This window comes from Alternaria novae-zelandiae (assembly GCF_023758075.1).
Source record: "Alternaria novae-zelandiae strain BMP 2774 chromosome Unknown scaffold_31, whole genome shotgun sequence".
NCBI lineage: Eukaryota > Fungi > Ascomycota > Dothideomycetes > Pleosporales > Pleosporaceae > Alternaria > Alternaria novae-zelandiae.
The window spans coordinates 8,368-145,249 of record NW_026056991.1 but is presented as its reverse complement, the minus strand read 5'-3'; the positions used below and the strand labels follow the sequence as shown (position 1 = coordinate 145,249).

The 136,882-nt window shown below is 48.0% G+C and overlaps 39 protein-coding genes across 39 annotated transcripts; 23 read left to right on the top strand and 16 right to left on the bottom strand.

Moving 5' to 3' along the window:
* Positions 1-25,291: 25,291 nt before the first annotated feature.
* J4E88_010270 (uncharacterized protein) lies at positions 25,292-26,523 on the bottom strand (the record flags this gene model as incomplete). Its single annotated transcript, XM_049403865.1, has 4 exons — positions 25,292-25,527; positions 25,580-25,987; positions 26,038-26,322; positions 26,490-26,523. 4 exons carry the CDS (start codon positions 26,521-26,523, stop codon positions 25,292-25,294), a joined length of 963 nt encoding a protein of 320 aa, XP_049250382.1.
* A 215-nt stretch (positions 26,524-26,738) lies between these two features.
* J4E88_010269 (uncharacterized protein) lies at positions 26,739-28,156 on the bottom strand (the record flags this gene model as incomplete). The annotated part of the gene is made up of 3 exons (XM_049403864.1): positions 26,739-27,866; positions 27,919-28,037; positions 28,084-28,156. 3 exons carry the CDS (start codon positions 28,154-28,156, stop codon positions 26,739-26,741), a joined length of 1,320 nt encoding a protein of 439 aa, XP_049250381.1.
* A 496-nt stretch (positions 28,157-28,652) lies between these two features.
* J4E88_010268 (uncharacterized protein) lies at positions 28,653-32,579 on the top strand (the record flags this gene model as incomplete). The annotated part of the gene is made up of 4 exons (XM_049403863.1): positions 28,653-28,937; positions 28,993-30,616; positions 30,664-30,780; positions 30,826-32,579. The coding sequence occupies 4 exons, from the start codon at positions 28,653-28,655 to the stop codon at positions 32,577-32,579; spliced, it is 3,780 nt and encodes a 1,259-aa protein (XP_049250380.1).
* Positions 32,580-32,904: 325 nt separating this feature from the next.
* J4E88_010267 (uncharacterized protein) lies at positions 32,905-37,479 on the bottom strand (the record flags this gene model as incomplete). The annotated part of the gene is made up of 4 exons (XM_049403862.1): positions 32,905-33,764; positions 33,813-34,391; positions 35,296-35,491; positions 35,554-37,479. 4 exons carry the CDS (start codon positions 37,477-37,479, stop codon positions 32,905-32,907), a joined length of 3,561 nt encoding a protein of 1,186 aa, XP_049250379.1.
* Positions 37,480-38,621: 1,142 nt separating this feature from the next.
* On the bottom strand, positions 38,622-39,657 carry J4E88_010266 (uncharacterized protein; the record flags this gene model as incomplete). The annotated part of the gene is made up of 2 exons (XM_049403861.1): positions 38,622-39,544; positions 39,618-39,657. 2 exons carry the CDS (start codon positions 39,655-39,657, stop codon positions 38,622-38,624), a joined length of 963 nt encoding a protein of 320 aa, XP_049250378.1.
* Positions 39,658-40,128: 471 nt separating this feature from the next.
* J4E88_010265 (uncharacterized protein) lies at positions 40,129-42,302 on the bottom strand (the record flags this gene model as incomplete). Its single annotated transcript, XM_049403860.1, has 2 exons — positions 40,129-42,040; positions 42,094-42,302. 2 exons carry the CDS (start codon positions 42,300-42,302, stop codon positions 40,129-40,131), a joined length of 2,121 nt encoding a protein of 706 aa, XP_049250377.1.
* A 1,087-nt stretch (positions 42,303-43,389) lies between these two features.
* On the top strand, positions 43,390-46,599 carry J4E88_010264 (uncharacterized protein; the record flags this gene model as incomplete). The annotated part of the gene is made up of 3 exons (XM_049403859.1): positions 43,390-43,866; positions 43,955-44,582; positions 44,630-46,599. The coding sequence occupies 3 exons, from the start codon at positions 43,390-43,392 to the stop codon at positions 46,597-46,599; spliced, it is 3,075 nt and encodes a 1,024-aa protein (XP_049250376.1).
* Positions 46,600-48,293: 1,694 nt separating this feature from the next.
* RCD1 (Cell differentiation protein rcd1) lies at positions 48,294-49,588 on the top strand (the record flags this gene model as incomplete). Its single annotated transcript, XM_049403858.1, has 4 exons — positions 48,294-48,729; positions 48,779-48,934; positions 48,981-49,356; positions 49,405-49,588. 4 exons carry the CDS (start codon positions 48,294-48,296, stop codon positions 49,586-49,588), a joined length of 1,152 nt encoding a protein of 383 aa, XP_049250375.1.
* Positions 49,589-50,391: 803 nt separating this feature from the next.
* On the top strand, positions 50,392-51,145 carry CRP74 (60S ribosomal protein L10a; the record flags this gene model as incomplete). Its single annotated transcript, XM_049403857.1, has 3 exons — positions 50,392-50,575; positions 50,626-50,705; positions 50,756-51,145. The coding sequence occupies 3 exons, from the start codon at positions 50,392-50,394 to the stop codon at positions 51,143-51,145; spliced, it is 654 nt and encodes a 217-aa protein (XP_049250374.1).
* A 1,118-nt stretch (positions 51,146-52,263) lies between these two features.
* J4E88_010261 (uncharacterized protein) lies at positions 52,264-52,904 on the bottom strand (the record flags this gene model as incomplete). Its single annotated transcript, XM_049403856.1, has 2 exons — positions 52,264-52,775; positions 52,838-52,904. 2 exons carry the CDS (start codon positions 52,902-52,904, stop codon positions 52,264-52,266), a joined length of 579 nt encoding a protein of 192 aa, XP_049250373.1.
* A 587-nt stretch (positions 52,905-53,491) lies between these two features.
* Positions 53,492-56,294, top strand: J4E88_010260 (uncharacterized protein; the record flags this gene model as incomplete). The annotated part of the gene is made up of 3 exons (XM_049403855.1): positions 53,492-53,517; positions 53,610-55,485; positions 55,533-56,294. 3 exons carry the CDS (start codon positions 53,492-53,494, stop codon positions 56,292-56,294), a joined length of 2,664 nt encoding a protein of 887 aa, XP_049250372.1.
* Positions 56,295-59,170: 2,876 nt separating this feature from the next.
* J4E88_010259 (uncharacterized protein) lies at positions 59,171-60,148 on the bottom strand (the record flags this gene model as incomplete). The annotated part of the gene is made up of 2 exons (XM_049403854.1): positions 59,171-60,085; positions 60,143-60,148. 2 exons carry the CDS (start codon positions 60,146-60,148, stop codon positions 59,171-59,173), a joined length of 921 nt encoding a protein of 306 aa, XP_049250371.1.
* Positions 60,149-60,929: 781 nt separating this feature from the next.
* J4E88_010258 (uncharacterized protein) lies at positions 60,930-62,234 on the top strand (the record flags this gene model as incomplete). The annotated part of the gene is made up of 1 exon (XM_049403853.1): positions 60,930-62,234. The coding sequence occupies one exon, from the start codon at positions 60,930-60,932 to the stop codon at positions 62,232-62,234; it is 1,305 nt and encodes a 434-aa protein (XP_049250370.1).
* Positions 62,235-62,973: 739 nt separating this feature from the next.
* Positions 62,974-63,384, top strand: J4E88_010257 (uncharacterized protein; the record flags this gene model as incomplete). The annotated part of the gene is made up of 1 exon (XM_049403852.1): positions 62,974-63,384. One exon carries the CDS (start codon positions 62,974-62,976, stop codon positions 63,382-63,384), a length of 411 nt encoding a protein of 136 aa, XP_049250369.1.
* A 2,803-nt stretch (positions 63,385-66,187) lies between these two features.
* On the top strand, positions 66,188-67,177 carry J4E88_010256 (uncharacterized protein; the record flags this gene model as incomplete). Its single annotated transcript, XM_049403851.1, has 1 exon — positions 66,188-67,177. One exon carries the CDS (start codon positions 66,188-66,190, stop codon positions 67,175-67,177), a length of 990 nt encoding a protein of 329 aa, XP_049250368.1.
* A 186-nt stretch (positions 67,178-67,363) lies between these two features.
* J4E88_010255 (uncharacterized protein) lies at positions 67,364-69,625 on the bottom strand (the record flags this gene model as incomplete). Its single annotated transcript, XM_049403850.1, has 1 exon — positions 67,364-69,625. The coding sequence occupies one exon, from the start codon at positions 69,623-69,625 to the stop codon at positions 67,364-67,366; it is 2,262 nt and encodes a 753-aa protein (XP_049250367.1).
* Positions 69,626-70,248: 623 nt separating this feature from the next.
* J4E88_010254 (uncharacterized protein) lies at positions 70,249-71,393 on the top strand (the record flags this gene model as incomplete). The annotated part of the gene is made up of 2 exons (XM_049403849.1): positions 70,249-70,430; positions 70,505-71,393. 2 exons carry the CDS (start codon positions 70,249-70,251, stop codon positions 71,391-71,393), a joined length of 1,071 nt encoding a protein of 356 aa, XP_049250366.1.
* Positions 71,394-71,728: 335 nt separating this feature from the next.
* On the bottom strand, positions 71,729-72,912 carry J4E88_010253 (uncharacterized protein; the record flags this gene model as incomplete). The annotated part of the gene is made up of 2 exons (XM_049403848.1): positions 71,729-72,294; positions 72,342-72,912. The coding sequence occupies 2 exons, from the start codon at positions 72,910-72,912 to the stop codon at positions 71,729-71,731; spliced, it is 1,137 nt and encodes a 378-aa protein (XP_049250365.1).
* A 758-nt stretch (positions 72,913-73,670) lies between these two features.
* J4E88_010252 (uncharacterized protein) lies at positions 73,671-75,698 on the top strand (the record flags this gene model as incomplete). Its single annotated transcript, XM_049403847.1, has 1 exon — positions 73,671-75,698. The coding sequence occupies one exon, from the start codon at positions 73,671-73,673 to the stop codon at positions 75,696-75,698; it is 2,028 nt and encodes a 675-aa protein (XP_049250364.1).
* A 305-nt stretch (positions 75,699-76,003) lies between these two features.
* Positions 76,004-76,807, bottom strand: J4E88_010251 (uncharacterized protein; the record flags this gene model as incomplete). The annotated part of the gene is made up of 2 exons (XM_049403846.1): positions 76,004-76,351; positions 76,412-76,807. The coding sequence occupies 2 exons, from the start codon at positions 76,805-76,807 to the stop codon at positions 76,004-76,006; spliced, it is 744 nt and encodes a 247-aa protein (XP_049250363.1).
* Positions 76,808-77,114: 307 nt separating this feature from the next.
* J4E88_010250 (uncharacterized protein) lies at positions 77,115-77,966 on the top strand (the record flags this gene model as incomplete). The annotated part of the gene is made up of 1 exon (XM_049403845.1): positions 77,115-77,966. One exon carries the CDS (start codon positions 77,115-77,117, stop codon positions 77,964-77,966), a length of 852 nt encoding a protein of 283 aa, XP_049250362.1.
* Positions 77,967-80,024: 2,058 nt separating this feature from the next.
* On the top strand, positions 80,025-82,747 carry J4E88_010249 (uncharacterized protein; the record flags this gene model as incomplete). The annotated part of the gene is made up of 7 exons (XM_049403844.1): positions 80,025-80,228; positions 80,282-80,320; positions 80,368-80,400; positions 80,455-80,572; positions 80,622-80,629; positions 80,685-81,510; positions 81,561-82,747. The coding sequence occupies 7 exons, from the start codon at positions 80,025-80,027 to the stop codon at positions 82,745-82,747; spliced, it is 2,415 nt and encodes an 804-aa protein (XP_049250361.1).
* A 420-nt stretch (positions 82,748-83,167) lies between these two features.
* Positions 83,168-83,689, bottom strand: HSP10 (10 kDa heat shock protein; the record flags this gene model as incomplete). The annotated part of the gene is made up of 3 exons (XM_049403843.1): positions 83,168-83,192; positions 83,262-83,545; positions 83,687-83,689. The coding sequence occupies 3 exons, from the start codon at positions 83,687-83,689 to the stop codon at positions 83,168-83,170; spliced, it is 312 nt and encodes a 103-aa protein (XP_049250360.1).
* A 401-nt stretch (positions 83,690-84,090) lies between these two features.
* J4E88_010247 (uncharacterized protein) lies at positions 84,091-86,161 on the top strand (the record flags this gene model as incomplete). Its single annotated transcript, XM_049403842.1, has 3 exons — positions 84,091-84,157; positions 84,210-84,380; positions 84,429-86,161. The coding sequence occupies 3 exons, from the start codon at positions 84,091-84,093 to the stop codon at positions 86,159-86,161; spliced, it is 1,971 nt and encodes a 656-aa protein (XP_049250359.1).
* A 2,789-nt stretch (positions 86,162-88,950) lies between these two features.
* J4E88_010246 (uncharacterized protein) lies at positions 88,951-91,022 on the top strand (the record flags this gene model as incomplete). Its single annotated transcript, XM_049403841.1, has 5 exons — positions 88,951-89,207; positions 89,260-89,458; positions 89,506-89,707; positions 89,801-90,130; positions 90,181-91,022. The coding sequence occupies 5 exons, from the start codon at positions 88,951-88,953 to the stop codon at positions 91,020-91,022; spliced, it is 1,830 nt and encodes a 609-aa protein (XP_049250358.1).
* A 930-nt stretch (positions 91,023-91,952) lies between these two features.
* On the top strand, positions 91,953-92,986 carry J4E88_010245 (uncharacterized protein; the record flags this gene model as incomplete). The annotated part of the gene is made up of 3 exons (XM_049403840.1): positions 91,953-91,955; positions 92,160-92,792; positions 92,858-92,986. The coding sequence occupies 3 exons, from the start codon at positions 91,953-91,955 to the stop codon at positions 92,984-92,986; spliced, it is 765 nt and encodes a 254-aa protein (XP_049250357.1).
* A 1,204-nt stretch (positions 92,987-94,190) lies between these two features.
* On the top strand, positions 94,191-95,190 carry J4E88_010244 (uncharacterized protein; the record flags this gene model as incomplete). The annotated part of the gene is made up of 2 exons (XM_049403839.1): positions 94,191-94,285; positions 94,341-95,190. The coding sequence occupies 2 exons, from the start codon at positions 94,191-94,193 to the stop codon at positions 95,188-95,190; spliced, it is 945 nt and encodes a 314-aa protein (XP_049250356.1).
* A 108-nt stretch (positions 95,191-95,298) lies between these two features.
* J4E88_010243 (uncharacterized protein) lies at positions 95,299-97,359 on the bottom strand (the record flags this gene model as incomplete). Its single annotated transcript, XM_049403838.1, has 1 exon — positions 95,299-97,359. One exon carries the CDS (start codon positions 97,357-97,359, stop codon positions 95,299-95,301), a length of 2,061 nt encoding a protein of 686 aa, XP_049250355.1.
* A 1,301-nt stretch (positions 97,360-98,660) lies between these two features.
* J4E88_010242 (uncharacterized protein) lies at positions 98,661-99,504 on the top strand (the record flags this gene model as incomplete). The annotated part of the gene is made up of 3 exons (XM_049403837.1): positions 98,661-98,665; positions 98,782-99,299; positions 99,359-99,504. The coding sequence occupies 3 exons, from the start codon at positions 98,661-98,663 to the stop codon at positions 99,502-99,504; spliced, it is 669 nt and encodes a 222-aa protein (XP_049250354.1).
* A 437-nt stretch (positions 99,505-99,941) lies between these two features.
* On the top strand, positions 99,942-102,941 carry J4E88_010241 (uncharacterized protein; the record flags this gene model as incomplete). The annotated part of the gene is made up of 2 exons (XM_049403836.1): positions 99,942-100,758; positions 100,810-102,941. The coding sequence occupies 2 exons, from the start codon at positions 99,942-99,944 to the stop codon at positions 102,939-102,941; spliced, it is 2,949 nt and encodes a 982-aa protein (XP_049250353.1).
* An 802-nt stretch (positions 102,942-103,743) lies between these two features.
* J4E88_010240 (uncharacterized protein) lies at positions 103,744-105,617 on the top strand (the record flags this gene model as incomplete). Its single annotated transcript, XM_049403835.1, has 4 exons — positions 103,744-104,094; positions 104,145-104,403; positions 104,457-104,884; positions 104,934-105,617. The coding sequence occupies 4 exons, from the start codon at positions 103,744-103,746 to the stop codon at positions 105,615-105,617; spliced, it is 1,722 nt and encodes a 573-aa protein (XP_049250352.1).
* A 911-nt stretch (positions 105,618-106,528) lies between these two features.
* Positions 106,529-110,593, top strand: J4E88_010239 (uncharacterized protein; the record flags this gene model as incomplete). Its single annotated transcript, XM_049403834.1, has 2 exons — positions 106,529-110,009; positions 110,061-110,593. 2 exons carry the CDS (start codon positions 106,529-106,531, stop codon positions 110,591-110,593), a joined length of 4,014 nt encoding a protein of 1,337 aa, XP_049250351.1.
* Positions 110,594-111,437: 844 nt separating this feature from the next.
* Positions 111,438-112,142, bottom strand: J4E88_010238 (uncharacterized protein; the record flags this gene model as incomplete). The annotated part of the gene is made up of 1 exon (XM_049403833.1): positions 111,438-112,142. One exon carries the CDS (start codon positions 112,140-112,142, stop codon positions 111,438-111,440), a length of 705 nt encoding a protein of 234 aa, XP_049250350.1.
* A 433-nt stretch (positions 112,143-112,575) lies between these two features.
* Positions 112,576-114,849, bottom strand: J4E88_010237 (uncharacterized protein; the record flags this gene model as incomplete). The annotated part of the gene is made up of 3 exons (XM_049403832.1): positions 112,576-114,022; positions 114,070-114,427; positions 114,480-114,849. The coding sequence occupies 3 exons, from the start codon at positions 114,847-114,849 to the stop codon at positions 112,576-112,578; spliced, it is 2,175 nt and encodes a 724-aa protein (XP_049250349.1).
* A 2,266-nt stretch (positions 114,850-117,115) lies between these two features.
* On the top strand, positions 117,116-120,643 carry J4E88_010236 (uncharacterized protein; the record flags this gene model as incomplete). The annotated part of the gene is given in 5 exon segments (XM_049403831.1): positions 117,116-117,487; positions 117,505-118,920; positions 118,971-119,238; positions 119,285-119,772; positions 119,840-120,643. 5 exon segments carry the CDS (start codon positions 117,116-117,118, stop codon positions 120,641-120,643), a joined length of 3,348 nt encoding a protein of 1,115 aa, XP_049250348.1.
* A 1,796-nt stretch (positions 120,644-122,439) lies between these two features.
* On the top strand, positions 122,440-124,395 carry J4E88_010235 (uncharacterized protein; the record flags this gene model as incomplete). Its single annotated transcript, XM_049403830.1, has 2 exons — positions 122,440-123,801; positions 124,018-124,395. The coding sequence occupies 2 exons, from the start codon at positions 122,440-122,442 to the stop codon at positions 124,393-124,395; spliced, it is 1,740 nt and encodes a 579-aa protein (XP_049250347.1).
* Positions 124,396-124,913: 518 nt separating this feature from the next.
* Positions 124,914-125,237, bottom strand: J4E88_010234 (uncharacterized protein; the record flags this gene model as incomplete). The annotated part of the gene is made up of 2 exons (XM_049403829.1): positions 124,914-125,051; positions 125,133-125,237. The coding sequence occupies 2 exons, from the start codon at positions 125,235-125,237 to the stop codon at positions 124,914-124,916; spliced, it is 243 nt and encodes an 80-aa protein (XP_049250346.1).
* A 753-nt stretch (positions 125,238-125,990) lies between these two features.
* J4E88_010233 (uncharacterized protein) lies at positions 125,991-127,357 on the bottom strand (the record flags this gene model as incomplete). Its single annotated transcript, XM_049403828.1, has 7 exons — positions 125,991-126,642; positions 126,702-126,758; positions 126,811-126,897; positions 126,949-126,978; positions 127,035-127,045; positions 127,111-127,133; positions 127,306-127,357. The coding sequence occupies 7 exons, from the start codon at positions 127,355-127,357 to the stop codon at positions 125,991-125,993; spliced, it is 912 nt and encodes a 303-aa protein (XP_049250345.1).
* A 625-nt stretch (positions 127,358-127,982) lies between these two features.
* J4E88_010232 (uncharacterized protein) lies at positions 127,983-133,361 on the top strand (the record flags this gene model as incomplete). Its single annotated transcript, XM_049403827.1, has 5 exons — positions 127,983-128,030; positions 128,089-129,720; positions 129,774-129,869; positions 129,919-130,675; positions 130,720-133,361. The coding sequence occupies 5 exons, from the start codon at positions 127,983-127,985 to the stop codon at positions 133,359-133,361; spliced, it is 5,175 nt and encodes a 1,724-aa protein (XP_049250344.1).
* Between the last annotated feature and the right edge of the window lie 3,521 nt (positions 133,362-136,882).

Here is a 136,882-nt window from a genome sequence, read left to right as displayed (position 1 = left end):
TAGAAATATCTACTTAATACTACTATACTTATTATAATATCTAGATAGTGTTGCAGAAGGCGCTATAAGATTACAATAAGCCTTTAAGATCTTATTATACGTTTCTATAGCTAGAATCTCTATAACGCTCTAGCGTACTATAATATACTATAGAAGAATTATTTAATAGATCTTAGTTACTAGTTCTATAGAGCTATAGAGCGTTATAGAGTAGGTAATATAAATATCTTTCTCTCTATAAATAGACTTCTTCTACTTTACGCCTAGCGCTGTTGCTTATACTTTTTACATCTAATTAATATTATTATACTATTCTTTAATAAGGCTAGTAGAATTCTTCTTAGTAGTTTTACGCTATTATAAGTATAGCTCTATATATTAGTAGAAGCTCTCTAAGACCTCTATATAGTTCTAAGAGTTCTTATTATTAATTAAGACTAATTCTTAGATTATATCTATACCTTAACCTTAAGCGTAGGTAAATAATAGATTAAGATTAATATAGCAGAAGAACGTCTTGTTGCCTAGTATAGTGTACTTAGCGTAGTAAGAGTAGAAAACTATAGTATATTCTTTGTAAAGTACTAAGTAGAGTATCTAGTAATAAAGATTAGTATAGATAGCTTATTAAATAAGAGAATAGTACATAATACAAAGCTAGCTAAGGTTCTTATTACTATTAATGTATTAGAGGTAGTAATAATATATCTTAAAGAATTCTTTAATAATCTTCTTAAGTTTCTTGTTATTAAAGAATAGCTACTTAAAGTTCTTTATAGTAATATTACTCTTCTACTTAAAGTCTTCTACTAGCTTACTCTAACTTATCTTTTTACTAACTACCTTCTAGAAAAAAATTAGGTATAGATTATAGGCTATCTAAGAACAAAAGCGATAGCTAAGAAAGTTAGAGTCTTGTTTACTAAGCTTATGTTGCTTAACAAAGAGAATAGATATAACTAGATAGGTTTAGAGTTTATACTACTTGTCTTAGAAAAGATATAGAAGAAGAAGAATATTATTTATAGCCTTTGCATTTATAGCTTACTTAAAGAAATCTATATAGGTAGCTATTGCTTATGTATAAGTCTAATAGACACAAGTACTATTAATTAATAAACTATTAAAGTAGCAACTAATATAGACTTCTTAATACTACGCTTAGATAACTTTAACACGTTTGCGGTTATTAAGTTTAGTGTACTTAGAGTAGCTATTAAGAATTAGTTAAAGAAAATTAGAAGTTCTATCTAGATATTTATAGTTCTTAGCTATAGTTAAAGCCTTAAGCTTATTAGAATTCTAGTTTTTGTCTTCTAAATTGTCTTTATTAAGCGTAGTATCTATCTTCTTAGATAAAGATTAGTAAGCTAGAGTAGATTTTAGAGCGCTAGCGCTAGGTAGTAGTAGTAGTAGTAGAAGGCTAGTTTGTGTACTATAAAGCCTTAATTTCTATAACTTAGCTACTACTACTCTCTTCTTAACTACCTTAAGACTAGCCTAGCGCTCTTAGTGTACTTACTTCTTTAGGTTTGCTAAAGAAGTAGCTAATCTAGCTCTACTAAGTTGCCTTACTCTAATCTTCTTTAGCTCTACTTTAATATAATTACTATCTTTATTAATCGCTCTTAACTTATATAAAGACGATCTAAGTTCTATTATAATAGAGATAGCTAATTAATAGATAGAGTAAAGCTTTATCTAGTATCTAGCTATAGTATTAGTAATTATTACGTTGTTACTACTATAAAGAGTATACATAATCTAGTAGTTCTTATTAGAATACCTATTAGCTATGTATAGAAAGATGTGTTGCTAAAACTTATATTAACTATTATAAGTACTATCTTTCTTATACTTATAAGCGAAAGAAACTATAATATTTCTAGTAGTAAGGCTAAGTATACCTAGTGTTATACTACACTTCTTATAGTTCTTTTTTAATGCTTTAATAGAATACTTTAAAAGAGATAGTGTCTTAGAAAGTAGGTTCTTCTTAGTAAACTAAATAGTTACCTTAATAGAATCTCTTAAGGTAGTCTAGTCTTATATAATAATATTAGTCTTAGTGCTTTTACGTAGAGTATAGATATAAATAGCTACTACTTAGACTAAGAAAAGAGCTGCGTTGCTAATGTCTAGACGCCTAAGACAGAACTATATATTAGATATAGCCTAGTAGTTGTATAGAACCTTACTTAAAAAGTAAGAGACGTAGCTTATAAGACTAGGCTCTAATATATTAATACTCTTAGTAGTAGCGGTTAGCTCTGTAATACGCTTGTTTTTAGTATTCTTAGCTTAGCTTAAGACTTAATACTAGCTATTAAATACTTTAACACTACTATACTTGTCTATAAGCTTTAGCAGCGCCTTAACTATATTAGATACTTTAAGAATAAGGTTAGTAATCTAGTTAAATAGAAAGGTTGCGTTAGTTATAAAAGTGTTAAGAATAACCTTCTATTACTTAGAAGACTATTGTTTAAGACTAGTAATAAAGTCTATTACCTTACTATTAATATTTAGATTCTAGAGATCTTAGTTCTAGGCTAAGGTAAGAACTTAGTTCTTAGCTTTAGTGTATAGAGCCTAAATAATTACAAGAGTGTCTTTCTTTAGACGTAAACTAGAAGAAGTAGTAGAGAAAGAGCTAGTGTTGCTTCTAGAGGCTTAACTATAGATATCTAGAGTAGTAAAATTCTTAGTAAGACTAGGTGTATAGAGCTTAAAAGGTAGATCTTTCTAAGAAGAAGTCTCTTATAAAGAAGAGCCTTGCCTATAAGAGAAAGTTAACTTTCTAGTGTTTATAGCTTTGCTCTTACTCTTGTTCTTATTAGTAGCTATCTTCTACTAAGCCTCTAGTAGCGTAGGTATTTTTCTTTAGTAATTCTAGACTAGCTCTTATAAAGAAACTCTTACTAGACTAGCTTATAGTATAGAACTAATAGTACTAAACTTATATATATATGTATAGTTGCGCTTATACGCTTATTTATAAAATTAGTTATAGGTATAGTAGGCTAAGCGCGCGCTCTTATATATAGAGTTAATAGTAACTAGAAGTTATAGAGAAGGTTTAGGTAGCTTATAGGCTTACTATACTTCTCTGCGCTAGGCATAGTAGTTATAGTTATAGTTATAGTTGTAATTGCTAAAGTAGAAAATAAGAAAGGTTAGGTTAATAAAGAGAGAAAGAAGACACAGCCTACTTCTAAGAGGCGACTGTAGTATATAGAGGCAAGAAAAAAAGATTAAGAAGGTTAGAAAAGAAAAGAAGAAGTAATAGCTAAGAAGAGGTATATATATATATATAACTAAGAGACCTTTATTTATTATAGTATTGTAATATTATAATATTAATAGGTAAAGTTAGAAGGCGAAATTATAGTAAAGGTAAGGTAATTAATCGCGTAATTAGCTATTATACTTAGTAGTGTTCTTACGCGTATAATAGTATTAGTAAATAGATAGCGTAGTGTTATTATAGTAGTAATAACTAGATTTTAGGTAAAATTCTAATCTACTTAAAATCTATGTATTAGAACTATTATAGCCTATAACTATTAGAATTATAGCTAAAAGACTATAATAGCTATATAAATATAGTTTAAAGAGAGTTTAAAGCTAGATAGAATAGTTAAAAAGGTAATACTTATCGCGATTAGTACTAGTATTTCTAATATTAAAGTTGTAAGAAAGCTATAATACTTATAGCTCTTTCTCTTATTACCTCTAAGAGTGTATAAAGGTAATAGAGAATTAGTTACTAAAGATAAAGTAGTTATAGTTATTATAGTAGTTTCTAGGTAGTTGCGCGTAGAGTTGTAGCTAGTTATTATATATAGAATTATAGCTACTACATCTCTTAGGCGTTCTAAGTGTATTAAGATAGTAGTAGAATAGATACGTTCTTATCTACCTAGTAGTAGTTACTTTCTAGAGACCTAACTATAGATAGGCTAAGGTAACTAGAAATTACTATTCTAAGCTCTAATTTAAGTAGCTTAAGAAGCTTAGAATAGTAAATTAACTAAGTCTAGGTAGTTATTGCTAGGTAGAGGCGACGCCTTAGTAGTTGTACAACTCTATAGTCTAGTAGACTAGTAGTAGAGAATCTAATATAAGATAGAATATAGCTAGGTAGTAAGAGTAGTAGTAGCTATTTTCTCTACCTTACTATATTCTATCTTATATTATAGTACTTATACTTTACTAAGAGTATCTAAATATATACTATCTAGCGCTTGCGAGAAGAGGTATTACTATATATAGTAAACTCTTTGTCTATATTATCTAGTATTAACATTATAGTAAGAGAGTTAGAGGTAGTAGAGAGTACTTAGAGTAGCGTTTGCCTTAGACTCTAGTAGTAGCTTCTAGCTAAATACTACTATAAGCGCTGCGCTGTCTTTATTACTACTTATCTTATAGTCTATAATATGTTTGTCTAGTGTAGTTTAAGACTATAGAGAAGTTAGACGCTTCTCTTACTATTAGTAGTAAGAGTTAATAGAAGCTAGAAAGAGAGTATAATAAGTAGAGACTTATTATTACTATTAAGGTATAAGTATAGTAGAAAAGAAGCTAGAATAAATTAAGGTTAAAAGTAAAGAGAACGCTATCTCTCTAGTTTTAGTAGAACTTGTAGAATACTTCTCTGTAAGACTAATGTAGTCTATATATATTTATAATATTAAGATTCTTTATAGTGTAGTTAACGTAATAGAAGAGAAAGAAATAAAAAGAGAATAAAGAAGTGTACTTTAAATACTTAGTAATAGTAGACTATATATTCTTAAAGAGGCTTTTAGACAAGAGAGCTTATAGTAGACTTTCTTTTCTCTTTCTTAAGTAAAGGCTGTTCTATAGCCTAGGCTCTTTCTCTATCTAATACTAATAATATATTAGAATTAGAGAAAGAAATAAAGTCTAGTCTAAATACTCTCTATTCTTCTTTTGTAAGGCGCTTAGTAATAACTATACTTAGCTAACTAATAAGTCTTAGAAGAATACTTAGCTAGCTAATAAGTCTTAGAGCGTTACTTACTTTCTCTTTCTTAAGTTATAGTTAAGAAGAGGTGTTCTAGCTATCTTTCTTATTATTGTTAATAGAGCTAGCTAGTATATTAGTAGAGATGTTAGTGTTCTCTTAGTTATCTAGGTTATAGAGCTTTATCTAGCTATAATATTACTTAGTAATGTCTTCTAGTGTTTGTTAGTAAAAGAGCTTTAGCCTCTTACCTAGAATAGTATATAGAAGTAGCGTTCTATTAAGATTCTTAATCTAGTAAGTGCCTTGCTCTAGCTATAGGCGTTAAATGCGATATAAACCTATCTACCTAGCGTTAAGCTTCTTATCTCTAGATATATTAATCTTCTGTACAGAGTTCTATAGAAGAACTAGATTACTAAGTTATAGCTTCTTGCGGCGTATCTTCTTAGTGTTATTCTAATAATTCTTCTTAGCTTAACGTAATTAATTAGTATAGGTAATAGTATTCTTAGTAAATTAGTTCTAGAGATCTAGTTATATTGTGCGTATTACTAGAAGTTGTGCGTAATTCTTTACTTTCTAGAATAGAAGAGTCTGCTATGTTAGAAGCTCTAATTCTAAAGGTAGAACTAGGTTTTAACTAGTAATTAACTAGTATAGTAAATAGCCTATCTAAGACTAAGTAGAAATGTAGTTAGTAAGAAGAATAGTAGGTAAGTTATTTACCTATAGGCCTAATAGCTTAGTAAGAGTATTAATAATAGGCTTATATCTACTCTTAATCTTACCTATAGCCTATAGGTTATGTAAGAATAACTAGATACGCTTAATCTTATAGTTAGCTATAAGATACTTTACTACTTTAGTAAAGTCTAGTCTACTATTAACTAAGAGCTTACGCGTTATACTCTATCTATAGATAATATTCTTGTAAATAAACTTAGCAATAGTACTAGACTTATTGTTAGAAAGCGCTCTAGCTTTTAGCTATCTACTTAAGTATTCTCTAGTAATAATAAGATACTTCTTACCTTAGTAGTAAGGTATATAAACTATATTAATTGTAACTAACTTCTAAATCGCGAAGCTATATATATTAGTTAATATATTAACTCTTCTCTTTAAGAAGTAAAGCTAGTATTTAGAATAATGCTAAATTCTTCTTTAAACGTCTTTATATATATTAGGCTACTAGTAACGTTAGAAGAGTATAGAGTATATAGTGTTAGTTCCGCAATAGCTAATAGTCTTATATATTAACTATATAGCTTATAAGTAGATATTAGTGTTATTAATAACGTAGTGTATAGTTACGTTTCTTAAGGTCTTATAGAAGAGCGCGTAATTACGCATAAAGAAGTTTAAAGCTCTCTTCTTCTATATGTAAAGCTCTTTTAGTGTTATACTCTTAGAGACTTTAAGGTTAATAAGAAACTAGGTAATCTACTTAGTTTGTTTAGCGTACTTATGCTTAAGTACCTAGAACGCTCTAATAGATAGTAGCTCTTCTTCTATACTTCTAATTATGTAGTTAATAAACTCTTTAAGATTATTCTTAGGTTCTTCTAGTAGAACCTAATTGTTAGGTTTAGAGTAGCAAAAGAGAGTGTCTGTAATAATGTTCTTTTTTCTAGAGACGTAGACAATGTTAAAGTTCTAAAGAAGAATAGTAGAGATCTACTAATTTATAACTAATTCTAGGTTATTAGTAGAAGAGTAATTAAGCTAGGTAATAAGTGTTACTATATTAGTTTTAATAGTAAAGTGTATACTATATAGGTATATACAAAACTTCTTTAAAGCCTACAGCACTGCCTTATATTCTAACTTAGTAGAATACTAAAGACGTTCTCTTGCTAACTATAGTGTGCTTTTAAATTAAATAGAGTAGCGTTTACTATTAGCCTATAGCTATTTAAGATAAGCTTCTTTTCTATTCTAACTAGCGTTAGTTATAAGAAAGACCTTGTACTTTAAGATATCTAAGTAGTTAAGGCTTACTAGCGCTAGTACTAAGTATATAGCGTGTTTAAGTGTGTATATTACTTAATTCTAATCTAGACTCTACTTATACTTTATATCTCTATAAAGAAGATAGAAGAGAGGCTTAGTAATAGTAGTAAATTCTTTTATCTAGATGTAGTAGTAGATATATAGCCTAAGAAAAGAGTAAATATTACGTATATTATAGTAAGATAGCTAATCTAAAAGCTTCTAGACCTTCTTGCTATTAGAATAGCGTTCTTTAGAGCTAATCTTATAGCTAACAACCTCTAGGCGTTCTATAAGAAAGTAGTACTTCTTACTAGAGACTATTCTTTCTACGCGCTTAATGTCTGTAAGAACGTAGTTAAGTTAGAGAATGTATTTATAGACGTAGCGACGAACACTAGATATAGCTATCTTACTACTATAGTCTATCTTAGAACCTCTATAAGTAATATTATTAATAAATACTATAGTGTTTAGCTAATAGTTCTTAAGAATCTTTATTATAACGCGCTAGAATACTATAACTAAGTTAGTTATCTCTATAACTATAGTATATAAATAAAGAAGACTAACTAGTGTCTAAAAGACTATTATGTTCTAGCTTACAGTGTAAAGAGTAATCTAATTGTAACTAGAATAGAGATCTATAAGAGAGTTAATAAGACATCTAGTAAAGTGTTTAGAGAACTTATCTACTATTAGCGGTAGGTTTATATTACGTATGCTAATAGTATTAATCTTTTATATATTAGAGATCTATTAAGCTCCTCTATTCTTCTTAGAAACTAGATGCTATAGGTTACAATACTAACTATTGTAGCGTTTCTAGGTACCTCTATTAAGGCAAGTATTAGCTATATTAACTATAACCTACTTAAGCTTCTTAGAAATAGTAAAGCCTTGCGCTTACTAAGCTTTGTATTCTACTATATAGATCTTGTATAGTAGGTATACATTAGAGTGTATTCTACTAGATTTAGTAAATTTCTATAATAAAGCTACTTCTCTATTATAGAGTATCTAGATAAAGAGATCTCTCTCTTCTTGCGTAACTTGTAATCTAATATAAAGGTTAGCTAGTCTCTTAGGTGTAAGGTAAGTTTCTTATAGAAATATAGCGTATTGCAGTTTAAATATATTATTATATAGTTCTAGGTCTAGTTTACAAATAGACAGGCGAAGTTGTTAACGCTAAATAGCTTATTTCTTCTAGTCTTTCTATCTAAACTCTATTAGCTTATCTACTTAAGAAATGTTAATAGGCTAAACCTTCTTGTCTATAGTCTTATATAAGGTAGTAACCTCTAGTTACTAATAAGTTCTACGCGCGTAATTAAGTATCTTTTTATAGTTAATCTTATATATAATAGTGTACTTAGTAAGCTTCTATTTATACTAAATAATTAGCTTAGTGTTCTTATCTACCTAAGGTGCCTCTACGCTATTATTAAAGAGAGAGCGTATCTACCTTCTCTATATCTATTAGATACTTACTAGATATAGTATGTTGTATTACCTAAAACTATACGTTAGATCGCACTACGCTCTCTAGTGTAGATACTAAACTACAGGAGAATCTTAAGGTAGACCTAAAGTAGAGTTAGTTATAGCGCTAACTTGTACGTGTTCTATAGTATTATTATTCTTATTCTATTACTTATAGTCTATAGTAGAGAATAGGTATATAGGCTTAGAGTCTAAGGTAACAAAGAAAACTAACTTAGTTCTATTCTTAGACTAAATATAATATTATACTCTACTAAACGCGTTATATTATATTCTAATATATAACGCTATATACTATAGTTCTCTAAGTATAGCTAAGCGTGTAAGATTCGCGATAATATAGAAGGTAGTGTAAATAACTATAGTGCTAATACGTATAAGAACGTTAAATATAGTACTAATAAATAGTTTGTAGCTACTATTAGTAGAGGTAACTTCTTATAGTAGGTTACTAAGCTTCTATATCTAGTGTTTATATAGTATCTTTAGCGCGCGTGCTGCGCTAAGGCAAAGAATATTTATCTACACGCTTATATTAATAAGGTATTTAATAGAATTACTATAAATATAAACCTAGGCCTCTAGTAGGTCTATCTAGACAAACACACGTCTAGCGCGTCTCTATACTCTGCGTACTACCTTAGTAAGTATATAGTTAAGAGTGTTACTCTATAAGTTACTATAACTAGTAACTTTATATTAAGTTTACGTATTTAAGTAGTATACATTAATAGTGTTATAGAAGGTGTTAGTATTACATTAACGTAACTATATAGTTAGTAGAGGTTATAATAGGTATTTATAGAAGGCGCGATAGTAAGGCGTAGACGCGTAGAAGAGTGTATAGATTTTAGGTAAAAATAGAGTCTACCTAAAATCTATAGCGTAGCTAGCCTTAAAGCTATTTACTATTCTAATACTATCTATACTAATACTATTCTTCTTTAGAAGATTACGTAATTAATTAGCAATATTATTCTAACTAATTAGATTAGAAACTATTACTTCTTATACTTCTTAACTTAGAAGCGCTATTATAATATAATTAGGTTGTTCTTTAATAAGCTTCTTAAGTTCTAGGTTAGAAAGAGTGTCTAAGAACTTAACTGCCTTCTTCTTGTAGTCTTATAATAAATGTCTAGAATTAGCTAATATACTATTATTAATATAGATATTAGCTAGTAGATAAATAACTATAAATAGTGCGTTAGAAGCTTGTAGAAGAAATAGTAGCTCTAACTAACTATTCTCTAGTATTATAGTAGTGTCTAATGCTTATAAGTTAGAAATCTATCTAATTATATCTTCTCTAGGCAATAGCTAAGAGCTTTGCAATTACTTAGAGAGTCTACCTCTCTTCTTAATATAGCTATCGCGAACTTAATTAGAGTTACTAAGAATACTCTTGTTTAGGCGTCTAATAGTATTACCTTTAGCGCTGTAGAGAAAAGTAGTGTTCTTACTACTAATAATAATACTATTAGAATTAATGTTATTAAGTAGCTAGGCCTTCTTAGAGTACTTAACACCTTTCTAAAACTAGATAAACTACTACTAAGCGTTCTTATAACTAACGCGATAGTCTAAATAAGTAATTATATTAGCTAAGTTTAATTATTTAAGAATATACTTAGAGTAAGAGTCTCTCTTAAATTTTTTAGAAAGAACACTATACGCAGGCTGTTCTATTATATTATTAGTAATGTTAAAATACTTCTTAATCTTAGACCTAAGCTATTTAAGCTTATAGGTTAATAGAGAAGTACTAGAGATTTAGTTAAGGTAATTATAAAGTAGGCTAAAATAGTACGTTTCTTACTTGCGCTTATTATTCTAATAGTAACTAATCTAATCTAGGTTATAGAGGTTATTGTAGAGTTTATACTTAGTAATCTTATAACTTTTCTTATTATACATGTAGTAAGTATTAGTATACTTAGCCTTTCTATACTAAATAGTTTCTCTCTTAGAAGCTGTGTTTCTAGGTACTTTAGTAATAAAAGAACTATTATTTCTTTTAATAGAGAGCTCTTTCTTAGTTACATAGTCTATAAAGTATAGAGTATTATAGAGGTTCTTAAAGATTAGAGTAACTAATAAGTAGGCTATAAAGAAATAAACTATATCTACGTTAAGCTTTAGCCTATTTAGTAAAGTTATAAGTTATTCTATCTTAAAGTCTACGTTAGAAGAAAGTAGAGATTCTTGCTTCTTCTATTACTTCTTAAGATTAGTAATAACGCTCTTTACCTTCTCTAGGTTAAAGGTAGTATACTTATTAGTAAGCATAATATATCTTATCTTAGTATCTATACTACTGTGTTTCTAGGTATGTATATTATTAATAGCGTTGTTCTTTCTGTAGTATTTCTTAAGAAAGGTATAGATCTTATCTATATAGTACTTAGCCTAATTATTGTCTTTAGAAGCGTTAGGTATTATAAAAGTAACTATCTACTTATTATACTTTAGAAGTCTATAGTAGAAGAGAAAGCTAAGTTTCTTCTATAGAACTTGCTTATTAGCAACGTAGGCTTCTACTATTACGTAGAAGTAAGTATAATACTTAGTAAGACTAGGTAGATTATTTATATACTTATAGATAAAAGCTTATAAGTATAAGCGCTTGCCTATCTTAATAGTAGTGTTCTTATCTACCTAGTATTTCTTTATATTTACCTTAAGCTTAGCCTAGTTCTTCTTCTTATAACTAGTAAAGAGCTTAATAATATAAGTAATAGAGCAATTCTTATCGCTAATATAATCTAGAAGAATAGAGACTCTTATCTTATTAGAGAGGCCTCTATTATTAGCTTGTTAGTTATAGTCTTTAAGAAACTTAGTAATGTTATTACTAGTAAAGACTAGAGTAGCGTGTCTAGAGTAAACTATAGAGACTACACTATTAGTTGCTATTATAAATAATAATATACTCTCTACTTTAGAGATAGTTCTAGAGGTTAGTATCTTTAGTGTTAAAGTAGTTAAAGAAGTAGTAAATAAATGCTTAGAAGAGAGAATTACTAGGTTTCTTAACGCCTTACGCTTCTTCTATTCTTTTAGTAGTTATTATAGTTCTAAATAACTTATAAAGAAGCTAATACTTCTTTACTTAATAGCTTAAATACTAAATAGATATTGTACTATAGAGATTGTGTAATTAAAAGATAAGTTCTAAATACTTAATAGTGTTTAATACTCTCTACCTAACAGCAGAGGGTACTTTCTAAATACCTTTATAGTTAGTATAGCTTAGCGTTTTGCTTACTATAATACTCTATTAGGTTATTAGTTCTATTAAACTATAGTTCCGCACTAGTGTACGTTCTAAATATACTATTATAGTGTTATATTAACCTAGCTAGCTTAGCATTTTATTATACTTCTAATATTACTATTCTAGGTATTAGTTAAATTAGTGTTTTCTAGTGTTTCTAAGTAGTTGCTTTGTCTGCGCGATTATCTTATCTAATGTTACTTAGTAGTAAGAACGTAGTTAGCCTAAACACAACTACTATTATAGTTCTAGCTAACCTAAAGAAAAGAGCTAAGTCTATACTTATTATATTTGTTGTAGTTGTTATTACTATATGCGTTGTATTAACGTATACTAACTACTTCTTATACTACGTAGTAGAATATATCTCTATAGACTTTACTATTTATATAGGTGTTAGAGAGTATAAAGATGTATTACTACAAGAACGTAAGGTAGTTAGTATAGGTAAGAAAGTATAAGGGCGTTAGTTTAGTAGAAAAGAGTTCTATTATAGAGAGATTCTATTATCTAAAGTATTATATAAGAGTCTAATACTAAAAAGTATAAGTAAAAGATAAGATAGTAGATAATAAGATAATTCTAAAGAGCTCTTATTAAAAGACGCTCTTTCTCTAGGTAATTCTTAGGTTGTTAAAGATCTAATTTATATAAGAATACCTTGTGCACTAGCACATTAGCTATATTTATTATTCTACTATCTTATCTTTACTTATCTTACTTATATCTAAATAGTTACTAATAGCTACTATAGTAGCTAATTATAATAATACTATACTTTACTAAAACGCGTATAGTTACTATAGTAAATATCTACTATAGTAAAGCTTCTAGATTACTTATTAGTATAGCTTACTATTACTATTACTATTATTATAATACTTTTTTATCTCTTTTCTTACTATTCTTATAGCTATTAAAATGTCTACACTATAGTTATACTCTATTAGCTAGAAATATTACTTACTATCTAAGTATTAGATAACTCTATATATATTACTATAGTGTTTATAAACTATACTTACTTTTACTTTTATTACGCTTAGGTAATAGCTAATAATATAAGTATAGACTCTAAAGCGCTATAAATCTCTACTTACTACTTACTTACTTCTATCTCTTTTACTTTTATATTTACTTCTACTACTACTAATAATAATAATAATAATAATACGCTTAATTATTAAATATCTAGAAAAGTTATAGCTATCTAAAGAAAAAGAAGTTACCTACTTCTAGAGTTAAAGAGAATCTAGAGAATAAGACTATTAAAACTTATAAGTTCTTACTTTTAATAATACTACGTATATATACTAATAATATTTAGTCTTAGTAGTCTAGCTAAGTATACACTAATAGTCTATTATTAACTACTAAATATAAGTTATAACTATAGAGTAGTAGATACTTAGAAATAATATTTTTATATTATAGTAACTATAGCGCTTAATTATTATCTATCTAATATATTATAGTTACTTTAGTAGCTAAAACTACTACTAATAAGAAGTAGTATAATATTCTACTTACTATATATAAATAAGTAATAGTAATAATTTAGTAAACTTTTCTAACTTTCTATAAAGCTATAATACTCTATAAGTAAAAGGCTAAAACTAATAAAAATAGTAATAATACTAAGATTACTTCTAAAAAGACTATAATACTTTATAAGTAAAAGGTGTAGCTTATATAAGCTTAATTACCTAATTATTATATACTTATATAGGTTATAATTACTTTAGCTAAAGCTACTACTAATAAGAAGTAGTATCTAGCTAGCGTAATAAAAAGAAGAATAATATTCTACTATATATAGATAAGTAATAGTAATAACTTAATAAACTTTACTAACTTTTTATAGCTTACTACTACTAAGAAAGTAGCTACTTTTTATAAGTATAAAGCTAAGACTAATAAAAATAGTAATAATGCTAAGGTTACTTCTAAAAAGAGTTTCTCTTCTCTAGCTCTATTCTTAATTAATATACTAGATAAACTATCTTAACTTTAATAAGTATAGTCTACTACTAGCGTAGCTATAAAGCCTATTAGTCTACTAGCTAAGAAAGTAAAGGTCTAAAATATATAGATCTATTAATACTTTAATCTTACTTATTAAGTATAACTATTCTTTTTTTTTTTTTAGTATAATATCTAATTAGTAAATTATACTAATATTCTTTAGTTAGATTAATATCTACTTAATTAATCTAAGCTATAATTACTACGCTAAATTACTATTTACTTTATTAATATTCTTATTACCTTTTATATAAATCTAAGCTATATCTATTACACTATTATCTAATATCTTACTAAATTATTATTATCTTTTATATAAGTTTAAGCTACACTTATTATACTATTATTCTATTTTTTATTAATCTATTTATATATAAGTTACCTTTAGTATAAAAGCTATTACTAAATATATAAACTAAGTTAGAGATATATAATATAAAGTTAAAGTTTTAAGTATAAGATATTATAGTTAGAAGTTATATATATTAATAATATTATAGTATAAAGATATCTATAAAAAGAAAATATTATTATTAATAACCTTACTTAAAGTAAAAGTTAAACTCTAGCTAGAGATAAAAAGATATAAAGTACTTAAAGTTAGCTAGTAGAGTTTAGACTAGCTTAGAAAAAGTTAGAAAAAGTTAGAATTTACTATAAGATTATAAGTTTATATTAGTAAAAATACTAGTAAATAATAAAGTATATTAAAAAAAATTATAAAAGAAGTATAAGAGTTAGTAATAAGTAGGTTTAAAAAGGCTAAGAAAGAGAAGATATTCTAAACTAAAGAAAGTTTAGCTAGACTTAGAAAAAAGTAGTCTAGTTAGCCTTCTACTTAAATATTAGAATATCTACTTATATATTCTAGCTTCTAGAAACTTAGCTATTTCTATATTTTTAATATTCTAGCTATTTAAATAGACGCTACTAAGTTAGACTTAGCTATTTTAAGCTTTATTTTTATAAATTTTAGCTTAATAGTAATAGTAAAAGTATATATTTTAGTTAATTTAAGCTATAAAAACTATAACTAATAATAAGTATTAAGTTAGACTTAGTTATTTTAATACCTATTATACTAGTTAATACGCTTATAGGTAGTAGTAAAAGTGCCTATATTAAGTAATTTAAGTCTTAGTTTAGTATATTAATAGCTATTTTACTAGATAAAAATCTAGATTTTATTATATATTAGCTTACTACGCGTTTATATTTTCTTACTAGATATAGAATATTTTACTACTTAGCGTAATAATTAGAATTTAGTAGTAGCTACGCTAGGTCTTCTACTCTAGAAGTAGTAAATTAGAAAGGCTAGATTAATTAATATCTTAGCTTTGCTAGCTATAAAGTACGTATTAGATTAATAATTAAGTATTAGTATTACTATATTAAAAGATAGTAGATATATCTATAAGAAGAGAATAGAATAAATCTAAGTATCTAGAATATCTTTATTAAAGTATATCTTTCTTAGCTATAAGATATAGAGTATAAAGTAGAATAGATAATAGAATTAGTATAAAGAAAAGAGTAGTAATAAATAGAATAGTATAGCAGCACTAAATTATATACTAGAGATCTAATATATTTAGATATATCTTCTAGTATTCTAAGAATATAAATATACTAGAGAAATAAGGTTTTAGTTTTATCTATATAAAGTATAACGCTTTATATTATATTATATATATAAAAGATTACGTAGCTATAAGTAGAGTGCGCGTTCTAACTACTATATCTACTTCTTTTACTCTAAGTTAAGATAATATACCTAGAAGTTAACTAATATATCTTAACTATTAATTATTACTTTTATATATATTTCTAGAGACGTAATAATTATTAGCTTATATTCTTATATCTTCTACTATAGCGCTAGTAGTATAGCTCTTTCTTTAGCTATATATTATAAACTTTACACTTATAAAGCTCTAAATATTATAATAATATTATTAGAATCTTAGAGATATTACGCTAACTACGCTATAGTTTAATAAGTAATAATATAATATATTATAATATATTACGTTTTTACTACTATAATCTAAAAGCTATTTTATAATATTAGCTTTAGTAGTAGTCTAGTTAGTCTCTAGTATTACTACTAAACTTCTATTACCTATAGTAGATTTTTAAAAATTAAAAGCTATAACTTTACGTCTCTATTATAAAGATATACTATACTAGTTATATTAAAACTACTTTAGCGCCTAAAGTATAACTATTACTAATAGTAGTTTCTTAAAGCTATTATCTAGAGTAGAGAATAAGTATCTATTATTAAGCTTTTATTCTAAACTAAAGAAAGTCTTACTATCTAAGTCTATAGCTTATATATAAAAGAGTAAAATATTATAATAAATAATATAGCTTATATTAGTAGATACTATAGAAGTAATTAGCTTAGTATAGAAAGTTCTAGAAGAAGAGAATAAAGTTAAAAAAGAAAGATATATATTATATTAAGACTTAAGCTCTTATATACTAGACTATTAAGTAGTATTTATACTTAAGTAATATTTAAAAGATACTATATATAGTAGATATTTTAATTAATTAACTAAAAGCTATCTAGCTTAATTATAGGTATTACTTAGATTAGAAAAGTATTAATACTTAGAAGACTAATAATTAGATAGTTTCTAGAAAGAGTAAAAGTTAAAGTAAATAAGATTTTATTACTATTAACGCTTAGACTCTAGAAGTTATTAATAATAACTTATTACGTAAAGTTACTCTTTATAATATTAAGAACTATAAATATCTAGTATACGTCTTTTCTAAAATATATAAATATTCTAGTAACTTAACTAATTATATTTCTTTAAACCTAGATAAATCTAGATATTATAGTTATAACTATATAAAGGCGCTTTCTAAAGTAATATTAGTTTATATCTATACTATAGTAACTTTAACTTATAAGTTATTAAACTTTAAGCACTAAGTCTAGTAAAGTAAACTATAATTAAAAGTATATACGTTTAGTTTATTATAGTTAATTTAATAAGCGTTTTATAATAGTTAGATAAATAAATATTTTAGTAGTAGCTTATAGAGAGTATAGACTAAAAGAATAGAGTTAGCTAGTATATAAAGAGACTTTAGTATAATTTATAGCTAAATAGTAGAAGTATTATAAGCTTTATCTTTTTATATATATTAACTATCTACGTTACTATTCTCTTACACGTAATTAAGCTAAGTACTAGAAGTAGTTAGATAGTAGAGAAGTAATAGATAATACGTGTTAATATTACTTAAATAACTAGCTAGTTTAAAGTAGCTTATATTATATACGCTACTTAATACTAGATAGATAGTCTATCTACGCTACTTCTATTTAAAAATTATAACTATAGTATTATAATAATTTATCTTAGTAATTTTATCTTTAAAGATTTTATTATAGAATATTAGCTATTATTCTTAGAAAAGTTATAGTTATAACTATAGTGTAAATAATATAGCTAATAGCTACTAAAAATAGATAAAAGAGATAAAGTAGTAACTAAGAAAATACTTACTTATACTTATTCTCTCTACTCTATATTATTATATTTCTTACTAAGCTAAACTCTTTAACTATAGATATAATGTATAGAATTATATAGATATTTAGTATAAACTTCTTTCTCTTAAGAGTATTAAGTTACTTTTTCTTCTAGCTAGACTTTATAATTTTCTTTTTCTAAAAAGCGTTATCTACTATAGTAGTATATATCTTTTTCTTATCTTTAAATAAAGTGTTATCTAAATTAATATCTTTATTACTAGTTATTATATTAGAGTTATTATACTTATCTATATATTAAGCTCTTTAGGTTAGAGTTTACTTATATAAGCTATAGTAAGTTAGATTTAAAGAACTAAGAAATATAATAGTTAGTCTAGTAGTAGAAATTATACTAGATATAAAGTAAATAGCCTTACTAGAAGTAAGAAATATAATATTAATAAGGTTTTACATTTTCTACTAGCTTTTAATAACTAGAGATAGTAGTTCTACTTAGTTTTTCTTTCTTATATATAGCTCTATAATAACTATATTTATTTATATAATAGTTATATAGTAGTAGATAATAAAATTAATACTAGTATAAGAAGAAGTATTTTTAGTATACTTAAGAACCTACTTAATAGTAGCTAGAATCTTAGAGTAGAGATAAATATTCTTAAGCTATTACTATAGTATAACTAGAGTAATTATACTAGCTCTACTAAACTCTTATATTAAAAAAGAGCTAATATACTAATAAATATTCTAGATATAAGCCTATATTAGAGATAGAGTTATAGTAGTAAACTGCGTAGTAAATATCTTATAGAAAATAGGTTTTAATAAATTTATAAAAAGAATATTAAAAACCTAGTAAGCTATCTCTTTAAATTTACTATAGACTATATTACTAAAAAATATAATAAGTATATATAGTACTTTATAAATATAAAATAATAGAAAAAGCTTATTATTAAGACTAAGTAATTAGAAGATATTATTATAGTTCTTTTATAATATCTTCTCTATCTTATTATAAACGCGCTATATCTTATAGTAGTAATAACTATATATAATAATATTATAGTTAATATTAATATCTTAGTTAGTTTTAGAAGAGATAAGATATAACTAGTAGTAGTACTCTATCTTCTAGTTCTTATAGCTTATATTTACCTACTATTATAGTATATTACTAACATAAGTAACGTAGAGAGTATATATTATAACTATTAACTTATTATTAAGTTTTATCTTAACGCTAGTCTCTAGTTCTCTTAGATATATTATTAAATTAACTATATCTTTCTACTTTATAGTAAAAGAGGCTAATAAGATAGAAAATATATTAATTTAATATTTATAGTTAAGCTTATTTATAAAGATAAATTACGCGTAGATTCTAGGTATTAGATAATATATATTCTAGTATAAACTAAATGCGTTAATAAATAAAGTATATAGAAAGAACTATACTATTTTAGCTATAGTATTAAGATTTCTAGTAATTATATATTAGCTATATATCTTTAGTTCTAACTCTTTATAAAGTAGATAAGTAAGCACTAGAAGCTAAATAGATATAGAGTTATATAAAATAATATATTAAATAATATAGTATATTAAGTAGAAAGAAAAGTTACTAAGTATTAGAGTTATATAGTAGTAGTTAAGATACATAAGTAGCTTAGTATAGATAAGAGCTAATTATAGTATCTATATATTAGGCTTATTCTTTATAAAAAAGATCTTATTATTAGTAAAGCTAATAGAGTTAGTTATAGAAGCCTTATCTATAATAGCTTATAGTATCTCTTTAAGTTAACTCTTAATATAGATTAGCTATATAAAGAGTTTTACCTTTTTATATATTCTATTTTATTTAGCGCTATTAGTTATATTAAAACTAATAAAGATAATATAGCTAAACTTTCTACTATTTAATATAGTACTATAATACTAAACAAAATCTAAGGCTAGAATAATCTATCTAACGTATTTACTACTTTATATATAAGTAAATTAACTACTTATAGTTTAGTTAAACCTACTCTAGAATTAAGAATACTAGAACTCTAATAGCTTATTAATAAAATACACTATACTAAAATACGCGTAGCTTATTAAGGTCTAAAATTATAAAAGATATTTAAAGAAATACTTTATATTAAATAGTATTATCTTCTTTTTATTATTAGTATAAGTTAGTAGAAGAGTTTAGTTAAGCTTTAGTTTTTAGCTTTTTATAGATAGAAGAGGTAGTTAATTATCTAGTATCTACTTTATAGTATTAACCTACTTAGAGAGATAAGCTACTTTAGATAGAATATTTTTAAAAAGACTAAGTATATTTATAAAATTAATCTATTACTCTCTACTAATATTCTATTTATTAACGTAAAAAGTAACTACTACTTTAAATTTAGATATCTTAAAGTCTTTAGTATAATATAGAACTTTATTTATTAAGTTATTAGAGTATATATAGCTTTTAATTAGATTAGAGTTAATAAAAGAAAAGGTTTACCTTAGTATAGCTAACTCTTTAAGTAGTGTTTCTTTACTAGAATCTTTATTATTAAATATACTAGCTATATAGTTCTTATCTTCTTCTATAGCTACTATCTCTACCTTATTAGTATTTAGCTTAGAATTATCTTTATTTATAGCCTTAAGTTTCTTCTTAGTCTTCTCTACTATATCTATTATATTAAAATCTAATATAATATTACTCTTAATATAATTTACTAAACTAAGAATATTTTAAATAATCTATATAGCGTTTATAGTAATATAGCTCTTAGTTAATAGAATAGAATTATTTAAGCTTATATTAATATCTCTCTAACTAAAACCTTTACTTTTATAACTAGATAAGACTTCTAATTATTCTTAAATATTATTATATTTAGATTAATTAGATTTAAGATTAAACTAATAAAATAAAACTTTATAATATAATAGAAGAAGTAGATTATAAAAACTAGTACTAGATATTATAAAAGTCTAAATATACAATTTTAAAAGTTAGCTAAATACTTAGAAATAAAGTAAATAAATTATAAAATATAGGCTTAGAAGTAGATCTATAAACTATAATATAATCTTAAACTTAGATACTTAGAGCTAAAGTATAGATACTAGATTAGAGTCTAGAAATATAGATATAAATAGAGTAAAGAAAAAAGTCTAGTAGTTAGAGAAGTAGTCTAGAATAGATTTTATAAACTAAGAATAAGCCTAAAAAGGCTAAGTTATATAAGAGTATATAAGAGAATATTAAGTAATATTCTCTAGATCTAAAAAGAAAAAAGTAGAAAGATAATAAAAGTAGTCTAAGTAGAGAGTAGACTATCTAGAAAGATATAATATTTTAAAATAAGAGTAAAGTAGCTAGTAATAGAGATAAGTAGCGCTAGTAGAGAAAATACTAAATATAGAAATATATTAGTATATCTTCTACTATAATTTCTAGTATTTTAGACTAGCTAAATATTTTTATTTAGCTATCTAGTTATATTAGAAGTAAAAATATACGCGTATAGAAGTAGTGTTAATAAAAAAGTTACTAGTAGAGTAAAAGAGTTAAATTCTCTTTTCTAATATATATACTCTAGGCTAAATCTTAATAGCTAATTATAAATAAAATAAGTAACTAAAAACCTCTAGAGTATATTATATCTAAATAGCTAGATAGGTATTAAGAGTATAGAATAATATAATATTAGTATAAATAGTAGAGTAAAAGCTTAATTCTAGTAATCTTAATAGTAATAAGTAGTTTAGATACCTAGATAAATAATAGAAATATATAGTAACTTATAGCGTAGAGTAAATAATATAGTTAGAAACTTCTTTATTAAGCTATATAGTACTTAAAAAATTCTATAAGGTTACGTCTATAACTAGAAGGTAATAGCTAGAGAATTTAGCTATAGATAATAAAGCTAAGATATAAGAAAAAGTAGCGCTATATTATAATATATAGAAAAGCTAAATATTATAATATAAAATCTTACGTAGATATAGATTATAGGTAAAGTATATAGTATAGTAATAATATAGAAATACTAATAGTTTAAGAATTTAGAGTTAACGCGCTAAATAGAGTATAGAGCTACTAGTATCTAGTTATATTACGCTAAGTTTATATTTACTTCTACTACTTATAAACTTTTCTTACCTTTTAACTTTTAACTTCTTATTTTATTCTTACTTTTACTATTAACTCTATAACACTTTTTTTATATTTTACTAATTACTTTTTTTTATATCTTTTCTATATACTATAACTATATTTAGCTAAATATATTTCTCTACTAGTAATATCTCTAAAAGTAGCCTAAGCGCTAATAAACTTAATAAGCGCTACTTATACTATAATAACTTAGATAAACTTATAAAAGTTACTATTAAAACTTTTTAAAAAAGTATATAATCTACTATACTATTAATAAAGGTACGTAAAAATAGCTCTAATACTAAGCGCTTAACTACTACCTCTAAGAAAAAGAAAAGCTATCTTAATACTCTATCTAAGTTAACTAAACTTTTATCTACTTTTACTAAGAAGTTTACTAAAAGTAAAGTAATATTAAATTTAAAGGTACGTACTTTATAAACTAGTTATATAAAAACTATAGCTAAGCTAAATCTATCTATACTATATATTACTAAAGATAACTTTTAATAAATCTTATTCTAAATACTATCTATAAAAGAAAAGCCTAGCTTAGAATATATATCTAATAATTCTAAGTAATAATAAAAACTTTTATCTAAGCCTATAGTAAAAGTTAAGAAGTCTAAAAGCTAAGAATATTACTACTTTCTAACTCTAGAGGTAGAAAATAAAATACTATTTATTAAAGAAAAGAAAGAAAAGAAAAAAAAAAGCTAAAAAAAAAGATAAAGCTAAGAATAAGACTAAGAAGCTTAGAAATAAAAATAAAAAGAATAATAAGTATATTACTAAAGTTAATAAGTTACTAGATAAGATAACTAGATTAGCTAAGAGTAAAAAGAACTTTAGCGCTACTAAGAAGTTACTTAGACTATATAGTAAAAAGAAAAAGTTTTAGACTTTTACTTTTAATAATCTTAAGAAAAGAGTAGTAGTAAGAATTTAAGCCTTTATTACTTTACACTACTAACTTTATAGTAGTAATAAGTTTCTAGTAAGTATAAGAAGTACTTTTATAATAAAAGTAACTATAATAATATAGTATAAAATCTTTAGTCTTAGATTAATTATCTAGCTAAGCTAACTAGAATCTACTTTCTAAACACTTTTAATCTAAACACTTACTAAGTATTAGTAAATAGAGTATTTTTTTAAGTATACGTAAGATTTTAAAGATACTTAGATTCTAAAGCTTAGAGCTTATAGAGTCTAGTAGAATATAATCTAGTAGAAATTCTATACTATTAAATAACTTTATATATATTATAGTATTATATTTATTAAGTTATTACTAATTCTTCTAAGTATATATACTTAAAGTCTTTAAATTAGATAAAGAGAGTAAGTATCTAAAGAGTAAGATTTTTAATACTAAGTATATACGTAAATTCTTTTTTAATATATATAGTATTAAGAACTTTAAGTTAGTATTTATATTTACTTATTACTATATTAACCTTTAGCGTAGCACTTCTATAGTATAATAGTAAACTTATAGTAAGTTAGTATATATTCTATATATAGAATAATATTACTAATAATAATATAGATATTATAGTATTATTAGTAGCTTTTATAAAATATATTATAAATATAAAGAATAACTATAAGCTAGCTTTACCTTAAGAAAAGAAGTAGCTTACTTAAGTAAAGCTACTAGCTACTTTCTATAATTAAGGCTAAAAGAAAAACTTTATTAAGTATTAGCCTAGCTTCTATAAGTTCTTCTTTAATAAAAACTATATATCTAAGAAGTATAAAGCTAAAAAGAAGTCTAACGCGTATAACTATAATACTAATTTACTTCTTAGTATTACTAAGCTACTACCTAGCTTTAACGTATTATCTATTAAATCTAGTATCTTTAATAATAGCTATACTATATCTAATAATAGAGTATTTATTATAAAAAAAAAGAAAAAGTAGAAGTTCTAAGACTATCTACTAGCTACTTAGTAATTTCTTATTTATAAAGCTTTACCTTTTTAAGTTAGCGCGCTTTAATATAGCTTTACTAAATATACTATTCTTATCTATATTTATATCTATATCTATAGCTTTATAAACTTTATTTTAGTATTTAATTTATATTAATAGAGTTCTATCTACTTATATATACTAAATAATACTTTATTTTCTAAAAAGTAGAAGCGTTTAGATATATAGTAATTATACCTATAATCTTAAAGTAATATTTTTTACACTAGTAGGTATATTTAGTATATATAAGTAGTTACTTCTTATTACTATTTCTCTAAGTAGATATTCTACTTTACTTTTTAGTTCTTTTTTACTATATAATATCTATTTACTTTAGAAATATAGCTATAAGACTATATTATAAGAGATAGAATACTAAACTTTACTAAGCTTATTTATATTAAGTACTACTTATTTAATTAATATATTTTACTAAACTATAAAGTTCTTAGTAAACTAACTTAGAATTTAAGTACTTAGAATATAAGATTAGTATATAGAGATAGTCTAGAAACTACTTTTATAGTAGACTATTAAGTCTTTACTCTATCTTTTAGCTACTATCTAAAAGAAACTTAAGATAAGCTATATTATATAGTAAATATCTAAGAAAGAAGTATAGCTAACTAAAAGTTAAATTAATAAATTAATTACTATAGTAAAGCGTCTAGTAGATTACGCTATAATATATATATAATAAATAATTATAGAATATAGTAATACTCTAAGTAGACTAAAATATAGAAATTAATATATAACCTCTAGCTACTAGTAAGTTAAAGCTATATTAAGATGCCTTTATACTTAAGCTATAATATTAACTAATTAAAGTATAATAGCTATTATATTATAATAAGTTTTTATAGCTTAATATATATTATAGTTAATTACTAATATAAGCGTAATATATAATAGGCGCTAAGATATTTTAAAGGCTAATATTATACTAATAGTCTCTTAATATATAGATAATATCTAATAATTATAGATAGATCTTAGTAGCTATAATAAATAATACGCGTTAAAATATATTATAATTAATAGCTAATTACTATATATTAATTATAATACGTATTAGCATTTAATATATAATACTACTAATATAGCTAGAGTATCTTCTTAAAGTAGATATCTATTAATATTTAAGATACGTATTAAGTAATAAGATCTAACGCTTAGTAATAGCCTTTTAATAGCTTTTAACTTAGAATAATAGCTGTTAGACAGCTGTTCTAGCCTAGTATAGTAATATTACGCATTCCTAAAACCTCTATTACGCGGTACGGTATCACTGTCAGTAGCCTTGGTCTGAAGTCACAACAAGCACCTAAGGCCAACGCTTATTCCATTCGGTCTGGAAAGGATGCATTCGGCTCCACCTCCAACAACAGTACATAGTGTCATGAATACGGCGAGCGCTGAATGCCCGTGACGAACGCTTACGTGATCAACTAAAAGTCACTAGACATGAATGGTGAAGTAATGCGAAGCTAAGAAATCGAGGACCTGGCTGAGTGCTTTGCGTCACTTATGGAAAGAAGTTGGCGAAGAGTATGGCCGATGGTAAGTCGGTGTGCCCGGCACTGTGACGGAGATGCAGATCATCAAGGAGTACAAACGGCGAGCATTGGCTCAAAGGCATTAGTCTAGCACTTTGATTTTCAGATGTCGACCAGCGGTATGGTAATTAGATGATGACATGACATGGCAGACTGAACGTGTATGCACGCTTCGAATTATACACATCTGGCACGAAGGCCGCCCGTTCCTTCGCCATGCTCAGTTCCCATGCCCCATCGCAACAACACCCGACACACACTCCTCACTTCATCTCCCTAGCGGACCAGTATTTGCGGTGCCACCAGTCCTCCGTGACGACTTGCCCCCTAGCATGAAGCTACCCAAGCCACGCGCACCACTGGCAAGAGGCTGCCTGGTCATGGGCGAGTTTTGGTACGAGGAATGCGCATCCTGATTCAAGTACGGAGGAGGCTGGCGTGAACCACCGAGGACTGGTAGCTGGCTTCTGTGAGCTTGCGAAGGCGTCCCGACTGGAGCTGTGTCTTCACTGTGTCAGCGCGCGATGCTCTCCACGTTCAAAGAAGAATAACTCACGACCAGTATTGTTCCTCACACCCAGTCCTCGTCTCTGCAGCTGTGGATCGAACGGAGGCCCGAGATGCACACCACCCTGCTGCTGCCGTCCACTGCTCCCAGAACTCCTACTAAAGTCTCTGTTGTGCGGTCTACCACCACCGGCCTGCTGCGACATGTTCATCTGACTGTAGTTGGCCGTTCCGGTCCGCGTGCCAGGAAGGCGGTCGATGAACCGGTCTCCACGAGCAGTCTGGATCGTGTACGCCGCCTCGTCACCAGCAGCATGAGCTACCTCCGTTGCCATGACCTTGCTTTTCAATTGCTGGTAGTGCGCTTGGGTCTGCGCATGCGCTTTCGTCTTCTCTTTGAAGGCTTTCTGAAGTTGATGGTTTTTGTCCTCGAGATCCTCCTGTTCGGCTTGCATGGCTACGCGACTGTTAGTAATGGAGCATTCAGATGAAGAGGCTATGACCAACCCTGCATCTTGTCTTGCAATGCCTTGATCTGCGAATTTGCATCGTGCACAAGCTGGTCCATCTGCTGACTGAGCGTATCGTACTTGCCAGTCAAGCCTTTCGCGAGGTGCTCCTGGTAGATGATCTCCTGTGACGTCTGATAGCTATGGAACGCCAAGCCGCGACTGGCACACTCCATGATGATTGTTGGACTCAGGCCGCTGAGTACCGACGTCTTGTAGTCTTCTGATGGGTTGAGACCTGCGACTACCACATCGTCGGGGTTGTGCAGCGAGGAATTGCATGCTGGACAAGTTCGATGCGCATTTGTAGACCTCGACAGCCCGGTCACATCTGCGCAATTGCTGCAAAAGACGTGACTTGTGCGATTGTCAGCGAAAAGCGTCAGAGGCAGGTGAGATGGACGAACCTGCACGTAGTAACCACGGCGCGTTCATGCAGCTGCGATCGACACTTGAGCTCATTGCAACGCAGAACGTACTCCATGGCGAGTGGCGGTTGTGAAGTGGAGGAAGTTTCGTCGGCGGATGGAAAGCACGATGTTGACGCGAAAGCACGTGGTCCGCTCACTGAGGCAAGAGCAACCCAACTCGTGTAAATTCTGTCCTAACCAGAACGTAACATGAATTCGTGTCTTATGGATCCGCGCAACAATAATACTCAGGGTGCGTCCGTGGGGCCTGCCGCTTCAGTAATCGAGGCTATCGATCATCCTTGTCCGGCTTCCGCCGTTGCCTTGTGCTCTTCTTGCCAGCCACGGCTGTATCGTCCTCCTCTTCATCTCGACCCTTTGCGAGTTCACCATCCAACTCCCACTCCTCGGGGTCATACCAGTCCTCGCCATCGCTCATCTCTCCTACATGGGCTTCCGCTTTTGACCACTTGAATACATCCTGCCTCATGCGGTCGGCTTGTAGCAGGCCTTGATACAAGTCGGATGTTATCCGTGCGACCTCCTCCTGTTTTTGTACGTAGGCCATGAGGAGCATGCGTGTTTCCTCGGCTTCATTGGGTGGAAGACCAAAGTCGCGGTCTGGCAACGAATCTGACGGATGTATGAAGAGAGGATGTATTGCGCCGACACCACTCGAGGGTGAATGAGGTGGGGAGGGAGTCGAAGCTGCGTGCGCCTGTGCTCGTCTGCGCGTCGTCATCCTATGTGTCTGTTGCGACGCGGTATCAGACGCGTCTTCGGGCGTTCCTTCTCCGTTCTCTTGCGCCTGCTCTGCATCTCCTGCGTGCGTTCCGTTGGTCACAGGATGTGCGCCATTGACCCTTTCTGAACTCGTATCGCCGTTGGTCTCGGCCTGTCGACTAGTGCCATTTGGCTGGCCTGCATCCTCCATGTCTACGTCATGGGGGCTTTCTATGGTCTCGCGCATTTCCGCATCGTGGTGTTGCTGCTCTCCTTCCCCTGCGCGCCCATTTGCGCTGCTAGCCCATGGTTCCTGGAACGGTGCCCTGCCCATAGCAGCCAGGGCAGCTGGCGCAAACGTGGAGTCGCCCTGTAGTTTCACGAACAGAGTCTTCGCCCGCGCGTTGGTGACCTGCTCTTTCCGAGAGAGGGCTCCGGCTTCGCTTGCGAGGTCTGTGAGATGCCGAGAGGAGTATGCCACGCTCAGGGCAGGGTGGTTGGGTAGGTCGGCGGCGGAGGTGAGCGGCGCAAGAAGGCTCTCGAGCTGTATGTTGCCGTAGGGATTCTCCTCGACAGCCTCCACATCTTCCTCGTCTTCGTAATCTTCTTCGACCTCGACGACATCACCGTCCGCATCGTATCGTGGAGGGTTGCGCTGTAGGATGGACCTGTGGTAGCCGGCGTGCTCAATGCGCTGGAGGCGTCAGTCTACAGTCGACACCTGAGTCGCACAAGCCAAGACGCACCTTCTTGTACGGTCGCGGGTCAGAAAGGAAATCTGGGTCGCTGGCGCGCGCATAATGGACCTTGCGCCTCAAATCCTGCTTGTTGCTGTTCAAGGGTGTTTCGGAGTCTTCTGTGTCGGCTGCGCAGTGTTAGCTAGGCCTGTGTCGAGGTAGGAATGAGCCTACAGTCGTCTTTTCGCAGCATCTTCCTCTTCATGCTGAAAATGGTATCCATAATCTGCTGCTGTTGGCCCGCCATGGCGTCAGGGCCTCTGGCCAGCGCGAGCGTAAGGTGGTGAAGATGCGGAGTATCGATACGAGCGCGTTCAGCTAGTACAACAACTTGTTGCGCTGTCAAAGGTATTCGGAGGTGTGGATACGCGTAGCGGCGAAGCTGGATTGCAAAAGTATAGCTGTAGAGTGTCGGAGAGAAAGTGTGGAGGGATCGGGCGGCATAGAGAACGTGCATGGCAAGGGTTCAGCTAGCTTCCCGCGCCCATGTGTCGACCCGCGACCATCGATGACGAAGCCGCGAACAATCTGTACACTGTCTCCATGCTGCCACAAACACGCTTGATATCGCCAATTCGATACAGCACCTAGGACGTCCACGTCTGGCCTTGCGATTCTCGTGCGACGAGCAAATCCACTCCGCAGCACTTCCGCTCTCCCCCAACTCCGAAAAGCAGCATCACGACGACACCACGCTTGTGAGATACAAGCTGGAAACCACGCGACTCGGGCATGGAGTTATAATGGAGGCATACCCATCAGACTTCACTGCGCACAACCTACCGTTTATTGTCCTTTCAGGCCTAGCGACCAGCAAAGAGGCCGATCCCCCTCCATCGGTCCAGCATGTGCTTCCTGGGCGCGCTGTTACGAACATCAGCTCAGATTTACCACCTGCAGAAGGTGAACGGGCAAATGAACTACTCCAAGAGTTTCTGAGTGCAGACGGCACGAATGCGCCGTGGAATGGGCGCGACTTCAGTCGCCGAGGCATCACGCATGGCTTCAGAATACGGAGTGTAGGAAGGGTACATGCGCCTGCGATTATGCCACGGGAAGGAGCCATGGGCTGATGTTTGCTAGAACTTCCAACTGCCCCCGAAAAAGGCAGATGCGCCCTCAAACTCCGAGACAACCCCTCCAGGCAGTCCTACCATCGCAGCCGCAACATCCTGGGTCCTGCACTCGCCCATATCTCCCCTCTCGCCAGCGTCGCCCTCCTTCCCCGACGGCGTCATCGCTCCTGCCTGGGTCGCCAAGCACCAGCACTACGTCCCTTCCGTATTCATCTCCTTCTTCAACTTCACAACAGACCCGATTACGAACAGCTTGCACGACAATCAGCTGAAGACGAACATCAACAAAATCAAGAGCCAGATACAAAAGTCAGACTACCGAACAAGATACGTTGTGGTATTGCTGAGTGACAAGACTATAATCGAGGCACCAGACATCGAAGAGCGACTGGCGACGATACGGCGGGCTACAGGCTTGGATCCAAAGAATTCACTCTTCTTTCTGCCCCCAAGAACATCCAAGGTCGAGCTGCAGGCATTCGTCACTTCTATCCTGGCCATACTACAACCTGTCTGTGTCGAGTATTACCGAGACCTCACGAAACATGCGCGGAGGAAGAAGGGACGAGGCACAATTCCTCCTCCCACAGCTCCACCAACGCGTGGCACCTCCCAAACGCTGTCGTATCCTGGATGGGGTGTTCGCTATGACTTCAAGCTGGGTATTCTCGCCGAGTTTCGCCAGGAGATGGACGCTGCACAGCGACACTACGGGGCTGCTTTGGAGGCATTGTTTGGTGCCGAGGGCCTGTTTGAAACAACGGCAAGCTGGTCTCCAAGATGGGACGAGATACGATTGCTAGCAGATATCATCGCACTACGACACATTCGATGTCAACTATGGAACAATTTCCCTACTTCCGCGGTCCAGTCTTGGTTGCGATACAAGTGGAGGTTACAAGACGTGCTCGATCGCCGGGGCAAGGGTACTAATAACTATGGTTGGCAGGCTTGGGAATCCACGTGGGCCCAAGTGATGGCTGAGACCGTACGACGAACAGAGTTGCCAGTCTTCAAGATACGAGATCCTGTCCCGGACACAGATCCCTTGCCAGACATCCCTAACTCGCTATACTCTCAGCCCGAGAAGCAGTTCCCAGTAGGAGAAAGACTACTACCATGGGAACTATTACATCATGCCGGATATTGGCACAAGATTTCCAGTGACCACGCAAAGAGGCGCTACATCCTTGCCAGAGAGATGCCAGAGGAAGACCGAACACCACCAGGCATGTCTCCTGCCGCCAAGGTCTCGGCTCGGAATCAGATATATGACCACTACCTCGTTCCGCAACCTCACGAAGAGTACCCTGTACCTGGTATCGGCAACGGATTCGAGCACTGGAAAGATATCTCATCCAAGCTTAATGCCGCGATAGCTGAGTTTAGAGTTCGGGGACAACACCGGAAAGTAGACCAGTTACAACTCGAGGTGGCTCGAACATTGCTACACGTGAAAAGATTTGACGATGCGTTCAAAGTACTGCGATCACTCTGGGAAACGATGGCATGGCGGAAAGAAGGATGGTGGAGCTTAGCTTCAGAAGTAGTATGGACTCTGCATGAGTGCGCACTGCGAGTACAGAGTCGAGAATCATATGTTGCAACGGAGTGGGAGCTGTATAGTCAAAGTCAGTGTTATCCGTCTTTCACACGAAGCTTCACTAACAACCACCAGCGATCCCTGGCAAGACAAAATACAAGTACGACTTGATGACATGTTTGGATGTCTTCTCGGATGCGACTGCCGAGAAGGTGAGCGTGAGTCTAAATGCTAAAGACCACATATCCTGCTGTAAGTATAGAAGTCTTATACAATGACCCAATGCTGACATTACAGTATCAACATCATTCGCCTTTGCTGAAGCTGAAGGTAATGTTGGTGAACCCCTTCATGCACAACTCGCCATCAGCTCCAATGCTCGACCAGGCTCCGCCCCAATCACGTTGTCTTTTCTCCAGTACCAGTTCAATGGTGGTTTGGCTGAAGTCCGCTTGAATCACAACGCCGACGAACCCTCCGGAAGTACCTCAATCATGTACACCTGCACATTAGAAGAGACGCACTCCGCTACCGGAAAGCCACGCTGGGCCGGAACAACTGATCTCACGCTCCACCCGGGGCAGACTAAAGTGTACAGTCTCCCACTCATTCTGCGCGAGTCTGGGGATGTCGATGTCGTCGCGTGCGTCTTCGGCGTCAGCACGGAAAAGTTTGATCTCGTTTGCTCAGACACCGACCCAGAGACACCAACTCACCCTGTTTGGTGGATCAAGTCAGATACCAAGATCAAATCAAGATCATTGAAGCATGGATCTGGTATGTCGGTGCACATACTACCCAAACCGCCAAAGATGGAAATCAACCTACCGGACGTTCGCAACCAGTACTACACAGACGAGTCAGTGACGCTGGCAATAGAGATTCTGAACCAAGAAGAAGAGGACACTGAAGCTGTCCTTGAGGTGCGATTATTGGGTCGCTCCAAAGACACTCTGAGCTACACTTGGGTCGAGCGCCCAGCAGAGTCACCCATGAAGGAAGTCCCGCCAGCACTCGACGGGTCAACGGACGTAGACCTCCCAGGCCATGTAGTAGGAAAGCTGGCCCAAGGTGCAAGAACAACAGAGAGAATCCGCTTCACTGCACCCGCAGATCCAGCAGACTACGCCTTGGAAGTCAAGGTACTATACCACCTCCTCAGCGACCGCGACATACCCATCTCCAAGATCATGGTCGCCGATCTCGTCTTCAACGCACCCTTCGAAGCGAGCTACGACCTCATGGCGCGTGTGCACCCCGACCCATGGCCCAGCTACTTCGAGCTCCAAGACGCCGAAAGCAACGTCAACCCCGAGTCACCCGACGCATTCGGCATAGCACAGAAATGGGGACTACGCGCCAAAGTCGCCTCCTTCGCCGACGAGCAGCTCATCGTCAGCGACCTAGCCGTTCAAGTCCACAGCATCCACGGCGGCGCTACATGCGACGTCACCAAAGAATTCTCCATCGCAGAAACACCCATGGAACCCCAGATCCTCAGCGAATGGGGCTTCAGCCTGGATATCCGGAAGAACAACCTCGAAGAACGTCGCTCCACCGCCCTCGACACAACTCTCAACATAACATGGAAGCGCACCTCCGACCCCACCGCCTCCCCAGTAACATCCTCCCTCCCCATCCCCCGCATCCAGATCCCATCCTCCGAACCCCGCGTCCTGGCTTCCCACCACCTCTCCCCCACGACCCCTTCTCTCATCCATCTCGACTACGTCCTCGAGAACCCCACCATGCACTTCCTCACTTTCGAACTCGCCATGGAAGCCAGCGAGGACTTCGGTTTCAGCGGACCTAAACTAAGGACGCTGCATCTCCTGCCTATGAGCCGGCAGACGGTACGGTATAATTTGCTGTCGAATGTGGAAGGGGATTGGATTATGCCGAATCTGAAGGTTACGGATCGGTACTTTAATAAGACGTTGAAGGTGCAGGGGACGGAGGGGATGAGGGTGGATAAGAAGGGGGTGGGGATTTGGGTGCCGGGTGATGATGGAGAGGCGGAGCAAGAAGTGGGGGAAGGGAAGGTAGAGTAGGGGATGGAAGTAAGTCGGTTGAGAGATTAGCGGTCTTGATGAGTGATGCAGTAGATGAGCTTGCGCCCGTAGAATTGTGCTTTCAATATACGAATGATGATGGTCAAATGCTAAATGCCCTATGTGCAACCGCCCTTGATATGTTGATTACTCCTGTGCATCACATCTCCCACGCATATCCCCAAGCCCCTCCCAAGCCATGAACATCTACCCAGACCCCCTACCCTTCGTCACCGGATCCCTCCCCGGCACCACAGCATCCCTCCAAAGATCCTCATCCTGCTCATGCCTTGGGATAAAACGCCGTGGCTCCGTAAACATCGTCTCACCGGTGATAAGCGGCATGGACATTGTAGTATCTATATTGTTCTGAAATCTCATCAGTTATTAGGGACTCCCTGGGGGGATTATTATGTGGGGAGGAAGGAGGAAGAGGCTGGGCATACTGCTGTGGTTGTTGCGGTTCTTCGCCGTAGTAGATGGGCGTTTCGAAGTCGGTGGCGGCGTGGGAGAGGATTGTGGGGTCGATTTCGGGGATTTGCGTTGATGAGGGTGGGTGTTGTGATTGGGACGGTTGTTGGGAGATGGTGGTTTGGGGCGTGGTCATTGTGTTTGTTGGCTGTTGTGGCTGTTGCGCGCTGGCATCGACTTCGACAATCTTGTCTTCTTGTACTCTTACTTCGCGGTCGCGCAGGCGGCGCATGAGTCCGAGGAACTGTGAGTTTTGGAACTTCTCGCTTGTGTTGTCTGCGACGCGCTCTAGCAACCGGCCTGCTGTTGCCGCCATCTCATCGTCTTCGTTTCTTGGCGGTTGTTCTTGCTTCTGCTCTTCTTCGGGTTTCTGTTCGAAGTGTTGTAGCGGCTCTGGTGTGCGCATGTAGCCTGCTGCTTCTAGATCCTGCCATATTTGCTCTTCGCTCATCTGGACGCGTGAGCCGAGTGGGTATTGCGACATGAGGCGTTGGTTGATGGCCTTGATGAGCTCTTCGGCGCGCGTCTTGACTTCTTGAGGCGCATCGCGGTTCACGATTCTTTGAAGAGAATCGACAATCCATTTCCCTTCGTTCGCATCCTGTACCAGAGTACCACTCTTCTCTAAGCGATCCATGTTCTCGAGGTAGGCTACTGCTTCGTCGGTTCGCCCGAGACCGGTTTCGCTCCAGACTTGGATGGCGGAGTAGACAGCTAAGCTCACAGTCAGCACTCGTAGTTGGTTTGACGGACACTACACACCTGGCCGCGTTTCTCGTATCCGTTGAAGAAGAGGATCCATCTCACCCGGCCGGTCCAGATCCAGCGCCTCTTGCGCTGGCTGTGTGTGTACTTGCTCTGCCTCTGCCGTCTCCATCATGTCTTGTTGCGCCTGCGCAAATGCTTGTTCGAAAGCCGCCTCGTCGAACGCTGGTACGTCATCCTGGGCGCGCTGCTTTCCTTGCGCGACCTCTGAGACTTGGGCGTTCTGGAAAGTCGGAGTCTGCATATATGCTTGTCCACCAAATCCACCCATGTTGTATCCCGACATACCTCCGTACGGGGTTTGCTGCAATGCAGGCGCCTGTGCGACCGGAGCCTGCTGCCTCAAGAAGTCCTGATGCCATGCTGACGCCGCGCTCGCCGGCTGCTGTCGCTGTTGCTGGAACGTTTGTGGAGGCGGACTGCTAACATTCAAGCGTTGAAAGTCAGCAGCCCAGTCTGGAGCTTGTGGAGCTTGCGCAAACTGGGGAGGAGGTTGCGCGAATCGTGGATCGAAAGGTTGGAAGTTTTGTGTTGGAAGAGGCCGGCCGCCGGCTTGAAAGGCTTCAAACTCGTTATCTAACGCGCCTACATTAGGTCCCGGAGATGATCTAAAGCCCTGCTAAAGTTAGATGACAAAGCGCAAGTTTCGAGTATGACCACACACCTGCGCCGGTGAATGTCTGCCGACCAAGCGGTCCTGCTGAAGCGTCCGGTCTACGGTCGTATGCTTCTGGAAGTTCTGCAGGGCATTTGAAGGCCCACAAAGCTCCGCCATGTCGAATCAAGAAGGAGTAAAAGTACACTAAGAGGGGTATCAACGCATGCTAGAAGGAGAGTGTGAGAGAGTCTGTTGGAGTGATGGTGTTGCGGCAACTGAGCGTCATGTTCCCGGAGATCAGAAGCCGACCGCATGCCGAGGCAAGAGGCGTGAGTGGGCCCCACGCGTCAGCCCTAGAGCTGTCAGGCAGGTGCGATCCATGGATGACGCACAAGCACGTGCTACACTCTTCACTCCCCAAATCCTGTGAAAGTGGCAGTTGGTAAGATCGCACGTGGCATAAATTAAGTCGCACGTCTTCGAGCTGGAATGGATTAGAAGATCAGCACCGTCCGTCCAAAAATTGTAGACCCGAATCGACGTAGCACAACACCGGTGAAGAGCTGGAGGTCGTTGAGACGCACGCATATGCGCAAAGCGTTACACAGCAGTATGGGCGAGTCAGATAGGTTAAGTAACATGCGTTCCAATCGAGAGCGACGGTAAATCAAAACCATGCATACAGAACTACGTAACAGAACAACCGAGCAAAGGTACCTATGTATATGTATAAGATCCTAGAGAGAAGATTGGTATATGTCGTCATGAGCAAAGAGAAACCAACACCTCCAAAACATAAAACGCATCATAAACCCCCATCTCAACCCCCTCATCTACCATAAAACATCTCCCCCAAACTGATATTCGCCTGACGAGACGAACCCCCAACAACACTCCTCGACCTAGACCTCGACTTCTTCCTCACAAAAGCATACTCCTTCTTACCGTGTCTATCCCTCCCTTCCGATTCAATAAACAACTTGCTACCGTGTCCAGTGCGCAGACGACGGGTATGCTCGAAGAGGATGTCGGTTTCGCGTTGGGACATTTCGCGGAGGACGATGATGTATTCGGGGTTCTGGGTAGGATGTTAGTATATTACTTGGTAGGAGATTATAGGGTTGGTGGATGGGGACTTACAACGTCGAATTCGTAGGGGATGTCGTAGTAGTGCAGCGTCTCGACGTCGAGATGGCTTCTGTGTACCTTGGCGTAGGTAGGCGGCGGTGCAATAGCGATCTGATGCGAAGAAGAGTGCGAGTGAGAATGAGAGTGGTGGTGGTGCGGTGGTGGCGGAGGCGCAGGAGGAGCGACTGGATGGAGAGGATGGTTAGGCATCATGCCTGCCTGGAGCTCACGCTGCTTGTCCGGGTTGACGAGCGCCTGGATCTGGTTGTCTTGGAAGCCGAATTGAGCGAGTCGCTTGCGCATCGTCTCCTCGAGTTCCTTCTCCTGGGCCTCTTTCTTTCGCTTCTCAGCTTCTTCTGCGGCTTGCTGCTTTCGCGTGAAGGCGTCGAATTCTTCCTTTTCTTTGCGCTTTCGCTCTTCCTCTTCGAGTTTGAGCTTCATGATGAGCTCCTCTTTTGCTCGCTTCTCCTTGTCGGCGTCTAGGATCTTCTTGCGCTCGTACTCGTAGATGATGCGGTCTTTCTCTGCTTGAGCTTCGGCCTCTTCTTTGGCCTTCTTCCGTTGGTATTCATCGACAGCACGCTGTTGAGCTTCCTTTGCCTCTCTTGCCTGTTTGGCTACTTTGGCTTCGTTGTCAGCGATGATTCGCTTGCGCTCTTCTTCAAACGCCTTTTCCTTGAGTTCACGCTCACGTGCCTCCTTCTCAAGCTTAGCCGTGTTCTCCGCAATGATGCGCGCGCGTTCTTCGTTCTCTCGCTTCTTCTTCTTCTCCATATCAGAAAGGATCTTCTCACGCTGTTCCTCGGCCTCACGTTGCTCTCTGGCGTGCTTGAGCTTGGCCTCGGCAAGTATTCGCTTGCGCTCGTCATCCTGTTCTCTCTGCTCCCTCTCTAGTTTGGCAAGCATCTTGTCGCGCTGTTCCTCAGCCTCCCTTTGCTCTCTGGACATCTTCGCCCTGTTCTCGGCGATGATTTGAGCTTTCTTCCTCTCCTCGTCGATATCGCGTCGCTCGCGGTCTCGGTCTTCCCTCTCTCGCTTCAACTCCCAATCGCGACGCATACTCTCCTCCATTCTCTTGATGTTTTCCGCTTCTTGCTCACGGTCCCTTCTGTCATGGATGAACTCAAGCTCAACCCTGCGCCTGGCCAATTCTTCCCGTCTCTCGGTTTCCCTCTCCCAACGTTCTCGTTCAGCCTTCTCCTCGGCTTCTTCAAGGCGTTGTTGCGTTAGTGCCTCTTGTATCTTATCCTTGTAGCCATCTGACGAGTGATGACGTCTTTCCCTTTCGAGTTGCTGTTCAGCATCCCGAAGCCGCTGCTCAGCAAGTGTCAACTTGACTTTGTCCTCGTAACTACGATCTGGCGAATGATGATGGTATCGCTCCTGACGCTCCCTCTCAAGCCTATCTTCGAGATCTCTAAGACGTTGCTCAGCAAGTGTCAACTTGATCTTGTCTTCGTAGTTCGGCTCGGGAGCACGTTGATGCTCATACTCGTGCCTAGAGCGCGACCGGTGCTCCTTCTTTATGTCTGCTCGTAGCGCAGCGATGTTTTCTTCCAGGTCCTCAAACCCACCAGGCATGCGTCGGCCACGAGGACTGGCGTCTTGACCCTTCTGCTCAGTGCTTACACGGGGGTGGCTATCGTTATCCAGGTGACTGGTGTTGTAGATTGTCACGTTCGGAGCAGGCGCATGGCCTTGTGAGCGAGTTCGATGGAGACCGGTTGTATAGTGCACTTCTGGAGCCAGAAACTCTGTCGTGCGACGACCGTAGTCAGGACGATAGACCTCGTCGTCTTGGACTCTCCGCGGTGGGGGTCGGGGTGCGGGGGGATGAACATGACGGGTGTGAATGTTCAAAGTGTCCTTTGTGACTTTGTGTCTGTGCCACTCATCGTCCGTCGAGTAACTCGGGTCCCAGTCGGATGCTCGTGGCATAGTGGGCGAAGAGGCAGGAAAGACGGGTGAGAAGTAGAAAAACTATCCTGACTGTTCGGTCTGAAATTCAAAGCGAGGACAAAGCAGAGCAATCAATCCAAAACCTTTGGGTTGGTCTCAGTTGCGGCGTGGACACACAGAGCGGGGTCGACGCTGAGGGGGCGGCACAGCAGCAGAGGTGACACGGTATAAAGAGAAGGTAACGTAAGAAAGCAGAAATGTCAGCAAAGGTGCGGCTGCAGCAGAACTTGAAGGAATTGCGCCCCTCTTGCTGGAATGGGGGCTGAAAGCTGCCTGATCACTAGCGGCATCCTCATGCGCCCGGTCTTGTGAACACAAATCAGCCGGAAGGCATATTTGACCTATCAACGATAGTGTAGAAGGCCGTCCACATGCCTGCATCCCCTCTGCGCTGTTGTAGCGCTGCAGTGTGCGATTCTTGCGACGGCTTTGCCCTACATCCTTCGGTCTCTCCAGCTAGCGGCACGAGGATGGTGATGGTTTGGTGGGGCATGTCGAAAATAACACTAATCAAGCGCCATCAAGCGCCAAAGCCTCCATCTACTCTAGGCTGGGGGGGGGGGGGGGCCAATCGAACCAACCCAACCGTGGACATTTGATACTCTAGGCTGGGGGCGGAAGTGACATATCAAGTAAGCCTTGTTAGTGTACAGCGCTGCTATCAAGCAACCCGATCAATCTTCAAGTGTCAACTTCGTGGGTACTCCCACTCCGTTGATCTCCCTTTGACGCGCGCTCCAAGACACATGTTCTCCATGCTTCAGCGCCTCCTGAAACAGCTCCGCTCGCGTGCGACCCGCCGAGGTATCGTGACCAACAAGCTGATCGGAGTAAGCCTTCATGTGCCCGGGGCCGCGTTTTCGGCTAGAGCAGCCCCAAGATCGTCTTCGATAGCCACAGCTCTTCAGCCGCACCTTTCCAGTCAGGGTCGGTCCGAAATTCCAGGCTTTCGGTCTTCATTAGATGGTGTGAACTTTGACGAGATAGGTATTCCGTGAGAGACGTTAAGATGTAGATCGTTTATTCCATTTGAACACTCCAATGTGCATGTGAGCGAAGAGGGTCTAGCCGAGTGTCGGCGCCAGCGAACGCCGGCTATGCAAGTATCGTACAGTTCGTAATTATATCTTCTCCTCGACGACTTCCTTCAAAGTCTCCGCTCGTCGAATCAGCTCTTCGTAGACTGTCCAGGCAAGCGCACTGCTCATTGCCTTCCTCGCGATCCTAATACCAAGTCCATCAAACATGCTGCGCATGCCTTCCTCCGCAAGCATTTTCTTGCTCGCCTGTACCATATTGCCGTACTTATGAGGCATAAGCTGTATGCGCGTCTTGATAGCATCGAAGGGATTCGTAATAGTCGTCCCCAGCCCCGCTGCAGCAACACCCGAGATGAAGTTTATTCCCGCGGATGTGCTGGTAGACAGCTTGGTGGCGGTGCCGGACGTCTCTTCAATCTTGGTTGCGAGACTAGATAGCTTCCGTTTCGACTGCTCGTAGAAGAGGACGTAGAGCCCCGCGTAGGGGGCATCGCGTACTGCTGTTGCGCCGAAACCAGCGAAGAAGCCTTTGAGTCCTTCTGTTCGGAAGATGTCTCGAGATGCGGTGAAGAGCGAATTGTACGAGTACAAGCTACTCTCATACCGCACCTTCAGAACGGTTATCGGCATCATGATGAAGCCCGCCCATGTCCGCGCAAAGGCTCCCGTTGCCAGATTCGCGGTGTTGCTCAGTTTGGGCAGAGAGCTCGAGTGCTCCGCGCTTTTGACTGCCGCATCGCTGCTGCCCGCCGCGACCAGACTCGCTCTATGCCGTAACGCGTTGAGACTTGAAAAGTATATGGCAGAGCCAAACCCTGTGCGCAGGGTACTTGGTAATGTGCCCCTCCAGAACTGACGTATCGGGTTCGGCCCGCTGGCTATCGACTGGATGGTACCGAGGAGTGTGCTCGAGCGGGATTGTTGGACGCGGGTTTTGAGGAGGTCGGCGGGTTGGAGAAGGACGGCAGACAGGATGCCTGAGTTTAGGCCGGCGAAGAAGTGGACTGCGCGGTTGTTAGTAACTACAATCCGCTAGCTGTCGCAATAGCAATTATGCTCCTCGCTCTTTCCACTTACAGTAGGACGACGAGCGCTTTCCGCGGGCGCCATCTGACATTGCCGAGGCGTCAAGTATTCAATTCCTATTTTAAGAGATCTGAAGCTGCAATACGCATCATGGTAACAGCCCTGGAAGACTGGCCGCAAATACTAGGGTGAGAGAGTAACAACGTGTCTGTCCGTCTCACGCGAAAAAGTGTCATGACGACATGTTCCGAGCCTCGGCGAGTCGGTGATATTTTCGCTTGCGTCTGGTACCGCGTCTATCAATGATACATCCTTGATCAACTCATGAACTCCGTAGACATTATTAGCATCGTGAATCGAAAGTCCGTTGTCAAAATTAGTACAATTGGCCAAAAAGGAATTTGCCATGTCGCATTATATTGATCTAAACATCAATCAATATTACGAAGAAACACCTTCTCAATCCTATCATACATCGCTCCATACATCCCAGACACGTCCCCAGAAGCCTAGCAATCACGTATTCGGTGGTGCAATATGTGAGAGCGAATGCAGTTCTCCATCAGTCCTCATCATCGTCGTCGTCTCCGAAGATAGCCTTGAAAACATCCTCACTCGCCCGATCATTCGAAAGCGCCTCGTTCTTCTCCACGTCCACAGCTGCATGCCCACTCTGTTCTGTAGCCATAGCTGCAGCCGGGACAGCAGCTTCCGATGCCTGACCCATCCAAGCCGGCCGCTGGAGCGCAGGACCGTTAGTCAAGAACTCATGTTGCAGCTTCTCCATAGCCGACTTGGACACTGCTTCTTCCGTCTGCGATTTGAAGTGGCTTTCACCAGCATCAAACTCAGGCGGCATGTCTGGTGGGGGCTTGACGTTGAAGCGTTTGCAAAGGAGTCGCGATGGGTAGAAGGGGAAACTACTTCGAGTCATGGGACCGTACATGCCTAGCTTCGCCGCCTGCTCTGCGGGATCTTCTGGCTTTGCGGCTGGCTGTCGTAGAAGGTTCGCATTCGCTGCTCCACCATCGTTTCCGTTCAAGGTTGAGGACGACGCGGATGTGAATCGGGAAGCCATAATGCCAGTTGTTGGCTTGAAGACTTCTGCAGCATGTGCAAACTCCTGTAGCTCTTTGATCCAGTCCGAGACTGATACGCCCTCCCTTCGTTCTGGCAGGTCCTCCTTCAGTCCTGCTTTCAACTCTAGGAAGCCGACGTAACGTGCACGCTTCTGCATGTCCTCAGCATAAGGCATCCAGCCCGTCGCACCCTTGGCAAGTGCTGCAGCGGCCACGCTCTTATCAAGAACAGGCACGAGACTCCACAGATCTTTTGGTTGGGCTTTGCTTGCGGGCAAATGTCCTTCAGGAGCAGCTTCTCCCAGGCCCTGGGGCAGATCGGCTTTACCAGATAACGCAGCCAAACGATCTCGGGCGTCCTTGGGTATGAAGTCGAAGATGGACTTTCCGGGCAAAGCTTTCTCCCCCAAGAGTGCCGAACGCCCTTTTGCATCCAACGTTGACGCTTTCGCTGCGTCTGCTACAGATTGGTAGTCTTTCGATTCTGAAGTCGGAGTGGCACTTTTCGAAGATTTCCAACCTGGAGGTATCTTCGGTGGAGGATATTTAGGCTTGCTGGTGAGTTCGGTGAGACCGGCCGCGAATGTGAAGCCACTCAACGGAGATCTCCCATCTATAGATGGCCTGCTCAGCGAGACCAAGGCTTTGGACGAACTCTTCTTCGAGACAAAGACATGCTTCTCTCCTGCTCCTGGCTTGGCGAATTTACTGGGCTTCTTCCCCTTCTTCTCCTTGCCTATGGTCTTGTTGAACGTGATCTTCGGACCCAATTCGTACGGGTCTTCGTCGTCCGAGCCGGTATCGTTGAGCACGCCAACGCCAAAGGAAGACTTCTTCAGCGCAGGCTTCTTCACAGTCGATGCCTTCTTCGGAGCTTCAAGATAATGCAGGTCGAACTTGGATGAACGGTCCGTGGCCTCTTCTTCCACAGCACCCAGGCGGGCTTCCGACGTGTATCCCAGGCCTTTGCGACGGACTTCTTCTCGTGGCAGAGTCATAATGCGAGCATCTTGAGGCGCAAACATATGAGCTGCATCATCCTTGGAACCGGATGCGCCATCTTCCAGGTCAGCATTCCGGCGCACTTTGCGACCAATGCCCTGATCTCGCCGCCAGCCCATCTTCTGCGCAATCTTGACGCCCATTGTCTCCTCCTGGGTCACAAACAGGCCGAACAGTCCATCGTCGTTCGCTTGTCCAGCTTCGCCTATGCCGGCAAAGTTCTGCGCAGTCTCCAGTTGGCGCGACTCGGCTGCTGCTGCCAGATCCTCCTCGTCCATAAAATCTTCGGCTCGCTGGGTCGGGCCATTCGGCTGGTCTTTGTTGCGGTTTGCGCGCGAGGAAACGAAGGTTTTCGGGGTCCATCCTTCTTTAGATCCAACTGTATTGAAGTATCTTAGCATAGTCAAGAAGTCTTGCGTTCGTCAAGATATGGCTCGGAAACTTACCCTGCACTGAAACCTCCTGTGAATGCGCCGTGGAGTCTCCGGCGACCTCGCTCGTCCGTCACGGTCTGCTTCCACACGGGCACGAAAGCGCCATCATCGGCCTCTTCTTCGGGAAGCCCGGTGCCTAGGGATATGTAGGTTGTCGGTCCGCCGCGAGAGCGCTTTTGCGCGTTGGTCGGGGAAGGCGCGCGCGGCCGTTTGTACGCCATTGCGAGAGATGTCGGGAGTGGAGTTGCGCAGGCCGTGGGCGATTGTTTCGGGACCAGATTTCTTGAGCCAGATTTGGCTAACGCAATCCGTAGACCAGGTTCGTCACGCAGTCAAGCAGTCACCAGCCAAGCGAGGGAAAGTTGAAGCGGATCACGAGTAAGCGGCCGATGGGTGACTAATCAGCCGCGATGCTATTGGCTGAGGGACGCTTACCCAGCGACCAGCGACCAAGCGCAGTCAGACCACGTCCGGTAGCCAACTCAACAAGCCGCACGGGGACTACAAAGGGCACACCTGGGCAGTTGTCTACGGGTGAGTTTCATGTGTCGGTAGAATTCGCAGCGCTCAGCTCAAGTGACTGTACTGGCTGCCGTTGGACTAAGACAAAGGAGTTAGTAGGCAGGGTGGGCCCGATGATGTAGTGCCGCGCCTGGGTCGAGCGGCCTAATGAGCAAGCAAGGCTGGTGTCCGGCTAAGCTCGTTGAGACCCTGATCAATGGATAGGTAGAGCTGGAGCGCAATCTTGTGAGATTGAGGCAGCGAGGAAGAATAAAGCGTGCCTCCTGAGGTATTTCTTTGACAGGTATGGATTAAGACAAGGAGGACCGCAGAAACAGGGTGGACGCATTGTCCCGAGCGAAAACCTACCCCACGACAGCGGCCTGGCGTTGGGCGACGAGCTAGGCGTGGAGCGAGAGAGCTATCGTGTTTGACCTCCGCCCAGAAATAGCCATAACAACACAGCACATGCACTCGGGCGGGCGCAGTACATGCTTCTCTCGACGTCGATGCTGCATCTCTCTGCTGTAACCCGTGTGCTGCATCCGTCCCAGCAGACGCCTATCTAGACCAGCCTACCAACACGCCGGTGCCAAGTTTGGCGACTGCCATCTACCGGCCCCTAACCTCTTGTACCCTTACGCCGCAGTACCCACCGAGGACAACAAAGTAATCTCTCCACATTGTCACGATAGCCTTGCTGCTTGCGGCTCTGCGCTCGCTCCACGCCCAGTGCGTCTGTGCTAATCGAGGCCCGCATCTGCTCCCTGCGTTGCGCGTAACCGTGGTAGAGGCAGCGCATTCACCATGTCGGCCGCCGCCCCATCATCGCCCGCCGTCGTGCGCACCTCTTCTTCGTCGCGCAGATCCATCGACCGCCCCCATCGCTCCCAGAGCCAGAGCCAGCCCACCGCCAGCCGCGCGCCCCCCGCAAGCCGCCATCAGCAAGGCGGCCTCCCCAACGTCGCCCGCCGAGACTACGAGCAGAGCAACGTCGCCCACGAGCAGCCCTCACCGCAGCCCTCACGACGCAGCGAAGACCCAGGCCGCACCGAAGCCACCCGCCGGAGCCACACGCGGTATGCGTCTGACGCGTCGACGACTTCCGCAATGCCCGTCAATGGCGTAGCTGCCGAAGCCAGGCCGGGCCAGCCTCAGCCCGTCAACAAGCGCAGGACCACCATCACCGCACCCAGCACCGGAACATGGGCGCTCGGAAAGACCATTGGCGCCGGCAGCATGGGAAAGGTCAAGCTGGCCAAGAATGCCGAGACCGGGGAGCAGGTGTGTACTTTGGTTGTTTACGTGGGGCATGAATATGGCGCATTCAGCGAGAATATAGAAACACTCAAACACGTGCTAATCATAACAGGCCGCCGTCAAGATCGTCCCGCGACAGTCCCAGGACCAGCACCAGAGCGCCGCCGACCGCGAACGAGCCGACCACTCCAAAGAAGTACGAACCGCCAGAGAGGCTGCCATTGTCAGTCTGCTGAACCATCCCTACATCTGCGGCATGAAGGATGTCGTGCGCACAAACTTCCACTGGTACATGATGTTCGAGTTCGTCAATGGCGGACAGATGCTCGACTACATCATCTCTCACGGCCGCCTCAAGGAAAAGCAGGCGCGCAAGTTCGCTCGACAGATTGCCAGCGCCCTGGACTACTGCCACAGGAACAGCATCGTCCACCGAGATCTCAAGATTGAGAACATCCTTATCAGCAAGATGGGCGACATCAAGATTATTGACTTTGGACTGAGTAACTTGTTCTCGCCTAGGAATCAGCTCAAGACATTCTGTGGAAGTCTGTACTTTGCCGCCCCCGAACTTCTCCAGGCCAAACAATACACTGGCCCGGAGGTCGACGTCTGGAGTTTTGGTATTGTGCTGTACGTCTTGGTCTGCGGCAAGGTGCCGTTCGATGACCAGAGCATGCCACAGCTCCATGCCAAGATTAAGAAGGGTCATGTCGACTATCCCCCATGGCTGTCCGCAGGTATGTTACGCCGGCTTACAACTCCATACTGAGCTAATTTCCACCAGAATGCCGCAACCTCATCCACCGAATGCTGCAAACTGACCCCACCCAGCGACTGACCCTCTCGGAGATCATGAGCCATCCCTGGCTTACCAAGGGATTCAACAGCCCTCCTGAAAACTACCTGCCCCACAGAGAACCCGTGCAACTGCCTCTGGACAGCGAGATCATTGAGAAGATGCAGGGATTCGACTTCGGTACAACGGAGTACATCACCACGCAACTGACCAACGTGATTCAGTCAGAGGAGTACCAACGCGCCGTGCGGACAGCCGCCCGCAAGGCGACCGCACAAACACCAGAAGCGGAGAAGAAGAAGGGCATATTCGACTTTTACAAAAGACGCACTTCAATCGGAAGTCGAGAGCAGTTGACTGCCTCGTCATCCGAGGACATCCAGCGGGGAATGGATCCGGTCAATGCATACAGTCCTCTCCTTTCAGTTTATTTCTTGGTGAAGGAGAAGAGAGATCGCGAACGGCAAGAAGCAAACCCAGGTCCTGTTGCCATGCCCCAGGAGCCGGACGAAAAACCTTTGAAGATGCCAGATCTTCCGCCGCCACCAGCGGCATACACCAACTCAGCTGCCTACGAGATGGCTGGCGAAAAGCCCACAGGTGGAAGGTCGCGACCAAGAGCAAGGACCCACGGTGAAGATGACATCACCGAAGGTCTGAAACGAGTCGACCTAAATAACCCGCCCCCAGTGTTGCCGCCTCAGGTTGAGCAACCGAAGAAAGAGGGTGCTGCCGTAGGTCTGTTGCGCCGCTTCAGTACCAGAAAGTACAGGAGTCATGAGAAGGACCGGACCGTTGAGCCCTTGCCTCCACCAACTCCAGCAGTCGCAATTTCCAGTCCCGCCGAACCCGCACCGGCCCCAGTGCCAGCCACCGTGCCGAGAAAGAGCTTCAGCATTCGAAGACCACGCGGTCGCGAAGGAGGTTCTGCCTCGTATCTTCCAGACAGCGCCAACAATCAACCCGAATTACTATCACCTCCCGGCACTGGCAACAGCGCTGCGCGGAAACTCAAGGCACTCGGTCGCTCCACCAGCGTCAACTCGGCTGATCTCCGGAGACGACTCAGTCGACGCGGTCGATCTTCGGAAGACCCTGGAAACCCTCCGCCCACGAGTGGATCAGACAGAACAGATAGATCCGAGTTGAGCGCGAACAAAGTTCGACCAAACAACGATGCTGCTTCTGACGATCTCACTTCGAGCCCACGGCCCATGCAAGCTTCCCGGGCGAAATCGCTGGGCCATGCGCGAAGAGAAAGTATTCAAGCGAGGAGGATGAAGAGGGAGGCAGCAAAGGAAGCCAATGTACCCGAAGAGACAGATGCAGAGCTTGCAGAAGCGCAAGCGGAAGCTAGTCGGAGTCCAGATGCTGTGAAGCCTGTGTTCCTCAAAGGTCTTTTCAGCGTCTCCACGACAAGCACCAAGCCCCTTCCCATCATTCAGGATGATCTAATAAGGGTGCTCGACCAGCTTGGTGTTGAGTGGACCGAAGTCAAAGGTGGCTTCCGATGTCGACATGCACCTAGCATCGACATGAACAAACCCATGGATTCGCCAGCGTCCCCACCGAGCGGAGGACACAAGAGAAAGATCAGCTTCGGCGGCTTCATGGGTGGCGACAGAGATCGCGACGAGTTCCGAGACAACCACCGAGCACCCGGGACACCGAAATCGCGATCACGACCATCCCCTGCGGACCAAAGCTACACGAATACCGACGAGTCTGACGGCAGCGAAGAACGGGACGAGCGACGACCAAGACGCGCATTAGCGGCGGGCGAAACATCGACGCAGGTGCAGAGCGACATGGGCTCTAGCATGAGTCTGGTGTTTGAGATCTTGATTGTCAAGGTCCCGTTGCTAACACTGCACGGCATCCAGTTTAAGAAAGTGGATGGGGGTACATGGCAGTACAAGAATATGGCTCAGACTATTCTATCGGAGCTAAGACTTTGATTGACGATAGTTCGAGTATACAGATAGGAAGAAGAAGGGGTTTTAGGCGTTTTCTCTTTTGATTATCCGCGGGCATTGTTGGTAAGCATGGTTCACTTCTACACGAGGGGCTTTTGTTATGTTGCAATTGTAATTCTTTTAGTGTGGGGAGGGTTTGGTTTGGCTGGAAGCACCGTTTAAGGGTGAAGACACCCACGAATTTCATATGTTTATTCTTCTGTTGTTCTGAGGTAGGGGTGAGAGCGGGGAGTAGTAGATGACACGAGGTGGTCTTGGATCTCGTTTTAGGAATGTTGAATCGCTTTCTGACTATGCTTGTGGAGTGTGTCTGCTAGGGACCCTTGCGGTGAATTAGGTGCAAATACTAGTAACACAGAGCTGCCTCGGTGGCTTTACCGTGATGAGGCTGTCTGCATGCAGGTCTATCACTACACGGGTATGCCATCGTAGAAGCAAGCCACGATGGAGCTTGCACCTCATACAAGAAAAAACCTAAACAGGTCTAGAGCCTACATCGAGGTTAGGTCACCTACTTTGCATTGTTTTATGTCGATGTAGGCTGCAGACCTGTTCAGCTTTTTCCTAGATCAATGTGCTCGGTTTCTTCCGTCATCAGTACCCTCATCACTTAGGATAACCCCTGCCACCCAATGAGTTGGCGCGTGGACATGCTGTTGAGGGGTCTTCTGGAAGAGCTGCTGTGCGCCAGTTGTTAGACAAACAGCGCCGGCGATGGGGGTGGAGGTGTTGGATTAGGTTCGGATGCAGGCGAGGGTGGGCTGGTTCCTTGGTCCGGACCAGACATCAACTCCTGGTTAGCAAACACTGTGTTGACAGGTAGACCACGGAACTGACAAGATGAGGCCGTTTTCGTGCGTCTTTCATGGACCCGCGGATGTCTGGCAGAAGCACAGATCTGTCAACTCATTCTAGATGTCGACGCCGGGTTCACTCGCACAATCACTCCATACAAGGACAACTCTGAACAGGTTTGCAGCCTAAGTCAAGATGAAAATATGCAAAGGAGATGATCTGATGTAAATGTAGGCTCTATGGTGTTCAGGTCTTTTTCTTGAATAAAGTGCAATAGAGTCTGGCATTAGTGACTGCGCGATGCTCAAAGACATTATATCCACGTATACAAGCGTATCAACTTGAGTCGTACTAAATTTCTTGCTCTTGCTGGGTCGATGGGTGTTAAGTTTCTTGCACCTTCCGCGATCGGTTTTACAAGATGCAAAGTATCGTTTGGTTATAGAATCAATGTTCTCCGCCGGGTTAAGCTGTTTCTTGGGATGCTGTTTACAAGAAGGCGGGTTATCCGTGAGCTAGCTCCGCGTGCATCGCGCAAACATTGGAGCTCGTCTTCAGACACTTGTGGAGCTATTGGCGAGTAGTTGCTACAACGTGTTTTTGTTCAGCGTTTTCTTGTATGAGGTGAAAGTATGTAGAGATAGCTGCTTTACTGAGGAAGCATGACGCCAAAAATAGCTGACTAACCGTGGAAGGCCCCGGCGCTAGCGGGGTGTTTCGCGACTCCATGAGTGCTCTCGAGTGCTGCCAGACTCACCACGTCCGATTTCCCCACCGCGTGACCTCGCAAGCAATCGCCGCCTCACCATATAAAGTCGCGCAAACCTTGTTATCTTACCTCCACCCCACAATCAATACGAACCTGTCGGTAATCGCGGCCAATGCAACATTTCCTCGCGCAACAGCAGCAGCAGCAGCAGCAGCAGTACGGCGACTGGCCCGCTCAAGCTCAAGCCCATGGCCATCACCAGCAACCGCAACACCATGTAGGCCAGCACGGACAACACCAAGCCCAGGCCGCCCAGCTGCACGCTCAACAACAACAGGCCCAGGCCGTCCAGGCGGCTGCCCAGCGACAGTACCACCAACAACTCGCCGCCAGCAATGGCACCACCCTTCCCGGCAACAACGCCGTCCCCCGCGGCCCCGCGAACGACGTCCAGACCACCGATATCGGAATGACGGAGGAGAACAGGCGCGTCTTGGAGTGGATAGCCCAGCTCATGAAGCCTGCCACGCGTGAGGCTGCTCTTCTGGAATTGAGCAAGAAGCGAGAACAAGTTCCCGAGTTGGCTCTGATCCTCTGGCACTCTTTCGGTACGCGTATTGTGTTGTCGAGAATGCGACGGGATACTAACGACTCCAGGTGTCATGGCCTCGCTCCTCCAAGAGATCATCTCCGTCTACCCTCTGCTCAACCCGTCGCAATTGACCGCTGCTGCTTCTAACCGTGTATGCAACGCTCTTGCGCTTCTCCAGTGTGTCGCTTCGCATACCGAAACTCGCGGCCTATTCCTGAGCGGTAAGTCAGACATCGCACTGAGGAGACGTAGCTAATGCACTCACAGCGCACATTCCGCTCTTCCTTTACCCGTTCCTCAACACAACGTCCAAGTCGCGGCCTTTCGAGTACCTGCGTCTTACATCTCTCGGTGTCATTGGCGCTCTGGTGAAGAACGACTCTAGTGAAGTTATCAACTTCCTCCTCACAACTGAGATCATCCCGCTTTGTCTGCGTATCATGGAGACTGGCTCGGAGCTCAGCAAGACAGTGGCCATCTTCATCGTTCAGAAGATCCTGCTAGACGACATCGGTCTTGCCTACATCTGTCAGACCTACGAGCGCTTTTATGCTGTCGGCACCGTACTCAGCAACATGGTCAACCAACTTGTGGAGCAGCAAACCGTTCGCCTGCTCAAGCACGTTGTTAGGTGTTTCCTTCGGTATGCTACTCCATGTCCGTCTTTTGTACTTGTAACTAACTTTGCCAGCTTGAGCGATAACGCTCGCGCTCGCGAGGCGCTTCGCCAGTGCTTACCAGAGCCTCTCCGCGACGCCACCTTCTCCTCTGTTCTTCGAGACGACGCAGCCACTAAGCGCTGTCTTGCTCAACTCTTGATCAACCTCTCTGACAACGTCGTCGATGCCGCCAACAACCAGCAGCTCATGCACTAGGAGACATGCAATGGGGAGCACAAAACACCTCCTCTGCACATCTGGCACATCTGGCACAGGTACCTTCGATGATCTTGAATACCTCTCCTTCGCCTTTTGTATATTTCTAGCTTCGGCTTTTGCTTCATTTGGCGCGGCAGTACGCGTAGACGACATACCCCTCAGTTGCGATCGGATTGGGCTTACGAAAATGGTGCGGCGGATACGGCGTTAGGGTTTCTCACACGGGATACCCCGTAGCAACACTGTGCTTTGGCAGATGCTACTTCCTTTAACTTGTGTTTATTGACTTTGTTCTTCTTACTCTCATGGTTATGGCGAGGAGTTTTCGGGCATTGCATGGCGTAGTGCACTCATCAATGCGCGGATTCTGGGAAGAAAAGTCATGTGTATAGTATCATATCTTATTTCTTCCATGCATGCGAGTAATGCGAAGCATGCTTCATCGATATTCGGGCAAGCTAGTCGTGATGTATTCTTTGTGACTGCCAAAAGTGACATGAAGGTATTCGATGCAACCCGTCTGGTACGCGTGGAAAGACATTTGACGTATCCCTTTAGGACACAATTTGACGGCGATATCCATTGCAGAGAACATGTGCATGGGCGAGATGTTAGTGCCCATGTCAACGTTGGAAAGTGACTGCCATCAGGCGTCCAAAGCGGACTAGCGTGGACTTCGCTAGCGGCGAAACGGCCACAGTCAAGCGACAAATCCGCCGCCACTTTTCTCTCTTCTTCAACCACCACCGCTACAGAGCCACCAAAGGAAACGATATCCTCTGGGAGACACATCAGCCAACATGTCGAAAATCTCTGTCGCCGGCGTTCGTACGAACGTTCAACAGCTCCTTGAGTACTCCAACGAGACCAAGAAGAGGAACTTCCTCGAGACCGTCGAGCTCCAGATCGGCCTCAAGAACTACGACCCCCAGCGTGACAAGCGTTTCTCCGGAACCATCAAGCTCCCCACCCTTCCCCGCCCTCGTAAGTCGATACCGGTGCGCAGACGAGAGAGCGCATGCTAACAAGTTCAGGCATGAGCATCTGCGTTCTCGGTGACCAGCACGACATTGACCGTGCCAAGCACCACGGTGTCGATGCCATGAGCACTGATGTAAGTATCCTCTAAAGTCTTTCGCCTCGACACGTCTAACAACTCCACAGGACTTGAAGAAGCTCAACAAGAACAAGAAGCTCATCAAGAAGCTCGCGAAGAAGTACGACGCCTTCGTTGCCTCCGACGCCCTCATCAAGCAGATTCCCCGTCTCCTCGGACCCGGTCTCTCCAAGGCCGGAAAGTTCCCCACACCCGTCTCGCACGCTGAGGACCTCGCCAACAAGATGAACGAAGTCAAGTCCACCATCAAGTTCCAGTTGAAGAAGGTTCTGTGCATGGGTGTCGCTATCGGCAACGTTGGCATGACTGAGGACGAGCTGATCGGTAACATCATGTTGGCCATCAACTACCTCGTCTCGCTTCTTAAGAAGGGATGGCAGAACGTGGGCTCCTTGACCATCAAGGCCACCATGAGCCCCCCCAAGCGCCTCTACTAGAGAGTTGGTCGCTACGTCTGCTGGGTTATGTCGTGGTGAGCTGTCGATAGACGGCTTGTCATGAATCACGATCTTACGGAATCTCGATGGAACGAACAATGGGTCTAGCTAGCTTGAATGCATGCATGAACCCATGACTATTGCCTTTGCCGTGAAACCATAAGATGATTAAGCCTTGACCTCCACCCTGAACCTGCGCATGCGATGAACCTGAATGGCGTCACTGAGGTCTCGACTTTCACTTTGAACATAAGCTATCCCGTTGCAGCCTGATATCCGCGCTCCCATCTCGAATTTTCACATCGCACGGCCACCACCCACTCTACCAACCTCTCCCGCCTTGCGCCCCACCACCGAACTTTTCCCATCCAAACCTGCAATCCTCTGTGCGCAGCGCTGACTAATCCCCACTCTAGCTCCTTGGCACCGCATACAAAACCACGCACGCCTCCGTCCCTCGTTCTGCTTCTCCATCATCAGTTAGGAAATCTACATCCTATGTATATTATCGTGGCTCCACGCAAGTGGCATGCTGAGAGTTGTCCCTCCTTTCTCTGTGGACAGTTCTCCGTTCCCGGCCCCGTAGATCGATATCCGCCCGTCATCCTTACCAATTGCAATTATCCGTGAAAAGATGGATTGGAGTTGTGGGACGGTGTGGGACACCTTTTGTCTGTGAATGTGCAGTTTGTGACTCAGTTCTGGCTTTGGCGCTCAACTCATCGGACTTTGGCCGCTCAGACGATGCTGTCTTGATTATCGGGCAAACATGATGTTGCGACGCTGCGCAGAGCTTTTCGAAGTTTTTGTGGGGCATCTCAGCTCAACGCGTTGCGACTTGAGAGAGACGTTATGCTTCAAAGACACGCGATACCAGAGTGCGCTCAAGCTACCATCAGCGATGCATTGCTACCTAGGTACATGTAGGGTATATCGGGGTTAAACTTGGCTGTGCATATCGCCCTGCTCGCGTTCGATGGCGCAGGAACGGCCCTGTAGCTGGCTGCACATCACGTTCTCTGCTCAGACCGCATGGCCACGTCTAGATATGCAATGAGATGAGATTATATGCTCTGCCACATTATGTATCTATGCACCGTCTACACAAGTCCACCTCATCACCGTGGTGTGTCCCTCCACTTGTCGAACGCCACCTCAGCAGACTCGCTCGTAATGCCACACCGTTCACCCAGCATACTCCACGTCCTCATCCGTATAATTTTCTCGACTGCCCTCTCATTGCGCATGAGCATGGCCAAGCTCTCCGTCCTCGCCTCCTGTGGGAAGTAGCGCCCCGAGTATGGATCTAATCGCTCATCCACGGTCCTCTCTCTCGCTTTGGCGTCTTCGATCTGCCGTAGTACACTGTCCGGATCGTCTGGGTCTGGCGATGTCGCAACACCCGCGCAGTAGTCCAAGACATCTGATCGCACTGCCCAGCTCGGGAACAGCACCTTCTCCTTGAACCCCTCACATTGCTCTGGCTGTAGCGACCGACCATGATCAGGTGACGGCAGCTGTCGTGTGCTTGTAGAAGTCGGATCGAAGCCTCGTTGTGCGGGTGTGAGGAGGGCGTTGAGGTTCTGTGTTATGGAGTCGTCGATTGCGCCGCGCGATATGCGGAGGAAGTCTGTTTCAGCCGACTTGCGCATTAGTTAGTGAGCTGGCTAGCAAGTCTATGAGAGTGCTGACCTCGCAGTGCGGTTTGGTTGAAGCAGAATTGTGGCGTGAGGCGAGGTGCCGCAGATGGTTTCGACATTTTGGACGGCGAGGAGGGCTGAGAGGGGGTGGTAGAGGTAGACGGCTCCGAACGTTTCCAGAAGTAGTTCGCCAGCTTGAAGTCAGTTAATATTAGTAAACGCGGTGTTTTGTAGAGCTGTAAAGTTGCAGATGTCAATGCTGGAGATGCCGCCTAGTCCATGGCGTGTAATGATGTCAGCACCCCATCCAAGGGAAAATAGGACAGCTACCTCTGCAAAGGACAACTATAGACAGAAAAGCTAAGAGAACTACATTGCCTTTGCATCTCACAGCAGTGCATTTCAAACACTAATGTAGGCTGCAAGGCACTTGTTCAGTTTTCTCGTGAACGCGATATCAGCAAGGGTCTGCTCGCTCGAGGTTCGCGTTTGGCAAGCGCGTAGGAGGCGCGCTTTGATACCCGTGGACGCGCCTGCCGCCTGGAACACCATGCCCTTCCGCTTCGCTGCCTGTTGCACTTCAACAACACGACTCCATTTAAAGTCAGCGCCCTCAATCCGATTGTTGCAGTCGTCTTCCATCTTTCTACGCCGCAATTTCCCTCAGCAGCCTGGTGGCGCACACGACACCCGCACTTTCGTAGCCATGGCTCCGAAGCAAGCCACTCTCGGGTATGTAAAGTCTTCTCAGACTACGTTAGGGTGCGGCGACGGCATTGGAATTCTCCTACAAGCCAATTGGACAACGCTTACGGTCTCTGCAGAAAGTTCTTCGGGAAACCCAACGGCGACGCAGCGAAGCAACAGTCGAAACTCTCCTTCTCCACGAGGCCGAAGCCTGCAAAGAAAGACGTAGAGGCCAAGGAGGAACCTAAGTCATCGCCAGAAGAGGTGAAGAAAGAAGAGAATGACGATGTCGATTCAGACGCAGACGTCAGGGCACCTGCCAAGGAGAAGGTAGAGACGGATGATGATGCGATGGAAGTCGACAGTACAACCTCCGAAACTGGAAGGAAGAGGCAAATAAAAGAAGAGGAAGAGGAGGAATCCGAAGAAGAACCCCCAACAAAACGACAACGGAGAAAGCCAGCGCAGGAGAAGGAGAAGCCAAAGAAAGCAGCTGCGAAGCCAAAGGCCGACAAAGCACCAGCAAAGTCGAAGAAGGCGGCTGCTAAACCGAAAGCTGCAACACCAGAGGACGACGACGAGGAAGTGTCAGCGCCGGCAAAGGTCGCGAAGGGCAAGAAGAAAGAAGCGAAATCGTCACCTGTACCCGAGGATGATGCCGATTCAAACAAGGAAGAGGAAGAGATCGTGAGCTCCGAGGAGGAGCCAGAAGAGGTCAAGACTAAGGCGAGAAAGAAGGTTCAAACAACGCTTTCGTCCAACACCAAGGACCCATATCCTGATTGGAAACCGGGTGAGCCCGTGCCATACGCCGCACTCTGCACAACGTTCTCGAAGATCGAAATGACGACGAAGCGCCTGGAGATTCTCGCCCACTGCTCGCTCTTCCTCCGCCAAGTCTTGCGACTGACACCATCTGACATGCTCCCAACCGTCATGCTCATGGTGAACAAGCTCGCAGCCGACTACGCAGGCATCGAGCTCGGTATCGGCGAGTCTCTGATTATGAAGGCTGTCTCCGAGAGTACTGGCCGAAACCTACAACAGATCAAGAGCGACCAGAACGAGATTGGTGATCTTGGACTTGTTGCAGCGAAGAGTCGATCCAAACAGCCTACCATGTTCAAGCCCAAGGCTTTGACAATAGAAGGCGTACGCAAGGGCCTCATGGGGATTGCTACTGTTGAAGGACAAGGTGCTCAAGGACGAAAGGTGGACGGTATCAAGAAGCTCTTATCGGCAGCTGATGCGCACAACTCGGGCAAGCATGTTGACATTGAAAAGGACAAGGGTGGACCTAGCGAAGCCAAGTTCATCGTCCGGACACTAGAGGGAAAGCTTCGATTGGGTCTTGCTGAGAAGACTGTGGTAGTCGCTGTCGCGCAAGCTATGATCTTCCACGAGATGTCACAGAAGGGCAAGACGCCATCGACTGAAGACTTGGCAAAGGCCGAGGCTACGCTGAAGACAGTCTACAGTGAGCTTCCCAGCTACGAAGTCATCATACCCGCTATGCTTGAGCACGGTATCATGAACCTACGAGAGAACTGTCGCCTGCAGCCTGGTGTACCGCTCAAACCTATGCTTGCCAAACCAACAAAGTCAATCACAGAAGTTTTGGATCGTTTTGAAGGCAAGGACTTCACATGCGAGTACAAGTATGATGGCGAGCGCGCTCAGATACACTTCGTTTCGCACGACGCGAAAATGGAGTTGGCTACTGCAGCTCCAACTGCCGGCAAGAGCGACCGCGGCGTCTCCAACATCTTCTCGCGAAACTCCGAAGACCTATCCAAGAAGTACCCTGATATCCTGGCCAAGCTGCCTACCTGGGTCAAGGAAGGCACCCAAAGCTTCGTTCTTGATTGCGAGACGGTTGCTTGGGATATGGTGGAAAAGAAGGTGTTGCCATTCCAGCAGCTCATGACGCGAAAGAGGAAAGATGTCAAGGTCGAGGACGTAAAGGTCAAGGTCTGCGTGTTCGCTTTCGATCTCCTCTACTTGAATGGCGAGGTAAGCTTCTTGATTCCTACTTACTGCATCGTCGCTAACAATCGCAGGCTCTCGTGACCAAGTCCTTCCGTGAGCGTCGTGAACATCTCAACGAAGCCTTCATACCTGTTGAGGGAGAGTTTGCACTCGCCAAGTTTGGCAACACCAACGAGCTGGAAGAGATCCAAATTCTTCTTGAGGACTCTGTCAAGGAAGGCTGCGAAGGCCTCATGGTAAAGATGCTGGACGGACCAGAGTCCTACTATGAGCCATCCAAGCGCTCGCAGAACTGGCTCAAGGTCAAGAAAGATTATCTTGCCGGTGTGGGCGACTCTCTGGATCTTGTTGTCCTGGGGGCCTATTACGGCAAGGGCAAGCGCACAAGCTGGTATGGCGCCTTCCTGCTCGCCTGCTACAACCCCTCGACGGAGAAGTACGAGACTGTTTGCAACATCGGTACCGGTTTCTCGGAAGCTATTCTTGAGACTCTCCACAAGACGCTCTCCGAGATCGTTATCGACCGCCCTAAACCCTTCTATACCCATTCTACCGGCAACAAAGACCAGCCCGATGTCTGGTTTGAGCCGCGCTATGTCTGGGAAGTCAAGACGGCCGATTTAACCCTGTCTCCACGATACAGGGCTGCCGCAGATGAGGTGTCTGGTGGCGGCAAGGGCGTCAGTCTGAGATTCCCCCGATTCATCAAGGAGAGAGACGACAAGAAGCCTGATCAAGCAAGCTCAAGTCGCATGATTGCTGAGATGTACCAGAGGCAGGAGAGTGTCAGCAAAAGCAAAGGCCCGAGTGCTGATGATGACTTTGAATATTGAGGTGGTGATGATTCAGGTCAAGCGGAATGGGGTACAATATTGCAGGAAGATATTTCATGTCCTGTGACGAGGATTCTATAGCATAGTAACGCCGAAATTTCCAGGTCGTTGACTCGCGACCCATGAGTGAATACTGACTCGCTCATTCGCAACGAAGTACTCGAACAATCGAAAGCTCGTACAGTGGAAATCTTGGCCTGCTCTACACTAATACCATAACATTGATGCCCTAGCAGTACATATCTCCTTCTAGTATTGCTATTCATCAAGGTTTCCAAACCACAAGCATGGCCACAATCGACGATATCCTCGCTTACAAATAATCAGTACCACCCCAACGGTAACAAGGCGGCCAGCTTCGTCAAGCAGCCAAGCCGGCCTCCGTCCACTTCACGGCATTCGCCATCGCAGACATCACGCTACGAAGACAAACACATCGAGAAACCCATGAACCATCGGCCCACAAACAGGCCACAACAGTCCCCACATTCTACTTCTGCAAACTCCACCCTGGCCCTAGCTCCCCTCGCCTTGGGTCTGTGAGCGAAGAGCGGCACGAACCTCCGCGCTCCACTAGGGCGTCGTCCCGACGCAATCTTAGCTCCTCATTGGCCCAACGTGTCTCCCGATCCGATTGCGGCATCCTCGCGTAGTGTGACTGCGGTCTTGGGAGTAGGATAGTGATCGCGATTTGGGGGCGGTGCTCCGCGGAACAATTCGCCGGTGTGGGATGGCTTCACCTTTTTTCTTTGACGCAATTGGATTGCCTGTTTAAGATGGGTGTAAATCAGCGCAGGGGATTGGTTTGGATTTGGATTCCGTGGGTGTGGCTAATGTGGTGGGCAGAGCATGATGCAGGTGGTGATTGAAAGGGGTGTTGCTGGTACGATTATGCTGGTGAGAGACACTTTGTTGTAGTGGATCTGGAATTGCTGGCGCTTGCAGCTTGGAGTCTTCTTGTCTAGATGATACCGGTTTCAATACATTGTGCATGCATCCTTCTCGTTGTTTGTGTCACTGGCGGCGGGAACAACAACTAGGTAGGTAAATCTCGCGAGCGGTGGATTCGGTCTTGCAGATCAGCAGCTTCCGATCCGAACCAAGCCTGTCATCCGAGAAGGGTGTAGGATTAGTCTAGCAGAAAGCTAGAACGAACTGCGAATATAGGTGTAGTGTCTCAAGTTCCATTGAAAAGTCATGCTATGACTAGGCAGTGCAAGGCAGGAGCAAATGCCTATAACCGGCGCTTATAACCTAGCATCAGCGCCAACACACCCTCGCCAGTACCAGAAGGTCGCAGAGATTACTTACAATCGGCGATATACCACAGCACCATGAGTAGCAGTCACAGTACCTGGTAGTCCAAAAGCCCCACTGCGGCACACGCACCCACATCTACCACCCAATACAACTGACATCGGGCAAATCAACCGCGTCCCATTTCCACGGACCGCACTGCCCACACGCCAAACTACCAGCTAACAGTGCCGAAAAACCCATAACCAGAAACAAGCCCCCATCCCAACAATCGCATTTGGGGCGACCAAGAAGTGAAACCCCCATTAGTAAACTTTTCGGGTTTAGTTCATCTGCAACAATGCGTATGCAGGGTCCATGACCCGGTGGCGAAAGGCAACGCTACAGGCCACGCGATCGGCGGATAGCGTGGTTAGCGACGTTCTTACATATCCGTGAGGTATCGCAAGAGCTGTGGCAAGATCGAGGAATTCGAATCGAGAAGACGTTTGGTCCGCAAGCGGGCGGAGCGAGTGGGTAATATTGATGTTTTGCGAGGGTGAGTCGTATTGTTTTCTGATAAACCAAGTCGGCTTTAGTTGTACAAGTACAGTCAATCCAATTTCCGAATGTTCCTTTGAACTGGGTGTGCCTTTCTGTGCACTCTCCGGTTCCCTTTCACTTCTCAATTCTTCGCACCTTTTTTGCCCCCGACTGTTTGCATCCTATCCTCTTCCTTATGCACGCGTAGGAATCTGTCTTGAAGCCTCCCCTTCCTTTGGATTGGCAGATTGCTTGCAGATTTCTGCTAAGCAGAAGAAGGAAGCAACCTCCGTTAGGCGCCGTCTCGTGCGTAATGCAACCGCAACAGACCAGTCCAGCTATTTCCGGCGACAGTGCTGCGGCACGCCCTCTACGCCCTCTCCTCCCTGCAGCCTCACCGAGAGTAGAGGCTCCACCATCGCAACCGAAGCGAGCTCGCGTCTCTCTAGCTTGTGCAGCCTGCAGAAGTCGTAAAACCAAGGTACCGACAGACCAAGTACATTGCATGTATATAAAGCAACATCAGCAAAGTAGCCTTCTGATCTTTTGAACCCATAGTGTAACGGCGACCGTCCCATTTGCAGTGAATGCACGTCCCGCGATTCCGTGTGCCAGTACACGGAAACAGAGAACACTCAGTCGAAACGTAAACATCAAGACCTGGAAGAGTTGTTCGAGATGCTCAAGTCGCTGCCGGATGAGGAAGCGAGTGAGATCCTGGCGAGAATCAGGGCTGGTGTGGATCCGAGAGACATTGTTGATAGCGTGAAGCATGGTAATATGCTTGTGCAGTTTGCTGCGACGTTTGGAGAAAGTAGGGGTAGTGTGAGCAGTGAGGTTGATGGAGCTAGTGTGGGCGGAAGTGGAGATTTTTCGGGCGAAATGCAGGAGCCGGGAATGGATGCGGACTCACCATCCAAGCAGAATAGCTGACGAACTGAATCAAAGATACCTGGCATGCGTCGGCATCGACGTGGCGGGTCCATTCCTGGCTGGCCAGGCGTATGTCAGACCTGCGAAATGGCCCTTTTCCAAGTCTATCCCGAGCCTTCGATGCACACCTGATGCATCTATATTCATCGCACGCAGTCGTACAATCATGCGGTGAGATCGTCTTGGTCTGTGTGTCGAAACAGATGGTCCCTGAGTTGTGCCCAAACGTACCTCTGGGATGAATTGCCGGACGTTTGTACGTATGATATCATGTTCTTTCTAAAGAGGTTGATTTCCCATTCATCTTCCGTCCATGTCCAGACGTCATCCTCAAACAATACCTTGAGATCGACCTCTTCGCTATGATACTCGACTTTGACTACGAAACCTTTGGCTCTCAGCCCATGGTAGGTGCGAGCGACAAGTTTCAGGAACAGTGAACCATGATCCCAGCCCGGGCCCAAGTCTTCTTCTTGTCTTATAGCCAAGGTAACAACTCTAGCTCGGGTCTGCATATGGCGACGGTGTTCGTTGTGAGTAGTAACACGTTCAGTGTGTGAAATGTCCAGCAAAGCCGTGACACCATCATTGATCTCTGAAAGATAGTCTTCTCGTGTATACGCCGTTGCATCCGCCGTGCGCGAGCCTTGATCGTGTGTCTTGCTCTCCTGAATCTCGGAGAATTCGCTGTCAGTCAGCGCGTCACACTGGAAGGTCACACGCAGATCCAAATTCCTTGCCAACTCTTCCATGGTAAATCCAACACCAAATGCGTCTCTCCTCACAAAGTCCGCCACGGAAGTGTCGAGCAATAGGCATTCAGCCACGGGATCCTTGTCGTCAATTGGGCGCAGGTCTTTGCCAACGACATCTCGGAATAGCTTGAGAGCCTCTTTAGCGAACACCAGTCCTACGAAAGTCTTGTCGATGAAATGAGGCGGCCGAAGGTTCATGTACAGCATTGATAACCCTGCTGGTGTGTCTGGATCGTGATCTACGCTGAACCAAGGCTCATGGAATAGTTCCCACCAACAGATTACACTGCGAGTCGGATCCTGTTTCTCGTCAGGTTGCCATAACTGCGTGTAGATGTTATCCCGCAGCTCTCGCGGTAAGTTCAAAACACGTGCGACGACGTCCATGTTTGCAGCATTCGTGTAGCGAATAATTGCTGCATGTAAAACATCGGTCAAGTGATCATAGCGACGCAGCCTCTCTTCCACGCCATCCTCGGATGATGCGGTACTCCGGAGGTGAAGTTTACAGTTGAGGCTGGCTCTATGGCTGTAATTAACTTTGGAAGCTGACGGCTGTCGCAGCACTTACTGCTTGAGCTCGCGTTCAGCGCAGTCTCGCGCTTGCTCGAATTGCCGATACATTGTTGGCGCGTCTGTATTATAAAGAACCATACCTAGGTAGACCCAGACGTTGGCGAGACGGTTGCGCAGATGATGTAGAGGCAAGGGCAGTCGTTACGAGGCGAGGTACGATTCGTTAGCCACGCCTGCGGGTGACTCATCAAAAGGCGTCCATCCGCAGTAGATATCGACTACAAGGGTACAAGGCTCACTCTTCATTCGTACACGTCCCTGGATGTCGGCTATCACGACCGAAGCTCTGGATAATAGCTGTAGGCCTCGGGTACAGGTGGACGTTGCATCGTCTCGACGCCCCGTGATGCCAGGGCTCATTCCGCGTCTAGGACAGGGGATAGTCCCTTGAGATAATTAGTTTTAACAAAGTGAAGTTGCTTGCAGCTGCCAATTAAGCATGGAGGCTACGTGATACTGCTAGGACTTGAGTGTCCACCTTCAGTCGCGGTCCTATCGATAAGCAACTTTAATCGCTTCCCACCCAAACACCTAAGCAACGTGCCCTGCAGACGACTTGGTGATCGCATCCCACGATACCACCACCAGCGCCATGAAGCCTGGTAATCTGCCAATGCGCGCACAGTCGCGGCCAGTATGTCAGTTGTGTGACTACATACTGCAGAAGCCTGCAAGCCGCCGCGCATTCCTCTCCGCATCCTCCCTCCGAACACCCTCGATACGGCGGCAAAACGCGCGAACCACGACTCTGACACCCCGTATACCGGTACGAGGCATCGCGACAACACCTCGGACGGCAGCAGCGATTGACACGCGCGACGATGGCGGCCTACATACGTCGGACAGAATTGCGGCGTTGAAGAGTCACCTTGCCCAAGTGGAGGCGCGAATACAGGAAACATTCAATTCACCCAAGGTCGAGAAGGAGCACGTTATAATGGAGGCGTTTGAAGGACTGGACAGCATTGCGCAAGAAGCCATTGCCATACGCGCGCGCCAGCCTCAACTACAGAAGGCGGCAATAAGGCAGAGCTCAGCGGGCGCCATACTCTCTGGACTGGACGGGGAGGAGATGGCGGAGACGGCGAAAAGAAAGAGTTCGAAAATGCTGGGACTGGATGCCCTGCCCTCGCCATCGTATCTTTCGAAGCTCGCCGAGCGTCTCCTAAAGCACGAGAAAGTCTTCCTATCACCGAACGTCCTCGCTATATACATCCACCTGCAGCGACTACTTGCCCGACCGAAGACTATTCCCGAGGCACTCTACCTCTACGCGAACAAACCGGTCCCAGTTGAAGGCTCGTCACCACCCAAGTTCTCCAAGCCCTCGCCCAAGTCGGCTAAGCAGGTCATTCCAGCTGATCTCGCCGACGAAGCGCTTACGGCCGCCATCGACGCGAAAGACCTAGCACTGGCCCTCGATGTCGTCGACCACACCTACCGCGCTCCCGCATGGCGGCGGCATCGCATACTCACAAAGATGGGCTTACCGGGGGTACTCGTCGGCCTCACCCCACTCGCTCTCTACATGATCGCCCAGGAACTCTCTGTCTATAGCGGCTTCATCGACCCGTGGACCTTCAAGCTGTACGCCTTCATGGGCATGAGCACGTATGTCTTGTGCACCGGCACGCTCGGGTTCGTCGCTCTCACAACATACAACGATCACCACGACCGAGTGGTCTGGCGGCCTGGTGTCCCGCTGCTGGATCGATACATAAGGGAAGATGAGCGGGCGGCATTGGATCGTATTGCATGCGCATGGGGTTTCAAGGAAGTGTGGAGACGGGGCGATGAGGAGGGTGATGATTGGGAGGGGTTGAGGCAGCTAGTCTTGCTCCGGGGTATGGTGCTTGATAAGCCGGATCTGATGCCTGGTATGAATCCTGGAAGATAGTGGAAGTATGTATCAAAGCAATGGGCACGTATTACATTCTACCAGAATACACGAACTGAAATATCGAGTTCTGTGTACTAGGGGAGGGCTAGCAGAATACACGTCTACGGGAAATGCAAAAAGCTAGTTCTCAACACCGAACAGACCTGGAATGTGTCGTAGGGCTTAATTACTATTATCAGGATCTTGCAGACCAAAAAGAGATGTTCTCCTTGCGGGATGTCTCTTCCATGTGCAAAAAAATCGGTTTGTTGCGACACCTGTGTGATTCGAACACACGCTCCCGAAGGAACTGGCTAACTTTCCGGTGAAGGACTAGCAGGCCAGCGCGTTAACCACTCCCTAGAATTGGATTAGTAAGCGTTGATGGCAGGTGGACTGGAGGAGCTCGTACGCCAAAGTGCCGGAAAATCATGTATTTTACTGATTGATGCAGTTTCCACAAAATAACACGCCTATAGCCTGATTTATCACGAAGATAGAACTTGAACTGCTTCCAGGCAACCGTTCACAAGTGCGGTGGATGATACAGTGGGCTCAGGCAACAGCTCAGCAGTATGGCGGGGTAGCTTCGTTCTTTTGCCCCACCAGATGCGGTCATGTTCCACACAGACTTGCACCACAACCTTACCCACCAAACCTCACACACCCCAACTTCACAGTCCAACTGATGTCCCGGCTACTGCTGCGAACCCAATAAACCCTCAGACCACGCGCTTGTCTCGAACTACCACCCAGCATGTCCGCCGACGCCGCCCCCATAACCTTCACTCGCTTCTCCAAGGCCCTCGAGGACCTCTCCGTCGAATCGCTCTTCGCCAAGTACTCTGAGCTCACGAACCAACTCACACACCTTGAATCGAGCAACAAGCAGCTCGAAGAGTTTGCGCGCGAAAACGACGACCGCGACTGCTACGAGGCGCTGATGGAGAACAAGCAGGTCATGAAGAGGTTCGAGGAACGGAGGGAGGCGATCAAGAACGAGGTCAGGGATGTGAGGGGTCTGCCGTGGAGGCCAAGGGAAGAGGAGAATGTTGATGGTGTGGTCACCAACGGCAGCGTGGCTCCGGCGACGAATGGTACCGCGGCTGAAGAACAGAGGAATGGTGATGCGCCGGCGCCTGAGCGTGACGATGGCGTCTATCTTTGAGGCGTTCACGACGCGGATGCGATACACAGGACACGTGCGGGGTACTCAGCCGAGGCGCGCAGACGCGCGTGCGAGTGTTTGTGTGGCAAGAGCAAGTTGCCTGAGTGGATATATACATTGAGTGTTACATGCGAGTGCGTATATCTACTTCCACTGCGCTTCTTCAACTGACAGATTTGTAGTATACGGCCCTCCAACTACTACATCTTCGAAACACATTGCGTTCACGGTTCTGGTCACATTTCATCATGGATGAAGACGTGTATGGCTTCATGAAAACCCCGGCTTCATCCATATAGCCAGCACTCAGACATCTGAGTTTTGAGGGACCTCGACTCGTCCAGGAACAAGGCCGGGGTACTAGAGGAGCACTTTCCGTCGATGCTAGTGAAGCTGCAGGATTTAGGCGGTAGCAGCACCTTCTGCGATCCTGCCATCTTTCCAACACAGTGTAATTGTTACCGGCAGTTTCGAATTCCAGTGAGAGGGGCTCATCATGAGGCTAAATAGATGGGTATGCGATGCCTGTAATGCCAAACCATTATACATCTGCTAATGATATAACGACCTTCCAATCACAACATAATATCCATTCCGACCAAGTAAGAGCCTGTGTAATCGACAGCTTGCAGTGTCAGAGGCCAGAAACAAAGGTTGCGCAAAGCTCGCTACTTCCTCAGCGAATGCATTCCGAATAGGGAAGTGGCTGAGTCAGCACTCGCTTCGTCTACAACTCAGACAAGAGCTTGCACTCCTTCCTCATCCCAATCATGCCTCGCACATATACCGTACAATTGACATCTCAGCCAGAATGTGCAGCACTCCTAGCCGACCAGCTCGTCAGTTTGCCTGCACGAACTCACGACGGCTAAATATTCCTTGTCCTTGTATCCCGTACCTACAAACCCTAGGCCAATATGGACATTTTGCCATCTCGTCGGACAGCGAATGCACCGAGGAATTAATCTCGCTGTCTACTTTACGAGGAGTCTTAGCAGACGTGTCAAGTCAGCCAACCCACAACACGATTGAGTCTCAGTATGGACGCAACGGGCGGCGTTGAATATTCCGTCTCTGGGCAAGACGCCACATATCATCAAAACCACGCGACTGCCGACAACTATATTACTTCCCCACGGGGCATTTAAGCGCCAGAACCATGCTAACATCCGTCTTGGGAACGTTTCCTGCAGCCACGGGAGATGCCTAGTGTCTTGGGATGCCCAGCTTCCTACACGGCTCCTACAGGCTTGGTATGGGGTACAGTGGATTCGGAAGGTACCCATAAGATAGGCTCCGTGCTTCCGAATGTACGATGACATCTGTCGAGTTGTGTGTCAAGATACAGTCAAGATACCGCTCAGAGAGATACTGTCGCAGGAATTCGCCATAACTGTCAACACGGTAAGGGGCTCACTTGCTCAATATACAGCCCTAGTCCTCGTGCCGACCCTTGCGCTCAGCTTACGACTTGTACTACTAGTCCACATTGAGTCGGTCATCTGGTCGGCTTTGATTCCTCGGCAACGTTCTAAGTGACTTGGCTGCCAGCACTGTCGGTGGCGCCACACACCACCGCTGTTCATACTCACGGGCAAAGAAATTCCACGAGTCGACTCAACTACCGACCCTACCGCCTCGTCTTCATACGAATCTTGGAATGATATCAGTAGCGTAGGTGGTAGGTGTACTCGGCGACCACGTCCTCTCCATCTAGAACGCACTCCGTACAATCTTACAGCAGACTCATGGTCTATGCGCGACCGGAATGAACTGCTTCGAGATCACTCACCGACTCCAGGGCAGTGCAAAAGCGGTCGTTATCTTCCCCTGTGCTACGCGCAGTTGAAACGAAACAAAGATCCACATCCATTGACGTAGTGTAGTGTCAATGTCAGGACGGTGGGCATCAATGCGCCGCAGCATAAGCATTGCCAACAACTTCAACCTCGCTAAGATCCCGTCTGAGCTGCCTGTAATCGTTCAAACGCTGGCCTGACCACCACCAGCATTGTTGCGCCACCGACATTTCTGCACCTGCTTCTAGATTCCGCCCACCGGGTGTTTCACGGTGTTTTGACATCTGGTCACAGCGGGCACTAAACCTTGAGTGGCGCGATTAGTGGATTCTGGTAAACACCCGGTGGCAGTTTCTGTATCACAAAGCTAACTACCACTCACATTTGTGGGAATACCGCCGAGATTTTGTTTCCAGCAATCAACACAGTTGTCCACCCTCTGTCGCGTCTAAACATTGAAACAAAATGGTTGCATGGCCTTGTTGCTACCAATCGCAGAGACAGAAAGACGTCAAAATAGAGCCTTCAGCCCTAGCGATCAGACCGTTAGTTGCCGCATAAGCCTGCATGGAAATCAAGCATTACCCACCACGACTTGGCGCCTTCCCCAACCGGGCTTCAGAACGGCATGGCATCCCTTTGCCGGGTAATCCCCGCATTACGGAGAATTGGTGTCCGCGCAGGTACGCCAATTCCCTTGAAACACCATGTCATTAATATACCCACAACAACGGAACAATATACTACGCCGCAAACAGACCCACGGTATGGAGATCAATTTCCAGCGCCGGGATGAGCTATGACCGAGGCCAATGTGATCGGTCGAGACAATGAGGTGGTCTGCGTAGTGGAGACGATGTGCCAGGCTGTGTACGTTGTGGGTTGGTAGGTCCGACATCAGGCTTGGAGGTATAAGTATCCTGTTGCTGTCCGTCTGTAAGGCCTCACTACACAACCAAGTCTCTCATTCACTCACTCAACAGTCTCTCCACACATCAGCAACCATGCGTTTCACTCCTACCGACCTCAGCCTTCCCGCTGTCGCAGTCGCCTTCTTGGGCGCAACTGCTTCAGCCCAGACTTGCCAGCTTCCCACCAGCTACAAGTGGACTTCATCCAACGCTCTCGCCCAGCCCAAGGCCGGATGGGCCAACCTCAAGGACTTCACCACCCAGATGGTCAACGGCAAGCACCTCGTCTACGCCACCAACCACGACACCGGCTCCAAGTACGGCTCCATGAACTTCGGCGTCGTCTCCAACTTCAACGAGCTCGCATCTGCTCCCCAGAACGCCATGAGCCAGGGCCTCGTCGCACCCACTCTCTTCTACTTCAAGCCCAAGAGCACCTGGGTCATTGCCTACCAGTGGGGACCTACCGCTTTCTCCTACAAGACCTCCTCCGACCCCACCAACGCCAACGGCTGGAGTGCGGCCAAGCCCCTCTTCTCTGGAACTATCTCTGGCTCCAGCACTGGTCCCATTGACCAGACCCTGATCGGTGACGGTACCAACATGTACCTGTTCTTCGCCGGTGACAACGGCAAGATCTACCGCTCCAGCATGCCCCAGGGCAACTTCCCCGGCAACTTCGGCACCGCCTCCACCGTTGTCATGAGCGACACCCAGAACAACCTCTTCGAGGCTGTCCAGGTCTACACCGTCAAGGGCGGAACCTCCAAGAAGTACCTCATGATCGTTGAGGCCGTCGGCTCTGGTGGCCGCTACTTCCGCTCTTTCACTGCCTCCAGCCTCGGCGGCAGCTGGACCCCCAACGCTGCTACCGAGCAGAACCCCTTCGCCGGCAAGGCCAACAGCGGTGCCACCTGGACCAACGACATCTCCCACGGAGACTTGGTCAAGGTCACCAACGACGAGACCATGACCGTCGACCCTTGCAACCTGCAGCTGTTGTACCAGGGCCGCAACCCCAACGCCGGCGGCGACTACGACCGTCTCCCCTACAGGCCCGGTCTCCTTACCCTCAAGAAGTAGAGGGCGACTACTTTGGCTTGTTAAAAAGTCTTTCATTGTACATACATTTTTGAGCTGGAGAGTTGTAAATAGTCTGGCTGTTGATTTCGCTTCTTTGCTTTAGCCCTGAGGGCCACCTTTTGAACAAATGAATTCATGGGTATCGTAAGATGCCTAGTTCTACACATGATCTTCTTCCAACTATTGCTATGTGAAACATGATTTGATCGCTCGCCTTGCTGTGAAAAGACCTCTGCTAAACTCCTCTGTGCGCTTCTGGTCATGGAATATCGCTTCTCTGCAGACATCAAGCCCTGTTCGCTCTCTGACCGCGATCTCTTGCAGTACGTTTCGACTCTCTTCATCCAACAATGCAATGTCTCCCTGCCATCTAGCCAGCGCTTCATGCATCTCCATAAACGCCCAAGCCATACCAACTAGCACATCCCGGTGTGTCAGCCATCGCATGCCCATCCAAGCCATCCACTGTGAAAACGACACAATCTCATCACTACCTAAAGCAACACCCTCTTTCAAGCTGACAGGTACATGCAGACCTTCCCTGCGGCACATGCGCAAGCCAAGTTCCACAAGACCGACAGCGTGACCGTCGTCGGTCCGATGAACTTCGTCCATGCCGGCGACACCAGGACCTTCCGCACTGAACCCGGTCTGTGCGCGAAGTACGCGTACGATGGCGGAGCCGAACATGTCAGCAGCGCGGACGGGTACTGCGGGTAGTGCTTCAAGTAGAGTGGGTGAGGTAAGCCATAATGGGAGGAGGTTGCTGAGATTGAGGTTGCTGAAATCGAGAATGAGGGATTCGTCGATGCTCAGATTGATGATGTCAGATGTCGCGAATGAAGTAGTTGGTTCTGGTGTCGCGAGGACGGGGTAGTCGGTAAGGATGTCCAATTCCTGGGTCACGGCTTCTACCGGGGGACTAGAAGATTGTCCCGTGAAGTCAAAGTACACGCTTGGATCAGACTGCGGAGACTGAACGGGCGAGCCAAGTTCGTCGATCCACGCTTTCACGACTTCCACCTCCTTCTCAGTAAAACTTCCAAACATCTTGCCTTCCCATGATAACTCTTTGACCAGCCTGCTCTTCTCACTGTCACCCTTTATGACCCAAGGTTTGCAGTTACTCAAATCTTGTACGAACTCCTTCTGCCACTGAGCGTCTTTGAAAGCATTCGGCTCTAGCCAGTCCACCAAAGAACGGCGGCCAATTTTCAGGCGACTGTTACAGTGGATTTTATGAGCAACAAAGCTCTTTGCAGCGAATATGTCGACCAACGCCGCCTCTGTGCCCGTACGAGGAAAGGGCTCTTCGGCCTGGACCTTGAGCGATGGACTTTCGGGAGTCGTAGGCAAGCCCTCAGCGAGGATGTAGTCAGCCTGTACGCGTTTCCACGCAATACGCACCGCCTCCTCCCCTTCTTGCTCTGCAACCAACTCGATGTAGTTGGTAACTGCAGCCATTGCCATCGCAGCGTGACCCGAATCGGCATTATCGATGGAAATATGAAGCTCGAAGTAGTAGGGGTTTAGTCGAAGTTCGCGAAGTTCTTTGACGGTCTTCAACAAGTGGAGCGGCAGACTCTCGTACGCCATGTTGAAGCCCAAAGCCTCTGGAAGGAACTCGTGGGGGAACAAGGAGATGGTGAGCTGTGCCATGGCGGCTTTCCAGCAGCGTGCTTCAGTCAGATCGTGACGGGGATGAATAAAGTCTTCCGAATCGGCAGCGGGAAGCCCAGCTTCGATGTCCTCCATCAGTTCTCGATACACCTGGACGTGATTCTTTGCGAGATCTCCGTCCCCAAGTTCTTCGGACATGACCTGCCAGGCATTCTTGGTGATTTGACGGTACTTGAATGGCGTGCTAATCTTGTTGATGTGTCCGAGCCATGCGCCATCGACGTACTTGACTGGTGCTGCTTGCTTGAGCCACCACTTCGCTTCTTCCTTGTCACTGAACATCTCGCGGGATCCACCCGCTCTGCGACGCGTAAGGTACTCCTCCCAGCGGTTGGTAACGTCGACGTCCTTAGCTTTGAGGAACTCATTTAATCTGTCGCGCGAGAATTGTTCGACGGTCAAGATTCCGCTGTGGGGTTCCTTGGCTGCGTCGGCGATTGTTGAGGAGAGGAGACCAAGGAGAAGCTCGCGACACTCTGGTAGGATTTCGGGGTGGTGTTCGAGATGATGGAGTTTGTAGTAAAGTTGCTTGTATCTCTCCAGCTCGGGATCGATTAAGTGATACGTCTGAATGATGGGAGATGTCTCCAAAGTCCCGTCATCCACTGGTGGTATGGCATCGTTGGTGGCCGCTATGGTTGGGCTACCTGGAGTTTCGAGATCCTTTCTTCTTGATCTTCCTTTCGCAATACGATTTCGAATTTCATTGTAGGCAATGACTGCAAGAAACGCAATGAGTACAGCTGTAGTAGTTTGTAGAATAAACATTATGAGTAATCTGTCATAATGTGCAGGCGTGAGTTTGGTGTGAATAGTAATCCATTCTTCCAGCTATGGAGTAGCACATGGGTTTTGACTAGGTATTCCTAGCGCAGCTGTGGCGAAGCATGCGCCCCCAGGCAAACACGCACAGTAGATCATGCTGACGATGAACACCACGCAGCGGTGTCTTTTGAGATGTCAATGTCATCGCCGGGAAATGGATCCGTGACGACATCTAGCACTAGACTGCTTGCAGCTAGGCCAAGCGCACCCCACAAAGCGCGCGAGCCGTCCGCGTGGGAGCTAACGTCTTCGCGACATCAATCTGTCCATTGACTGCAAGCGATGCGACAAGCGACAAGAAAAAGCGATGGCTCTTTGCATGCAATCTGCACTGCGCGTCTGGAACAGCTCTCGTTCGGGTAGATCAGGCCAGATCACGACATCCACGAAGGCTTTCACGCAGCCTTCATTACTAACAACAACGTCACCCTGACACCTGCTTCTGCTCCGCGGCGCAGTCAACTCTTGGTACCATGTGCACTGACACTCAGCCATGTTGGTTGTGTCACAGAGGCGTTACGCCATGAAGTCGCCCGCGGAGACAAACGTGTAGCACTCCTCCAACCATGTCGGAAACTACCATCGCCTACCAGGCCCTGACTAAACATCTAGCCAAGCAGAACTACGTCTTTGTGTGTCCGTCGCCAGAGACGCAGAGCAGGGTAGTGGAGAAAAGACGCTCGAATGTCGCGACGGAAGATGCCCAGAACGCGTACGACTTCTTTGGGTGGAACTTGTCATGTACTAGGTAGGTCATACAGCTCACCATTTGTCGTCTAGGGAAGAGGTATCGTATATCTTGCAGTACTAATAACGTGACAGAGAAGCACTCCGATCGATAATACCCGACGACATATTCGAACGCCTCCACGAAGCCAGCGTGATCACACAGAATGACGACAAAAGCTACCGCTCCACCATCCGCGTATCCAACCTGTACCTTACCAATCTCCCGAGTCGCGATCCCGACGTCTCCTCGCTGTACTACATCCATTCTTCCTTCCCAGCGTCGTCCGATTCCGTCTTCTGCGGCCCCGACACGTACTTCTTTGTCGGCTTCCTCCAAACCATATCCCGACACCTTCCACACGCACCCAGCAGTATCGTAGACGTCTGCTGCGGAGCTGGCGCAGGCGCGATACACATGGCGAGGACATATCCGCAGGCAAAGACGCTGGGGCTGGACCTGAATCCGCGTGCGCTGAGCCTGGCCGAGGTCAATTCGCAGCTGGCGGGCGTCAAGGTGGGCTTTGCTGAGTCGAACCTTTTCACGACCGTGCCCGAAGATCTGAAGCACCATGGTGTGGATCTGATTGTCAGCAACCCACCATACATCGCATCGAGTACAGACGGCGAGGATCTGCCCATATACGCAGATGGTGGCGCTGGCTTTGGTCTCGACCTCTCCATACGCATTGTAGAAGAAGGCATGAAAATCTTGTCGTCAACTGGTGTCATCGTGGTTTACACGGGTGTCGCGATGTCCACAGCCAATCCTGGCCATGATATCTTCCTAGAGAAGCTGCAACGAGTAGAAGGCGCGGAGCTCGCTGAGTACACAATTTTGCATCCAGACATCTGGCCAGAGGAGATTGGGAAGGGCGCTTACGCAGACGTGGGTAGGATACAGGTTGTGGGTGCTGTGTTGCGACGCGATGCCAAGGGTATGGAGGAGGCAAAGAAGTCGTCGCGCAGACAATGGGCAGTTTAGTTGACAGCGGTATATACAGCGGGCATGGCCCAGTCTAGGGATGTTGTACATCAGAGTGGTCGATAGCAATGACTACTGGGCTATTAGTCGATGAAAAAGAGGTGTTACCAACAGTGTAATTCTTTTTTCGTCGATTAATAGCTCAGTAGTCATTGGTACTTCTTGCTCAGTGTGAGCGATGATCTTCAAAATTCTACTCATGGGCGTACGCCAACTTAGGAAAAAACTAAACATCCTAGAGCCTACGTTGACGTTAGGTCACCTACCTTGCAGGTTTTTGTCTTGATGTAGTCTGCAGCCCTGTCTCTTTATTTTCTTGTATGAGGTGGGCGCGACTACTTGAACTCAGCCTCCGGATGCATGCCATCCGGAATCTCCAACGCAGTCGTATACGCAGACTGCCCAACCTGCTTCCCCCACGTATCCGCAATAGCCGGCAACACAGCCCTCCCCGCATACACCGCATCCGTGTTAGGCACAGGCCAGGGAACCGACTTGTTCTTGTTGCTCAACTTGCCCGCATACGACGCATTGAAATACATATTGCTCAACGGAACTTTGCCTGACCAAGCTCGCACCGTATCACCCGTCTTTTCCGCTACAAACTTGAACACGTTTGCGCCCACGTCCCAGCGGCCGAGAGTACGCAAGCCCCAGTTTGCTTGTACAGTGGCGATCTCGCTGTAGTGGTTGTAGTACGTGTTGTCTGTGGTGCCGACTAAGCTGGCGGGCACGGCATCGCCTAGCAGTATGGCCACGACGCGGTTTTGCTGCCCGTAGGAGTGGTTCTCGTCGAAAGTTACCATGACGAGGGTGTTGTTCATGAAGTTCTTGTTTGTGAGGAGGGGTTCGAGGAAGTTGCGCGTCCAGGTTCCTGCTACTGTTACGGTGGAGTCGTGGCCTGTGGGTGTGAGTATGCTTCTATGGGAATGCGCAGGTTATAATCACCGTCGCTGGTCATGTTAGGCGTTATAAACATCCACTGCGGCAACTGGTTCTTGTCCATATCTTCTTTGAACATGGTCAAGGGTTTTGTCTTCGCCAGCCTCTCCGTCTTTTGCGCAACTGAGTCGTACAGCACAGCTGGGTTGTGCTTACGGACATACATGTTCGCTCCGGTTTTGGGGTTCGTGTACGATTTCCCTTGGAAACCTACTGAGGGCATGTCCTCTTGGTACTCGCCCCAGCTAACACCTTTGTCTTCGAGGAGATCTACCAAGGTGGATACGTTGGAGGGAATAGCGACCATGTCATCGTGGTTGATGCCGTAGTAGTCGCCTGAAATGGCGGCTGCATAGTTGGGCATGGAAGGATGGGTTACTGCAAAGTAATTCGTGAGGCTGATGCCTTTCTTTGCGAGCCATGCTAGGTTTGGGTCTCCTGCTGCGAGGTCGTAGTCGGTGTTTTCAAGCCATATTATGGCTATACGGTCGAAGGCTTTCCCTGGGAATGTACTTTGGGCTTGTACAGGGTTCAAGATTGCTAGCAGTGCTAGAGATGAAACGAGTGGAGTAATCATGATCGCTTTACAAATCTGTTGTTTTGGTTAGCATACCCTTTCGGCTTCTTTTACCAGCAATTCTTCTTACCAAGGAACGTCAAGACAACGGAGGAACGCCGGATGGAACGACAGAAGCAGGCACACATGCTATTTTTCCTCAGGGCTTTTCGTCCCATCTGCCAGGGTCATGAGGCGCCGCTTCCGCTAGGTAGTGCCTAGGGGTCTGGACATCACTGGGACGACCTGCAGTATAGCCGTCACATCCCCACCAATGGCATTCTTCGCAGCGCACATGTGCGCACTATTAGGGAGAGAACTTCGCACATCGATGCGGGAGGATAAGCTTTTTAGGAAGGTCGACAAGCTTTAGATAGCTTTGAGAGGTGAACGTGCGGGGCTGATTGGACACGAACTCGGCAAACCTGGTACGACCCGCAGATCCAAGGTATGGCCACACCTGACACCAGTGACACTGCAGGTGGGGTGGCGTAGCGTGATGATCTTCTGGACTCGTGCAGCGGCTGGCTGGCTGGTGGCGATCGTGTTCAGAGGCTCCCTGAACGACATGGCACGTTACAACGATCAGATCCGACGCAGGGACGACGGGGTGCTTGACACAGAAATCGCCAAACACCAAACATCATCAACAATTACTGCTACATATACCCCGAACCACGCTTTGGTAATACAGGCAGGGACTTGATGAGTAGTCTTGGAAGCTAACCGCGATGGGCCGCAACCAAAGCTTCGGCATGAAAGAGACGTCTACATCGAATATGCACAAGCCTGAGGAGCAAGTTGGCTTGCTGCATGCACCCACAGACCAATACCAATCTCGAGGCAGCGAAGACCAAGAGAACCACTTGGAACCGCGCTGGAGCGACAAGCACGACGTTCCACACTATCACATTCATCGATGGCCATGGATCAGGCCCGTCACCGTTGTTTCGCTTCTCATTTGCACAGTCATAGCCCTGGTGTATCGGGGTCTGACAAGTACCCAGACTGATACATCCCCCTCCCTTGATGCTCATCCTGCAAGACTTCGACCAGAAGAGGACTACATACTCTCTTCATCATGGGATTTCAACGCACCACCTACGACCCGAGAGTATACATGGGTAGTATCCGATCACATTCTCAACCCAGATGGCGTGTATCGACCCATGATACTCATCAACGGCACCTTTCCCGGACCGCTTGTCGAGTGCAACGAAGGCGACGAGCTTGTTGTTAATGTTCAGAATCAAGCTATCAACGCTACTTCTTTCCACTGGCACGGTCTCTATCAAAATGGCACGAATTGGATGGACGGAACGGTGGGGGTGACGCAATGTCCAATTGCCCCAGGTCACTCGTTTACATACCGATTCAACGTATCAGGGCAAACAGGAACATACTGGTATCATTCGCACGTCAGCATGCAGGCGTCAGATGGTTTGGTGGGACCTCTTATCATCCATGCCAGGGGCGGGGAAGAGAAAGATAAATTGCAAAAGGTGCCGTACGAGCAAGACCGCGTAGTCATGGTATCGGACTACTACTACGACCTCTCTTCCGACCTACTCATGCAATACCTCGCCCCTGGCAGCGAGAACGACGAGCCTGTTCCGCCATCTGCCTTGATCAATGGAAGAAACATGCGAGACTGCGCCGACTTGCCGAATCGAAATTGCTCTTCCTCTGGCACCAGTAACGCCTTGTTCAACCTATCTCGCACCAGCAACACACGACTCCGCATCATCAACGTCGGAGCATTCGCAGAATTTGCCTTACAGATCGACGAACACGAGTTCCAGGTCACAGAAGTCGATGGCACGGATGTGCACCCCCAGTCTATCCATCGGCTGAACATCAATCCTGCGCAACGATACAGTATCATCGTGACGCCACCGAAGGAAGAGGAGAACCAAGGCATGTACTGGATGCGCGCGAGGATGATAACCCACTGTTTTGCATACGAAGAGCCAGAACTACAAGAAGAAGTCAGAGGCGTACTATACTATTCTTCTGCGGACGACGACGACACGAAAAACCCCATCCCAACAAGCAAAGACTGGCCCGAAATCATCGACGTAGAATGTCGAGACCTGAACACATCCACCCTGACCCCCGTCATCGCAGTTCCAGCCCCAGAAAGCGATCCCAGCCACACCCTCTACCTGCGCTCCTCGTTCCAAATCCGCGACTGGAGGCTCTCGCGCGGGTATCTGAATGACAGTTCCTTCCGCATCAATGCCACATCACCGCTTCTAAACACTTTGCTCTCAACACAAACACCCGAGACGGAGGCGCAAGAGGGCATACTAGACACACACCCCTTCGACTCAGTTCACCAGCTCATCTACCAAACCAAATCCACACGCACCATAACGATCTTGATACAGAATCTCGATGACGGAACCCACCCCTTCCACCTGCACGGCTACAAATTCTTTGTCTTGGCCCAGGGACACGGGTATCCGCCTTCTACTCTGCTCTCCCCTAGTCACGTTGGCGATCACATGAAGTTGACGAATCCGCTACGCAGGGATACGGCGAGTGTGGAGGCGTATGGGTGGTTGTTGATCAGCTTTGTGGCGGATAATCCGGGTTTGTGGTTATTTCACTGTCACGTTGGCTGGCATGCTGAGGCGGGGTTGGGGATGGCGTTTGCGACGAGGGTGGAGGGGATGGAGGACTGGGAGGTACCGGCGGAGGTTGGCGGGTTGTGTGGGGTGGATGGGGTGGAGAGGGGGATGGGGCCGGAGGATGAGGTCTGGTTTGGGAGGAGGGAGGAGGAAGGGGGTGATGTGCGGTTGTAGAGATTTGAGACTTTTGAAATGTTGAAATGATAGATGTCCTTGAACTGTCGATTCTTGAAGAACAGGATTCACCCATCTAGTATACAAACCTTCATGTACATGCCTCGTAATAGTAATTACCCACAGCTCTTCAATGAAGCTGGGGTTCAGACGTCGTCTTGCTGACCTCTTCTCCACCATGTTTGCGCGTCTCGACGCCGTTCAGCACGCAGATCCTACACTGCCGTATGCCATTGCGCGGCCTACTTCACACCACAGATATGCCTCTGGGATCCTCCCCTTATCAGGAAGCTTCATCCACACCATCACTCCCAGATACCAAACCACCTCTTAACCCTCCTCCGCCTAACACCATCCTCCCCAACATAATACCTCGGATCCTCGACATACTCCTCGCCCTTCAGCTCAGCCTCCCTCATCCTCTCCAACCGATACTGCTTCCTCTTCTCAACCTCCTCCGCCTTCTTCAGCCTCTGCTGCTGATACTGCTGCGACGTCTGCTCCATGTGCATCTTGTAGACCTCAATGAATCTCGACGAGGATTCGAAGGGGTGGCGCAGGAAATCTTTGCGCGAGGGAAGTAAGTGGGCGAAGACGGTCTTGGAGATAAAGTCCATGTACCATGCTGCTATGGCGAGGGAGACGAGTATGCCCTGTGGGGAGAGCGGGGTTAGCTTTGGGGTGATAGGGTGGCATGGGAGAGGAGATCGCACCATTGTTATCCAGAGATGGATGGCCCGGTTGTGCAGGAACCAATGCGAGAAGGTGCCCTCGGGACTCATCATGTTGGGGTATTTCTTCGTCGCCATGCGCTTCTTGTCTTCCTCGGATACGGGCGCGCCATAGATCTTGTTCTCGAGATTGCGGTTCGGCGCTCGCTTGCTGTGCGATGGCGGTCGGTATTTGTCGGGCTGGGGTATTACGGGCGCTCCCTTGCTTTGCTGTGCTTCCCGCCGTCTTCGGAATTCTTCTGAGAGGCCTTTGGGGGTAATGGACGCATGGCGGGCGCTCGTGGGGGAGGGTAGCGGGAGGAATGCGCGGGCTTGGGGTCGCAGGAGCAGAGGGCCCCGGGGTAGGAGAAAGCGTGGTATTGATTGGAGGGTTGCCATGGCTGTGGGTGGTGGTGCTCGTGATCTCGTCGCCTCGGGAGTCCGAGTGATGAGAAATGATCGAGGCTCGGAGGACGCTCGGACCGGCGCATTTAATCTTTCCAACGTTGGGCGTCGTCGCGTCTCGAGACTTTCACTCACCGCAACAAACCTCCATACGGGTATCACTCCTGTACTCGTGAATTAGGTTGCATATCGCGCGCCTAAAACCCATACCATCTACGTTTGAGCCTGTTAGTGGAGATATGACAACTAATCACGCCTATAGTTCTGAAGCCAGTTCTAATGCAATGCCTCCCAGTTCGCAATGCCTTCTAAACAGCCACCCTCGTTCGGTTCGCAAGCTTATTGGAATGAGCGCTTCGCTGCGAATACAGACCCCTTCGAGTGGCTAGAGGCCCCCAATGCCCTAGATCCCCACATCGTCGATGCCCTGGATGCGACACCCACGCCCAAGCCGGAACTTCTACACATAGGCTGCGGCACATCACTGCTTTCCTACCACTTGCGCTCCCATGTAGACGCACCGCGACAGATACACAACCTGGACTACTCTGAGGTCGCCATTGAAGTCGGCAAGATCCGGGAACAGGAGATATACCAGGATCCGCGAAGGGACATAGGAGAAGCTGCATGCATGCGCTGGGACGCCGTAGACCTGCTTGACTACCAGTCCGTCATGCGCGCATGCAAGCGTGCAGCCTACTCCGTCATAGTGGACAAGTCAACATGCGACTCCATTGCCTGCGCAGACGACGTCCTAGTCCCCTTGCCATACCCACTAGCCATCCGCTCCTACGAACCTCTAGACCTGGATGCCGCCAAAACCCCGGAGCTGATTCATCCCTTAGTAGTCATGGCTGTGAATTTAGCGCTAGTGACGAAACCGGGGGCACGATGGATTGCTTTGTCTTATTCCAAGGATCGATTCTATTTCTTACATGCAGCTGCAAAGGACGTAATACCCCAAGGAGCAGCATTTCCACACCCCGGTGACTTGTGGCGTGTAGTGGATAAGCGCGAGGTCGATGAGGCGGACTGGCAAGTACGGAATGAGGACAGAGCTGATGCCGTGACTCATAGGCCCAAGGTGTGCAACGTTGTATATACACTGGAGCGGACTCATCAGCCACTGTTCGTGCGTGGAGAACACCTCTAGTATTAGCAGAACTCGGGCCATTCGTTCCTTTACCCGCCATCCTTGCTGTTCCACAGCTACGAAGCAGAGCCTCCAACCCACTTCTCATAACAAACACTCCCCTCAGCCTCGACATACCCTCCAAACATCCCCCGCTGACTAAACCCACACCTCTCATAAAACCGCCTCGCCTTCGGCATGTGCTCACCCGTCTCCAACAGTAACCACGGCCAACCTCTATTCCGCGCTTCCTCTTCCAGCTTCTCGAGTATCATCGTCGCAACGGATGTGCGTAGCCCGGCTTCTCCTTCTAATCCCACTCGGTACGGCGAGTCGACAAACATCCGCTTTATCTCAGCAGAACTCTCTCGTGCGTTTTCCGAGGAAGGAGATAGGGGACGTAGACCGCCGCAGCCTATTGGGATGCCTTCATGATACGCGATGAGGAAGAGGGGGACGTCGGCGGCTGAGGGCGGAGTTGTGTAGTCTGGGTCGTCTATCTCGAGTTGTTGTTTGGAGCGGAGGTGGATGCTGTCTGGGTGGTCCCAGGGGATAGGGAGGATGGTGATCTTGTCTATGGATAGCATGGTGGACGGTTTGGATGGAAGTGATGTTGTCAGGCGTTGCGCGGTTTCTGATTCACACATATAGTGCTACGCCCTATGACAACGGCGTGCTACCCTAGATAGGGATAGGTTGTTTGTAACAGGCTAGCGTAATTCGATCTATTATCTTGAAGAGTCACACTTGGCCATAAGCTAAAGGTCCTACTGGTTTTACCTCGTGGCTGTGTGTGAGGTGTATACGAAGCTGGTAGGTCTGTTCTGTAATCATACTTTACTATACTAGCGAGGCATCCACGGTCTTCGGTATCCTTAGTCTGGACAACTAAGACAGATGTATGCATCAAGGTCTACAGAGTAGACGCGAAGGTACTTTTCTACCCATTGTAGTCTCATTGGCCAGGAGCAACCACCGTTCAGCCGCACTCTAGGCATCGGTCCTACAACTCACACAAACTCGATATTGTTCTCCTCAACACTAGCCCCGTCCTTACTCATACGATGGCACAATCAGCTTTCCCAACCCAGCAATATACTTCAGAAAACTTTGTCGAAAGCTGCGGCGCCATCCTCTACGACCCAACTCGCCAGAAGATCTGCCTAATCCATCTCACTGCATCCGATCTATGGACCCTACCCAAAGGCCGTCGAAACATCGGAGAATCGCGTCAAGAAGCTGCACTACGCGAAGTATACGAGGAAACTGGATACAAGTGTCATATCTTGCCAGTGGATATAAAGACCAGAGCCACTATCGCTGGCGACGCGGCGGACGCCCCAGACGTGGCACGCATCTCGCGCGACTCGGTGGAACCTTTCATGGTTACCGTGCGGACGTTGAGAGATGGTCAAGGTGTCAAGGTTATATGGTGGTATGTCGCCATCATGGACGAAGGTGCTTGTGAGATGAAAGGGTCTGGTGAAGAAGGGGTTCAGTCGGGCTTGTACTCCTATGAAAAGGCTGAGAGGTTGTTGTACTTTGAGACGGATCGAGAAGTGTTACGCAAAGCTCAGGTATTGGTTGCGAAGTTGGGTTGATCATGTATCCTTGAGCTCGAGTGTGACACATGCAGCGATAATAACTCGGAAGATTCCGAGCTGTATCATTCCCACGTACGTGCCTGCCTGGCTTAGCTGGTGTGAGCGGACCAAGCGTGGTTGCCCTACACCAGGAAGAATGGTGGCGCAGTCTACAACAATATGGAACGAACAAACCGAGAAAGACACATGTATCTTTAAACCCCCACGACTTTTCATTATACTGCGGTATCGTCATCACTCTTGTTGTGCCGTGGTTGGCGAAGGAAAGGAACTGAGTTGGGCTCGGTCTTGTGCTACCCCTCCATGCCGGATTTCCGAGAGAAGGTGGGGCATTGTGGCGTCATTTGCTGCGCCATCATGGGCCACACTTTCACTACGTAAGTGCAGCTGACTCCAGCAGACAGTTATCGCAGACTCTTACTGCGCTGAGCTAAATCATCTTCCATTTACTCATTCCGCTCTACACCCCGCCATCATGGGAGTCTCCTCGCAGTACGTGCTGCTTATCGCTATCGCCATCCTCGTCCTACTTCCAGCCGGCGCAGACGCTTTCGGCGCTGGAAATATCGCGTCGATATCGAAAATCGAGGGCAAGAACTGGCGTCATGGCGATATCGAAGATATGCTCGCGACGGTCGCTTGCTTGAAGGGTCATAAATGGAAGAGTAACATGATCAAGGTATGCCCATATGACGATGTAGCTGTGATGACGACGACTGACCTTACGTGTAGCGTGTGTACTTTGGAAATTGGCTACGCGATTACTCACAAGTAAGCCCAACAGATTGTGCGACGTCGGAATGCGCTGACCGGTTTAGGCTGTTGATGTTGGAACGTTGGCTAAAGTTCAAGTATGCGAAAGCAGCAGAAGCGATTTCCCCCATCGACATGCTTACAAGACGTAGGGAGAAACTATTCGCGTTCTGGTCTGGGTCTTGTCTTTCATGTCCTTTGGCTATGCAACTGGAGAGTTTGAGGTCACCGCCGAGAGGCTAGGTGTGTATAGGCCCGAAGAACACATCGGTAAGCGAACTTGAGCCTCTTCTGCGTCGTCATACTAACGAGAGCCCAGATAACCCTGTAAGCACCTGCAGTTTGCAGACATACGAATGTGTTGATACTGACATCCTCAAAGAAAGACTATGCCGACAATGAGGACGCGAGAAAATACGACCCTCGTCTACGAGGTCCTGTTTCAGAAGCCGAGCTTGCAGTGGATCCAAACACTGGTATGAAGAACTATATCGCGAACGAACATGGTAACTGGGCTACTTCGACCGGATATGTGAAGTACTCTTTCGCTCGCGCCATCCACTTCGGTCGACTTTACACCCACGGACAGTCTGGCCAACGTGGACGGGACGAAGACCTTTCGGAAGCGCTTCGCTGTCTGGGTCAAGGACTGCACTGCCTCGAAGATTTCGGAGCCCATACCAACTACACTGAACTCGTGTTGCGTGAACTTGGCTACACCAACGTATTCCCTCACGTGGGCGTCCAAGCTGGCATCAACCTCCATGGAAAGCACACCTATCCTCTCGTAACAGGCACGTTCGGAGGTGTTGACTTCTTCCACTCGGTACTGGGAGAGGCCAATGATCACATTACCCAGACCGAAATCGACGAGGTGAACACTGCTCTCGTAGATGCAGTTGGCGGGTCTGGTGGACAGAGAAGCGGACCTGGAGGCCAATCCAATGCCTGCAGTGGACTCATTGATGTACTGAGTAAAGTACCCGGCACTGGCGATCTCATCAGCCAAGCACAGAGTCTGCAGGCTTCGTCAGATGCTCAAGCTGCAGAGAACGCGCGAGGTGGTTACGGCGATTACAGCTCGTCCAGGGCTGGACCTAACGACTTCGCTGCACCACCTGGGTCCATGGGCGGACCACCAGGACCAGACATCCCAGGAACAAACACTGATCCAGCCACAATTATCCCCAAGATTTACCCAATTCTAGGTAAGACCCCTCGCGAACGGAGGATCGTGACCTTAGCTGACCTCTTCAAGTTTTCCGTGACAACGTTGTCCGCAAAATCTCGGCCATTGTCTCCAAGATCCCTGGTTTAGAGAAGCTGATTGAGACCATTACCGAGCGCGTCACGCTGTTCGTGCTATCACTACTTGCGCCCTTCATTCTGCCGATCATCAAGACAGCATCGACCCAGCTGAAGAGCGGATCTTCTGCTGTTATTGACTCAGCGGCCAAGCACCAGTTTGAGGTCTGGACGGACCCTACATCCACCAACCCAACACACAGCATGCTGTCCAAGGATCACTTCTCCAACGTCTTGAACCCACCCGCCGGTCAAGTCGCGGTCGCTATCCTACAGTACGTCGCGCCCCGCGTCATATACGCTTGGGACCACCCAGATGTGCCGGTCGACGAGGTCCTGCATGACTGTATGCGCGTGTTCCATCACCCAGCACTTCGCGATCCGCACTGCGAGGTACACAACAACATGTTCAAGGTCGTGGAGCAATGGGCCCGCAACTACCACGGAAAGGACCTGAACCAGATCCTGTCTTCTGAATCTGTAAAGGCTGGACATAACCACAGCGGAGACCACGATCACTCCGCAGGTCACAGCCACGGTGCAGTGAACATGTCGAGCTTCGGCGGTCAAAGCCACAGCCATGGCGGCGGTGGCGGTCATCAACAGCAATCCAGCGGATCCGGCGACCTCCTGGGTTCATTGACGAGCAAACTTCCCGGCCCTCTCGGCGGTATGCTCAGCAGCTTCGGTGGCAGCTCTGGAAGAACTCGCGACATGGACGATGAACCCTCTGCTTCCTCTTTGGCAGCACCAGGTCCAGGTCCATACCAGCCTTCGCCATCACCTCAACCCTCGCAGTGGGCTGACTTCCAACCTTACCAGTCCTCCTACGCAGGTGAAGGATACCAGCCGCCTGCCGAGTACAGCAACGCAGTGCCCTCTGGCGGATATGGATGGGGTCAAGGCCAGTACTCTGGAGGTCAAGGTGCGGAGCCTAGCTACACGGTCCCTACAAACTACCAGCAAGGGTACGAAAACTACCCTGCTCCTGGAGGCTATGGCCAGCCGCCGGCTCAACAGCCCCCGCCAGGATCTTATGGTGCGTATAACCAGGGTGGCGCATACAATTCGTATGATCAAGGCGCACCTGGGGAAGGTAGCGCAAGAGCGTGGGGCGCTGGAGGAAACTCAGGGTGGTAAGCGCTGGTTCAAATACCCAGGCGTTGACGGCTATAGAGGGAGTGAGGCGTCCCTGGCGCAGCTTCCGGATGGATCTGTTCACTGCAGCATGTCAGTAGATTCATGAATAATGCGAAATATGACCTTTCAGTCCCGACAACAAGTGAAGTGCGGTAGAGTAGAGATTCTTATATCATTGTTTCTCCCCCACATCTGCGCGACATATGGTGTCTTTTGATTCCGACCTCTTCCTTGTAAATACATGTTATCGAAGAAACGCTTTCCAAAACAGATAGCCCCAAGCCAGATGATATGCCAAATGAACGCCGGCCGTTATGCTAGCGTCTCGCGTTTCGTGAATGTTCGGGTGTGGTGTTGGTACAGGATACGCAAGCCAATCTATCTTGATTCTATCATGGTAGATGATGGCACATGCCCGATTTACTCGTTGATCTTAGCCAGGAGCCTGCACATAACATATTAGCCGCTATCCCACAATCTTCAAACCACAGCTCCAAGTATAGTGTGTACGTACTCGTGGTCCCGGAAAAGGCTCAGCTCCTCCTCGCCAACCTTGATGGGGCTTCCGCCGAATTGCGGGATCAAGACCTTGTCGCCGGGTTGTACGCTGGGGGTAACGCGCTTTCCATCCTTGTCGAAGGCGCCGGGGCCGACGGCGAGGACCTTTGCTTCGTTGAGCTCCTTGACGGCTGTCTCGGGGAGGAAGATGCCGGTTGCGGTCTTGGCTTCGGGCTTGATGCGCTGGACGAGGATGCGGTCGAGGAGCGGCGCAATGCTCTTGATGGACTTGATTGCGGACTATGGGGGGGATTGGTTAGCTGGGAGCTGGGCTGGGCGTGGAGGTGGAGATAGAGGTGGAGGATGGGTGGTGGGGTGGTTGTGAATGCTCGTGTAGAGTGGATGATAGTAGTTGTAATTGGAAACGGAGGGAGAGCTTACCATATTGACGGACGGAAGGGGACGGGGTATCACGTAGAATCAAGAAAGGGATATAGGTGCGCTGGGCTTGGAGAGAGAGGAAGATGTTCGGTTGAAAGCTAGACAGCAAGATGAAGATGTTGTGCTTTGCCCTTCCAGAAAATTCCATGTCCGTGCACTTACCTCGGAACACGCTGCGGAACGTTTGGCATCTCGCGCATTACCAGAACGAGTAACCTCACATTCGTCCCCTTGTTTGGTGCATTCTTTTCGCATTTGCATCAGCGTCGACAGTGCTTCTTATGTGGAGAAACAATGTCCGACGATGCGGGCATTGTTACCATACTGCGAGACGGAATCATGTAGCTGGGCTATTCCGACGCGCGCAGTCTACGAGCGTTCTGCCAATTGGGAACGATGAGTTCATGTCGGCTATGCGAGATGGTGTGTTGGTGAAAGAGAAGGGTGATGATGTAGGCAGGAATCTTTTGGGTAAGTTGCAGTCGTATTCGCTGCAAGTATGCGCGACTGATGTACGACACAGGCATTGCCATCAGTGGGGGTGTCGATTCAATGGCACTCGCTGCGCTATACGCACAGTCTCGACTAGAAGACCCCAAGCTGCCTATCCCCCATGGCTTCATTGTAGACCACAAAGTAAGACCGGAGAGTACAGAGGAAGCGAAATGGGTGGCACAGCAATTACATGCGAAGCGTGAGATTTATGATACTTATCTGGCGGCCAAGTACTAACATTGTCAAGTCGGTATACCAATCACTATTCTTCCCCTTACATGGCCCGATGCCTTCGATCCCAACGACTCCAAGCGATTCGAGACGGAGGCGCGTACTCTCCGCTACCAAGCGCTAGGTCTAGCATGCAGAAGCATGAAGATTACGCGCCTCATGCTTGCACACCATGCGGACGACCAGGCCGAGACTGTTATGATGAGGTTGGCGAACAATAGGCTACGCTCTGGGCTTCAGGCAATGCAGCGCAGAGAGTGGATACCAGAGTGCGAGGGCCTACATGGGGTGTACCACAGCGGAAAACACCAGAAGCCAGATCGCACCGGGCTTGTACCGTTCAAGGTCGAACAAGGAGGTGTGCAGATTCTGCGGCCTCTATTGACGTTTGAAAAGACGAGACTTATTGCGACGTGCGAAGAGAAGGGTGTAGCTTGGGCTGAAGATAAAACGAACCAGATCAAGACGCTTACGTCGCGCAACGCTATACGCCATATATATCAGAACCACAAACTTCCAGAGGCTTTGAGTGTCAAGTCGCTGGTCAATGTCTCGCAGCATATGCAAGAGCGCATCAAGTGGCACAGAGATCTCGCGGACAAACTCTTCGATAAATGCCCCATCAAACTCGACATACAGACAGGCTGTCTTATCGTCCGATTTCCCCCTTTCTCCGACCTCCTGCCATATCCGATAAACACCAAAGCCGACAAGATCAAAGCGAAGAACACGGCATATTGCCTGCTTGAGCGCGTGGCAGGACTAGTCACACCCGCCACGAAAGCACCTCTTGGTGAACTCGCCGCATCCGCCTATCGCATCTATCCCGAACTCGAGGAGCTCGAAGAAAACGTAGTACCGGGTGAAGCGCTCCAAAAGAAGAACTTTTGCGTCTACAACGTGTGGTGGCGCTTCTGGGACAAGCCCTCGCCGTTTAACAAGCCCGAGCACCAAGAAGAAGGCATCAACCCAGATCTGACCCACCCGCGAGAATGGCTGCTTACCCGGCAACCGCTTGAAACGCTGGAAAGAGCAAATCCTGAGTTGAACATCGTTTATCCGCCAAAAAGAAGTCTGGGTAAACCATCGCAGAGAGAACTGTGGCGACTCTTCGATGGCCGCTACTGGATCTCTTTAACCAATCGACTTACGTACGACAACATCGTGCTGCGTATCTTTAGCAAAGACGATTACTTACCCACTGCCCATGAGATCAAGAACCGAATGCTTGAACCTGCAGAAAATAGTCCCTATCGCTTCATCACGGCTGCTTTCGATCTGCTCAAACCAGCCGATCTGCGCTTCACGCTGCCTGCCGTATTCCGGATAGACCGCAAGACAGGCGAGCAAACATTGCTGGGGTTCCCGACTCTCGACTTGCGGCCCCATGGCTTTGGACCACCGGCGAGTGAGTGCGACTGGGAAGTTACTTACAAGAAGGTTGATTTCGGGTCCCGGTCTGCATATGATATCATTATGCCTGGGAAGTCGAGGAAGGATATCTATGATGAGGCGATGAAGGGCAGACCGGCGGAAAAGAAACGCATTATCAAGTCAAAGGAGGTGTTGAGGAAGGAGCGGAAGATGAGAAACGTCCTGAGGAACAGGCAGGAGCGTACAGAGGCGAGAATCAAAGGTTCCACGGGATATGACCATGCGGCACATGTTGGTGGGAAAGAGAGCAAAAGACAATGGAGCGCTGCTTTTCAGGACGTGGAGAGCAGTATGCAGGTAGACGGAAGAAAGTGAAGAGAGAGAAAAAATGTGAACACAGAGGGAAGAGGCAGCCTGTATGCTATGTCATTAGCAATTGATACCCCACAACTATCCGATAGAATATATCACCGCCATGCGTTGACAAGTGCTCTAGTTGTGGTAAGAAGGGACCCGCGAGGCTGAGGCGATGACGTTGTGGGAATAGACACGGAAAGTGCACCCAGCCAAATGAGGAAGGCAGATGTCGAGGTAGCCGTCTCCACCAACGCGCATCGCCTCCTTCCCCGCCCTGCAGCGGCAGTCGAGCGCCATTGCTTTGAGCTTATTTCGACCGCTATTATCTTGTCGGTTGCATGTAAGGTTGGTGTTGGTCCTATACTGTTGTTTCGCACGGTGCATGGTTAGGTTAGATCGGGTGTTGGCTGTGATGCATTGGTAGTGAAGATGGTGGATGACCTCCCGCGGAGTGTTCTGTTGGCTCAATCACGGCGTGCGGGGAAGATTACTAGGACTATTTATGTGGCGCTGCTGAGACTATTTGTACTTTGTACGCCATGTAGCTGACATGTGGTGTGAGATTTGAGAGAACCACACCTCAACAAGTATCGCATGGCTTGCTCGTGGTAGCCGTAGTTGTACACGCTATCGACGTTGACTCGTGTGGTGGAGCCCGGCCGGGAGTCTTCGAGTAGCCAACTCGCTCCGCGCTCCAGAAGAAGCCACGAAGCGAGAGTAGTCAGGGACGCGAGATCCACAGTTCATCGATGGGGCAAGGGCGACGATAAATTGTCAACAACAGGGCTATCAGCGGCTCAGAGATTCGATCACAGACACGACGATGGTGGCTTGTCAGATGTTGATTAACGTGTGGAGTGTAAATATGGCAAAGTTCTGGATGGCATTTAGCGTTTCAAAGGCATGAAACGGCGCGCAACATGACTTGGTGCACAAGGTTGCGAACAACCCAGGCACAAGGCCGCACGGGAACCCGTCAGCCTCTTGTCGCCAAATTTGCTGCACCCGAGTGCCTGTGGCGGTGAGCGAGACGCGGATTGGGTACGGTCATAATTACTGTCAGGGAGATCGTCTGCGGAGTTTTATCGAGTGCTCTGTGCGTACCGCGATGTTGGGCTACCACCGCTGAGATGACAGGAGGCATGTAGATCAAGCGGAATTTCTTTTGTGCGTCTCAGGTCTGGCAGCAGCAATGATGTGAATCGAGGTGATGGGGCAGCTGGAGAATGGGCGACTATTATTTGATACGTAACAGAGAGTTTTTGAAGTGCAAGCTGTGGCAGGCTAGTCCATGGTGCTGCCCGTGGTAGACGCCCCTTTCACGTGAGGTGAAGATTGAGCCGGCATGGCCCTAGTCACACTGGCCAGGTGTTTTCGGCTGATCTGAGATGAAGGCGACCATTCTTGAGAGTCAGTCCGGGTTTAGCAATTTTCACTTCACCCGTTGCTGTGGCAAGGCGGTGTCCAATGTGGATGATCTATGCCAGGACTGGTTTGTTCAGGAGTGCAGGTGTTGACCGCGCCATATACCAGATGCAGATGCCAGAACCAGAGATCTAACACCAGCCTCGACAGAGTCGGACTGGCAAGAAAAGAAAGTCAAGCGTGCGTGAACGCCATCAAGACTAAGATGGCGGCACGTAGTCTCTTCGGCAGCATTCGCCAGCACCAGCGCAAAGGTTAGCAATTTGGGCGCCAGGGTCTTGACGCCTTTTGTAAACGGGGATCACGCTTGGAGGGCGGTGGCGTGCCGCGATTCGTTACGTGCAGGCGCTAGAAGTGTCTAGCCTTGAATGCTCAGACAGGCTTGGCATGGCGCGAGAGTGCGAGTTGTGCAGAGTTCGCGACGGCGCAACCAAGACGGCGGAGGCGTGGCACAGAGGTGCGCGGTGTTGACGGAGGTGTTCACTGCTGCGGCCAGCCGTAGAGCCGCCTTTTGGGTGTGTGAGACTCGAGGGCGCTCGGGTGATGATGTGCATCGAGTGGGTTGGATGCAAGATACCGATGTCGATCACGGTTATACTCAGTGGTGCTCACCTGGGCACTACTACTGTGCCCGGAGTACTGATGGTGCGAACGCTGTATACTGGTGGATGTACAGCGGACACCTAGTGAAGATGGGTGTCGATGACAAAGACGAGCTATCTGCCCAAGACGGCGCCGGCTATCGTGTTTGGAGCCGTCATCAGTCTCGTGAGCCCGCAAAGATAGCAACCTCTGCCAGACATACATGGCCGATCGTGGGCAAGTGTGAAGAGGGGCAGCTGGATCATGCGACCACGCCCAAGGGTCAGTCGACCTCTCTGCTTATCAGACGCGTGGGCGCCAACGTGGAGTCCGCCAGATGCCGGATCACGCACAGTAGATGCAACTCTGGCTTCGATAGCAAAGGTTGATGCCGGCATGCACAGCGGGCGTTTCAGAGGTCAGAGTGCATAACGTTGGTGAATGGTGCTATTCGGGCGGGCTAGCAGCTGGCGGGTCCGTCCAAGAGGACGTGCAGCCGCGAAAGCCAATTTCGTTGGTGGCATCCCTGCACCTGAACCCCTACCTAGCAACAGCCCTCACCTTAAAGTTCTCCCCTTCCTTGGGCGTCTGAGATTTTCTATCCTTCTTCCTCCTCACCGCCCTTCGCATCCTTAACAAGGTCGTGCCTGCTTGTCTGCCGCTGCACTTTGCGAGCGTCGTACTTTCCCTTTCCGTACATCTTGTAATACCCAAACCCGAGCTTGCCTCACAACACTCCTCTTTTCGCACCCACAAACCCCACACACGCACGCTCTCCCAAACAAACTGCACCACACACCATGTCTGCCCCCGTCGACGCCCCCAAGCCCGTCGAGCACCCCGAGGTTGGAACTGTCGGCACTGTTGAGCCTGCGCCGGCACCCGTTGTCGCCAGCGAGCCTGTTGTCGCCGCGCCCGTAGAGGAGGCGCCCAAGACGGAGGATGTCGCCAAGACCGAGGGCGAGGCCGCAGCGCCCGTAGAGGAGGCCAAGGAGGAGAAGGTCGTCGAGCCCATCTACAGCGGTGCGCTCGGCTACAAGGCGCCTGGTTTGAAGAAGTGAGTGCAACCACATTTGGCGACTTCCCGACCGTTTACTAACAACTCCCAGCGCCTTCCGCTTCGCCAAGAAGTACTTCTGGTTCGGCGAGGAGCCCGTTGCCGCCGACAACCTCAGGGAGTACCTCCGCGGCGAGAAGCCCGAGGTTGCCCACCCCGTTGTCGCCTGGTCCAGCCAGACCGGAAAGGGCCTCCTTTTCTTCGTCAAGCACGCCGACCAGAAGGAGCACCCCGCCGGTGTCCTCAACTTGGTATGCTGAATTCTCCTCAATCCAAAAACACAGTCTAACACCCCCAGGCCTATGCCACCGACCTCGCCAAGGACGGCGCCGTCGCTTTCGCGTTCAAGATCTCGGGCCACAAGCACACCTTCGAGGCCACCACCGCCGCCGAGCGTGACGGATGGTTCGTCGCCGTCGAGAAGGCCATCACCGAGGCCAAGGCGTCCAAGGACACCATCGAGTCGAGCGAGGGCTACAAGGAGAACAAGGAGAAGATTGGTACGTTTTTCCAAATCACCCACGTCGCGTCGCGTTCGCGATGGCACTAGTGGGCGATCTGTCTGTGTGGTGCAGTAGGCTAACATCCCGCAGGTAAGCCCACTGCGCTAGCGGGAGCTACATCCTCCGCCCCCAAGAAGAGCATGGACGCGACCCCCAAGCTCGCCGAGGGTGAGACCGCCGCTGCTGGCGAGCCTGTCGCTGCCCGCACTGGATCTTCTTCCAGCTCTTCTTCCGATGAGGAGAAGCGCAAGAAGGCTGCTAAGAGCAAGTCCCGCTCTGTTTCCCGCGGCAAGCGTGCCAGCCTCTTCGGCGGCCTGCTCGGAAAGAAGGACAAGGAGCCCAAGGAGGAGACCGATGCTGCTAAGACTGAGCCTGAGGTCAAGAAGGAGGAGCCCGCCGTTGTTCCTCACCTTGACGAGAGTAAGCTCATCCGCTCCATACTTGCATCATCTCGTGCTAACATCTTCTAGTCCCCGCCACTGCTCCCGTCAACGCCAACGACGTCGTGAAGCCCGCTGAGGAGACCACCGCCGAGCCAGTCGTCCCTGTTGTCGCTGCTCCCGCTGAGGAGGTCAAGGTCGACGAGACCGCTGCTCCCGCCACTGCTGAGAAGCCCAAGCCCCAGAAGCGCGGTTCCATCTTCGGATCCTTCGTTGAGAAGCTCAAGTCTCCCACCACCGAGAAGAAGGAGCACGAGGCTGGTCTTGCCTCCACCCCCGTCAAGGAGAACGAGACTGCCGCTGAGGCCAAGCCCCTTGAGGAGGCCACGGTTGGCGTACCTGTCGTTGCTGAGCCCGTCGTCGTTGCCACCGAGCCAGCTAAGACCGAGGAGGCCAAGGTCTCTACTCCTTCCAAGGAGAAGGATCACTTCAAGTTCGGAAAGTTCTTCGGATCCAAGGACCGCGCCAAGTCGCCTGCTCGTGAGCCCAAGGTCGACGCGGCTGCTCCTCAGATCGCTGACACCAACGCGCCAGCCACCGCTGAGCCCGTCCAGGCCGTCGAGCCTGCTCCCATTGCTGAGACCAAGGTTGAGCCCACCGCTGAGACCGAGGCTCCCAAGCAAGACAAGCGCAAGTCGTTCTTCGGCAACCTCGGCCGCTCGCTCTCCAAGGCGACCGGTAACAAGGCGCCCAAGGACAAGAAGGACGCTGCCAGCCCTGCTCCCGTCGCCGAGGAGGAGGCCGTTGCCGCCCCCGCCGTTGAGGAGAAGAAGGAAGAGACCGTCGCCCCTGTCGTAGCCGACATCCCCGCTGAGAGCAGTGTGGGCGATGCTTCGAAAAGCGCCAACCCGACTGTCGCTACAACTGCGTAAGGTTTGGTGGGAAGATGTCAGCCTTTGCAACGACAGCCACGACGGAATGACGGAAAAGCAAAGACTTCGTAAATCCCTTGTTTGACCGCCGGCCACTGATACCCCCAAAATCTGCTTTGGATCTTGAACCCGGATTCAGGCGTCACATTTGGATCAAGCTTCTTCACATATCCCCTCTCATATTTGATTTCTCCTTGCATCTGGACCAACTCATTGTCACTCTCTCTTGGTGGATCGCGACGGACTCTTTGTTTAGACTGATACCACTGTAACTGTTTCTCTCGTTTTGATACCACTGGCGGATCTCGGACGCATTTGTTTTATCGCGCAATACCCCGGATACCCTCTGCGTACTGCCTTGTTAGAAGGAGTACACAAGCGGCCACTAGGGCACATATCGACGTAATAATCTCTAATAAACTGTCGTTTGCTCTTACTTGAGGTTTTAGCTGTGTGTACTGTGATGTCTTGACTCAATGATAGCGATGGTTTGCGCGGAGGAGTATGCCGCGTGGATCGACCAAGTTGCATGACGCTCACTCACAACGGTCGTGTGCTGCCCGGATGAGTGTGAACTAGACACCAACCTGCAATAGACCGGCCCAGCCCTGGGTGCGCGCATGAAGACATGTGGCAAGGCTTGAGCAAGATTGTCGCATCATGAGCACGGCAAGAGCGGAAGGCGCACTGGGGGAACCATACAGCGCAGGTCGACTGCGCCTTCCTTGGTGCTATCGATTGATACTTCCATGTCTGGACCCGGCAGCCTCGTCTCTACCCAACACAGCTCGCCCTTATTCTCTTTCTGAGAAACACCATGCCCATGCCATCATCTTTCACTTGCGTTCACATTCATATCCCGCTCGTATTGCCGCTGCATTCCTACCTTCGCTCTGTGCATTGCTAGGCCATACATGTCATCACGTCACCATGGTAGGTGGATGCCGATCGCGTGTCTCAGCGCAAGTACCAGCAGTTCGCATGCTCTAACACACACACCATTAGGGTTGTTGCGCATCCCGCACGAGTGACAACACTCCGCCTGCTGTCCTCGCGCATTCGTCGTCGCGTAACATCACAGCGCCGTCGACGCGACCCAGCTCTATCCCCTCACCACGCGCCTCACATGCTTCGCAGGGCAATGCGCACCCACCGACGAGTCGCCCGGATGCCGACAACCGCCCCAACACGCCTCTCAAGCCCATATCTCCGACTCAGCGCTCGCGCTTGCCTAACACGCTCGCTTCACCCACTGCTAAGAGCAGCAGCCGCGTCCAACCTCTGACAGACTCTACGCATTCGACATGGACCCGATCGCGGTTAGAGAAGGAGCGCGAAGACTGGTGGGACACACAGGTCACGGGTTCAGAGCAGATATGGGGCGCCATACGTCTTGTAGCGCAGCATCTACAGGCTGGCCAGTTGCAAGAGGCGCAGACGATGCTCGATGTCAGTGACTGCACGTGCCCAACGGGCCTGCTTTGGCGAGGCGTTTACGATGCGACTGGCGTCCAATACAAAGTCCCCGAGTGGGTGGTAGTAGAGCCAGAGGGCCTAGCAGAAGACGATGGTATGGACGACAAAGACTTGGCTGGAGATGCGAGCGCCAGTGCTGTGCAGGAGACGGTTGAAGATACCCTCGCCGACGACTCCGGCAGCCTTATACGTGTGAAAGTAAGGACGAGCCACGACCAGCGGGATCATCAGGTCGTCATGCGGATGAGAGACTCGGTCGCGACCATAATCGAGAAGCTGAAGAAGCAAGCAAAGGTATGTCGGACTTCATTGTCCCCATGCATCTCCTTTACTGCATGTACATTGCTAACCACATGTAGCTCGATCCCTCCCTCGTAATTCGTCTCGCATACGGCGGACGTATATATGAGCCCAACGACGTACTCGAAGCCAACGCGCGCTGGAACTTTGCTAATAACTACATCCTCACCGCGCTCGTCTTTCAGTAAACATCTGATCCTTTGCACATCTGTATACCACGCTCCCACCATGTCCCAAGGTTCCACGTTTGGATATAAAGGTCACATGGCTCACAAGGATTACTAGGTCTCCAACCGAGTATCTCGACTTCCTGTTTGAGTCGATTGTCAAAACGTTGGATGAAATGGGCATACCGGACCCGAACAAACCTTCCTTGGAAGAGGAGCCGTACGAACCTACTTCGGAAGATGACTCTGACGGTAGCGAGACTGATCCTCTTCTTCCTCGATCACGTTCGTCGGATAATAGCAGCGATGACGGAACGTCTGAGGGTTGTGTCGCGTTTTTGTATGGGTTGGTTCGTTCGTATTGGAACTTTCAGCGGTGGAACTACTCTTCGCTTCAATAGTCCATTTGGTGGCTTGTTTGATACCCCTCTCTTCCATATTTTTTTGTTCATACTGGCGGTAGGCACCGAGGCCTTTGCTTGTACCCAGTATCATTTTTCATGCTTCGGCGTATCGCTATTGCGAGATTGTAATCCTTTGGACAATAGAAGTCTGACTAGTGCTTGAAGTTCTCTTCAATGCAAACATGCTCAATTCGTTGACTTTATTCTCTTGACGATTCATGTTGACAGGTGCTATAAGTGAAGCCCTGTTGAAGTTGTGTAACATTAATTGTGGAGTCCGCATGGCTTGATGGCAACCTACCAGTAATTCTTCCCGTACAAGTCACGATCTCAGGCCGTGTCTGATAACGAAGATGCATTTATCGCGTTCTCCACGTGTAACATCCTTCGCACGCGAAGCTTTGTGTCTATCTCAGGGTGGCCCTTAACCCCGAATCAGATGTCATCACATCCACATAACAAAGTGGTGATCAACACCATTCCAAGAAGCAGTCAAGCGTGTACTCCGCTTCTAGCCTTCCCGAGGTCAAAGGTTCGTTATCTGCCGTCTAGCTTCCCGCGTCCTCCATCGACACCATGATGGTTGTGGTGAACCCTGTGACATCATCGTTTTTGAACCTCGGAAGCTCATCGCCCGCCATGACGATGACCTACCCTCTTTTTGAGTACCATAAAGACTCACTAAGAGCGAACCAGACACTCCAATTCATAGCACACATAAAGCCAACATGTTCGCCTCATCTGCGTCACGTTCTTTACGCACAACTTCCACAGACCGACTTTCACAAATAACCAGACAAGTCCTCCCGCAACAAATCAGAATGGCGCACAACGGCACAACCCACACGCTCAACACGGGCGCCAAGATCCCTGCCATTGGCTTTGGAACTTGGCAGGACAAGGAAGCCCAGGAACCGTAAGCTTTTGTCTTGTCGTTGAGAAGTGTGTTGTGTTACTAATACGGAAAATAGAGCTGTCACCATGGCGCTCAAAGCGGGCTACCGCCACATCGATACAGCACGCATCTACGGCACGGAGCCCGCAGTCGGCAACGCCATCAAAAAGTCCGGCGTCCCCCGTTCCGAGCTCTTCATCACCAGCAAGCTCTGGAACAACTCGCACCACCCCGACGACGTCGAAGCCGCACTCGATGCATCCCTCAAGGACCTCGGAACCGACTACCTCGACCTCTACCTCATGCACTGGCCCTCGCCCTTCGCCCGGGGCTCAGAAATGTTCCCCAAAGACTCCAACGGCAAGGTCAAGGTCGGCGAGAGCGACTACGTCGACACCTACAAAGCCATGGAGAAGTGCTTCAAAAGCGGCAAAGCCCGCGCAATCGGCGTCTCGAACTTCAGTAAAGCGGAGATGGAGCGCTTGATCAAGGAGACTTCTGTTGTGCCTGCTGCTCACCAGATCGAATGTCATCCGTATCTTCAGCAAAACGACTTCACGGAGTTCCACAAGCAACAGGGTATTCATGTGACGCAGTACTCGCCGTTTGGCAACCAGAACGAAATCTACGATTCTGGGAAGAACATGAATAAGCTGATGGATGACCCTGTGCTTGTGGAGATTGGCAAGAAGCATGGCAAGACTGGTGCGCAAGTCGCGCTGGCGTGGGGAATCGCCAAGGGCCATTCCGTTATTCCCAAGAGCAAGACTGAGTCGAGGATCAAGGCCAATCTGGAGGGTGACTTTGCCCTGCCCAAGGAGGATGTAGAAAAGATTACTGGCATTGATAAGAAGATGCGGTTTAACGATCCGTCGGGTAACTTTGGATGGAACTTCTACACGGATTTGGATGGTAAGAAGAAATGAACGATCAAGTAGTGTACTATGGTGCTGTTGAAGTAGCCGACTCGAAATGATATATCTATATGCATTACATGAAACAACGCTCAAAAACGCCCGCTGCACACCCATCCCCTAACTATAACTCCCCGCCGCCCAGCTCTTCCGACTCTCCCTACGATCCTCACCCTCAAAGAAAATGGCAACCTTGTTCGGCTCCCCCTTTTCCCCCTCATGGTAATCATACTTGATTTTCTTGAACCGCAGCGCCCTCGCTGCCTTAATCTCATCCCCACTCATAACCATCGCCGCATCGCCACCAATACGACTAACAACGGGGTTCAACAGCATGGCCATACTGAAAAAGCTCTCGTCGCGGACAATCGTGCGGTTGGCGAAGAGGCCTAAGAGGCAGAGAGCGAGAAATTGGATGAAGCAGATGCCGCCTAGGATGCTGAAAACGTAGGACCAGTCTACGTCGAGTTGCTGGCCTTGCGATGGGACGACGGTTTGGTGCGTGACGTTGTAGCGAATGCCATGGTCATCGAAGGCAGCGACAGCGCCGATGGTAAAGCGCATGAGGAGGTCTTCGACTTCATTTTTTGCGATGTTGTGTGCGGGCGACCATTTGGTGCCTTGACTGTAGGACCGGGTTTGGCGGTCGAACCAACCGTTCCATGGTATACCTGTCCAGCCCATGGCACCAGCAGCTGTACGAGCGAAGATATCGGAGCCCCAGACTGCCCTGAAGTCGGCGGGGTCTCGGGGATCGATGTCGTTGGGGGCGTTAATCGCGGTTACGTTACCGAGTGTGTTGTTGCAGAGGAAGAGGGAGGCGGCGGTCACGCGCGCGTGCTTTTTGTTGTCCGACTCGGGGAGTTGCATGACGGTGAAGTTCGTACATCTTGGCCCGCAGTTTTCGGGAACAGAGGCCATCCAGGTTACGGAGCCGCCGGCTTGTTCAGTGACTTCCCACTTAACGTAGTCATCGTCGCCTTGGTGTCGAGCCATGATGTAGAGGGATTCGTCGGGTACGTCGTGCACTTTGCCGTCCTTGACTTCGAGTTGTTCGCATGATGCGTGGGCTGTGATGTTGCGGGAGCTGGCGAGGTAGTTGACCCATTGGTGGGCTGGGTCGCGGTTGAAGAAGCGGTAGTGCCATGCGCCGTTGCCGCGGTAGATGGGTGTGCCTGGTATGCCGGATAGATCGGTAATCATGTCGTCCATATTGTCGGTAAGATTGAATTCGGGGTATGCCATGGCTTCCATGCCGTACATCCACGCCGCTTCCAGCGAAGTCTCGTTGATGAGACTGATTTCGGGGTCGATCTCGCGCGGCGGGTTGTCGACGTACCAATCGTTCAGATCGGCTACAGTGACATTCCCGTATGACAAGAGTGGTATCTCCGAGTTCTCCATCGGCCAGAACAGACTCAGCAGTGCCACTAGGATCTGAGAGCCGATATTGAGAACCAGCCATGCCAGACACGCTAGCCACATCCACTTCGTCTCATCGTCTCTAACATCCTTGAACATTCGGAATTTGCGCAGCCATTTCTGACGCCGGAAGCCAGGTGACGACAGGATCATCAGTTTCGTAACCTTGGCAAGCGAACTCAGGTGTAGGATCAGGTCGAATACTTCTAGACTAACGTAATGTCTAGTGAGAAATGACCATCTGAACACTGATGCATAGTGCTTTAACGAGGCCAAGATGTTCAAACCCAGACACAGCGAGAGACCGAGAGTAAGCGAGTTGAAGATTCGGATATCGATCTTGGAGAGAACGACGGGGCGGCGCCATCCTTCCCAACATTTGAGTGTAACACACATCACTGCGCTGAAGAACAGCGTTACGAGGAGTTTCATCGCACCTGTCTTGAGGAGTGTCTTCCGTGCCTCTCTTTGGTCGAATCGCTTGACGTGGTGGTGGTGTTTGTGGTGATGAGTCCCGTCTTCAACATCGAAGGTGGAGCTGGGGCTGCCTACGCTGGCGTAGAATCCGCCCTTGGACTCTATGATCTCTGGAGACTGGACCATGGATGGTGTGTGCATTGGTGAGTTGGATGGCGAGTATGATGCGTCGTCGACATGCTGCATCGCTACATCACCACTGTCGTAGCTGAGTGGTTCGGCGGAGCTGATCAATGGCGCATTGTCGGAGTGCCCCCCACTGACTGTGCGGTTGCGATCCATGGTTCTTATTCTTTTGTCTTCGTTCGACGGGGTGGTGTGTTTGTGCTCTGTCAAATCTACAACTGTAGAGATGACTTTGCGTGGCTTGGAACCTCGTGTGCCGTCAAACGGCAGGCTGCAGGTGTCTTGGGCGAAGATAGCAAACTAGGTAGCGAGCGAGCGAGGCGTTACGCGCATTCTTTAGCGATGGCTAAAGTACCGACACTGTGGTTGCATTCCCCGGGTATACTGGTATGTGAAAGGGATTCCTCAGTAGTCCTGCAAGACTTGCCAGGTAAAGTAGTAAGAGTGATTATCTGAAGTGGAGAAAATGCAGAATCCTCTGGAGCGCACATGGCGCTCTTATCGCTGTCTCCCGGGCGGGTTTCCGCGCGACGACCATATTGGGGGCTGAAAGTTTGGGGGCCACAACAGCCGCATCTGCAAGCCTTTGGCGTTGCACAGCGTGGGCGAAGCAAGTCCAAAGTTGAGAACTGCCAGCGACAAAAGGACGATAACCAGTACTAAATTGTAATAATAGAAGCACAAAAAGTACTTCAACGACTTACCATGCGCCTATCGTGAAGCATGCGTTCGGAGAACTACATCAGCCCACCCCTCTTCATCCTTGGTAGGCTGGATTTTCCCAAACTGGAGGCTGAGTCTCACGCTAGACCAACGAGTGTAGCGATCGGTAGTCCTATTGTTAGCTAGATAGGCTGTTAAATGCAAGCGAAGTATCGAGGCGTTTCTAGTCCAGTAATATCTAAGTGGTTGCACGCCACGAAGAACAAGTATGGGGGGCCGGAACGCTCATTCGCCTAAGATGCAGCTGCGGGAGGGTAGAAGCGCAAGGCTCGGAGCTTGCAGTATGTCGCGAAATGCAGCTGACTTGGACCATGCAGTTGTGGAAGTTCTTCGAGGCCGGAGATAAGCTTAGGCCGATGTCAACGTTGTTGTGGTTGTTGCTGTTGTAAGCGTCGCGGAGTGAGTACCCACATAACCGGCCGCGGTTGCCAAACTGTCAGGTTTTACCTTTGCGGGCACCCACCAATCCTCGGAGTTGTAGGAGGCATATTGATGCTCCTGTGCTACTCATGCGACATATCCGTCGTCGTAAGAGCAGGGGGATGGTAACTCTGACGATGATGCCCGCGCGCGAGAGCGACTGACTAGCCTCAGGTACTCCCCACCTGACGCTAGATGACAAATGACTGTGGAGAAGGCACGAAGGGCGTGATGTCAACCAGTCTCAGAGCTTCATATTTATCGCGTCTGTCTCAATCTTGCTGTTAATTATCAACCATCGAGATCAAAACGTTATGTCGTCGTCAAACGTGGTTCTGTACGATCTGCCTAGCAGGAGTGGTTCCTCATGGTCATTGAACCCGTGGAAGAGTGAGTTCATCCACACTACAAATGCTATCCTGATCCTTCTGACAGGCGCGCAGCTCGCATGGTACTGAATTACAAGAAGATCGACTACACGACCGAATGGGTAGAATACCCTGACCTGGCCCCCAAGTTCAAAGCCCTCGGCATCCCGCCCACCCCCAAGGATGCGCCAGGCTATTTCGCAGAGTACACCAGTCCCGCTATCAAGCACTCGAATGGCACCTATCAGATGGATTCTTGGCCCATTGCCTACGAACTTGAAAAGCAACACCCGGCTCCGTCTTTGCACCTCGATGACCCCATTGTTGTACAGGTCAGGGACCATATTGCCAAGATAGCTGGCCCACTGAGACCGCTCCTCATTCCTCAGGTGCCAGTCGTGCTGCTGAACAAGCCGAGTGCGGATTACTTCAACGAGACGAGAGAGAAGATGTTCGGGAAGTCGCTCGAACAAGTGGAAAAGGACGCCAATGCGGACGAGTGTTGGGAGGCGGCTAAGGCACCGGCGAAGGAAGCGGGCGATCTACTGAGGAAGAACGGTGGACCTTACTTCCTGGGTCAGACTGGTAAGTGACAATGCGCTGGCTGGATCATGTCGGCTTCATATATTCTAACTTGTGAGCAGTCTCGTATGCCGACTTCATCCTTGTGTCGATGCTACACTTCGTCAAGTGCATAAGCGAGGACAAGTTCAAGAAGCTTCTGGCTCTTGACGAGGCCTTCCCCAAGGTTTACGAGGCGTGTAAACAATGGCTGGAGAAGGACGACTAGTCCCTTCTCAGCAAGCGCCAGTGCCTAAACCGATCGATCAACATCGGGACTGCTCTTTCTGTTACCCAGGTATCGTGCGTTCAGATGAATAAGATTTCAGAATCAACAATTATGAAGTTTCCTGCACTGCATGCCATGCGCCACACTACCCCTCTCTTGCGCCCGCCAGACTGCTTGACCAATCTGACTGTGCAGCGTTAGCGCGGCCACGCTTCTTGCCTTGCGCCCGATGGGCAGTGTTGCCTAGCAGCTGATAAGTTCAGCCCTGAAGTCATAATGCCGCCAGATCATACACGCACAACGATAACGTCGCACCTCAATTACTTTCTAGACTCTTGACAAGAGCTGTACGGCGCGTTTGTTGGAACGTCATCCTCTCCGGTCGGACGACGCTCGAGGTCGTTGCACTAATCCCAAACGTGCCTTCCACACCCACCATGGGCGCGGAAACTACACCAAAGAGGGCCGGCACTGCGCATGAAAGTTCGCGCAGTTCTGATGACGGATTCGAAATAGTAGAGCACGACCTCGATGTTTTGAGCATCCCTGAATCCCAAGACGGCACCCTCATACCGACTATAGCGGTAACCGAAGAGACAGAGCGCAGCAAAGGAACGAACGCATCCAGAGAAAGCCGACCTTGGCCAATCGATTACGATGAGTTTCACGACGCGATCAGAGGCGAAGACTTCGATGGCGTGAAGAAGATGCTGGACGACGGTGCAAACGTGGAGCGTGGAACAGACGAGGGAGAATCACCACTGATCCTCGCCGTTTGGAAGCAAGACATCGCTATCATAACGCTCTTGCTAGAAAGAGGCGCGGATGTGACCCGCCCGTTCGACGGCTTTCCTCCGATCCACCACGCCGTCATGCAACAAGATCGAGCAGCCCAGATCATCCAGCTTCTCCTCGACCATGGCGCCAGCTTGGAAGCTGTTGGGACAGAGGATATTAACGCGTTACATTTCGCTGCATCGAACGGCATGATACACGGGGCTGATTTCCTAATCGGCAAGGGAGTAGAAATTAGCAAGACCTGCGCGGATGAGAGGACGCCTTTGATACTGGCCGCAAAACATGGACATCTTGCAATCGTCAGACTACTTCTCGCTAAAGGAGCAGATCTGCACGAGAAAAGTGAGAATAGTTGCACTGTTCTAATGTGGGCGGCAGAGTATGGACATCACGAAGTCGTTCGTTACTTGTTGGAGGTAGGAGCGATGGTGGACGACCGTAGTGTAGAGGGTCTCAGTAAGTTGATATAGCCTTCATGACTTGTTGAACAGCAACTGATATCAGCAGCCGCCTTATCACTCGCCAGCATGAATGGCCGATTGGAAGCTGTACAACTACTGATCGAGAGCGGTGCAGACATCAATGCACTCAGTCTAGATCCAGAATCCTTCACTCCGGCAATGTTTGCTGCATTACAGGGACATGTAGAAGTACTACGGGTCCTGCTATCGCACGGAGCAGATTACAAACCAGATTTCGAAGTCGAATGGGCAGACGGTGACACGATCCTGGATATGACCATGACGAAAGGCCACCTTGCTACTGCCAAGATCCTGTTAGAAGCCATTGGTGGACCTGACTACCCAAGGGATAGCATCGCACTCCAAATGGCCACTGCGCAGTCCAAGGTAGAGCTGATACCAGTGATGAAGGCCGTTTCTATCATGTACCAAGAAATCGATCCCCATTCCAGCGACGGGGAGAACCTGGGTTGGGTCGAATGGGTCTTAGATCAAGGCGGGGAGCTCGTCAGGCCAAAAGCCATCTGCAATATGCTATATGCTGCACTAGCCAAGAGGGATGTCGGTATAACTGCAGAGCTACTCAGACTCGGAGCCGATCCAAATATCTTCGGGTTCATGGGTTACACACCACTCCACGTCGCAGTCAGCGGACTGGCGTGCAACCTGGAACTCGTCGAAGTCCTTCTCAAAGCTGGTGCTGACCCGGCGAAGCTCTCGCAAAATCCCACCACAGCATTGAGGGTCACGCCACTACATCGTGCCATCATGGGTTTCGAGAACGATCGCCCAGTGAACATGGCTGTCGTCGATCTTCTGTTAGCGAAAGGGCAATGTAAGGTGATGAAAGGACCAAACGCTCAATCTAGTGCCTTTCTGAGTGTAGTGAACGCGTTCGATGGTGGGAGTGCTGAGATTGCCAAAAGCCTAGCGTTCCGGATGCTGGATTCCATATCTGATGCGAACGACGACACGGCCGACGATGGGTTTACTCCGATGCACGTTGCCGTCCAATACAATCAAAAAGAGCTCATTGACGCACTAAGACGGAAAGGCGCCGACATCAACGCGAAGAACAACGACGGCATGTCACCTGTTCTTCTGGCGTGCGGCATGAAAGCGGAGCTGGTAAACTTTCTGGTGACACGCTGCGCAGACGTGTCTGCTGTCAACAAGAAGAGGCAAGGAGCTTTGCATATCGCCGCTGCGTGTGGGAAAGCCGATGTGCTCAGATTTCTCCTTGATCTGGATCTAGCTGAAGAGGAGCCACTTAACATCAACGCCGTGGACGATGCAGGTCACACCCCTTTGATCACTGCCACAGTGGAGGGTCATGAAGGTGCAGCTCTTTTCTTACTGGTACGAGGTGCCTCTGTCCGACAACGTACGACCAAAAAAGGACGACTTGCCTTGCATTACGCAGCACAGGCTAGTATGAACCGTATTGTGGAATTCCTGTTAAGGGTTTCCTGCAACGACATCATCAATGTGGAAGATCATGGGAGATACACACCCTTAGCACTCGCGTGCATGGCAGAGACCCCCACCGTCGTTCCCACCTTGCTCTCCTACGGCGCAGACCCAAACATCATCTGCCAGAACACCGGCGACCGCCCCCTTCACATCGCGCTCAAACGACCCCTACACATGGATCGCTGTGCAGACAGGGAAAGTAGTCCATCACTGGACCTGCTCAAGTATGAAGACACCGATATCACGGCTCGCGATGGCAGCGGCCGCAAACCACTGCATCTCGCATCCGAGTTCCACAATCTTGAAGCTACTAAAGCCCTCTTATCCAAAGGCGTCTCACCACACTGTGAAGACAACAAGGCCAGAACGCCACTGTGTCTGTGTTCAAACCCCTATATCGCACAAGCGCTCATAGACCACGGCGCGGACGTAAACCACGGTGACGAGAATGGATGGACGCCATTGCATTACGCCGTGTCGAGGTGCTGGGTAAAGGCTTTTGCGGTGCTGAGACAGGCAGGCGCTGATATGGATATGAGGACCCGAGATGATGGGCTTAGTGTCAATGAGAGGTTGGACAAATTTGGTTCATGGCAGGACTGGGTGAATACGGAAAGGGAGTTGGTGTGTGATGATGCACAGAGGGAGAAGATTAGGGAATTCGACGTGAGGACTGAGATGGGAATGAAAGTAGATAGGTATTGAGGTAACTACTAACGGCGTAAGTGCTCTGCTTCGCTTACTTGCTTCAATGGGCTCGTCACTCATTGTACTGCTCATCCATTTCTACTCTGATGCAATTTCGATGTTGCGCACTAGTGAGTGAGACATCACATCTACGTCTCGGAGCCCACGGGTTTTTCGATCGCACATGTCGACGAGTCATGAACGGTAGCGCGCACGACTCGCCCACCCAGCCACGCGCAACCTCTTCACGATCGACGTCATCACATCGACATCCAGTCCAGAACATCACAACAAAACCTAAATGATAGATAAACATTTTTCACCCGGCACGTCATTCGCCCGTCCGCCAGCGCATTCTCCCCATCACAAATACACCACGCGTAGTCCATCCGCCGCATTCCGAGCGAATTAGGTAAAACGCCAGATCTCCTTCGCGTGAGTGTGCGCGCGATCTGAGTGCCCTGGCGCCGATCTCAACGATGCGGCGCGTCATGGACTTTTCGATAGCCTCGCGCACAAATGCCATCACCAGTCCAGATCTTGTGTCAAGCTAAGCTTTTCGAGCCTCTATTCCTTGGCAGTTGGGACTGCAAGGGGTGTTTTCGGAGGCCGTGGGTGCCCTTTGCGGCGCCTGGCGGACGGATAAGCTTCCTTAGGGTTTCTTAGATCGAGCTGGTGGGAGTGATGGGGACGATGATGTCACGGGTGTGTAGTGGACTTAAGCATTCGATGCCAGGACTTCGGTGGGAGTAGTTGTGTCTTTTTCTATTCCAAGCCCACCTTGCTCTGTCCAACAACACATTTCTCGTGAGTGAGCATCATGTTTGATCTCATCCGCGACTCGGCTTTTGGCCATATCGTCCGTCTTGTGACGCGCAACAAATATCTTCAATATCCCGAAGAGAAGGACCCCGAGATTTGGAAGAAGTATGTCAGCCACGAGAAGTCTGGGTATGCCGCCTACCATGGATCTACTCAGGCGCCGGAAAACAAGGACGAGATCGATGAGCTCGCTCAGACGCATGGTGTGAGGAACCGGGAGGGACGCGATTCGGAGACTTCGTCGCGTACCGTGGGCAATGGTGTCAACGAGGCCAGTGGCTTGAGAGTCGATCCTGAGAAGGGCAAGGACCTTCATGTTATTGATTGGTATGGTCCGGATGATGCTCAGGTATGTTTGCTCCATGTTCACATTTTTGGATTATACTGACGGCTCTGTAGAACCCAAAGAATTGGTCGCGAGGAAAGAGGTACTTCGTTACCTTTGAGATTTGCTTCCTCACCTTCTCGGTATACATCGGTTCAGCCATTTACACGCCTGGTCTCATGGGCGTGATGGCAGAGTTTGGCGTCGCTCAGGTCCCCGCGACCTTGGGACTAACGCTGTACGTTGCTGGATACGGTCTTGGTCCTCTCCTATGGTCACCCATGAGCGAGATTCCGCAGATTGGCCGTCTCTGGGTTTACATTATTACCCTTCGTAAGTGCAGCCGTTCGTTCACAGCGAGACGATATGCTAACCGATACCAACAGTCATCTTCGTCCTGCTCCAGATCCCTACTGCTCTCTCCGTCAACTTCGGCATGCTACTCGCTTTCCGATTCCTGACTGGATTCTTCGGTTCGCCCGCACTCGCAACAGGAGGAGCCTCCATCGCCGACATGTACCGACCCAAGAAACAAGTGTACGGTCTCGCGGTCTGGGGAATTGGCGCTGTCTGCGGTCCCGTTCTCGGTCCTCTTGTGGGTGGCTTCGCCGTTATGGCTGAAGGTTGGAGGTGGACCATGTGGGAGATCATGTGGCTCTCGGGCTTCTGCTGGGTCTTCCTGTTCTTCCTTCTCCCGGAGACAAGCGCGCCCAACATCTTGCACCGCAGGACACGCAGGCTCAAGAAGCTGACTGGCGACGATCGTCTGACCTGCGAGCCGGATATCATGTCTGCTGAGATGTCAGGCAAGGACGTAAGTAAACCTTCTTCACGATACCCAATCACGGCTAACACTACCTCAGGTTCTCAACATGAGTCTTCTCAAGCCCATCACGCTCATGTTCAAGGAACCCATCGTGTTCCTGTTGAACTTGTACATCGCGCTCATCTACGGTCTACTCTACATCTGGTTCGAATCGTTCCCTCTTGTGTTCTCAGGACTTTACGGTTTCAACCTCGGTCTTGAGGGAGTTGCGTTCCTTGGTATTCTCGTCGGTACATTCATCGCCGTCATTGTGCTCTTCGCGTGGAACTACTACTACCTGGAGAAGCAGTTCGACGACGATGGCAACATTGCGCCCGAGAAGCGTCTCATCCCTGCCATGGTCGGCTGCTTCTTTGTGCCAATCTGTCTTTTCTGGTTCGGATGGACGTCCCGGTCAGACGTGCACTGGATTGTACCCATCATCGGATCTGGATGCTTTGGTATCGCTGCCTTCACGCTCTTCCAGGCCGTCCTACCTTACCTGTCGGATGCTTACCCCGACTCTGTGGCTAGTGTACTGGCGGGCAACGACTTGATGAGGTCGTCGTTCGGTGCGGGATTCCCCTTGTTCGCCAATGCCATGTACCAGAAGTTGGGCATAAACTGGGCGAGTAGTTTGTTGGGATTCCTGGGTATCGCCTTTATCCCGATTCCATTTGTGCTTTACAAGTGGGGCAAGCAGATCAGACAGAAGAGCAAGCTGGCCAGAAAGGATATCTAGGGGTGTGCAGTGGAATAGTCCTATAGGATGGACGATAATATTATTTGTTCAAACAACTTCGATGGAGATGAGTGATTCCCCAGATGTGTGGAACGCGTGGTTGACGTCATCATCGTACGCGCCATGGTGATGCATATTTCTTTTGTGAGCAATGTTCATTGGCATGGGTGCGCCTGCGAAGGCGTGTGCTGCTCCGACGTAAGCAAATACGCATTGCTTTGTCGAGCAGTTTGGTGAAACAGCAGACGTTGATGCTGCGTCATACTCGACGCGATGCAGGTGGCCGATCCCAACGGCTATACATAATGCCGTAGTCATGTCGCGGAGTCTAGACACGTGCTAGGGGAACGCGGTAATGGAAATATCGCGAGTTTAAAATGACGAGCGCGCCGAATGGACCCTGATGGCCGAAGCTGGAAGCATCGATCTCCCGGGAGCGACAGCCGATTTGGGTCTGCAGCGAGATTGGTGGTGAGGTCGCTGGGGTAGCCTCGAGGATGTTGGTGAGGGAAGGATGGCGCTAGGCGTGCTAGCGCGGAGCTTGTGGCGACTGGAGGCTGTATGGCAGTTCCAAGATTGCTGCTGTCTTGGATGGCAAAGAGTTGGGAGGCTAAGAGTTGAGAGGCTAGGGAGTTTGCGAGCCGGGTGGAAGGCGCGGAAGCTACCTGTGAACCAGCAGAAGGAGCTACCAGGCAGCAGGTGTATTAGGTAGTACAATGAATGGCAGCAACTGTGCAGTGTTCTTCCTCATCTCACCACCTGTCTGTGCTGCACCGCCACAACATCCCGCGAACCTGTTTCGGCGCTGATCCTTACCCACAACGGCAAAGGCGGCCGTCGTCGTCAGCATGAGCGGGCATGGCAGCGTGCGTTTTTCGAGAGCCGCTCCCCACAACGTCCTGCTGAACAACATGGCCATGGCGGACGCGACCAAGCCCGTCGTAGTCAATGCGCCCGAACGCCCGGGCTTGACGAGCAGCGCCTCGGGGTCGTCTGGCGACTCGATGGACGAGACGACGTCGCCCGGCGAGCCCTCGACGACCACCAGCAGCCGCGACCAAGTGGCGCCTCTGCGCGAGCCCCAGTACTCGTGGAACAGCAACGCCAGCTCCTCGCGCTCTCGCGGGCCTGCCATCATGACGGACCTGCCGCCGCAGACGCCCAACGGGGGCAGCGCGCCCACGTCGACCACCAGAGCCGCCCGCCCAACACCTGGCCGCACCATCAGCAGCGCATACGCACCCGCCCGCCGCCCCCAGCAGTTCTCGCTGAACTCATCCGCCCACCGCCCGCGCAACAACTCGGCCACGCGCAGCCGCCGCAACCCCAACGCCGAGTACCGCGCCCAGGAAAAGGCCTACGTCCAGCGCATCCGCCAGGAGGACCAGCAGGACGACTTCTTCGACCCGGCCCTGCGCACGCCCAGCCTGGGCTACAGCACCGACTCCGAGACGGACGACGAGTCGCCCTCGACCGCCGAGTATGTCGAGAACGACCCCTACGACCAGGAGACGCTGCTCTACTATGGCAACGACGACATGCAGCCCTCGATCGAGGAGCTCAAGATCCCCGCCAACCGCGAGCGCCTCGAGTGGCACAGCATGCTCGCCAGCGTCCTCACCGGCGACGTGGTCAAGCAGGAGAAGAAGCGCCTCATCGGTAGCACCGAGCAGCAGGGCGACAGCACCATGAAGGCCGAGATCTGGATGGGCATCCGCGCCAAGGTCTGCGGCCGCTCGCTGCAGGCCCAGCGCCGCATCGTCGACGACACCCGCAGCAAGATCCGCGCCAACCTCGAGAGCATCATCTCGTTCGAAGTCGGCGGCGAGGCGGAGGCGGGCCAGACAGCCGCCCAGCAGGTCGAGGACATTGTCAAGAAGATCGAAAAGGTCGAGAGCGTCTACCCCACGCGCCAGGCCCTCGAGGCTGCCTATCCCCGCGCCGCCTCGCAGCCCTACAAGGACGCCTGCGACGCCGTCATTGCCTGGCACAACACCATCGCCCTCATCAACACCGAAATGTCCATCCTTAAGAAATGGGTCGGCAACGAGGAGCTCGACTTCACCAAGCCCCGCCCGCGCTCGTCCCAGGACCACCATCTCACCGACGACTCTTCGTTTATTGACCGGATACTCAAGGAGGATGGCCTCAAGTCCCTGCAGGGCGACACCAACCTGCTGGCTCCGCTCGAGAAGGTCATCCAGAAGGCCAAGGCCACCCTCATCGCCAACGCCGAAGGCTTTGCCGAGAGACATCTCCCGCCCTACATCGAAGAGCTGCTGACTCTCATCAACTTCCCCTCGCGTCTCCTCCAGGAGATCATCCGCGTCCGCCTCTCGTACGCCAAGAAGATCAAGGACCCGTCACAACAGGGCGTCATGATGGCCGAGCAGATGATTGCGCAGTTCCAGATCCTGCTGGCCATGGCTGGCCAGGTCAAGGAGAGCTACATGGTCATCTCCCGGCCGGAGCCTGGCTGGGATCTGCCTCCGTGCATTGAGGAGAACTTCGACACCGTCGTGCTAGACGCCCTCAAGTTCTACTTCAAAATGCTCAACTGGAAGCTGGCTGCCAACAAGAACACCTTCAAGGAGGCCGAAATCCTCGAACAGGAGTGGGACTTTTGCAACAAGCTCGGCCGACAACTCCAGGGCGGCGACGTTGAGACTGCGGAACAGTTCAGTGTGCTCACATCCAAGTCGCTCACTCGTCTCAGCGCTCACTTTGAGCGAGAGCTGCAGCGTCGGCCGGACGAGCTCACGGGTTCTGAAATGGAAAAGCGATACAAGCAGATCCTCGATTCTGTCCGTGTCCGACAGCGTAAGCTGTTCCGTTTCTCCAGGATCCTCACGCAGCGCTTCGAGAACTGCACCGAGTTCAACATCAACAACATCGACCTAGACGAGGAGCAGCTCCAGGAACTGTACGAAGCTCTCGTTGCCACTGGCCACTTTCTCGTCGAGACCACCGGCGGAAACAATACTGGCATATACATCGTTGCATCACCGACGGCACTCGACCGACCGAACGACATCCAGTCGCTTCTTACAACCTGCTACCACGCAGAAGAAGCTCCAGAGGACCCCTCCAACCCATACGTTTTGATCATCCGACCAGAACAGCCCCTGTACTGGCCCGGCAAGAAGATGTCAGCCAACATCATCGAGCCCCATCTCGACCTCAAGCCTGGTCGGTTGAGGCTCGTCGCGGATGGCTCGCAACAACGCCTCGCAAACGCGAACCTATCATTCCTCTCATCAATAGGCATGGAGCTCACTACCCTGATCGATCAGCGCGCCAACCTTCCCCGTGTCAACGCAGAACTGCAGAAGATCAAGAAGACGGCATACAAGCTGTCCAACACCATCATGGACAGTGTCGAGATTGTTCGCAGGCAAACAGTTGGTCTCGACTGCCAGGATCTCATCCAGACTTGTTTCGCTTTCGCGACAGAATTCGGTCAACGTTCCGTTCTCTACATGGACTACAACCGGAGGGCCATGAACAACATCAAGCTAACCAGGCTGGCACTTGACTGGGTCAGTTTCATTTGCGACGACTGCATTGCTTCGGACCGAAAGACATTTCGATGGGCTGTGGTTGCTCTAGAGTTTGCCATGATGATGACCCGCGGTCAGAACATTCTATCCATCAGCGACGAGGAATACTCACAGCTGCGACTGAAGGTAGCTGGCTGCATGTCCGTCCTCATCTCCCACTTCGACATCATGGGCGCGAGGTCGACCATTGCAGCTCAGGCCGAGCGACAGCGCCTCAACGCTATTGCTGGGAAGAGCCTGCTCGATCCGAAGAACGCAAAGGATGACGATGAGTCCATTGAGATGACTCAACAACAGTGGATGCAGAGGCTCGAAGAGATTGACACGTTCCGCAAGGACAAGGAAGCCGAACGCCAGGCTCTTGGTCGGGTGCTGGAGGACTCTAATGAAGCCGACCGAGCGCTGACCTACCTGTCTTCGTCTGCGACAAACGTCACACTGCGATGGCAGCAGGGCCAGTTTGTCGGCGGAGGTACATTTGGATCCGTCTACGCAGCTATGAACCTCGACTCCAACCACCTCATGGCCGTCAAAGAAATTCGTCTCCAAGATCCACAGCTCATTCCTACGATTGTCGCTCAGATCAGAGACGAGATGGGTGTTCTTCAAGTGCTCGACCATCCCAATATTGTGTCTTATTACGGTATTGAACCACATCGAGACAAGGTGTACATCTTCATGGAATACTGCTCTGGTGGCTCGCTTGCCGGACTGCTAGAACATGGACGTATCGAAGACGAGACCGTCATTATGGTTTACGCGCTTCAGATGTTGGAGGGTCTCGCCTACCTACATGACGCTGGTGTTGTGCATCGCGACATCAAGCCCGAGAGTAAGTTGGCTTTTGATCCTATCATGATTTACCCTTGCTAATCAAACCCAGACATTCTTCTCGACCACAACGGAGTCATCAAATTTGTCGACTTCGGCGCCGCCAAACTCATCGCTCGCCAAGGTCGAACCCTCGCCGCAGAACACAACGCTACACGCCAGGGCCGCCAACGCTCTATGACCGGAACGCCAATGTACATGTCCCCTGAAGTCATTCGGGGTGGAAGCACAGGTCGCCACGGCGCTGTCGATATCTGGTCACTAGGCTGCGTGATCCTGGAGATGGCTACGGGTCGCCGCCCGTGGGCTTCCATGGACAATGAATGGGCCATCATGTACCACATTGCCCAGGGTGATCCACCACAACTACCATCCAAGGAGCAACTCAGCGACACTGGTATCGACTTCCTCAAGAAATGCTTCGACCGCGACCCGAACAAGCGAGCCAGTGCGGTTGAGCTGCTCCAGCACGAATGGATCATGACGCTCCGCGCCCAGCTCAGCCTGGAACCAGCCACGCCCAGTGATAGCAACTCTAGCAGTGGAACACCACAAAGTAGTAGGCAAAACTCCACCTACAACTAATCCTTGACGCCCTCATCAGCACGTTTCGTCATGAATCTTGACGATGTTGGCTGATAGTGCATAGTGGCTCGCCGCCTTTCCATACACAGGGCCAGTCTCGATTCTGGTCAAAGCCTTCTACCCTCTCCAGATGCCGTCTCTGCAGGTTCCGGTGTTAGTCCCTTCACTATACCACCTGGCTCCTCGTTTACTGGAGCTTCCCCTTTCCGACAATTCAACTTCTCTGAACCATAAGGAGTGCTTACCTACACTTCATCTTGCACCCTGAAATTCCGGGGACACGAAGATTGTAAACATTATTATTTCCGCTTCTGCCTGTACTCCTCCACTCCCCGCTAGCGTCTCTTGGGAAGTATGGATAGGGCGTTTGAATGGGTTCATCTCCCACTTCTGTTTCTTTTGTCAGGCGCGTCTCCTTACGTATGACCGCTGTCGGTTGGGCATTCTGTTGTAGGTGTTTCTGCATTAGCGAGGGCGTTTCTCCGTATCATTATGGGTATGGGGCTTTATTGTTGGTTATCGTCCTTATACATGATGCTTGCCTGGGTGGTTCGGGCGAGCAACACTTTCTCTTATTGTCTAATCGTCGAGTTGATGAAGGCGATGCGGTATATACTAAGCAACGATTGCCCTGCGTGGCTTATACATCCTTTGAACACGTGCATACATGCTGCTATTCCTTTTAAGTGATATATGTCAAACTCATCACATCGTACCGTATGTAAGTTGAGTAGCATATAATTATCACAACTGCGATCGATGCATAGATCTACTGTAAGCGGAGTACGTAAGTGAAAAACAAGAACACGTTCCACACTCGCCCTCCTCGTCATTCTCTTTCCCCCTAAACCATCCACTCCCTCAGCACCTCCTCTTCCACATCCCTAATCAGAACATGCACATGTTCCAAACTCCTCACACTCTGCAAATCCGTCGTATTCTTGAACCAAATAACCTTACTCCCCCCCTCTTTCTCCCCCGCCTTATCCCTAAACTCCCTCTTCACAAACCCCTCCACCATTGCCCTCCCCTCCTCACTCAACGCACCCTTCCCATCCACCGGCAACCGCTGCTTCAACCACACAACAACATGCCTGACACCAGGCACAAACGCATACGCCCAGTCATTCCTCAGAATCTTGTAATCCGCTGGATCCGCAAAAGGCGTGTTGTTGACTACATCGAACCGCAACGCCCCACTCTCATCTTCAACCGGGTCCCAGAGAAGGCGCTGGTCGAGCAGATATGTCATTACGCTGCCGTATTTCTGCTTTACGTGTGCTGTCCATGCGAGATATGCTTTTAGGGCGCTGGGCCAGCGCTTCAGCTCTTCGAGGTGGTTGGTGCTGATGAGGGTGTGCAGGTTCGACCAGGAGTGGGGTGTGAAGTCTGTGTCTGAGAGGGAGAGCTGCTGCCAATCTATGGCTGTGAGGGCGAATGGGGGGTTGTCGCGGGGGAAGGGTAGGGCGGTCGGGTCCGGGTTGGATTTCCATTGAGCTTGGAAGATGGAGGGGAGGGATGATTCGTCGATGGTGAAGTTGCGTGACATCTTGATTTTAGGTGGCTTCTGGGAACGTGTACTGCGGGTATATGTGGTACGCGGATGAGAGGTGAGAGAATATGAGAGTTGGGTAGCCGCGATGGTGATACTGGAGGGGCGGCCAAGTTGATTTCGAGGAGAGACAGTTAGCAAACGAGATAAAGTGGTTCGAAAGGTAGATATATTGATCATCTACGTTATTGGGTCGTGGTATCAAGTACCTGTGTAAGTCCTGGTTGGTAGGTGGGTGTGCTTGCATATTTCGGCGGAAGCGATTCCCGATTCGGGCTGCTAAGACACATGGCAACACCTGGGCATGTAGTATACAGCGATGCTGTTGAGACGTAACAAGGGATGCAGCAGGGTACTTGGAACACATAAATGCATGAAGAAGGCCTTACATGGGTATCATCATACATGTTCAAATCAAATATAGGCTACTCTACAACTTTTCGAGCAAAATCTTCGCTCCAGCGTTTCCCCGAGGAGCAGCATCCGACTTGTCGCCCTTCTTTTGCTTCTTGCCCTTGGCCTCGCCATTTTGCGCGCCTGGAGGGTTGGCAGCCGCCTCTAGCGCCTTCTTCTCCTTCTTCAGCGCTTTCAGTACTTCGTCCCTCTTGGCGAAGCCTTCAGCTTCAGTCATAGACACCACCACGAAAGAGCCCTGACCAGTCGCCCAGCTAATCAGGTTAGACTTGATCTGAGGCCAGAGCAAGTCTGCAAAGCCGAGAGCAGGCTCTACGGGAACGACCTTCTTGGTGGTAGGGTCGAACTTGCCACCTTGTACCAGCATCTTCAGCATGTTCTTGCCGTGACTGGTAGCCTTGTTGTCACCGGCGGAAGCAGGCAAGGCAGAGTCCAAGATCGATTGTGAAAGACGGGCGACCTCCGTCAAAGCTTCCTTGCGCTTCGCCGGTTCGACCTCTGGTGCTCCAACGAGAACCTCGCCCATGAACTGTAGGCCGAATGTGAAAGAGGCAAAGTCGGCAGCGCGGGCAGTCACAGCCGTCAGCAGTTGCGGCTCGATGCTCTTTGCGATTTCCGAGAGACGGATGTTTGGGTCCTTCTTTGATGTAGTCTGGCGAATGGCATACAACTCGCTCAACCGGTCGCGCGTGTTGTCATCCAATAACCATTTGGCATCTGCGGCGAATGGGTATAGTAAGACTGTGCGTGCGCGAGCATCATTGACCAGGTTCAACACCTTCTCGGGGAGGGCGTCATTGCTGGGTAGAAGCTCGCTGAAGATGGACTTGGAAGAAAGCTTGGTGTCATCCGTGACTGCCATAGCAGCAAGAAGGACGTGATGGGCGTGTTGGTCGAAAGCCATTGTCTCCATTGTGTCCTTGTACGGCCGCAGGAAGAGCTTGCGGTCCTTGGCTGTGCCGTATGCGAAGCAAAGCGACACCAATCGCGACCCTGATTTTGTGAACGCGAGGTTCTTCATGAGATCGACGTTGTCGGCTTCTTCGCCCTCCTTGGTTGTTGGGTCCGGCTTGAGGTGTTCGAGGAAATCGTTCGCTTGTTCGGTGCCGGGCTCGCATACGAGGAAGTATTGCAACATGGCGTCGTGCAGCATGGTGAAGCCAGTGAGCTTCTTCTGAATGAGCGAGTTGATCTGGTTCTCAAGGTAGCCCATAATAGGCTTCCTCTTCTCCGGGGATTCTTTCAAGATGGCCGATAGCTCTGCGCTATCGGTGCCTTCGGCAGAAAGACCCTTGATGGAGAACTCAGGACCATACCATTCCCGCAGAAGACGGTTCTTCTGCTCGGGAGTGGCTACGGCTCGGTATATATCGTCTACGATCCATGCGGCTTCGGGGTGGTTGATCATGCGCTTGACGTGGCTGTAGAACTCGGTGATGACGAGGTCGCGAATTTCAGGGTCGCTGGGATCGGTTAGACATGTTATGCCGTGCGTAGACATTGTACTCACCCCTTCTCTACCAACTTGGCGATCAAGAACTTGGAGTACTTGCCCTCGGCCAGGACCTTGAACTCGCCCTTCAGCTCTCTTGCAATCATTCGCCTCTGTTCCATTGTTGAGTATTTGATGGCTGTTTGGATGACACGCACAGAGTCGTGCTTGAAGACGAAGTCCTTGACTCTGCCTGTTATGATCTCGAACAGCTCCTTGACGAGCCCTTTCCTCTCTTCCTTGTCAACATGCGACTTCAGCCTGAGCTTCTCCCATAGCTTCTTGGAGCGTTCGATGATGTCGGCGTTTGGCTTCGCGGCCTTTCGTTCTCTGGCAAGGGCTTTTTGCTTTGCGTGCGCTTCTTTCGAATTGTTTACTAGAGGGACGGTTAGCTAAACCACCAGGCAAGGTACATGGCTCTATCTTACCATTCAACCCCGCTAACTTGGACTCTACACCCTCGCCCTCGGCTTTGTCTGAGGCGCCGTTGTCGTCCTTGCGCTTTTGTGTCTTGCCGTTGGACTTTGCGGGTTGTTCGTCGCTGCTGTCGGCGTCGCTCATGTCGACATCGGCACCGTCGGCCGCCGAGAAGCCGTAGAAGCCATTGTCCTTCTCGCTCGTATCCGACTCTTCAAAGTCGTCGGAGCTCTCTTCCTTGGTCTTCTTCGCCTTCTTGACCGGCTTAACGTCGCGCTTCTTCTCGCTCTTGGTGGTAGGCTTGTCGACCTTGACCTTTTTGCTCTTGTCCTTGGCGTCGGGCGCACTTGCGCCGGTCGATTTGCGTTTGATACCGGCCATTTTGGGAAAGTCGTTGTCGTGTCGCAGTCTTCAAGCTCGAAGTCGCAAAAGTTCGCGACTTCCCGAACTTTTTCTGACAAGCGGGCCGGGGTTCTCTTCTAGCGTAGCCTAATCGAGACTAGTACATCGGCGAGCCATGTGCTCCACACGCGCGGTTCACCAACTCTCCGAACGTCGATATCAGAATCCTACACTTGAAGCTTGATGTTAGTCGAGACAAGGTGCTATGCTCACCCTTGTGATAGACCGCCATATTCGCAGTCGCCTGGCTTCTACAAGTTTGAGCCGAGCCATTAGTAAAGAACAATTACCTAGGTATCCGGGCCTCCAGACAAACGACTGAAGGATTGGTAACTCAATTGAAGCCACAATGGCTATTATTGAAGTGCTGGTTTGAGGTTTCGGCATATCCGCAGGCTTCGTCCTCTTCTTTCTGTCGACCACTTCTGTGCCTTTGCTTCTCACCACACCCGGGCACCTACAAACTCTTGAGCTGTTGTGCACCTTCAGTCTTACTTGCTTATGAGAAGATGATGGCGGGAACTACGAGGACAATGGGGACTTCTGATAGTCGAGCAGTGATCTATAGTACGCGCCCGTACATACATAATGGCTGCCCCGTGCTTAGACCTAGGTCTTGTACAAAGGAAGACACGTTAGATGCTGTATTGTATATAAGACAGTTGTTATAGCTCTGGTATAATCTTGTTGATACGCAATAATTGAAGCAGGTTTGGACGCTTGCATTACTTGGGATCTTGCCTGTGTCGACGAGTATTGTGCAGAATTACCTTGAGCGAGCTATTAGGTTTTGAACGTAAATAATACATTATACAGACAAAGAACGTCTCTCGAACAAGGCTTCGAAAGGATTTGTGTTATGTGCGACACGTTACAGCAAAAAACAAGGGGTTGACTAAGGGATGCCCCAAAGTGACCCAAAACAGCGAAAAAAAATATCCTGGAGTATCTGACAATGCCAGACGAATGCTGAACAGAGTGGGACTCGAACCCACGCCACTTTCGTGACCAGGATGTCTTAGAAATTGCTCTCTTAGACTTAGCGTTAAGAAACCTTAACCTGGCGCCATAACCAGCTCTGTATGGGATGTTAGAATGGATGCGTTGAAGATGGAGGTGTTTAGACTAACCGGCCATCTGTCCTTCTCTAGGAATTGATGGAGACTCGAGCAGATCGTGCGTTTATATTCCCAGCTCTTTGTTGGTTGTGGGAAAATTCACTTGAGCGATGCGGGGCAGTTGGGTAATATGGACCACACCAACGCTGACCTTGGACAAAATGCAGCCTAACCACAAAGGAAGAACACCAAAGCAGTCAAGATCGGCGTTGCTACCAAGTCACATCGTTCCGGGAAGAAAACAAACAAAGCATTGATACTCTGAGGTATATATGGGCGTACCCCCGTAAGACCAGAAATTGATTAAACTCTGAGGCAATTTGAATCCCAGGCTGTTTAAATCTGAAATCTGTTGGATCGTTCTCTGGATACTGTTTGTCGCTTTGCGACATTGACAGGCCGATGCATGCTTCCAGAAAGGCTTCTCACAACCTGCGGAACAGTGGCAAGCCATACCCCAACTCTATTGAAACGCACACTACATTTCACACTCCAAAATTCAAGAAGAAGGGCGAGTACGATTTCACTGCTACACCTTACACAAGGAACAACCCGGGCACTGGACAGGTGCCCTGCTGTCTACATCGGTGCAAGGCACGAAAGTTAACCAACCCCCGAAACAACGTAGACATCTAGAATTGTTTTCTTGAATAGCCGCTCAACATCACCTCAGATCGAGTGGCTGGAAGTAGTGCTGCTGGTTAGTTGGCAAAGCAGGATGTTTTCGGGGCTTCTGTGAAATCTTGGCTTATGCATGTGCGCAAATGCGCATCTGCGCACCGTAATCGACGGTAAGAATTTCCTTCCCAATGCAGTATTTTCGGCATCGGTCTGTCGTTTCTCGGCCACATCTTATAATAAGCCCTTGAATCAACACGTTCGCTGTAATATTTTAGAGTGGTGCATGGGCGGGACGGCCATCGCATCTTCCCCCCGCGATACGCGTACTGCCTGCACATGTCAGCACGGATGCAGCAGCCACATTGCTGCGCCTCGCGTGACTTCACCGCCCAGCTCCACCACCAGCCTCCCCTGCACCAACCCAGCTAGCATGAGCTCCGTGAAGCATACATCCCCGCATTGAGATGGGCGCGCGCAAATGCAGCCATCGCTTGCGGTAGACCGCCATGACGTATTGGCCCATCTCGTCGCCCTCCGTCTTCGCGGCCACTAAACGTACGGATCCTGGGCGCACGAACACCTCGCACGATGGCGTCGAACACAAGCAATCGGACGGAGCGCATGAAGGGTCGAACCCCCAATCGCAGAATCAATTTGAACATGAGGCCTCTACCGGAAGTAAGAATGGGGTAGAAGAGAAGAATGGCGCGCACTCGCCGCAAGAAGGCGCGTCGGTTCAATCAGTAGAGGACGACATTCATGGCACCATCATCGCGATCAGAGTGACGAGGAGTGGTCACATGTTTGCGACTCTCACCAGAACCACCCTCACAATCTGGCAGACAAAGGCACGTGTCATTGCTAGCCCGGCGCTTCATGTGCTAATTCGTCACAGCCTACAGTAGTTCTTGCCTCTGTCCTCCGTTCAGAGCAATCCGTTAGAACATACGGTCCTAATACAGACGTCCTACTCCGCCCCGACTCCCAAATCTTCGTCGTCCAGACCGCGCTCGGCTTCCTCATCACATACTCGCTCGCGACAGACCATTCATCCCGCATATACCAGGCTCAATTCACCAACACACACGGAGGTCACGCGAGGAAAAGCAGTGCAATCACAGGCTTCAAGATCCAGCGCCAGCACGATGTCAATGCAGGACCTGGAGAGGGCAATGGCCTGAAAGAGCTCAGTCTGCGGTTCCGGATGGTGATACGGGTGGATGCTGGGATAATTCGGGCCCTGGCTCTAGACGACGAGTTGGTCGTGGCCACCGAGAAGCCGGCAGCCGTGCAATGTATTCGTTGGGCGCCGGACAACGCTGGAAGCCAGACCAGCACCGAGCTTCTGACCAAGATGACATGGTTAGGGAGCAACGCATCAATGCGAGAAATGGTCCACGATCGACCCATGAATCTGTCGTGTTGGATCACAGGTAACGGTCGAGCCTATGCTGTTCAAAAGGCGGCTAAAAGAGATGCCGCTGTCTCTAGTATCTTCCGTGGCTACGGTTTCCACACACCCAAGACTGATGCCGATTATGGTGTCAAAGCTGCTATCAATGCGAGATTCTCTTTGCTTGCTGTTGGCTGTGCCAGTGGCGAGATCCATGTATACACGGCACGCGACTATACCGGCAACATCCCTCTATCGCATAAACTACGACCGAACGTCACTTCGCCCGGCAAATTGACTGTATTGACTTATTCGCCAGACGGGTACTGTCTCTTCGCCGGCTATGAACACGGTTGGGCCATGTGGAGTGTATACGGAAAGCCCGGGGCCACCAGCTTCACTGCAGAAAGGACGCTTTCCAAGACCAACAACGAAGGGTGGCTTCTCAGTGTCAAAGAGGCTTTCTGGATTGGAGGTGGCGCGGAGCTCTTGATGTTGGGCGACAACGACAATCGTCTCTTTGTTTTGGAGATGGCTCGCAGTGCAGTCACTGGCTGCTTCTCTTCGGCAAATGTGTCACGATCTTTGATGCAGACCAGTACCGGATTCATGATTTACCGCGGTTACGATCTGCCAGATCTTACGACAATCTCCGCCGACGTGTCACTCTGGCACCATGTTCAAATCCCATCGGCTTACCTTGTCGACCAATGGCCGATTAGAAGTGCAGTCATTTCGAATGACGGTCGATATGTGGCAATAGCAGGCAAGAGAGGGCTCGCCCACTACTCCGTTAACAGTGGACGGTGGAAAATGTTCGATGATCCCTTCATAGAAAACGAGTTCACTGTCCGAGGAGGTATGTGCTGGTTCCAGCATGTCTTGATTGCGGCTGTCGAATGCCGCGAGTCTCACGAAGTAGGTACATCCAGGCGCTCGGTTCGATTTATACTGACTCACTTGTCAAGGTCCGGGTATATTCACGCGAGGCGGCTCTTGACAACAGCCATGTCATGCATACGCAGAAGCTACCTGCGCCCATCGTACTGATAGCACCCTCCGGCGAAGATTCACTCCTGGTCTACACGTACGAGAATATATTGTACCACTACGTAATCAGTGTGTCCGACGCAAGTGTGAAGTTGGTGCAAGTGGGTCAAATCGCCCTGCATGGCATCATTCGGGCTCCTACACGAGTGCGAGCGCTTAGCTGGATATTACCGGAAGATCAAATACGTACGTTCTTTGATCCTACGGCACTGTAACCGCTGACACGTCTTAGATAACGGTGATCCAACACAGGACGTGGCGGTCGCGACTATCCTGTTCCTCGTAGATGGTAAACTTGTGCTCCTGCAGCCAACGACTACCGAGAGTGGCGAACTCAAATACGAGATGCGCATCATCGCGCAGAACGTGGAGACGTATGCTCTTATGCGCGATCACCCTGCGTTCGCATTGGACCGACATGCCGATTCGTTGCCGGCGAGCCCCTCTATGGAACTGACCATGGAGGGTGTACACGGCCACGATTTACGTGACTCATTGTGGTTCTTCGATGGTAACGACATGCGAGTTTGGATAGACATGCAAGACGTCCTTGCTTCCGCGTCACCAGAGATCGGCAGGGAACTGCCCACGCCTGTTCAAATCCCGGTCGACTTCTATCCTCTTTCGGCGTTGATTAACAAAGCAATCATATTCGGGGTGGAGTCAGAGTTGATTCAACGCAGGGATACGAGCTTCGCGTTCTTGCGCTTCGGAACCAGGGTAAGTCTCTGCGCTCTGCTCCCGCGTCATTGGTGGTACACTGATCTCATGCTGACACACATGCTAGACACACCTCTTTCTCCCCGCATTGCTGCGGTGTCACCTGGCGCAGTTCAATCACCCTGCAGCCTTGCATCTTAGCCACCATTACCAGCATTTGCTATATTTCCCCCATGCTTTGGAGATCTTACTGCATGAAGTCTTGGACGAAGAAGTGGATACGCAGCCACCACCCGAACAGGCGCTATTGCCGAGCGTGCTATCATTCCTGAGCTCCTTTCCCCGATATCTCGACATTGTTGTGCAATGTACCCGTAAAACTGAGGTCCGTTCATGGCGGACGTTATTCTCGAACCTGCCTCCACCGGAAGAACTATTCGAAGAATCGCTACAGAAAGGGAATCTTAAGACTGCAGGTGGCTATCTCCTTGTTCTTCACACTTTCGAAGAACTGCGACCGACAGGCGATCAAGTCGTGCGCTTACTTCAACGCGCCAAAGACGAACAGGATTGGGAGCTATGCAAAGAACTCGCGCGATTTCTTATGGCTCTTGATGAATCTGGCGCAACACTCCGAAGTACGTTGGAGCTTGTTGAGCTGAAGACACCATCAGCGGAACCAGTCCATGGCCAGTCGCATTTTACGTTCGAAACCGCACGGCTAAATGTACCGCTGCGGGGACGAAACAATGGGCTCAGAGCATTGAACGGCACAGGCAGTGATTTTGGGGCCGATGGTACTGGTATGATGGCGCGAGAGAGTGGTGACATTAGCCCCGGTGGGAGCGACGTAAGTGCTGGTAGCGATACACGTCCGTCACAAGCACCCGGTGATTATTTCGGCCTCGGGCTGAACAACATGCGTCAGTAGTAGTAATAACCAGATTATCCCATGGATTGTATCATTGATGCAGCTATGTACATCTTTGCAAGCGGTCCGTGTATTCAAACCCACGATACTCACAACGATGATGTATGGCGTCGCATCACGAGACTCGCTGTAATGGTTCGGCCGACGTCGCTACCTAGGTACCGCTGAACACACATTGACCACCACTCGAACAATTAAACAGCCACCTGGTGATGTTAGGCGATCTGGGTACTCGGGGTGCCGTGTGCTATCGATGGTCCCAAAATATGGGTCTGGCTTTGCTCTCTCCAATGAGCAGCAATGCAGGGTCGTATCGACCCCACAGGGCTGCTTATCCAACCTCACGGCAGGAAGAGGAGTATACCTCGCGATTGGTGAGCTCGACCAGTCTGCCCTCTTCTACCGCGTCTTGTACGGGATCCCGAGGCACGGCGCACCCACGTAGCTGGTCAACTGGTAAGCGAACGTTTAGATTGCGGTCGTATCTGTGTGCTCCGTCTAACGTAGTATCGCCTGATGTCTCGTGTCGTGTGTAGCGGAGAGGTACGTAGCTGAGCCAAGGGTTCCATGGGACGAAATGGCTTGGTAAAGACATCTACGTCCGCCGCTCGACCAAACTTTGTGTCTAGATAAGATAGCAGGGTTGGCATGCGCTCTGGGGATGCGGTGGCATCAACCGGGCGGTGAGACGCGCTGGGCCTCTACAGCGTCTCCAGGGCTTGGAGGTCAGCTTTCGCACGTGCGAAGCAACGTCCAATGAAGGGCCTGGTCTCCTCACGAGGCAATCGATGTGGGTGAAGTCCCTCACAGAGATTGTAGAAGGACTGAGAGGATACAGCCTCGTGATTCTGCTCACAGTGGCAACGCGCGCATTGCACCAAGCCCATTCCATCCACCTGGGCAACATGGCAAACTGCTCCAAAGTTTTGACGGATCCCCGAAAGCCCTACTTACTCGTGCTGCGTCTAAGACGGGTCCCGCGCTAAAGCGAGCACCAGTGCAATGGGTCGGCGTTCAGGCAACCAACTATGCCTCCTCCCCGGCGCGCAGGCCTCTCGTTCACTCGTCGCAACAAGCATTAAGGACTCAGCCACGACTGCCTTCACCGTATACTCATCCCAGCACCAGCACGTTGCTGCGCATACTCAACACACGCTTTATGACGCACAATTGCCTGCTTTCCGCTTCATCTGTTGCACAAAGCTTTGTATGGCTGGAATTGCGCCCTTTCTGGAAATATTCACGGGCGGCAAGGCACACTGTCACCAGCCGCGTATATATACTTCTGGCCCCATTGCTTTCAGCCTTACCCGATACCGATCGATCCTTCGTCTTCTGTTGCTCAGATTCCATCTAAATCGTTAACATCTGCCATAGGAATGACACTACATTCCGATCACCGAATCGAACATCATCGCGCTTGCCAATTATCCTTGAGTACTATCGGGCTAGTCGACAACAATGACTGCCCCTCCAGCCGCGCGACCGCTCTTCTCCGCCCATCACATGCCATTTGTCTATCCTTCACCACCCTCGACGATCGCATCGGACTCAAGCTTCTATGGAAATGTCATGTCGCCTCCGCAGCAACTCAATGGTGAGCGTGCCTTTTCGTATCATTGAACGGACTTGATGCGCGTACCACATGCGGAAGGCGCTCTCGCTACGGCCGAGGTCCACTGCTTGCGCATGCTGCACCTTCACGGTGTGTAACACGATCACCAACATCAGCAGAACCCCTGATCGCCATCCCCAGCTCACTCAGTGGTGCCAATCGCTAATATCCAGTAGAATTCATGCCGCCTCGGAAGTCGAGCTCTTCGCCAACGGCGAAGTCACCTGACAATGCGAGCCTTCGATGGATAACCGCCACCAAACCCAGCGATTTCAAATCAAAGGCCACCATGCAAACCGTACGCCAAACCGCGATGGGTAGCTATCTAAAAGCTACAAAGAATCAGGTCAGCAACAAAACTAGGGCCAATAGCGAAGCCTCGGATCATTCGCGATCGAGCTTAGGTTCCCAAAGCACCACAAAACCACGAACAATCAAAACGCCGAGAGTCAAAGAGAAGAAGAGTGATGATAAGATACATCGGTTGTCGCAGTCTACGAGCAGCAGCCAGGAGGCTCCCCATCATGATGCTCAGGTAGCACGGATTACGCCTCACCAATCGACCCTCACCCAGACACCCATTGTTATTCCAATTAGAAGTGGCCATCGGTATCCATTCGACCTAAAACCAGTACCAGATCTGAGATGTCTTGGGAATGGGCTAGACCCGTTCGGAACTATGTTTCAATCGAGGAACACTCGCGTGAACGTCGAGAGGCTGAAGATTGAATGCTCCAAATACTTCGGCACGGAGGGTCTGGGTAGGTACTGGATCCCCGAATGCCTGAGCTATGCACACACCTTCCTCAGCACCCTCTACATGGCTTCCGCATACGATGATGTCGTTCACAATCGAGAAATAGAGAGTTTGGAAACCGCGGCACTGCGCCAAGATGTCATACATTTCGTAGGTGGTCACCTCACCGACGTGGAGCAGAGTGTGGCGGATCACAATATCATCGCCGTCAGCCAACTCATACTGGGGGACGTCATAAGCCGCGCCGATTTAGGTCTACGCTACCACCAGATGGGCATTGCCAAAATGATCGAGCAGCGCGGTGGACTTCAAACCTTGGGTGTCAACGGCCAGCTAGCATCTGCAGTCTCGTGGGCAAACCTCGCGACCGCGGCTTTGCAGGAAGCCTCTCCCACTCGGATGTATGTTGACTACTGCGAGATGCGGGCGTTAAAGACATATCCTTTGATCGCTACGATACCGGAATCGCCGCTATACCATCCACACGGCAAATTCATGACGATCGAGAGGTCGGCAAACTGTAATGCGAATGCGCAAAAACTCCTGGAAGACGTTCGCACGATGATGGAGGACCTGCTTGACACCAATAGCTCGAGGCGTGCAGGCAGCTCTAACAAATCGCGCAGTGCCTACGACCGCATCATTCGATTTCGGTCTGTACAGCCCTCCCGCAAAACATCCATACTGAAAACGAAAGACTGGAAGTATGAGGCAATTCGCCTCGCTGCGATCGTCCAGGCTCAGGCTATGTTCGATCAAGTGCCCCTGTCGGAGGCGCTCGACCGTGTGCAGTTACCTGAAATACAACCGTTTTTGTATAGCTCATCGATGGCCTCACACTCTAACGGCTCTTTTTCCTCGACTCTGGACCCCCAAGATGTCAGTCCAGCTACCGACCTTTCCGAAAGCCCCATGTTTGGTTCATACAGCGAAGGCTTTCCTTCCAACCACCGGTTTTCGAATTCATCCACCTCATCACGACCCTTGCTTTCGTCATTGCAGTCAAGCTCATCGGACGTTCCCCTTCAACAAGAAGTGTTGATGCGTGAAGTCAGCGGAGATACCATCCTCCAACAACTACGAGACGCCCTCGAGAACTCCGACCTTTCAGACTGTTGGTCCGATATGGCCGGAGTGCTACTGTGGATTGGCTTGGTCATGGGAGCCGCGAGCAACAACAGCAAAGACAAGATCGTGCGAAGATACTTCTCTGCAACAACAATGCGGGCATGCATCATGCTGTGCTTTGAGCATCCTGAAGCAATTCATTCCACGATGCTCAGAATGACTGATCTTATTGCAGCCTTAGGCAGAAAGTCCAACGAGGGTCAAATGATAAGGAACGACAGCTTCGTGTCGAGGAAGCGATCGAAAAATTGAAGAACTACCGTATGCACAACTCAAAGGAAACGACGTTGCGACAAGCTTTCTCCACAGTGGCAATGTCTTTCGGCGTCTCCGAATGCTCCACCTCGAATCGGTACCCGTGCTCATATAGGGCTGTAGGGCTTAAGTCTAAGGCTGACAAGGCGCAGCCTTACTCTTCTACTATCTCGAAAACATTCGTGGGTATCTAGGCGTGACATCTACTTTCTTCGTACGGATGTATATACTTTCACATTTACTGTACGATATCATTGTAAGGCGTTTTCGGAGTTCTGTTGTTTACTTCAGTCGAGAGATGCCGGCGAATATCTCTTTCAGATACACTCTCATTAACTATCACTTATCATTCATCACTTTGGGCACACTGATTGCTTATGCTTATGGAGCTTGATGATTTATAATGTGCCTACTAACAGGACCTGAGGCTGGGCTCTCAAAGGTTCATGCCTTCATGCCTTCTTTCATCATAGGCATGCCCTCACATTCTAGCGACTGCACCATATAGCAGCCGCTTAACCCTTGGTAACCTTGTTGATAGTACCATCCTTGTCGAGGTGAACGTTCAGCCTCTCGGGCTGGAAGTCCATGGTCTTCATGTCGCCTTCGTTGAGAACGCGGTGTTGCTGGGGGAGGTCGGTCTTTGCGAAAGTCTAAGGATAGCGTTGAGTTAGCGTTGAGACTCAAGCGGAGGGATAGGATAAGGGGACAAGTAATAGTAAGATGCAACTCACCATCTCATCATGCTGGTCTCCAAGCTTCTTGCCCATGAGCTTGCTCATCCAGTCATCGTTGGAGTTTCCATCCTTGGACTGCAGACCGGGGACTACGAGAGGCATGTTGTGCGGTGGTGTTCGGGTGGTATAGAGTCTGTGTGGATGTACGTGTTTGCTTGCGCGGAGTTTGGAGAGTGGTCTTATCGTGGAGGTTGTTGCAGTGTTTGGATAGTTTTGTGGTCGGAAAGTGGGGTAGAGGGGATGCAGTACTTATGCAAGTAGACCCTGGCTGACACTTGCGTGAACTAACTTGTTTGTTTGGGCTTTAGGGGTCACCAGGCAGCAAGATGGGCTATGGTGAGGGCTTGGAGGGGAGGGTGACGTCACCCGTGTCTAGCCGCGTAAGTGGGGTTGTTTGGGGTTGATAGAACGCGGGATTGGCATGTGTTAGACTGCGCTGGTTTCGGGATGCGATTTTCCACTTGTCGGAAATACTGGAAGCCTTTGGAAAAGCTGTTAGAGCATTCGCGCACGTAGAATCAGGCCGAACTTGATGTTAGTGGAACCCTTCTACTGGCAGCTCCAGATGTATAAAAAGTGCTGATCTTCTGCGTTGCAACAATGAAAGGTAGCGATAACATCTAGCACGGAGGCGAAGGATGTCTGATCGGACAGTAGAGAATTACTCTCAAAAGCAATAGAAGGGCCAGCACGAGTTCGTGTTGTCATAACATGGTTCGAAGAATGTGAGTTGACCCTGACTTGTTTTGTAGCAAGCGGATACAGGATACGTAATCTACATTGCAAGATTCCTTGGGGCTCTTGAACAGTCAAAGTAGTCCAAAGACTACACGTACTGACGAGTCTAGTCATCACTTATTTGCCGTCGCGCATGTTGCGGAAGAAGTCCATGACACCGGTGAAGACGACCAGCAAGATACCGCCTCCAGGTCCCAATCTCAGGACCTTGGGTGTGAATCCCTTGTATAGTGCCGCGAAACCCTCCTCCTTCATGACCGTACCGAGAGCCGGCCATGCCCAGTTGTACTTGGGAATTGATCCTGCGACCTTGGGAGAGTTCTGAATACGCGACTTGACAACGTCCATGGGAGTGTTTAGGATCGTGCCGACCGTGCCACCGATAGCACCAGACATCAGGTCGTTGGTGATTTGGCTCTTCTTGGTGGTTGCTGCGGGCAGGAGAGCGCGGACCTGGAAGATGCAGCCAAAGTATCCAGCGTTCCACAGGATGTGCCTCCACATGGTCGACTCAAGACCCTGGTAAAGGGTGAGCGGCCCCTCCTGCTTGACGATCTTGGTGACGCAGTCCACCATACCGTTGTACTTGTGGGCTTGCGCCCTGTCTTGTAACCGAATTTTGACGAGCTCGAAGGGTACGACGACGAAGGCTTCGGTGGCACCTGCGGTGGCGCCGGTGAGGATGGAGAGCGACTGGTTCATCTTGGCCTGGCCGAACAGGTTGCGGTAGAAGGAACCCCATGAGTCATTGGCTGCGAACTTGGTGGCCCTGGATCGCGTGAGATAATTTCCTTTTTTGTTGGTATCAAGAAGCAGGGAAGCGCGTACCTCTTGGGAGCTTCCATAAGGATAGGCGCGGTGATACCGCGGTACAATCTCGACGCACTGGCAGATGTCAACCCCTCTTGCTCATGATCGCAGGAGCGTCATAGCGTACCCCTCATTCTTGATGATCTTCCTGAAGCAGTCCATCATGCCATTGTAGCCCTCGTCACCGACCACCTTTCCAGAGGTCTGAAGTTGTCTGTGTATGTTTAGAGGCGGTCCAGAGGTGGTGTCATATGCGGTCGCTTACATCCGGGTCTTGACGACGTCCAGCGGGTACCTTGAGATAGTGTTAGTGCTTGAGTCTCGACTGTGTGGGTGCAGGATGGTACGTACATGATCAGAATCTATAGATAGAGCTACATTAGCACAGTTCATCTCACGCGAGCTGCATAGACAGTTGCGCACTCACTTCTGACACACCAGCCACGGCACCTGGACATTGTTAGTACTGATTGACATAGCTGAAGCTCAACTGGCACGCAGGAATGCCGTGTGCGATAATCGGAGAGAAGCGCGTATAGATTTCTTGCTTGGTGCGGAGCCGGATTTCTCTCGGGCAGCTGTCGCATCGGAGCTGAGCGGTGTTAAGAGAATTGGAACTTACCAGCCGCGAACTGGTAGACAAAAGGCAATGGCTTCGCATCGGCAGCAGACATGTTGGCGGTTGTGGTGGGAGGTAATGAGATGGCCGAGGGTGAGAGAAGAGAGTTGGGCGCTGGTGAGTGAGCGGTTCACGGTCGGCGCGCACAATCTGGGGAAAGAGTGCTAGAGCGTGGGATGAAAGTCCAAACTCCGCTTAGGCGTGGTCCTAGCTTCCCGTCATCGGTTGACACCATTTCGATTGGCGCAAAAGCGACTATCTGACCCGTCTCTGCCTCTAGACATGTCTTGCTACTTGTGTGATACGCGGAGCTACCTGCGATACGCCAAGTCGTGTCAATTCCGTGACTGTATCAATCAGGATGTCCGAGGCCTATGACGGAAGCCTGCACATGTTGGTCGACCTAGACCTGGACTGTCTACTATTCTCGATTCTAACGTAGTCTCCAATCGAACAGCCTAAATTTCATCATGCCTGTGTTCCAATAGATGCGGTTCATGCGAAGAGTGGTTCAGGCCAGCGCAGGTCCCCGCACTCGGAGCTGTGTCGCACATCGGCTCGCAGCAACCGGCCCGAGCGCGTATCGCCACGAGTTCTCGCCTCGCCCAACGTGATTGGCCACTCACGACGCGTCTCTCGCGTTCGGTGCTTCCAAGACGCTGACGCTACCAACCATCTCCATGTCCACGCGACAGAGGTCCTTCTTTGACCAGAACCCGAAGCCAAAGGTACTTGGATAGCCCGCTGCCTTCACTGCCGCCGCCTACTCACCTCTCACCCTCGCAGCAGCAGTTCAAGGGCCAATGGAACCGCCCACGCAACTTCCCCCACCAAAACAGTAACCAGGCGGCGCCGCAGGCTCGGCAGGTAGTTACTGGCCCTCCCATCATGCCTTCGACCCAGACACGCACCAAGCTCAAAGCTTTCCAATTCATCGAGGGCGCGCCCACCGCCGAGTCCCTGCGACAGCGCGAAGCCGAGAAGGAAAACCTACCTTCAGCGCGAGGAAAGACAGCCAAGCCCATGAGCACACCAAAGGCGAACCGGGTCGCGAAAGATGTAGGAACCGCCAACAAGACTCCGAAGCTGCCTACCATTCTCGACTGTCCGCCGCCATCAACTCCCGCCACCACAAGGCTGCCGCTTGCGGACCTAGTGGGCAACGTCGACGATTCCTCGAGACACGCGCCGCAACCCGTCGCCTCGCCCGAAGAGACGCTGATATGGAGAGGCTCGCAGGCAGTCAACACGCCTTTGCCTCGGAAGAACAAGAAGCGCGCTAGGAGCTCGTCGCCCGTCGGACCGTCGCAAGACGAACACAGACTGGACGGCGCCAGGCAAGACATCACGACACCCCAGGCCGACCCTGCCATGGAATTGTGGTCGCGATACACGAACAACAAGGGAACACCAAGCGCTAACAAGAGCGTGGCGTTTGCACATCTGATCAACGAATCCTCACCTAGGTCGATGGCTGCCGCTGGAAGTGTCAGTGGGCTTCGCAGATGGGCAAGTTGTGGCGTAGAGTTCCCAGCATCGACCCGGAAGAAACGGAGAACCCACGGTGTGTTTCAGCCGGAGCAAGAAGCTACAGAGGACGTTTTCGCTGGCGCATCTAGTTCGGATGGGATTATGCTTGGACAACCCGCGAAACCCAACATCGCGAGCATGGTCCAGCGCATGAGGGAATGCGTGTCAAAGTCACAGCCGCGCATATCGTCACAGATGCCCTCAAGCTCGTCCCCATTGCCTGGGGCCGGCGATCGTCAGGACGAATCGTCAGGCTCTCCTCTTCAGCGGCGTGCACGCGACTATCTTGCAGAAACCTCCGAAACGATACGGCACGAGTCGGCACCTCTAGAAGATACCGTGGACATGGATGACGAGCTTGTTCAAGAAGACGATTACGTGCAAGCGGCACTGAAGCCACCGGCATCGCAGGGATCCTCAGATGATTTCGGAGACGACTTTGACGCGGACATGGTGGAAGCTTTGGATATATCGCCTCGACCTGTGCAACCTCCACCGCCCACGAAGTCCGCGCCACCCGCACGCTCCACGAGCTACGTTACCATACCTACCGAGCCCATCCATCCGCCCGCACAACACCATCATGCAGCAACGATACCACAACAAGGCAGTGATGACGATGAGTTTGGCATGGATGACGAGGATGACTTCGCTGCGGATCTGGAACATGTAGCATCGCTCTACGATACGCGATCTGTAGAGTCTCCAATAGCAGACCAGGCCCTGACCGCAGAGGCGGAAGGCGTAGGAGCTACAGCAAGTGCAGCGTCGGCACCCGTCATCAGCCTTCTGGACGACGAGGACGACGATGACGACTTTGGAGAGGACATTGATGCTGACGAGTTCGCTGCCGCCGAAGTTGCAGCCACCCAGGTACCTGCCAATACTGTAAGTAGAGTGCAAACCTCCCCCTGACTAAAGAAGCCTGCTAAATCTCGAAGAGTCAACAGGACAATAGAGCAATCCAGCGATATCTCATCAAGCGAGTGGACGAAAGTTCCTATACCACGGATCGCGGCTACCAGATGCCCGAGAAGGTGAGCCACTCTCAAATGCCGTTGGGCGACCCCAGCTAACATAGTGTAGGTCCTGTTAGTTGAGGAAGAAAAGACGAAGTTATTCAAAGCGATCACATTACGACAAGCTTGGTTCGACACTCCATGTACTACGGGCTCGTTTGTGCATGTCATTGGTGACTTTACAAGTACTGGACAGTGTATCATTGATGATCACCACAACATGCTTATTCTTCATCCTGACCATCTCATCTCATCGACTGTTGTCGCTGACTCTTTTGGGTGTTTGCGCCGTGCGGTGCTGCAAGACCGCGTCAAGGCCACCAGCAAGGCCAACGCCCCAATGCTCTATGGCACACTGCTCCACGAGTTGTTCCAAGAAGCCATGAAAGCGAACGAATGGAGTTCTGTATTCTTATTGGACACCATCGAAACGCTCCTACCGAACCATCTCGAGACCATACTGGAGATCAACTCAACGTGCGAAGCCGTCAAGGAACATCTGAGCAGCAAGCTGCCAGAGCTACAAGCATGGGCTAAGGTGTTCGTTCGCGCAGAACCTCAAGCTGATGCCGTCGTTCGAGAGCGAAACGGACGTCAGTCGACCATGAGCATTAACAAACTACTTGATGTGGAAGAGCACGTCTGGTCTCCAATGTATGGATTGAAAGGCAACATCGATGCTACTGTGCAAGTGACAATGCGCGACGATCTCGGGGAACGCACATTGACAGTGCCTTTCGAAGTCAAGACTGGCAAGAACTCTTCGAACGCTGCACACGTTGCTCAGACCGCTTTGTACAACCTGTTGTTGTCGAATCGATATGGTACGTCCTCCAAGCCAGATTGCATCCCCCGCTAACTTTGCTAGACGTTGACATTGCTTACGGTATCTTGTATTACCTTGAGACTTCTGAAATCAGCCGTATTCCTGCGATTCGCAACGACATCATTCACATGATCATCAAGCGCAACGAGTTGGCCTGCTATGTTCGAGACCGCATCGAGTTGCCACCGATTCTGAAGGAAGACTTCAAGTGTCAAAAGTGTTACGCACAGGAACCTTGCTTCCTGTATCATAATCTCGTTGAGGCTGGAAAAGGCGAGATGTTGAACCCGAAGGCGAAAGAAAGATATGACGAGCTCGTGAAGCCTCTCCAACCTTCTCATCAAGAGTTCATGAAGAAGTGGGACACGCTGTTGACCAAAGAAGAGACGGATATGATGAAGTTTCGACGAGAGTTGTGGACCATGTTGAGCACCGAACGGGAAAAGCTCGGCCGTTGTTTCTCGAACGTCATCTTGGAGCCTGGATCTGCCCATGAAGACAAGAACGGCCAAAAGATCAACCGCTACAACTACACGTTTATCAAACAGCAGCCGGCTCCAGGGTTTTCCTTCACCGAGTCTCAGCTCATCATCGGAGAGCCTGTTGTAGTTTCGGATGAGGAAGGCCATTTCGCGTTGGCTAACGGATACGTCACCAACGTGAAAAAGCGTCGTATAATTGTGGCTGTTGACAGACGTTTGCACAATTCTCGAACCAAGCTACCCGGTTTCCATTCACAGAACAACCAAACCTTTGCTGGTATCATGGAAGTTACCAAAGAAGGCGAGACTGTGGCGGAGTTTCAATCTGATGAGGAGCCCGTACTGTATCGTCTTGACAAAGACGAATTCAGCAATGGTATGGCTGCAGCACGCAACAATCTCATCCAGATCATGGACGACAGTGTATACAAGGCCCACGACCTTCGCGCGCTAATCGTAGACGGTCGAGCTCCTGCGTTCAAGCCCGTACCAGATGCGCTGTCATTGCCTCAGTCATCGCAAATGTCCATGAACTCTGATCAGCGCACTGCCGTTGCTAAGGTCATGTCTGCAAAAGATTATGCCCTCGTGTTGGGCATGCCTGGAACTGGAAAAACCACCACAATCGCGCACATCATTCGTACCCTGGTGGCGAAAGGCAAGAGTGTCCTACTTACTTCGTACACCCACACTGCCGTCGACAACATCCTTCTCAAGATTCGAGATGACAAGATCGGCATACTACGCTTGGGTGCTGCGAAGAAGATCCATCCTGAAGTTAGAGAATTTGCCACGCTTGCTGCGGAACCGAAAGACAGTCTCGAAGAGCTCGAAAGATCGTGGATGCAGCCGCCAGTCGTGGCTACAACGTGTCTGACCATCAATCATCCCTTGTTCAACCGCCGCGTCTTCGACTACTGCATTGTTGACGAAGCATCCCAAATCACTCTACCTGTATGCTTGGGGCCCATTCGTATGGCTCAGAAGTTCATCTTGGTGGGCGACCATTACCAGCTGCCCCCACTGGTCCAGAACAAGGAAGCCATGGAGGGCGGACTTGATGTGTCACTGTTTAAGCTCCTTTGCGAGGCTCATCCACAGGCCGTCGTTAGTTTGGAGCATCAGTATCGAATGTGTGCTGAAGTCATGCTGTTGTCAAACACTTTTATCTACTCAGGAAGGCTGAAGTGCGGTACGACTGCTGTCGCTTCCCGCAAGCTTACCCTCCCCAGGCCCGACGGTCTGACTGCTTACCACCATGGCTCGCATCAGTCAAGATCTAATGAGGTAGAGCCCTGCGTTGGCCCTGATACCGCACGCTGTTGGATATCTCGTTCCTTGTCGCCGGATCAACCTGTTGTGTTCGTCAACACCGATCTCATCTCATCAACCCTAGAAGCGCAATCTGGGTCGCGCATCACCAACACCCTGGAGGCACGGCTTGTCACACAGCTCACGGTGTCTCTTCTCAGCCTAGGTGTCCCTGCGGGAGAGATTGGCATCATAGCATTCTATCGTTCACAGCTCGCCCTGCTGCGACAAAGTCTGGCTTCTGCACACACTCAAACGCAGTCCTCCGAGCTCGCTGCCCCCGTCATCAGTGGTCAAGGCTGTGCGGGTGTGGAGCTACATACAGCAGACAAGTTTCAAGGCCGCGACAAGGAAGTCGTTATCGTGTCTTGTGTACGGAGCAACGAGAACGGCACAGTCGGTGATCTTCTGAAAGATCGAAGACGCGTCAATGTTGCCCTCACTCGCGCGCGATCGAAACTTGTCATCGTCGGCAGTGAGAAGACTTTATCGAGCAACGAGCTTTTGCGTGATATGGTCGCCCTTTGCCGAGAGAAAGACTGGGTACTTGATCTCCAACCCGATATGGTCGAATCCCACAGCTTCGACGAAAGCATTACACAAACAAGCAAGACTCCTGTGAGACAGTCGACCTCTTCCTTGTTCGCCAGCAAGATGGCGAAGAGCCCTAGCCTGACGCCCAGCCCGTCGAAGAAGCGCAAGGCACTTGGCGATCTCACAGCGAAACCTGGTAAGGTGAACGCTAGGAGTCCAAAGAGAAAAATTGGCAGTAAAAGCACGAGTGGAAGTCCTGAAGAGAAGAGGATACCCGGCAAAGTCATCACAGCAGGAAAGAGGGGCGTGCTGGATGGCAGACCGATTTTGAGGGATATTTACAATGGCGCCATCTAAAGGACAGGTATTTGCAAAGGGTTGGCGGGGGCGTTTACGTTCAAGAGCCATCATATTGAGTTAGGTGGATGGCTTCTCCGATGCTGGTTTGACAGGGTGTAGGATAACGAACGACGGTTTTTATGTAGGATAGTAGCATTATTAGGTATCAGCGCAGGGCAGGAAAGCACGGATGGTGCGAAGGATGTGCACGCTATCAACGCAGCAACAAATCACGGTTTCGAGGTGTCAACTTTTAGTGTGCGTACACAAACATCCTGGGAGTCCATCTGTCCAGTCATAATAAAGCACCTCGTCTCTCGCGGCATCTTGCGTCCCAACATGTCAGATCCTGTCGCTATCGACTCGCGACTGCAGCGTAGCTGGCGTACTATGACCTCGCCAACTTTTGGTAGCTTTGTGGTAACACTATAAGATATTGAAGGAAGCAGTGTTTCGCTCCATCCGTACCTACTCCACCAGAATGTGACGATTCGCGACCCGAACCACGAGGTCTGAGGTTTTCAGATAGCCTCGCAGAGCGCGACGCATGTGTACCCGGCGATTGGACCGACGCGAAGGTTTCTGTAGTCGCACAATAGCCACAGGGATGGACCGCTGGCACAACGTGAGATCTGGCTTCCTTTCCAACCAAGTGCGCATCCACTGGTTCATTGATACAGCTTTCATGCACACCCAACGAGGCAAATGGACAACCTATCCTTGCCGAGACGCCCGATTTGGCCATTGCGACGATATGCTGGGGTTCAACCATTGGTGGGGATGACGCTCGGATGGTAGCACAGCGCCGCTGGCTTGCATCACAAATTGCTCGCCGTCAAATGAAATGTCTCTCCTCCACATACCGAAGGTACGGCCGAGGGGGCCACTTCAGCTACATGCCGGCTGATGAAGCCGTTCAGATGCTCAGCTCTGCCATATGGCCTCCCGACGCGGACCGTCCCGCTTACTGTTGATTTGCAGCATTTATAGATTCCGCGCCGACAGCCACATGCTTACAGCATTATCAACCTTCCCTAACCTTGGCCACTTAGTCGGGTGTCTTTCCGACATAATGAAGACCCTAGTCGGTTTTATCATCTGCTCGCGATGTGCGCCGGTTCTTGCATACGACAACGGGCAGTTCAGACAGTTTTACGCGGCAGGGGCTTGGGATGATGTCTTGCAAGAACTCATGTACGGTGTTTGCGCAGCCGAATGGACGGAACTGCAAGCTGATCCAGGGCGAGGTGGTTGGGTTCTGGTGTCCTGCATTCTGGAAAACTTCACCGAGATTCGAAAGACGGAGATGGCAATTGTATCCGTCGTACTGGGCCTATTGCCTATGGCCCTGCAATTTGTCGGACCAAAGGTGGCTGACCTCGCGATTCTGGGTATGCAGCGTCCGGTGTTGGCAGCTCTGATTTGCTTGGGCAGCTCCTGTCCGACGCTGGAGACCGATCGTTCGGGATTGGAGACCGTAAGAAATATGGGGCATGCATCTGTCGGGGGAGAAGATGAGGTCCTCTGGCCAGAGAAGCTGCTGACGCCACCTTCTTGGGTAAAATTCTTAATATCAGGGGTTGAATACATTCTCGTCGGTACAGCAGCGGCGAACTCGGTCATTCAGGGGTGGCAGCTCAGCTTCTGGGCTATCTCCTTCATCTCAACACTCGTTGGAGCATTTGGGAACACAGCTGAAGGGTTCTCCCCGCTCCTCTGGGTATTCCTTCCACTTCCCATCCAGGCGCTCGGCATGTGTGTTCTCTATCTCGGTAGCGACACCACAAGGCGTTCTCCATCGCAGGTGGCTCCACCTCATCTCCCGTTGGTCGCTTCGTGTCCTCCAGCATTAGAGCCGGTGAGAACATGGTTTATAAGAGAGGTGACGCCGCTGGCGTTTAGCGCAAACGGTATCGGAAGAAAGAAAAGGCAACATCTGGCGAAAAGCACAAGATACTGGATGTTGGTAATTGACTGGGCGATAAGACTTCTAGTCTGGGTTCAGGTCATCTATGGAACGATGGTACTTTCGAGCGAGTTGTTCCTGTCGCTGTTTACGGCGCTGGAGGTTGTCGGAAGATTTCTTGCTGGTGCGATGGTTTGTCGCGTAGTCCTGGAGTTCGAGATGTATGGGTGGCGTGAAGTGTCGAAGATTAGATCGCAATTTGCGACTTAGCGACTAGATTTAATTAAGATATACTACGTTATTATAGTAGAATATTAATATAAAGCTAAGTTAGAAAATATAGTCTTATAACTTTATATAGTAATCTTAATATAATTATATATTTTAAATTAGTGCTCTATACCTAATTTTGTAGACTTTATTTAGTAAAAAGATATTAAAAAATACTTAGCTTTTAAAGTTATTCTAAGACTACTAGAAGATTTTAAGATTTTAATATATTTAGTATATAATACTATTAGTACTAAGACTTTTATATAAACTAATAATATATTACTTTTAAAGTCTTACTAAAAAGAAAAACTTTATATTAAGTAATATTTATATTATTAATACTTTACTATATTTAATTATTAGTTATTAATATAATATAACTTAAGCTAATAAAAATAACTACTTTATTATAGCTTAGTTCTTAAAAGTAACTATAATAGTAAGATACTAATATAGCTACTATCTTTTTTATAGTATTATTATACTAAAGATAAACTTTAAATACTTTATTTTTTTTAGTCTATTTATTATTACTTTAGCTAAGAATTTTAATAAATATTTTATACTAGTATATAATAGCTACTTTTATTTTTAGAAGTAGAGCTATTTATAGCTTAATCTTATATATAAAGTTATAAGTATAAATAGTATAAATAATTAATAAATTACTCTAAGTAGAAAAAGTAAACTAGTAATATAATAACTATTTTATTACTTTTTATAAAGTAAGTATAGTTTATAAAAAAACTTTTATATATTATAAGTAAGTTACTTAAAGGCTTAGCTATAATAAAAAACTATAAAAAGTTTTAATTTATATATTAGAAGCCTTTATAGTAGTAGTATAATAATCTTAATAGTATTAATAGTAGTAATAGTCTTAGTAGTCTTAAAATATAGTATAAAATATATAAGATAAGTCTTAAGAGCTCTAATAATAGCCTTTATAATAGCTTTAATAATATTTTATATAATAATTACTAAAATAGCCTAACTAAGAGCTTTTCTTTAAGTAGTAGTTTTAGAGTAGTTTATAGAAGCTTTAATAAGTAATATAGTATAAGAATATAATTAATATAAGTATAAAGAAAGATAATATAACTAGTAATAAGATTAGCTTTAGATAGACTTACTAACACTAGAAGAACTTATAAAAGAGATATTAGTAACGTAGTTAAGAGCTTATTTAGTTAATAAGTCTTTAGATCTCTAATTTACTATAAGCTATAGAATAAGAATAAAAATAAGAATAGAGATAAAAATAGAGAATAGAGAGTATATATATAGTAAAAGTATAATTTTACTTACTAAATATTCTAGTATTTTATTACTTTATAATCTATAGCTCTATTAGTTATAA